The sequence below is a fragment of the Lutra lutra genome, chromosome 7, assembly GCF_902655055.1.
Source record: "Lutra lutra chromosome 7, mLutLut1.2, whole genome shotgun sequence".
Lineage (NCBI taxonomy): Eukaryota > Metazoa > Chordata > Mammalia > Carnivora > Mustelidae > Lutra > Lutra lutra.
In genome coordinates, this window is record NC_062284.1 from 145046408 (window position 1) to 145176026 (window position 129619).

Genomic DNA, 129619 nt, shown 5'->3' on the forward strand with positions numbered 1-129619 from the left:
GCTCAATGGGTTCAGTGTCTGACTCTTGATTTTGGCTCAGGTCATGATCTCAGGGTTGTGGGACTGAGCCCTGCACTGGGCTCTGCGCTGACCTAGGAGTCTGCTGGGGATTCCCTTTCCCTCTGCCCCTCCCCTGGCTTGCGCGCTCTCGCTTTCAAAAATAAATAAATAAATCTTTAAAAAATAATAAGGGAAGGGACCCCTCAGGTAAGGAGCTGCCTGCTGTCTCCTGGACAGCCCTGGACTCCACCGCCCTGCATCTGCGCCGAGCTCTGCCCACCCAGGGGCCCTCCTTTGCTGTAACCAACTGCCCATGTTGGTAGCCGAGCAACTTCCTAGTCTTTCCATCATTCAGGGCCCAATCAAGAGGGGGGACGCCCCAGAAATTGGAACAGAGGACTTCTAAAGAAGCCTGTAGCAGGGGCTTGGGGTCACAAGGGGTCAGCTAGCGAGAGGATGAAAACCCTAAAAATACAGGCAGAGCAGGTATGTGGGACCACTGAGGCAGAGCGCCAAGGAAGGGGTAAATCCAGAAGGGTCTCCTCACCCCCAGCCCCCGCACTGGGCCTCAGTCGGGCCTCCCTGGAGAGGATGCAGCCTTGGTGCTGTTCGCAGAGATGCTCTGCCAGCAGAACCTGCTGGAAGGTTGCGCCCCGGGGTTGCAGGTCGGAGGCGCACCGGCACGGAGGGCGGAGGGCGCGGTGCTCAAACCTGCCGCAAGCGGCCGGGGTGACGGTGCAGGAAGCGTCCTGGGGAGACCGCCCGGTGCACGGCACAACCCGTCCTCCTGGGCTGTCTCTCCAGCGCCCTCTACTGACGGAGAAAGTTCCAGAATGCCACAGAGGCCGATGAAAGATGAGTTTGGGGCCGGTTGGCAGGAGAGCGACGAGAAGCACTCCGCTGCCGCGCAGGCTCTTCTGCATGCACCGAGCCGTCATGAAAGCCGCCCCGGGCTCGGCCCACCTGTCCCTCCCCACGGAAGACGCTTGTCGGCGGTGCGGAGACGCGCAGAGCAGCTGTATCCACCCCTGGGGGTCCTAATAACACTAACAACTCCAAGGGCAACCCTGCGACACAGAGCCCGTCGCTGCCGGTGCCGTCTCCCCACTGGCCCATAACTGACCCTTTGGGGGGCCGCGCGGCCTTTGGCTCCGGCGGCCACTTCCGGGTGAGGGGGGCCGTGGGGACTCCAGCGAAGTCCACGGCCACGAGCCCACAGTGCAGCCCACCCTGCCACACCGTCCGCGGCGGAGACCTGACCCCTTGGCCAGAAGCAGGGCTGTGCGACCCGTGACGGCGGCGGAGGCCCCCTGCGAGCCCGGGAAGCGTGGGGCTAACGGGGCATGAGGAGGGCGAGGAAGCCAAGGCCATTCCAGAACGCGTCCCTTCCAGAGGGTGACCCAGTGCCCCTCCCAGACAGAAGCGGTCCGGGCGGGTGGCTGCGTGCTCCAGGGACCGGGCGCCCAGGGCTAAGCGAGGGTCTGCGCGCTTGTCGGGTGAGGCACTCGGCAGGGGCCAGGGCGCCTGGTAAGAGGAAGCCCGTGTCGCTGAGCCCACAAACAGCCTCCATCCCTGTCACCTTAGCTACTTTGTTCGTGGGTCTGTTGAGAAAGCAGCGGAGTGGCCTGGGAAAGAGGCCGCTTGGGGCTGAATTGTGCCCCCCCCCCCCCCCAGCTCATACCGAAGTCCCAGTGCCCAGTACCTGAGCCGACGACCTGAGCTGGAGATCGGATCCTCGCAGAGAACGAAGGACAACGAAGTCTTTGGGGTTGAGCTCACCCGGTATGACTGCGCCTTTAGAGAGGGGGGACTGTGGAGGCGGCCGCGCGGGGAGAGCTCCGTGTGGAGAGAAGGCGGAGACGGGGGTCATGTCTCTCCCAGCCGGGGAGCGTCAGCCCTCCAGAGAGCCACCGGCACGGAAGGGACGCTTCTCCCAGCCTCGGAAGGAAGCCGCCTGCCACCAGCTTGTCTTCTTCAGCTTCCAGAGCTGTGAGACATCCGTCTCTGTTGCTTGAATGCCCCAGGCTGTGGTGCTCGTTCGTGGCGCCCCAGCAAGCAAAGACCGAGGCTGACAGACATCTCTGCAGAGCTTCATTCTCTCGCCTGATGAGGAAGGGTCTCTTCTGGGGAGGGTGCCCTTGGGTGGGCGCTCGTAAAGTGTGCACATGTCTTCCTGATCTTGGCCCACTTGGAGATGTCCGTCTACACACCTCTTACCCGGTTTTTCTTGTCACCAAACTCCCAGTTCTGTTTTGTTTGTTTGTTTGTTTGTTTTTCCCTGAGTCCTTCCCCGTCCAGCCAAACTGTGAGCAACTGTCCAGGTTAGCGTGGATCTGCACCTCTGGCCATCTCTCGGTCGAGATCTAGCGGACAAGCGAATGTGCTGCTCCGAGTTCCGCACCCTAGAGGGACGTTCCTTCCGCACGTCCTCCAGGGCACCCACGGATTGCGGCTGCGGCTACAGCTGTCCACGTTCTCATGGAACTAGCACATCGCGCAGACCCATCGGTCAAGTAGGCTTGAGTTTTCAACTCAACATCCCAGGAAGTTGTTCACCATCGCAGGAGGCCACAGGCACAGACGGGGGGAGGGGAAGCCATGCAGCGGGAGCCGCTGTTGAAGACATCTTAGCCACCTTCCGTGCCCATGACTTGTGCCTCGTGGACGTGCCTGAGCTCAGACTCTCACATGCTACTTTCATATGATGATGAAATGTGGTCACCCCCACCAAACCTTATGGCGAGGTGGGTCCAACAACAACTTTTAGCTCATGATGGGAAACTCAGGCAAAATGGTCGCCAGTGTCCCATGCTTGGGCATTCAGTCTCCATCGGATCGCATATAAGGTCAGAAGCAGTTTCTCAGAAGGAAAACAGTCATCTCCAGAAGAAAACATAGACTTGGTCCTCAGTTCTAGAGATCTGGCTCTGATTCTCCCATTGACACCAGTTAGGGAAATTTTGAGTCCTGGTGGACCTGCCGGATCCCAGAGCCTGGGGGGTAGATTCACTGGTGTGTGTAGAGCAGCCTGGATCTGCAGAGCCTTCCCTTCTGGTCTCCTCTTGAAACTGGCCAGATGGACAACAGCACAGCGCACTGAAATGTGTTGCTTCCAAAATCTAAAAAGACCTACCAAGCATTTGCCTCTTTTTTTTTCATGGTAGATGTCAACAGGCCCAACAAATTGTCTTTGAACTTAGAGAGGATATTAAAAAATCCACCAGACCAAATAACTCCCAGAAACTTAGAAATCACAGGCTCCTGGGCTTTTGGAGGGGAGGGATGTCTCCCACTCTCAGGTTCACGCATGTCTTCTTAAGACATCTCACGTACTTCTTGCTATTTCTTATCAGATCCAATCAGTATAATGTCATCAATGTGGTGGCCAATGTGATATAATGTGGAATGTTAGGATCAAAAAAAAAAAAAGATCAATTCACAGAGATGGAAAGTAGAATGACGGTTGCATCACAGTCCTAATCCAGGATCCAACCAATATCCGGGCGAGGTAGACCTGTGGGAATGTGACAGGTGTTCCCAGTTCCACTTCTTTCAAGTCTTCAGTGGTGGTATTAATCCCTGTAATGACCCAGGGACACACTCAGGGCCAGGCCTTGGATGAAGTGAGGCACGAGGACACAAAATTTAAGGAGGTTCTCACTCCCAGGATTGTGCAAATTCTGAGCCTGAACTCAAATGTCATTCCCTAGGTGCCCTGCTCTGGAGGAAACACTCACGCCCAGGGCTGTGTGAGTGGAGTGTGGAAAGTTAATACAGGCACCTGCCATTGAGGGGACTGTAGCTTGGCACAAAATTCCTGGAGGGCATTTGAATATTTATTTAATGAAATGTGATTTCAAGATTCCAAACTTGTCATAACTTCTCACAAATGCGCTCTGTTTTGCGAATTTTTACGTTTTCAATTTAAATTTTTACCAGACTACCCTGTAAACATAGTTTAAAAAGTCAAATAACAGTTTTAGGTTTATCATGAAGGAGTCCGTGCTCTGCACACCCCCACCCCCACCCCCAACACACCAGGCAGCCCCTTTCACTTCAACCTGTGACTTCTGGTCCTCCTTCCTGATTTTTTGGTTTTGGCTGTTCTCCGTGAAACTGTTATCATATAGGTGTTTAACAGTTCTTTTCATAGTTTTAGCCAATACTGTGAAGCGGACCATTTCCCGTAAAACTTATCTTACTAGGTCCTGGGCATAAGGTGTTAGTCCAGTGAGTTTTGCTCCTTCATCTTGCAATCTGTGACCTTATCAGATTGTATTATTTGTTCTAAGAGGCTTTTAGTTTAGTCTCTTCTATTTTCTGGATGAACAATCCTATCATTTGGGGAGATTATGCATCCATGTATGCATTGTGTAATGTCTCTATAAAATATACATGTCCTAGAGAAGATCCTGGGAAGAGAGCTGAGTAGGAAGCATTGGGAATCTGCCTCCCCAACGTAGATAACAAATGGGCCAGCAAAATCTGTCTGATATGACAATTCTGGAGCTCTGGGGTTTGTTGCAGGCTTGCAACTTCTAGGACAAGACCCGGACAATAAAGTGAAGTTAGTTGGTCAATCTCAGCTCTTAGCACAATAGCAACCCCCATACCCCACCCCCATACCTGCCGCAAGGCAGGCAGCTGTGCACCTGTTCCTGGAGCAGCCTCCACACAGCTGTGGGAGTCAGGGTGGGCAAAAAGACCACGTCCTCCAAATACTGGACCTGTGCTGCATCACTGATGGCTGCGTCTGGTCACAGGGTGCAGACAAGAAGTGAGGGGCTCTGTTGTCTCACCTCCTTTGCATTGTAGCCAGACCCTTCCCCTCTGGCTGAGGTGACTTCCAGGGAATTTAAGGGACGAGTGCCCTTTTGCCCCCTTCATTTCTTACTTTCTCTCCCTCTGGAAACCAGACAGTAGAGAGTGGGGCATAAAGAAAAGGAAACTGCCCTGGAAAAAGACCAGATGACAGATCTACTAGAGAAAGACTTTAAAACAACCATCTTAAAGATGTCCAACACACTTTAAGTAAGATGAACTCAGAGAGATCAACACTTCGACAACATTATCATCAAACTTTCAAAGGAAAAAGAGAATTGTGAAAGCAGCAAGAGAAGCAAATCATCACATCGGAGTTAGTCCCACTGAGATAATGAGCAGCTTTCACATCAGAAACTTTGGAAGCCAGGGGCGATGGGTGGCTCAGTTGGTTATATGTGTGACTCTTGACTTCAGCTCAGGCCTTGATCTCGGGGTCGTGAGATGGAGCCCCGTACTGGGCTCTGTGCTCAGTGGGGAGCCTGCTTGATATTCTCTCTCTCCTGCCCCTCCCCCCTGCTTATGCATGTACTCTCTCTCAAAATAAATAAATAAATAATTTTTAAAAGAAACTCTGGCAGACAGAAGGCAGTGGGTTGATATGGGCAAAGGGCTAAAAGAAGAAAACATCAATCAAGAATCCCGTAACTGGGGCGCCTGGGTGGCTCAGTGGGTTAAGCCGCTGCCTTCAGCTCGGGTCATGATCTCAGGGTCCTGGGATCGAGCCCCACATCGGGCTCTCTGCTCGGTGGGGAGCCTGCTTCCTCCTCTCTCTCTGCCTGCCTCTCTGCCTACTTGTGATTTCTCTCTGTCAGATAAATAAATAAAATCTTTAAAAAAAAAAAAAAAAAAAAAAAAAAAAAGAATCCCGTAACTGACAAAAGTGAGAAAGAACATATTCCCAGATTAACAAAAATCAAGAGACTTCACAACCACTAGTGCTACTGTGCAATAAATGCTCAGGGGGTCCTACGAGATGAAATGAAAAGACCTCAGACAGCAACTTGAAGATGTATGGGGAAGTAAAGATCTCCATAAAGACAAATACATAGGCAATTAGAAAAGCTAGTATTGCAACAATGGTTTAGAACTGTACATTTATTGATTTCTACATGATTAGGAGTCTAATAACTTTTTAAAAAAATTTTATTCATTTATTTGACAGACAGAGATCACAAGCAGGCAGAGAGGTAGGAAGCAGGCTCTCCGAGGAGCAGAGAGCCCGACGTGGGGCTCGATCCCAGGACCCCAAGATCATGACCTGAGCCGAAGGCAGAGGCTTTAACCCACTGAGCCACCCAGGCGCCCCTAAGAGTCTAATAACTTTTTAAAAAAACAATTACTAGTGTAAAAGCTAGCACTACTCTAACTTGGTTTGCAACTCCAAATCTTGTTTTCTACATAATCTAGAAGACTGATACCTTTCAAAGAATAATTGGTTTGTATTTTCAAGACCACAGGTGGGAGTGCCTAACATTAAGCTTTTAGTCACTGAAGCATTCATTCCAAAAGACACCCATTTTGAATAAACAGATTGCCAGCTGCAAGACACAGCAAAACCACCAGATGAGGAATGAGGCCAACCACACCCAGGAAATTCCCCTTGCAGACAACTGGGGGCAACCTAGATAACTGACCACTTGACTGATCTCCACCCTCCCACACCCTGATTCCCATTGGTAAATGCTTCAAATTAGGCAATAATGAGAGACACCACAAAACCCCAGAAACCCCACCTTTGGACCCTAATAGAGGGAGAGCCCAGATCCACATTCCTCGTCCCTCTCCCTGTCTTACTCTCCCCTCCCTGACCTCACCTTGTGGCCTCAGGTATGCCGTGTACCCTCCAAAACCTGTGAGAAATAAAGCTTTTTCCTCAAAGTTCCTTGATTTTTTTTCTGGAGTACATCCTCTCATAACAATAAGAAATCAAGGGCTGGCCCAGTTATAATTGGCCCCATTGAGGGAGATGGCTATGGAGCTCTCTGTGAGCAATGCTGGGCTGGGCCAGCGCCTCAGACATTCCTAGCTGAGGGCATTACCACCAATAGACTGGGACTGACACCACGACACTGTGTAAGGATGTAATTTTGTGCTATCAGTAACCAAAAAGCTGTAAAGGAGCAGAGTTTTTGTATGTTATTGAGGTTAAACTGGTATAAATTCAAATAAGGGTGTTATAACCTTAGGATGTTAAATGTTATCTGTACAAGGAAAATAGTTATACAATATGCACAAAAGAAACTTAAACATTTCACTACAAAAAAATTAACTAATCACAAAAGAAGATAGTAATGCCAAAAATGAAGGACAAGAAAGCTACATGGCATAGAGAAAAAAAAAAAAACAGCACATTATCAGTAATTACCTTAAATGTAAATGGTTAAACTGTTCAATCAACACACATAGGCTGGCAGAGTGGATAAAAACATATGACCCAATAACATACTTCCTACAAGAAAGAGGCTCTGCTAAGATCCAAAGACACAGACAGGTTGAAAGTGAAAGGATAAAAAAAGATAGGTCATGCAAATAGCCCCCCAAACAGAACAGCTGACTATATCAACAATAGACAAAATAGACTATATATCAATAAGGTTTACAAGAGACGAAGACTAATTTATCTGTTAATATGAGGTTCATGTATAAAATTGTCAAATCACCAAGTTGTACATCTGAAACTAACGTAACATTGCATGTCAATTATACTCAAATTTAAAAAGGAGATAAAAATAAAATTGCAAGTAATAAATAAAAGATTCAAAGCAAATAGAAGATATAACAATTACAATATCTACACACTTAATGACAGACCATCAAAATATATGAAGGAAAAATTGCCAGAACTGAAGAACAGACAGTTCTACAATAATAGTCAGATGCTTCAATCTCCCACTCCCAACAGACAGAACAACCAGACAGAAGATAAGGCAGGAAACAGGACTTGAACACACAATAAACTGACCATATCACACACATGCATGTGCACACACACACACACACACACATCATCCCATCCAACAATACACATCTTCTTCTCATGTGCACAAGGGGAATTATTTAGAATGGAAATAAGTTAGGCCACAAATTAAGTCCCAATATATTTAAGAAGACAAATATCACACAAAGTATCTTCTGTAACCACAGTGGGATGAAGTTAGAAATCATTGGCAAGAGGAAAACTAGAAAATCCACAAAATTGTGGAAATTAAACAACATACTTTTAAACAACCAAGAGATCAAAGAAGAAATCTTAAGGGAAATTAGAAAACACTTAGAGATTAATGAAATTGAAAGCACAACATACCAAAATTTATGAGACACAGTAAAAGTTGTGCAGAGGGGAAATTGTACAACTATACATGCTTGCATTAAAAAATAAGAAAGGTCTCAAATCAACAAGCTAACTTTACAACTAAAGGAACTAGAAAAAGAACAACAAAATGAGACCACAGCTGCCAGAAGGAAGGAAACAATAGAGACTGGAGCAGAGAGAAATGAGAGAGGAAACAGGAAGTCAACAGAAAAAAAATCAATGAAGCTAAAAGTTGATTCTTTTAAAAAAAAAATCACAAAATTGACAAACTGTTAGCTGGATGGAGTAAGAAAAAGAAAAGATTCAAACTACTAAAATCAGAAATGAAAGTGAGGACATTACCACTGATTCCTACAGAAATAAAAAGGATTATAAGAGAATAGTATGAACAATTGTACTGGAAAAAATTGGATAGCCTAGATGAAATGGACAAATTTCAAGAAAAAGGAAACCTACCAAGACCAAGTCATGAAGAAATAGAAGATCTGAATAGACATATAACTAGTAAGGAGATTGTATCAGTCATCAAAAATCTCCCAACATAGGGGTGCCTGGGTGGCTCAGTCAGTTAAGCATCTGACTCTTGATCTTAGTTCAGATCTTGATCTCAGGGTAGTGAGTTCAAACCCCTATCGGGCTCCACAGTGGTGTGGAGACTGCTTAAATTAAAACAAAGCAAAACAAAACAAAACAACTCCCAACATAGAGAAGTCTTGGATCTGATAACTTCACTGGCAAATTCTTCCAAACACTTAAAGAAGAACTAATACTATTCTTCTCAAACATTTCCAAAAAATTGAAGAGGGAACACTTTCTAACTCTTTCAGTGAGGCTAGCATAACTCTGATGCCAAAGCCAGACAGACACCACAAGAAAAGAAATTACAGATCCGTATTCCTTATGAGCATAGATGTAAAAATCCTCAACAAAATATTCCAAACCAAATTCAGTGGCACATTAGAAGGGTCATGAACCATGACCAAACAGGATATATTCCTGGAATGCAAAGATGGTTTGACATATGAGACTCAATCAGTGGTGTACACCACAACAACAAAATGGAGGTAAGAAACCACCTGATCATCTCAACTGATGTAGAGAAAGCACTGGGCAAAATTCATCACCCTTTCATAATCAAACACTCAACAAAACTGGAATAGAATGAAAATACCTCAACATAATAAAAGCCACACATAAAAAAAGAAAACCCACGGCAAACATCATTCTCATTGCTGAAAGATTGAAAGCTTTTCCTTCAAGATCAGGAATAAGGTAAAGATGACCATGTTCACTACCTTCCTTCAACATAGTATTGGAAGTTCTAGCCAGAGCAATTAGGCAAGAAAAAGAAATAAAAGGCATCCTCTTTGGAAAAGAAGTAAATTATCTGTTTGCAGATGACATGATCTTATATGTAGAAAACCCTAAAGACTCCATAAAAAGCCATCAGAACTAATAAATAAATTCAGCAAGTAGGACACAAAGGCAAAACACAAAAAAATCAGTTGCATTTCTATTTACAGTGAACAATCTGAAAAGGAAAATACAAAACCAAAACAATTTACAATAGCATCAAAAAGAATAAAATACTTAAGAATTAACTGGGTGTGGGGGTGGTGAAAGACTTGCACAAGGCAAACTACAAGACACTGCTCAAATAAAATAAAGAGATAAATAAATGGAAACACATTGAAGTTCATGGATTGGAAGACTTGGTATTTTTTTTAAAGATTTTATTTATTTATTTATTTGACAGACAGAGATCACAAGTAGGCAGAGAATCAGGCAGAGAGAGAGGAGGAAGAAGGCTCCATGCTGAGCAGAGAGCCCAGGACCCTGGGATCATGACCTGAGCCAAAGGCAGAGGCTTTAACCCACTGAGCCACCCAGGCGCCCTGGAAGACGTAATATTATCAAAGTGTCAATACCACCCAAAGTAATCTTCAGATTTGATGCAATTCCTATCAAAACCCTAATGACATTATTTTCAGAAATAGAAAATTGAAAATTTTGAATTTGATGGGGAAGCTGGATATCTCCATGGAAAAGACAGAATTTGTACTTTTACCTCACACCATGTACAAAAATTAACTTGACATGGATCAAGGACCTAAATGATAGACCTATAACTATCAGACTCTTTGAAGAAAACATAGGTCAAAAGCTATACAACATTGGAATTGGCAGTGAGTTCTTGGATGTGACACTGAAGGCACAGGTAACAAAATAAAAAACTGACAAATTAAACTTCATGAAAACTTTAAAAATATGTCCATCAAAAGACACGAACCCCAGAGTAAAAATGCAGCCCACAGAAGGAGAGAAAATGAAAAAAATATTTGCAGACCATAGATCTGATAATGGATTAATAATATCCAGACTATGTGGAGAACTCCTAAAACTCAATAATATTAGTAATAATAACAAAACACAGCTACCTGCTTCAAAAATGGGCAAAAGACTTGACTAGACCCAGAGAAGATACATGAATGGCCAATAAGAACATGAAAAGACATTCAAAGAAACGCAAGCCACAACTCCAAGGAGATACCAACTCATATCCAGTGGGATGGCCGCCATCAAAGGAAAGAAAAAATAGAAAACGAGGGTTGGCAGGGATGTAGGGAAACCGGATCCCTCGTGCGCTGTCAGTGGGAATGGAAAGCGATGCAGCCGCTGTGGACAACAGAACGGTGGTTCCTTGAAAACTTAAATGAGGAACTACATGTGATCCAGCAGCCCCACTTCCAGGTATGTGCCCTAAAGGAGGGCAAGGAAGGTCTCAAGGAGACGTCTGCACACTCACGTTCAGAGCCGCACTGCAGGCAATAGCGAAACCACGGAAGCAGCCCAAGCGTCCGTGGTCGGACGAATGGATAAGCAAAGCATGGCATACACATACAACGGGATTACAGTGGAATTAATTATTCAGATGTGAAAAAGTCTAAAAACAGAATCATTCCATCTTAATTATTCTGCAATAGGGCTACCACATGGGTGACGCTGGAGGACATTATGCTGAGTGAAATAAGCCAGTCACAGCAAGAGAAAGACGGTGTGATTCCACTTAGACAAAGTACTTCGAGCAACCAAAACCACGAAGACAGAGAGGGTCATAGTTATTGAGCGCCTCCTCCTTCTCTGAAGGTGAGGGGTAGGGGAGAATAAAAGAGGCAAGGTCAGGGTCATGGCGCTCATGGTTGCCTCCCAGATTGGAAAGAGGGATGCATACCGCCCACTTCTGCACACCCACTTCCCCTTTACCTCCTATCTTGGAGGTATTTCTGCGTCAGGACAAAGAGAACGTCCTCCTCCTTTTTACAGCTGTATAGTATCCCACTGTTCGGGCTTGGCAATTATTTCCCTGGGTTTTACTGATGGGCATTTAGGGAGTTTCCAGTACTGTGCTACTGCAGTCAAAGGAACTGACCTGGTGCCCGCCTCGCTGTGCATGGATGTTAGAGGATCAGTAAGATAAATCCGTGGAAGGGGGATGGCTGGTTCACAGGAGGCTTTGTCAGTGGAACTGATATTACTAAGGGGTCTTCCACAGGGACATGCAAAATTACACTCCCAGAGCAGTGAGTGAACGTTCTGGGGGCTGGCCACCTCGCTATTAGAAGATGTTAAGTGATCTGGCTAAGCAAGTAGCTGGCCCCGTGCCTGTGCCTGGGGAGGCCTGGGGGCATGATTACAAAGGGCCCAGGAAAACTTCCAGTGATGATGGACGTGTTAATCCTCCTTATCGCTGTGATGGTCTCATGAGTATATGCTTACAACTTACTTTAAATATGTGCAGTTTATTGCACACCCATTATATCTCGGTAAAGCTGTTTCTTAAAAAAACATGGACACGTGGTAATTTTTTGGATTTACTAGATGATCAAAAAATAAACAAGATAATTGCTTCCAGGTGTGGCAAAACTGTGAGGAAACTGGCTACGTTACCCCTGGAAGAATGCATTGACGTGATTCTTTCTGGAATTCATTTTTGCAGCATCCATTGAAAAACGTTTCTGTTCTTTGGGCAAGAAAAAAATATCATAAGCTGTTATTAAGATCCTTTTCATTTACTTCTTTTTTTGTCTCAGTAAAATTAAGATCCTCAGCTTCTGTGGCCAAGTAATGAATTTCCACAGCCTGCCTTTCAAAATGAAAGTCTAGGGGCGCAGTCGGTGAAGCGTCTGCCTTCAGCTCAGATCATGATCCCGGGGTCCTGGGATGGAGGCCCGCATGGGGCTCTCTGCCCAGTGGGGAGCCTGTTTCTGCCCCTCCTCCCCACTCCTGCTCTCACTCCCTCAAATAAATAAATAAATAATCCTTAAAAATAAAAGTATATGTAACAAAAGGAACCTAAGAAAGAGTTAAAGATGTGTCTTTTCCCCTGAAATCATGGAGGGAAAGATATCATTCTGAATTATGAAACTCAAAGAATTTGACTTGGTAAGTTGTTGACTCAGATCATTTACAAGTGTGTAAATTTTGCAAATCTATGCAAAACTGGGACTTGTCTGCACATTCGTAACTGTTACCACCTCGCTCATTTCTGGGTTTCAGTGAATCTGGTATTTAAAGTGAAGGGTCTTACAATATTTCTAAGAAGATCACTTCAGATAGAAAGCTGGAACTCTGTCGTACTTGGCAAGCGCTGCCGGGGGGCGGAGTGTGCAATCATGTTTCTGGATTCCTGCACGGAACAAGAACCTGGCAGATTCCTCAAACACAAGACAGTGTCCGTCTCTGCTGGATTCCGTATCGCAAGGAAGACATTGAGTCTTGACTCGCCTTAAATAAGATCTTTGAGGTATGAATCCTACTTCCAGGGAATATATGTTTCAGAATAATAGGACAATCGCACACACACACACACACACACACACACACACACACAAGACTTTCATTGTAGGGAACACTGGAAAATCCCCAAATATCCAGCAAGAAGGAAAGAAGGAAACAGTTCCACTACCAAGGACAGTGTGACCATTCAGACGACTCGCTGACTCCATCCTCAGGGGTGGGGAAAGTGTCCTTGGCACGGCATTAAGGAACACGCAGATTTGCAGAGCGATGTCTGCAGCACAATCGCTGCATAAATATACACGCGCTTGTACCAGATCGCTGGCATGGCGTATGCCTGGGGCAGGCACGTGAGAGCATCGCTGGGCTGAGGGGAGGGTGACGTCCCATCTCTACTCCACGTAATTCCTTAGAATCTATTCTTTCTGAGCCCTGCGTTCCCCACGAGCGGGAACTGTTACCTTGAAGATCTTGTTCAAGGTGAACCAAGACTTTCAGCCCATGAGATTCTTCCTTGTTCAGATTTTTGAGAACAGTGCTTTTGTGCGGGGGGAGGGGGAGGGCATTAAAGACCTATGTCTGGGGGCGCCTGGGTGGCCCAGACGGCGAAGCATCAGACTCTTCATTTTGGCTCAGGTCATGGCGTCGGGCGGTGGGGTCCAGCCCCCAGTGGGTGCCACACTCAGTGCGGGGTCTGCTTCAGATTCTCTCCCTCCCTCCCCCTTTGCTCTTCCCCCCTTCTCTCTCTCAAAATAAATGGATCTTAAAAAAAAAAAAAAAGACCTTAGTCTAGCGCTTGAGTCTATTAGGATTTGTGTGTGATTTTCAGTTCGTTCTTTCTTTCTTTCTTTCTTTTTTTGACACAGAGAGAGATCACAAGTAGGCAGAGAGGCAGGCAGAGAGGGATGGGGAAGCAGGATCCCCGATGAGCAGAGAGCCCGATACAGGGCTTGGTCCCAAGACCTGGGATCATGACTTGAGCTGAAGGCAGAGGCTTTAACCCACTGAGCCACCCAGGCGCCCCACAATTCTTTATTTCAATATTTTATTTAGTTTGGATACTTTCTCCAATAAAGCATTTTTGAAGCTAGAAAAAAATTTTTTAAGAAAAAATGTTTTAATAAAAGTCTGTATAATAGAGGAAAGGACGCCTAAGATTTTACATCAAATGGGGACCAGGTCACCTGGAGATGGGAGAGCGGACCTGCCTCCAGGGGCAGGACGGGGACTTCTCCCACCTGATGGGTCAATCCTTCGGCCAGTTCTTTGGTGAGGGGCCCCATCCAGGTCTGGACGGAGGCTGGAGGCTGAGGCAGGTTGGGGGCCGGCGGGAGGGAGGGACAGACGGGGGGCCTGCAGCTGGCAGAGCGCAGCCAGGAGGGCGGGGCAGGGGCCAGCTGTGGACCCCCACACTTGTGTGGGTTTGGGCAGAGCCACGGGAAGGTGGAGCCCACACAGGGCCAAGTGGGGTGGGGGTGTGGTTCTTGTCACCGGGCACCCGAGCGAAAGGGGTCACGTGCGGTCAGCAATGGGCTCCTGGGCCAGGAGCGCGCCTGTTTCTCAGGGATGGGCGAGGTCTGGAACTTGCGGGGCCACAGCCGCCGGCCGGGACCAGCCCCATCAACCTGGCCACGCCCTCCCATTTGTCCTGTTCCCGAGAAGAGGCCCAGCCACACAGGAACCGTGGGGTCCATCCCCAGTGTGACCAGGGGTGCAAGAGTCCCCTTTTAGCCGGGAGGGCTCCTGCCTCGGGCCCCCAGACCCATACGGAGGAGGGGGCTGCTCTGTCGGTGTCCGAGTGCCCCGAGCAGAGAACCCTGGTGGGACCTGGAAGAACAGAACGGGGGTTCATTTTCCCCAAGTATGCACAGGTTGTTCCAGAACTCTTTAGCAGGCGGGAGCACCTTGTGAGCTTCTAGACCGACTGAAAGGAGCAGCAGTGTTGGCACTCCCCGGGAAACAGGGTACCATGGCTGGATGGAGCAAAACTGGCGGGGCTGGGGCCACAGGAACCCCAGAGAGAGAAGGTGACCCGAGCCAAGCGCCAGCCCCTCCCCCCTTGCACTGGTGGGGAGGGGTCCTTGGGCCCAGGGACAGGGAAAAGGCTGGGTCACCCCTGGGGGTGCCCATGGATAGTGGACACTGGGCTGGTTGTTTGCTCACGGGTAAGATGCAAATATGTACGACCCCCTTCTCAAGAGGCACTGGGGCAGATGGGACGGCCCACCATCCTCCCTGCTGCCGGAGCTGGCCGTACTCTAGGTTCCCCTTCTGGATGTCCCGAGCTCATAGGTTCTACACCCACCCTGTCCCGTCTATCCGAGGCCCTGGAGAGCAAGGCACAGGCCCCACACAGCCCACCTGTGGGCCCAGGTGCTGCAGGCGGCGGATGGCAGCCCAGATTCCAGCTCCTGGGAAGGGTGCGGCCACCAGGAGGGATCAGACAGGCCGTGGCCCCTGGGACTGTCCGGGACTGTGGGACCCCCAGCTTCAGAGAACAAGTGCCTCTGGACACGGAGGATCCCATAGCTGCAGAAAGAGCTGGGGGTGGGCGGTGAGGGGCTTTCCAGGAGCCCGTCCCCCCAGCGGAGCCTCGGAGAGCAGGGTCCCCTGGGGCAAGAGAAGACCTGCCCACTAGGCTTCCCTGGAAGCTGTCTGGGGATCGCAGGCCCTGGCCCGACACCCTGATCTGGAAGCCAGGGGCGGCGGGCCTCTCTTCCGCCGTGCTGGTTCTGCCCCCTAGTGGTGGCAGCGGGGGATGTGCCCAGGGGAGGCGCCGCTTGGTTGCTCCCCTTGAGCTAAGGGTGTACGACCCAGCTCTCGCTACGAGGTCAAGGCAGCTCATCAGCAACCCATGGCACAGACAAGCAGTCCAAGGAAAAGCACGGAGCAGACCATGACACCTGTTGCTGACGTACTCGCTGAAACAAGTTTGAAATCTGTTGAAATGTCCCACGCTTTTTCATGGGAACTTACAACCTTTTCTCTTTCTTTCTTCCTTTCTTCCTTCCTTCCTTCCTTCCTTCCTTCCTTTCTTTCTTTCTTTCTTTCTTTCTTTCTTTCTTTCTTTCTTTCTTTCTTTCTTTCTTTCTTTCTTTCTTTTAACAAAAGTTTAAACTGTTTCCAGGGATGTAATTTCTGGGATACTGCCAACATTGACACTGAAAAATAAAACGGTCACATCACTCTCTGGACTGTATCTAACTTAATCTGAATGTCGTGTGATTTATGGGGCTCTAACTTATGCTCAGTGACGCGCGCAAACCTCAAGCATCGTTTTTACATCTGCAAACTGGTAGCACTGGGTCAGGACGTGCACAGTATTCCTTTGTGTCCCCCACCCGGGCAATATGCCCTCCAGAAGGACACTCCTCCTAACCTGTTACCATAGATTAGCTTTGCCTGGTTTTGATCATATGAACGGACGCATACGTGGCATTCTCTCCCATGCCCGACTTCTCTCACTGAGTGCCGTATCTGGGAGATTCACCCCTTGTGCTGCAAGTGTCTGCAGAGTGTACTTTCCCTTCCTGGCGGGTTATTCCGTTGCATGACTATCCCACAGTTTATCTGCTCATTCTACCACCGATGGGCATTTGCTTCCAGTTTTATTCCAGCAGGAATAAAGCTGCTATGAACATTTTCACACATGCCTTGTGGGACAGAAGCCCTACTTTGTTACACACACACACACACACACACACACACACACCCCGGGGAGTGAAACTGCTGGCCTGGGAGCCCGCAGACTTGGCTCTAGGGGTGCTGCCTGATGCTTCTGGAGGGCACTCTAGTGTTCTCCCCTCCTCACGCCACCCCCCCAACCGTCTAGTTATATCTAATTTTTTTTTTCTATGTCTTCTTTTGTCTCCTGGACTTTGGGCCAATCGAAGTTAAACTGACAGAAATAATAAGTCAGACATTCAACAGAACCAAGAAGGCACATCATATAAATGTAAACTGTGCCGTCAAGTAAGGAAAATACATATATTTTTTAAAGATTTTATTTATTTATTTGACAGACAGAGATCACAAGTAGACAGGCAGGCAGCGAGAGAGGAGGAAGCAGGCTCCCCGCCGAGCAGAAAGCCCGATGCAGGCCTCGATCCCAGGACCCTGAGACCATGACCTGAGCCGAAGGCAGAGGCTTAACCCACTGAGCCACCCAGGTGCCCCCAAATGAGACAAATTTATGTATGAAATGAGTATGGGTTTGAAATCAGACCCGATTTAAATTCTGGTCCTTCCTTTAGCTAACTATGGTGGTATGTTACTTACCCCTTCTGAACCTCAATTTTCTCATTGATGAAAAGGTAGTTGTGAGGAATAAAAGTGAAAATATGAGTGAATGTGAGAACCTAGCATATCATAAGTGGTAATTCCTCTCCCTCTTTCCTTCCTGAGTGATTTCCTAAAAGGAAAACATGCCTTGTTAGCAAGGTGCATGACAGGCTCTCTTGGGAGTATGGCTTGGCCCTGAGAGCTGTCCTGCAAGGAAACTGTAGAAGCAGCATATATTGGATGATAAAGAAACTATTTGTAATAAAGAGTAAAATTATTTTTAAAGATTTTAAAAAATGTATTTATTTGACAGATCACAAGCTGGCAGAGAGGCAGGCAGAGAGAGGGATGCACACTGAGCAGAGAACCCGATGTGGGGCTCAATCCCAGAACCCTGAGATCATGACCTGAGCCGAAGGCAGAGGCTTTAACCCACTGAGCCACCCAGGCGCCCCAGAAAATACATATTTTTAGTGTATGTTGAACACTCATGACAAAGCATCCGTCATACTTTGGATGACCAGGTCACCAAGAAAGTCCCAAGAAGATCCATAAGGTAGAAATAATACAAACAAACCTCATCCCAGTAAAATAAAACCAGAAGTTAATTTTTAAAAAAGTCTTTCCATCTTGAAAGGAAAAAAATTACCTCTCCGTTAAACAATTAAGGAGGATATAACTGAAATTGAAGACATTCTAAAAACGAATGATCATGGAAATGCTCTGGGAAACAATTACAGAGAAAAAAGAGCACAACTTTAATGACTTCATCCAATAAAAACTTCAAAACAAAAATAAGTAAATGAGGTATGGCTTGGTCTGGGTTTCCCAGAAAACAACCGAGGCAGAGACAAATATACTCACGCTTTTCAGGGGAGGTACCCACCCAGGCAGCAAGGGGAGGGAGACAAAGAAAGGCAAGGGACGACAGGACCCAGGGTGAAACGGTTCGCTGCCATGCTGGCTGCCATGTCACCCTGAGCCCCAAGGGAACGAGCAGACTGCTTAGTGCATGGGTTTGCTTGGTTCGTGGGGCTTCTTTGGAAAAACTGGAAGGAGTTTTCCTCAGCACTTCAGAGAGAGGAGGGAAAGGGCATTAGATCCTTCCCATCTTTGGTTTTCCGTTGGCCGAAGTTTGCCCTACGAGGAGTTCACTTCCTCGTGCTTCTGAGCTGCTTGCTGGGTCATTCGGGGGCCAGACTGCAGGTCCCACAGCCTGGGGCACAGCGCTTCATCCAGGAGCGGCAGGAGGCCAGCACCCCACAGACGTGTTGGGTCTGTTTGACTACAAAGTGGTGGCAAAGGAGGAGAGTCCATTATACCCAGGGTGCGTGCCCACCTGTCCCAGGGGCCGGGACAGCCTGGGCCCTGGCTGAGTCATCTGGGAGTGGAGGCAGCCGGAAGGAGCAAGCAGCGGAGGGCTGGGGGGGGGGGGTGGCACGTGGGGAGGTACGTGTCTCGCGTGTCCATTACAGCCCTTCTCCCCTTGCTTCCCTAGATCGTCTCCTCTGTCTGTACAGCCCTTCTCCCCTTGCTTCCCTAGATCGTCTCCTCTGTCTGTATCTAGCTTCCATGCTACACTGTGGGGTCTCCTTTTTTTTTCTTAATAAGAACAGGATGATATCATTCCAAGTAATCAAAGACCCCCTTTGGCCAGTCTCTTGGAAGTCTTAAGGGTAGATGTCCCAGTGAATCCCCAGGTTCTGGATGATCTCTCCCTGCCTCCATCATAGGGGAACAACCACAGCATCTCATGGTCACTAGAATCAAGCACCTTCCTATCTGTTGGTTCACTGGCACCCGAAGCTGCACGATATTTAGAGGAAAGCTTACCAGTGACAACCAGTAGCCAAGTGACAACTGGCAAAACCAACAGTGACCTCAGGTTAAGTTTCTTCCCTGGGAGGGACCCCCTGCACCTGCAACTTGGCAGAATTTTAGGGACAAGAACCAGAAGTTTCACAAGTGGGTCACCGGCCCAAGTGCATCTTTTTCTGTCGAGTGCTCATTGGGAACTCCTCACGAGGCCATAGGTGTGAACAGACGGACACGGGGTGCATCTATGACAGAATTTATTCATGTCTTTTGGACCATCTTGAGCCTGGTTTTGAAAGAGTCACTTCCCTTATGTGATGGGTTGCTCCTGCGTGTGCCTGTCCCAGGACTCTGTTATGACTCAGTGGGTCAAATAACGGCTTGTGCTGGGGAACCCTTGTTGCATGGGCACGTGTGTCCCGTGGTCCTCTGCTGTGTGTCTACGAGGGCCTGACAGCTTGCGAGGAGCTGTTCCTCAGGTGCAGACAAGGGCGCGGGTCTGCTCCATATGCTGGATGACTTTGCAGCAAATCTCCTATCGGGGATCGCCAGACAAGCCAAATAGTACTCTAACCCCATCCAGATACTTTCATTTCCATCACATCTGTTGGATCTGTGGCTCAAGAGGCGTCCTGGACCTTCTGTGAAGTGCTCGGTCCCTTGGGCTGGGCGCTATTCAAAACTGGAAGTCTTTGGATCACTATATAAATGGATTCAGTATTGTTACCTCGTACATGCAAAGGGCCCCCTTAAGTAGCTGGGCCTCTCACACAGACACCCAGACACCCAGCTGTACCTCTGCTCAGCACTCACAGATGCAAGAAGTAGCAACTTGAACTTTAACTTAGGGAACATGTTTCAGAAGGTCCAGGCCATCGAACCTCTAAAAACCTCACTGACATGGCAGTCTGCTGATTATTCTTTAGGGTTAACTTTCCCGCTATCTGTCCACCTGAGGCTTACTGGTGTATCCAGGCAGTTGCCGTTTCCTGCGTAACAGGTCCAACTAACACGACACCGTCAGCATGGGGGACCGCCATGATGTCGCACAAGCCATCAGGACGATCGAATCCCTACAGATTGTGTCGGAACAGAGAGCGGTTACTAACAAAGCACTGAGGCAAGACACACAGGTACGTTAATATCCTTATCGCCAAGAGTTGAACTGCATTTTCCTCTTCTGTCTTCATAGGTATCGAGATGAATCCGCTCACCACACCAATAACCACGTATCCTGTTCCAGAGGCTTCGCTGGAAAATGACACACCCAGAAGAGCAGCTGCAGTTGGAACTGTCACCTGTTTAAGCGAACATTTGTCCATCGCCATCTCCTATAACCCCTCTAGGTCATGTGGATGGCAGACAGGTAAGTAGAATTAATATTTTGGAAGGGCCACCATCCTTGTAGGTTTTAACCCACCGAGCCACCCAGGTGCCCCCATCCTTGTAGGTTTTAAATCTTTGATGGTGGTGCTTTTACTTGACTCTCTCTACCATATCGGCCTATGCCATAGATCAGGTAACAACTGGAAAGGCAGGTCTCAGTGAGCAAGTACTTTTCAAGCCTCTGTTGGTGGTGTTTGCTAATGTCACCTTGACCAAAGCAATTCGCACATCCAAGCCTGAATTCAAGCGTCGGAGAGATAGACAAGGCCTCTTGATGGGATGGACATCAAAGAATTTGCAGTCATTTTCAAAAACTGAACCAAAGGGACACCTGGGTGGCTCAGTGGGTTAAGCCTCTGCCTTCGGCTCAGGTCATGATCCCAGGTCCTGGGATCAAGCCCCAGGTCCTGCTCTCTGCTCAGCAGGAAGCCTGCTTCCCTCTCTCTCTCTGCCTGCCTCTCTGCCTACTTGTGATCTCTGTCTGTCAAATAAATAAATTAAAAAAAAAAAAACCCTGACCAAAGCCCTGCTGTAGAGAGTAGGAAGATCACACAGTACCCTCTTGATTTAGGACGCTGCCAGACTGGGGTGAGTCAGCTCGTACCTGTGGCTGATGGTATGTGACATGGGGCACGGGAGGGGTCAGCTACAGAAGCCTCTCGCGTCACTCAGGTCCTTTCATGTCACACTGTAAGTCCAATTCCTCAGGTTCTTTCAGTTCCTCTAAAGGCTTAGTGCACAAAACCAGGGGAATAAGCTAAAGTCAGTGATGCGACTGGACCCAAGGTGGCAAATGAGATTTTCCTCCTTCTCCACCGCTCATTCTAGATTTTCCTGTCCTTCAACAAGAATTTTAAACGCCCTAGGTTGCTTGCTTGCTAGAGTGACTAAGTCTTTCAGACTTGAGGAGTCTGAGACTTCAGCTGCCTTACTTTTGTCCAGATGTGGTTGTACCCACTGCCCTGTCATCATTTAGTTTATAAGCACCAAGAGATGCCCCGGAAGACCCTGAGCTCCAGATGGACTCCTCTCTGCATCACTGCGAGGCACGACAGAGCTCCTCCTGGTAATTAGGGTCAATTACCCCACCAGCAAAGTCACTCCTTTTTCGCCTGCTGGTCCATCAGGATAGTGTTCAAAGGGGACCAGAGGGTAGTCATAGCTTTGAGCTCTTATAGTTTCTGGAGGAAGAATTCACTCACCCCCCGAGACAGGAATGTAGTAGAGCATAAATTTTCAGCTACTGAAAGCACAGATTCTTCACGTAGGTCCTGGGAGTGATGCTGAGAGTGGCCATTCCTATTTCCATCCAGTGTCTCCTAGCAATTTAGACAGACCACGATGTATGGGCCGTTGGTCCAATGCTTACTCCACATCCTCATGGATAGAACCCCAGCCCTGCAGGGTGATGGTCCCATTCTAGCATTCTAGTGCCTTAGCTGAAAATTCCAGTCTTGTATCCGGCCAGCTGCTTCAGGGTGATATGATCTGTACCAGGTATAGAGGGTCACAGCCATAAGCCACTGTCACACCACTTTTGCTGTGACGTGCAAGCCTCATGCTGAGGGGATGGTGTGTAAGATCTAGCAGGCATCGGTAAACCTTTGCAAAGCAGAGCTGGCAGGGGAACCTTAGGCACAGGACAGAAATCTATATCTGGAGTAGGTGTTGATCCTACTTCCTCCTGTCTTGGTTGAAAGAGGTCTGATACAAGATGCCGGCCAGGTGAGTGGTTGGTCTTGTTAAGGGGACAATAGAGGTATTGTCACTGAGGGCTACTGATGAAGGTGCCATCTCTTCTGCTGACCGGTCAGCATGTGACAGCTTCCCTGGTGACATAAGTCTCAGCAAGAGGGAGTCCCCTCCAAGCCTGCATCTCTGCCAACATGACTATTTTGGCCACGGTCCCACGGTGCAAGTGTTAGGGTTGGGGAGGACGGAGGCTGACTGACACCTATGGGAAAAGTCATCTGGTCTACCAGGTTGTCTACACTTCTTAAGGGAGGGGGCTCTTGGGTCAGCTCCTGTGAGACACGAAGATCTGCTTACTTTTGGCCCAGCTCCCTCATGTTCACACACCTGTCCCCCGAACTCCTTGTCTCCAGTCCTCCCACCTTACTCTTCTCTTGCCCCTAACTAAACAGCCAACCGCTCACCGCTGCCCAGGAATATCCTTACCTCAGGTCTCTCCCATCCCTTAACTCAGGTGAGCGCATGTGGTTCTCATAGCGCCATCTACTGGGGGGGGGTCACTTCACCACTACCCCCAGGGACAACCCCCAGGGTAGAAGCGATCTATTTTTAGCTTATACCAAAACATCAAGTGGTTCTCTCGCACATTGGTCCAAGTTTTGTATCAGCCAGTCTTAGGAACCCTCTCATGAAGGCAGAGCTGTGTGTTGAAGGAGAGGTGTTAGTGCCGCAGAAGACTGGAGGCACTAGTAAGCTGTGGGTCTGGGCCACCAGCTCGGGTGACTTATCTGTCCTCTTGGATATGAACTCACACTTACATCGTCTGCCGTCTGATGAACCGCTGCTGGGTCCACCCGACTCAGACGTGGAGAGCTTATAACGTCCCCTCCCTAACAGGCAGTTATGGCCACACAGTCACATAATGTCCTATGGTCAGGTGTCAGGACCTGGGTCCTAGGGCCCGGTGGCATGCCAGAAGCTCTTCCTCAAACTGCGAGTGGCTATCTGCTCTGTGTCATGACTTCACCCCAGAACCTGTAACTCCCCCACTGGGTTTGTCAGAGATTTCCCACACCATCTTTATCTAGTACAGATATCTTGAGTACCTCTGGATCCACTAGGAGAGGGCAGTTCTGGGCCCTACTCATGGAGAAGCGACAATGTACAATAACTTGTCTTTTATCTCAGAGGGGATGTCGTGACATACTGTGGACCATTGGACCCTTAAAAACTTCATCAATGTGCAGGACCCAGAATTATTTAGGGTCTCTGCCCTCTGGCACACAGGTGACAGAACAGCACACCCAGACTTCTTGCTACTTCCTGCTCAACGCAGGAGCGTAACTTACGAAACCAGTGGACTTGCCTACGCTCCCGCTCACTGCAAAGCTTTTGTGGCGAATGTTGTCCGAGAGGAGATGAAGGGTCCTAGCTCCAGTAAATGTGCTCTGCTCTCTTTTCCATGTCGGTGCAAATTATCTGATCCTCTTTACTGATGGGGAGTGAAGAGAATGTATTTGCTAAATCGATCAGTGTCACACAGTGCCAGAGGCCAGGCTGATCTGTTTGGGTAAAGATGATAATTCTGGCACAGGTGCAGAGTCTGGGCTATCACTTGGATTAAGGTGACAATAGATGGCCATCATCACTGTGGATCATCTGGGTATTTCCAGGACTGTACATTAAACAAGGAGACACCTCACAGTGCTACAAAAACAAAAGTGCCCAGTGCTTAAGGGGGAGGATTATGCCAGAAGGACAGGTAGTCTAACTGGTTAAGGCTCTTACTAGTAAACTCTAGGGTTATGTTAGCTTCAAAAGGAATCATAACTGTAATTAATTGTAAACCATTCAATAAATCAAACCCATGACTTGATAGTTATGCCAGAAAAGTAAAAAGGAACATAAAGAATGTTCATCCTTTTAGAAGAATGCCTGCCGGAATGCTCAGACCTCACACAAGGATTAGAAAACTGCACTTTCTGCAGCCTCCCCTGAAACACTTCACTCGGTAAGGACCCTGCACAGATCAGTTTCCCAAACAATAGGGCCGCAGAGCAAATAATCCCGCCCCCAGACAAGAAGCATTTGTTTCTCATTCACAGCTTTGTGATTTGCATGAATTCTTGTTTGTTGGGTTCATCCCAGCCCATGGGCTAGATCGGTTTTGTCCTCCGTGGACCAGGCTCCACGGGGGACATGTCCGTGTCGTGACACATTGCAGCAGGACAAGAGCCCAACCCAAGTTCAGAAGCATATTTAACACCCTTCCCTGTGTCATGTCTGCTAACATTGCATTAGCTAAAGTAAGTCACATGGCCAAGCCCAGGGTCAGTGGGGAGGGAAATGGATTTCCTGTACTTCAGTGGGAGATACTGAGAAGTCATGTGGCAAAGCAGGTGTAACTCTACACCTGGGAAGGAGTAAAGAATTGAGTACAATGATCTACCAAAGATCTGACAGAAGCTAAAACCAGCTGGTGAAGCTGTGGAGAAACAGCATATTTGCAAGATGCACAAAGTGTCAACCCACTAGATACTAGCTAATTTCAAAAAGAAAAAAATGTGATAGAGATACACAATGGAATATTACTCAGTCATAAAAAGAACAAAACCTTGCTATTTGTGACAATGAGGATCGATCCGGAGGGTATTATGCTGGATAAAATAAGTCAGAGGAGGACAAATACCATACGACCTCTTTTATATGTTGAATCTAAAAAACAAAGCAAATGAACAAATAAAACAACACAGAAACAGACTCACAAATACAGAGAACACACTTGTGATTGCCAGAGGTGGGTGGGCAGGAGGATGGTTGAAATAGGGGAAGGACATGAAGGGGTTCAAACTTCCAGTTACAAAATAACTAAGGCGCCAGGATGAAAAGTACAGCATAGGGAAGACAGTCAGTCATATCATAACAACTCTGTGTGGCGGCAGATGGGAACTAGACTTCTTGTGGTGAACATTTAGTAATGTATATAAATGTTGAATCACTATGTGATACACCCAAAACTAACATGGTATTGTATGTCAACTCTACTTTGATTTTTAAAAATAATTAATTAAAGAAAAATAAAATACTTTTACGTTTCCACTTAGATCTTTCTTTGACCCGTGGGTTACTTAGAAGTGTGTTTTCCATTTCTAAATATTTGAGGATTTTTTCCCAGAAATCTTTCTGTCATTGTTGGCTAATTTAATTCTATTGTGGTTAGAAAACATACTTTGTATGACTTGGATCCTTGTCCAACTTCTAAATCCGCTGAGACTTGCCTTATGGCCCAGAGCGTGGTTCGCCTTGGCAAACGTTTGGTGTACCCTTGCGAATACTTGTATTCTGGGTTGTTGTGGGGCAGAATATTCAATAAACGTCAGTCAAGCTTGTTGGCGGCATTCTGAGCTTCGACCCCACTTACCCCGAGACGGGCGTAGAGCTCTCCAGCTAACCTGATCTGTCGATGTGTCTGGGTCTCCTGGCAGTCTGATCAGGTTTTGTTTGGTTTCTTTCAAAGCTCTCTTACTAGGTGCATAAACATTTACATGTGTTACGTTCTCTTGATCAACTGACGCCTTTGCCTTGTTCGTGGCCCCCATTCTTGCTTCTGAAATCTATCTTGTCTGATGTCATCAGAGATAATCCAGCTTTCTTTGACTTAATAAGGTAGCTTTCCCCGTCCTTTTGCTTTTAAGCTACTGGCTTTATATTTGAAGTGGTTTCTTGTAGGCAGCATACAGTTGTGTCTCGCCCCTATAGCACACATTTTTTTAATAAAGATTTTATTTATTTATTTGACACACAGAGAGAGAGAGATCATAAGTAGGCAGAGAGGCAGGCAGAGAGAGAAGGAAAAGCAGGCTCCCCGCGGAGCAGAAAGCCCGATGTGGGTCTCAATCCCAGGATCCTGAGATCATGACCTGAGCCGAAGGCAGCGGCTTAACCCACTGAGCCACCCAGGCGCCCCTCCTTTTTCTTTTTTTTTTAAGATTTTTAAAAAATTTTATTTGAGAGAGAGAGTGTGTGAGAGAGCATGAGAGGAGAAGGTCAGAGGGAGAAGCAGACTCTCCACAGAGCAGGGAGCCCAATGCAGGACTCGATCCCGGAGTCCTGGGATCATGACCCAAGCCGAAGGCAGTCGCCCAACCAACTGAGCCACCCAGGTGCCCCTACAGCATACATTTTTAATTGAACCACGGTCTGCCTTCCAGTGATATTATGCCCCTGCACGTACAGTAGGAAACTCACAACAGTTTGCTTGCCTTCTGCCACTTCTGCCACTGCTATCCTCTGTGTCACTTGGCACGGGTCACAGCCCCAACTCACCATTATTTTTACCTGTTCCTCTGCGTGGACCCGGGTTCTCTCGGGCATTTTGTGCGTTGAGATGCAGGACTTCCCCAAACACGTCTTGCAGTAGGAGCCTGCTGGCGATTTGTCTTTCCAGCTTTTTGTACGTCTTGTGCCTTAGTTTCTGAAGGATATTTCTGCAGAGTGATAAATTTTATGCCAACTGTGGTTTTTTTCTTTGCTTCCATTCTGCAAAATGCTGCTCCACCATCTCCCGATTACATTAGTTCTGACACTGGTTTGATCTTTCTTCTGCCTCCTTAAATACAGAGACCACAGTTTCCCGGTGTCCGAGCTCCTGTTCCACCTGTGTCCCGTATGGCTCCATTCCAATGGACGGAGTTCTCTCCTTGTTAAGCGTTCTACCTTCCTTTCTCCCGCACACCTGCTACTTCTACTGGGAAATCAGATGATGTGAAGATTATCTTCTTGGTCTGGATATTTTTGTGTTCTGTAAATATCCCCCATCTTTGTTGCGGGATGCAGTGCAACTACTTGGTAGGGCCAAGCAGCATTTAGTCTGGGGTTAATTTTCCTTCCTCCTGCACTGCGACCTGGTTGGTACCCTCACCAGTATCACATCCCAGTCTTGCTGATGGGAAGAGACAACTGTTCCTTGCTGTGGGGGAGCACCGGGCACAGCTTCCACTCCTTTTGGGTAGTCCCTCCCACCCCCCAGCACGTGCCAATGGCTTCTCAGCTGGACACTGCAGGGAGACCTTCTGCAAGGCTCTAGAACACTCTCTGTGTGCCCTCCTCTTCAGGACTCTGTCCTGTGGCCTCTAGACCATGCGGCCTCCCTGGACTGCACTCCGGAGATCCTGGATCTCACCCCTGCATCGGGTAGGCGCTCCAGATGGGAGCACGGGACTCGCCTCACTTGTTCCCACGGCCCTGCATCACCTCACGCTGGGGGCGGGGCTGGGGGTGGTCTTGACCGCTGTCCTCTCGTGTATTTTTGTCTAGTTTTCTCTTGTTTAGGTTAAAGAGTAAACCTGGTTTGTGCTGTTGCATTTGACCAGAACTGGGGTCCTTCTGCATGTTTTTACTTTTTTAAATTTTTTAAAAAGATGTATTTATTTTGAGAGAGAGGTGAGAGCGAGCAGGGGAGTGGCAGCAGGAGAGAGGGAGAGACTCTCAGGGAGATTCCCCACTGAGCGCAGAGCAGGACACAAGGCTCGATCCCAGGATCTGAGATCATGACCTAAGTGGAAACCAAGAATCGGACACTTAACCGACTTCGCCACCCAGGCGCCCCCTTTTGCATGTTTTTAAAGAGAGTCTGGGAGCCTGATTTTAAAATCTGAACCGACTCTGCCCCACTCTGAATCGGCACAAATCACCGGTGCCTCTCGCAGCAGCAGTGAGGAGCTGACCTGGCCCATTTCCTCAGGTGTGACGGCTCTGAGTGGAGTCCCACGGGCTGACGCTGCCTCGGGTCGTGGCTAGCTGGACTCCCACACCCGTCGCGTGGCAAGAGGTTTGCACGGTCCCAGGGAGGTTTGCAAAGCCAAGCTCTACCCAAAGTCAACACCTCCTCCTTCCCTGGAAGCCAGGAGTTTGGGAGACCTGAAATGACCAGTTAGCGCAGAAGCCCGTCCCCTCTTGCTCCCCTCCTAGACTCCTGGCCCCTGAAGTCGCCAGCAGCCGCCAACCGACGGAAGCGACCCCATTTGAGCTGTGCTCCAGGAACCCCCAGAGGCTCCTCTAGAGCCCAGCGCCTGGGTCCAGCCCAGCCCACCAAATCAGAACAGCCCTGCTAGGAGCACAGGACCTTATTCTCACACCCGGACCCTGCCCAGGGTGATTCTATGATCCAACAGGGAGGAAGGCAAGAGAACTAGAAGGGTAAGTCAGTGACCCTGGACCACAACAGAAGTCCTCTCACATCTGTGCCTTTCTCACCTGCCTGTCTGCACTCCAGCTGTAGCCTCCACGAAAGACTTCTCAGACCAGTTGCTCACAAGGACTACACTTGGGGCCTCAGCAGTTGGGGAACCCACGGGGGAGGTCACAGGGTTACATCCCTAAACTTTATTTCTTAGAGCTTTCTGAGCAAAAGGTGCAGAGATTTCCTGTACGCCCCCTCCCGCACCGTAATACACGAACGGTCACTGCCCTCAAACTCCCCTACTCGGCCTCTTCGTGCCTCCCCCTCCCTCCCTGCTGGCAACCGCTGGTGTTTTCCTGCCTCTAGCATTGCCTTTTCCAGGATGTCACAGAGCCAGAATCATCTAGTATGCAGCCTTCCCAGACTGGCCTCTTTGACTCGGTAATAGTACACGTTTCAGGATCCTCCGTGGTTTTTCAGTGCTGCTGGGGTCATTTCTCTGTAGGGCTGTCTGGGTGGACTACAGTGTCTTTATCCATTCGCTTACTGAAGGACCTCTTGGTGACTCTCGGGTTTTGGCAGTTATGAGTAAAACTGCTATAAACATCCACGTGCAGGTTTTTGTGTGGATGTGAGTTCTCCTTTCACTTGAGTCAATGCCAAGGAGCATGGTTTCTGGGTCGCAAGGTGGGAGTGTTTAGTTTTGTAGGAAGCCGTCCGAGTGCCTTCCCCAGTGGCTGCATCCTTTCCCACTCCCCCCAGGGACGAGCGAGTCTCTTTTGCTGCACCATCATCACCAGCATCTGGTGTTGCCTGTTTTGGATTTTGACCATTTTAATAGGTGCAGAGTGGTATCTCATTGTGGTTTTAATTTGTATTTCTCTAATGACAGATGATGTGGAGCATCTTTTCATGGGCTCACTTGCCATCTTTGGCAAGGAGACGCACTTGCGTCTCCTCTGGTGAGCGGTCCGTGAAGGTCTTTTACCCATTTTTAAGTAAAGTTGTTTATTTTCCTACCGTTGACTTTTAAGAGTCCTCGGTACATTTTGGATACTGGTCCTCGATCAGATATACCTTTTGCAAATATTCTGAGTCTGTGGCTGGACTTCTCATCCTCTGGGCCCTGTAGTTCAGAGAACAAAAGCTCCTGCCTATCTTTAAGGAATTCCAGCCCTCAGTTCTTCCATCCCTTGATCTTGATCTTGGAGTTTTATCCAAAAAGTTGTCACCACACCCAAGGTCATCCAGGTTTTCTTCCATTGTCTTCTGGGAGTTTTACAGTTTTGTATTTTACATTTAGATCGATGATCCCCTTTGAGCAATATTTCCTGAAGAGCAGCTCTGCTCCTTGGCCCCCATCCTCTGCCAGAGATCAGTGGGCTTGTCTGTGGGGTCCACTTCTGGGCTCTCTATTTGGTTCCACTGATCTATTTGTCTGCTCCTTCATGAACACCGCACTGTGTTGATGAGTGTAACTTTATGGTAAGTACTTAAAAAAAAACATTTTTTCTTTGGTAAATTAAAAATAGAAGAGATTGCACGAGCAGTCACATCTTAATGTGTTTCTGTAATGACAGACGATGACTTAGGGAAGTCATTATGACTTAGGGAAGCCTTTTAAAAGAGGGGTTATATCTCAGGTACCTAATCTTGTACAGAATCAGCCCAGCTCTGCTTCTCAGTTTTGTAATTAACAGCTAGATGAAAACCGAGTGCAAACAAAGGGTTTTTAACACTTGCAGGGGCGTCTTACTGGCTTCCCTCCTTGGGCAGGTCCCGGCTGTCAGTTCCTGTCCCTAACAGGCCAAGCGTCTGGAGCAGAAGCTCCAGCTCTACAGGGTTGGGCAGCAGCGCCGGGAAGAAAGCTGCCAGGTAGAGGGACCGACATATCCCAGTCGGCCTCCGACTTCCCCAGACTGAAAACCAGAAGTCCTGGGTTCGGAGAACGCCCTGCACTCTGGGCCAGCCACCACAGCGGATCACCCCCCAGGCTGCCCTCCTGCAGGTCCTGTTGTAGAAAAGGTTCCCCAACGTGCACAGACTCACCTCTGGGGATGCCCTCAGCCAAGGCCATGCGAGGCCCCCTGTCCTTGAACAAGTGGGGCTTAGGATGCAGGGACGGAGGGGACAGAGTGATAGCAGGAAAAGTAGGTGTGTGCCCTGACGTGGGCTTGGCGGGGGTCTGGGGTGCTGTCTAAGGAAGCAGGGGTTGGTTCTGGAGTGGATGCTGTCAGAAGGCGTCTCCACAGCCCTGCTCTGCCGACCGCAAGGAGAGGGGTCCCCGCAGTGACGCAGCAGCTATTGCACCCTCAAGGCCAGAGGGGGTTACTTCCTAGGCTGTGGGGGGCACAGTGAGCTTGACGTCATCTGCACTTAGACAGAGTGGTAAGGTGGCCTTGCTTTGTCTCATTCCATCATTGTCTCCGAAGGGCCTTGACTGATCACGGCGCCCATGAGAGGATTTATGTCCTCCCGGGGAGTGACACAGCCAGAGGGGCACGGGGCTGGCTCCTGTGAGCAGGCAGGAGGGGGGCCGGAGGAGTGCCTATATTTTTGTTCTGTGGAGGCTAGATGGTAAGTAGGACGAGCATAAATTAAAAACTTCCTTTCCTCAGAAGGCACTATTAGGAGAGTAGAAGCCAAGCCACCCCACTTCAGAAGATACGTTACTCTGTGTATCTAAAAAAGATGAATATCCAGAACACACAAACGCTCAAATCAATGAGGAAAAGAAAGAAAACTCATTGGAAAAAAATTCGTGTTTTCAAGACGTAGATGCAAACGTGAAAAAGTAGATGTGTAAATGGCCGTCAGCCTATGAAAATCACTCGTCTTCACAGCCATCGAGGAAATGGCAGTTAAAATCACAGTCGGACGTGATCACGCATCCACCAAAGGGTAAAATGAAGACTGAGTGTTGCCACGAAGCCCAGAAGCAAGTCACAGGCCACACGGGAAGCCACATGTAGGAAGCCACTTTGGAAACAACGTTGACGGGTGGTGTCTACCTGAGCTGCACCAACCCAAACCAAAGGACCCGGCGTCCACTCCTAGGACAGGACACAGAAGGCAGCGTGCGTCCACCAAGCCATGGCCAAGAACGCTCAGCGGCGCTCACGCCGGACAACCTAACAGCCAGCCCCAGCGCGGTGGACAGAAGTCGGCCACTCTCGCACACGGGAACATGATCCGGCAAACAGAAGGAAGGAGCCACACCCGCTCCGCAGCACATTCTGGGACAACCCAGCACGGAGGGTCATGCTGTAGGCGTCCCTGTGGACGACGGCCAGCGACAGGTGACAGTCTGCTGTGAAGAAACCGAGCTGCTTCCCTGTGGGGACGACAGGGGAGGGGAGACGACGGGGGCTTCTGGGGTAGCGACTCGGGGAGGCTCACGCCGTGCACATGTTCGCGGCTGCCCACCCACGATCTGGGTCTAGTTCTACAAGTACGATACACTTCAGAATTTCACTCACACGTGCTCGCAGACAGGTCCGTGTAGAAAGAGCCCATCCCGGATGCCGTCAGGGGCAAGGGTCTGACCCTGATCTGGCTTGGACATCTGCTTTGACCCTGGTCGCCTGTGGCACCGCCGAGGGGCAGCGACCCCCTGACAGCGAGATCTGCTGAGTGCGCGCTGCTGGCAACAGGGAAGTGACGGCAAAGACACAGCAGCGCCTGGGCTTCTCGGGCTGAAAATGCCCACCAGCCCTGCCTTCCCTCCCTGGGCTCAGCTGCCCCCTCACACCCAACAATCCACCCGGCTCTGCTTCCGGAGCCAACGGCTGGCAAACAAGCCCTCCTCATCCCCAGCCTCCGCGCCCCCACCCAGTCCTCACTTAGCCATCGTCCTGCCAGGCACAGGACACTGACGTGTCCTTCCTGCGCTCTGCCCACGAGGAAGAGAAGAGCGCAGAGAGACGTGCCCTCGATCTCCGCCAAGAGGAGACAAAGGTCAAGGACGGTCTGGCACATTCAGGGCATCGGCAGCCCCAAAGGAGTCAGCGGAGTCCCCTGTCTGGGGCCTGGGTGGCTCCAATCAGGGATTTGGCCAAGGCAGCCATTCCTAACAGGAAGCGGTTCTTCTCAGCTGCGGCCACAGCAAAACGTTCCTTGGAAACCACTAGATGCAGAATCCGTCAAATGACGTCAGAGGACTCACACCATCAAGGACAGTGAACTCAGTTCTGCAAGTACACTGTAGATGACCCCCGCCGACTTGGGGCGCGTCCACAGACCCCAAAACCACAGGGGGAGGGGGCCGAGTCTCATTTCCAGGCTTTCCAGGCAAATCCAATGCACCAAAGCTCCAGATCGCCCCCAGCCGGGAGCGGCTTCTGAGGGGAAACCATCTGTCCCAAGTGAAACACAGGGTCCCTTACCAAGGTCATTTCCGACACATACCTGGACGCAGACCAGAGGAGCAAGGGAGCCTTTGGTTAGGATCTGTTGTCCCGGAAGGAGGGAGGGATTCTGGTGTCTCCCGGCGCCCTTTGGTTCGGCGGAGACGTCTGCTCTCTCCCACCATCAGGACAAGGTTTGCCAGGACAGAGCCAGGGTCCCCAGCCTGCGGGGGACCAGAGCCCCCACACTGAGTGCGCCGGGAAGCGGGGCACCTGCATCTGTGGGAGCCGATCCCGAGGCAGCACCGGGCCGCCTCGGGCCTCGGGGAGAGCACGGAGCCCTCTCAGGGGAGGAGCGAGCCCTCCCTGGCAGCCCGCCCTTGCTGTGGGGGCTGGGAGCCCGATGAGCTTTAACTGGAACCTCCTGGGCCTTTCCTCCACCTGGAACCTGCCGAGCAGGTGAGCTGACCTGACTTTCCAGCGCCCGTCATTCCCCTCATCGTGAAAGTGTCCTCGCCGAGGTGACCTACCGGCCGGGCTGTGGGGAGACCCCAGCCCACTGCTTGCCCTCCATGCTGTTGGGACCCCAGTGGACCTCCATTCTGGCCACACGTGAGAGTCCCCCGGGCGGGTCTGGAACCAGTGGCTTCTGTCCACTTGGGCCTGAGCCGATTCCCCGGGGATTTCTGTGGCTGAGGATGCATGAGCCTCCTGGAGGATGGTCACGCGGGGTGAGAACGAGCCGCCCTGCTCCACTCTGGTGGGCTACGGGGTGGGGGAGGCACTGGGGGCTCTCCCTGGGGGGCTGCTGCTCTGGGCTTCCCCTCCCTCCGGGTCCGAGGAGCCAGCAGTCCCTGTCCCATCACACCCCAGCAGCAGGGCTCTCTCTGTGGACACGTGACTTTCTAACTGGGCTGTTTCCTGCGGTGTGACCCCAGTATTTCGGGGTTCAGCTACAGTGTCTGGGACAGTGTGATCCTGCACATGGGTGGTGTTCTTTCCCTGGGGGTTCGGCCCTGCAGGGGCCCACGCCTGGAAATGGGGGCCAGCCTGGTCCCTGGAGGGGCTGGAGGGAGACCCTGCCCATGATGGGGGGTTCCTCTTGCCCCTCCTTCTCTGGCATTTTGGCAGGGATGCCCCCTGGTCTCAGGGGCTCTCTCTGGAGCCTCTGGTCGCTGGCAGACCTGCCTTTGAATGCTGTCCCCACTTGTCCCTACCCTCCTCCTGCCTGCTCCCTGCCCCTCTGGGTTGGGGTCACAAAAGGGGAGGGGCCCTGGCCCCAGAAAAGCCTTCCCTCAGGTCCCGCTGAGAAGACTTTATCAAGGGACAAAGCCAGTGACAGATCATGATCCACATTTGAGAGGCTCCCACGAGGAGAGGGGGCCCGGGGTGGGGGTTCAGATGGAGGCAGGGACCAGGTGTCCCAGGGGAGGGGACTCCAGAGACTAGAGCCTCAGTGTGAAGCTCCCTGGCAGGCCCCCTTCTTCTGCCCTTGGGTTTGGGGTCCTTCCTGCAGGGATGGGGGTGGACAGGCTTCAAGTGCCCTGCCCAGACAAGCCTGACCTTGAGCAAGGTCAGCCTGGTTCTAGCCTCACAAATGGATCCGGAATGGCCAACCAATCCCTCCACTTCCTGGGAGCTTTCTTGCAGGGACCTGATCAGCTTCTGGGCCTCTCCTTGTTAGGGGGGAAAGCCAGGGACCGACTGAGGGACCCTGGGTGGGTGGGGTTTGGGCAGAGGCCAGGCAGTGAGGCTCAGAGCAGCACCAGCCGGCTCTCCCCGGCCTGCGGTAGGATGGGAGAAAGAGCTGCATCGGAGGGGACTTCCCCGAAGATCGCCAGGCTCGGGGGAGAAAAGGTAGACACAGTGTCAGCCCAGCAGACCAGACCCAGAGACTGTCCTGTCTCAGGGCCCCAGCCCCCCTGCTGCAGAGATGGGCAGCGGACCCTGCAGGGCGTGGGCCCTTAGAGCCTGAGGCCTTCTGGGCTGGGACCTGCTTGTCAAGGCCTGGAGGGGGTGACTGGGCAGGGACTCTTTCTGATGGCAGCCTGGGCCTGCAGACTCCCCAGGACCCCTGCTCTGGCCCCACATCCTGCAGGTAGGGAGGGACCCATGTTCTTATCTGCGCAAGGCCACACTGGGACATGGGGTCCATGGGGTCGGAGTGCTGCCTGAGGCCCCCCCTGCAGCCCGAGTCCTGTCTGTCCTTGACACAGGCCCTGGCATGAATGGTGCCAGGAATGCTGTGTTCTGGGCCCAGTGGGCTAGCCCTGTTGCCTGCCCACTCCAGAGACAGGCACAGTTCTGCCGCCAGAGCAGGCACAGGCTTCCAGAAGGTTATTCCCCACGGAGGCCCTACTGCCCCCGCCCAGGAGACCTATGGTGAGCTCCGTCTGTGTGCTGACAGGTGATTTGGTTGTCTCTGCTGATAGCCGGGAAGGGGGTGCTCTGCCTCGGAGTGGGGGTGTCCTTGCTGAGGGAGGTCCCTGTGGAGGAAAGGCCCAGGGCTAGTCCAGGGCTGGGTGGGAAGAGGCTCTTGCTTCAGGCTTTGAAGTCAATCCCCCATCGCTGGGGGAAAGAGGAACAGTTGAAGGCCTGGGTCGGCCCCTGCCTGTTGTGGGTACTGAGGTCTTGCCCGTGTCAGGAGCAAAGTCTGGGACATTTACCTGTGGGGACCGATGTTGTTCCTGCTGGAGGGCAGAGCCGTCACCGTGCACAGAACCTGCCCGGCTTTGCTAACCTTCCCAGCATTTCGTCCCAACGAACTTATTTAGCTATGGGCGTTAAAGTACACCTTTTTTAGTTGTTTCAGTTATATATTTAGAAGCATTTCTGGATGACTGACCTCGAGCTGCAGACGTTCAAACCCTTGGTAATGAGTAACCGGCAGTTAACGACTTTTCCACAGAGAAAAGAGGCACATTGAAACCCGAAGGGACGCCGGCAAGACATTCCATGTTGTAGAAGAAGTTCTCTCAAATTCCCTCATGTCGCCAAACGGTAGGTCGACCTGTTTGTACGGCTTCCTTTTGTTTCCACACCTGGGCACCAGGACAGGCATGAAGGGTTTTCCTAGGGAAAAATGCTCCCCTGGAGGGAACTGAGGCGACACTTGGAGATCCGTCTGAGCGCGTCTACTGGCGGAAAGCGCTTCCTGGGGAAGAACAGAGAGCTGAGGGGGACTTTACGAGGAAACATACGGGAGAGAGTTGTGGCAGAATAATTTCACAAAGGGAAATGTTAGGAATAGAAAATGAAAACCGGCTTATGGGCACCCTGTTCTCCTTTACAGGAAAGGCAGAGCAGCCTGTCTCCCAGGCCAGACTAAGGTCCTGTCCGGTAAACACGCAGAGGGAGAGGATCTGGGCTAGAAATCTTGCTCTGAAGGAGACGAAGCTTGCGGCCCGACTCTAGGGCCCAACAGCTCAGCTGCTCAGCCAAAGGCTCTGCGATCTGGCTTCCCAAAGCAGCAGCGTCACAAATCACGACCCCCTCTCCCCACCTTGCACTTGAGCCAGCAGTGACACCCCCCCTTCTAGGGGACTGTGGGAAATGTGACCTTGGCCTTGGTCCTTGAGCACCGGCCCTGCAGAAGCAGCTTTGGAATGTTGGGCCCCGTGGACCACCAGAGGATTCCCACATACTCTCTTTTCCTCTCCCCATGTGTTCTGCCTTCAGTCTCTTCCTGAAGGCACTTGAGATGCAGGCAACGCTGCATGAGTGTTGGACAGAGGCGAGCTCAGAAACCGGTAAGAAAACCAGGTGTAGGGGCGCCTGGGTGGCTCAGTGGGTTGAAGCCTCTGCCTTCCGCTCAGGTCATGATCCCAGGACCCTGGGATTGAGTCCCGCATCGCATGGGGCTCTCTGCTCAGCAGGGAGTCCGCTTCCTCTTCTCTCTCTCTGCCTGCCTCTCTGCCTACTTATGATCTCTCTCTGTCAAATAAATTAATAAAATCTTTAAAAAAATTCTAAAAAGAAAATCAGGTGTAGAAATTGTCTCCCACGGAGCATTGCCGGGAGCTTGGGCCGGTGCGAAAGCGCAGACTGAGAACCCGCGGAACCCGGGACCAGGCTGGCAGCGCTCCGCCCCGAGGCCCTGGAGGCCGGTCCCAGGGCGCTCCAGAGGGGACACGGGGACACGGCCCCGACGCAGCCTGCCCTCCTCCCACCAGCGGCGCGCCCCCTGTCCCTCCCCCCGCCACCCCCACTGAGGGTCTGGACGCGACCTCCAGGCCCAGCTCTGGAGCCCGGGAGGGACGCGCGTGTCCGGGCAGAGGGCACCTGGGGCGGCGGGGGTCAGGGACGCGCGCAGCGCCCGGTCTCCCGCGCCATCTCAGGCCGCTGCGCTGGGAGCAGGCGGGACACTCGGGGGACGTGGCGGTTCCTGCCTTCCGGAGAGCGGGCGGGGACACGAGCCACCCGGCCAGGGACTGCTGCGCAGAGGGGAAGACCCGGGGCCGCCTTCGCTCTCGGCTGTGCCTCCGCCCGGGCGCCCAGGACCCCCCCATCCCCAACCTAGCCCAGCTCGGGGGCGCAGGAAGCTTGGTGGCACAAGGGCAGCCTCTGGGCTGCTGCAGCGGAGTGGGGTACGGGGGTGGGGGGTGCGGGGAGGGCGGGGTCCCTGGGGGTGTCCCCGCCCCACTCCAGCCTCGACATCCCGAGCGCGTCCTCTGTGCTGAGCGCAGCGCAGGGTAAAGGAAGGAGCGCTGGGGACTCCGGGCATCCCCTGATGTCCACGGCCAGGTACTGGTCGGCCTGCCCTCTCCCCACTGCCAGTGCTCAGTCCCCACCCCCCCCATGCTCCCCTGCAGTGCTCAGTCCGAGGCCACCAGAACTGCCGGAGGGCTGGCAGGTGCCTAAGGCTCTAGGAACTCCATTTTCGCGTGTGACCCCGCGGAGACTCTTTCCTGAAGCCTGGCTCCCCACAAAGGGCCCTGGGGTCGCAGGGGCCTGCAGGATCTCCTGCCCTCTCACAGGCAGGTTCTCCTCCTGTCTGAGCAGGGCCCACCCAGCTCCCTGACACAGGCTGCCTCTCAGGGAGCAGGTGCTGGGGAGTACCTCCAGGGCCACAGACAAGACATTTCCCTCAGTGGTTTAGCAATGAAGTGTCCTGAAGCGGTCACTGCAGACCCCAGGAGCACTTGGCGTCTTTCCTCTCCCGCTGAGTCCCTACACTGCACACTCAGGGGGAAACTGGGTGTTTTCACCCTGGTTGAGCGGTTCTGAATACATGAGGGTTTGGGGTGGCAGCGCTGACAGCTTTTCCCCCTGACCTTGTCCAGAAATGCCCCCCTCGAAGGTGGTGACCCATCAGGAAGTCATGTTGCAGGAAACACTCCTTCCCGCCAGGGTCCTTGGAGGAAAGCAGCAGCTCCCTCCGTGTCTTATCTCAGAGGCCGAAGTCGAGGGAGATGGCCAAGTGGGGACACGTGTGGGGAGGGTCCAGGTCTGCTGCTGGAGCTACTGTCCATGGGGCGGCTTGTCTGGAGGGGGGGCATGGTGAGCAGCCTCACCCCACAGCAGCCAGCAGCGGCCACCCCAAGGAGACAGTCATGGTTGTCTGAGCTTGGCCGGGCGGGGGGGGCCCTCCACGCATACGCACTCCTGCCCCGGGTGTTAGAGAAGCTGGGGAGGATCTAGGGACGCTTGAGCAGGGCGGACCCAGCAACAGCCCGTCTTCAGTGGGCGAGTCATCCCGTCTGTCGTTGCCTGTGCTGTGAGCTATGTCTCTCGCTGTGCTCTAGTGGACTTTGTCCAGCCTGGATGTGAGGGCATCGAGCTTCCAGAACCTATTCCTATTGCATGTAAATTACCACTGTTTGCCTCAATTCGTATGATCATTACATTTTTTTAGAGGGAGAAGAGAGAGTGGGAGAGCGAGGGGAGAGAGGGTCTGAGGCAGGCTCCACACCAGGTGGGATTTGATCCCTGGCCCTGAGATCAAGGCCAAAGCTGAAACCAAGAGTCTCTGTTTAACCCACTGAGTCACCAGGCGCTCCTCTGAATCTTGATCTCAGCTCAGGTCTTGAGCTTAGGGTTGTGAGTTCAAGTTTTCCTGTGTTGGGCTCCACACCCATGTGGATGGATGAATGAATGAATGAAAACTATTTACCAGATCACACTACTTACCCTGAGTGTTTGAATATTTTATTTTTTTAAAGATTTTTTTTAAGATTTTATTTATTTTTTGACAGAGATCACAAGTAGGCAGAGAGGCAGGCAGAGAGAGGAGGAAACAGGCTCCCCGCTGAGCAGAGAGTCCGATGTGGGGCTGGATCCCAGGACCCTGGAACCATGACCTGAGCCGAAGGCAGAGGCTTTAACCCACTGAGCCACCCAGGTGCCTCGTGTTTGAATATTTTAAAAGTAGCATCAGCATTGGAGAAGAAAAGATACCCTATAAAAACATTAAGAACTTTCTCATATTTTGTTTTTTGATAGTAGCATATGGAACCCTTTCCTGAAAGCTTTTACTTTTTGTAACTTAAGGACAGATTTTATTGAGCTCGTTTTACAAAGTTTCAGTTTGTGCCGATGTGCACTTCCTCCCCTACACCAGCTGTAGGAGCTTCTTGCTTCCAAATAAAACAAATCCCAGCGGAACCCACACCCAGATTTCTGTCTATAACAACAAACAAGTTTGTCAAGGAAAGGTCTGTTAATATTTTATATCCCATTTAAGTAAGGTGATGGCTTATACCTTCCTGCTCTAACACAGAAAAGCAAACCCAAAGGTCTCCATGCCCAGCTCCAGGCTGAGGCTTCCCTCACTGTCCCCTCCCTCCCAGGGGTTAGACTAATTTTTGAAGCCTTGGAAACCAAAAGACTTGCTTTCCTCCTCCCACGCTGGGTGGGCCCTGGACAGTTCCCACAGAGGCATCCTCTCCCCCGCTGGTGTCACCTTACACTCTGAGCAGGGACCTCCTTCTGTGTCAGAGGGGGAATGGAGAGATACCCCTCCCTCCAAGTCACCCTAGAGGCCCCCCAAATCCACCACCATTAAGGGAGCTGGTGGAGACTCCCTCCCTGCCTCTGGTGGGTTTGTCCCAAAGTTGTCAGAGCACAAGCACCACGAGGGGACCAGTGTCCTGGGCTTCTCCTGACTGCGGCCCTGCCCCCCCGCCGCTGTGACCTGCCCACAGCTGCCCTGTGTTCCCCGATCCAGGCCTCTCTAAATAGCAGCCTGAGATCCAGGAAAATGCTCGCTGTTTCCAAATAAGTCCTTTCTCCTGGCCAGGGCTACAGGATACACCTTTCCAGCAGCACAAGGTCCTCTCTGGAATGGGGCTGGGCCTCACCCGAGGCCAAGAGGGACTTTACGAGAGGCCAGTATGACAGGTGTTTGGGAGGCCAGGCTCAGTGGTCTCCTTCCAGAAGCCCTTGACCTCCTGAGCTGAGGTTCTAGGAAGGCACCCCAGGCTGGTCGTGGAGGCCCAGTTCAGGGGCCACAGGGTTCACTCCCTACAGGACGGCTCTCCGAAGGGAATACTCGACTCCTTCTCTCCTTCAGATGCCCTCAGACAGCTCAGGGACCTCTGTTCTTTGTGGACTGAATATCTCCCCTCGTTTCACCTACAACCCCCTCGTGGCCCCCACACCACTCACCTCGGGCCCCACTCCCCCACGGGTTTGTCCTCTCCAGCGGACCACAAGAGCCAATTTCTGTCACAGCTGATGACGGGACTGGTGCCTGAGGTTCCGAACTTGGCCCCAGGGGAGCTTGTGGAGGAGGAGACAGGACGGACTCGTTCAGGGGGCTCCCCCCACCTCCTGCGGACTCCTGAGAGCCCCGTACCCTGCCAGACTCATGTCAGGGCAGCCCGTCCTGGTGCACCCTGGCTGGGGATGCCCTGGGGGTGGGGGGCTGGAAAAAGTCCGAAAGAGGGAACCACAGGGAAAGGAAGCAGCCAAGGGTTCGCCCCTCCCCCAGCCAAGGGTTTGCCCCTCCCCCAGCCAAGGGTTTGCCCCTCCCCCAGCCAAGGGAAGGAGCGAGCTGAACTAGCAAGGGTCACATGGCTGCCAGTCAGAAGTTGACCCCAGTAGGATTAAATTTAAATATTTGTTTCATTTTTAAAAAAGGAAAAAGGAGGAACGAAAACATTCTGGAAGGGCGTAGACAGCTGCTCAGGGCCACCTTTGGGGTTGCTAACAGCGCCCTATTCCCTGCATCTCGGGTCCAGATGGGAGTGTGGTTCTGCCAACTGTGCGCCCTCCCCGCAGAGCTGGGGGTGGGAACGGGGTGGGGCTGAACCCCTGGCCCCTGCTCTTTGCGGCAGACGGGTAAGGTCATGGGGGGGGCGCTTTCTGAGCAGGTTTCAGTGCCTCCTCCCAGCTGCCTAGATGGGGGCGGCTGGGACAGCGGGGACCGGCGGGAACTGGCGGGGACTGGCGGGGACGTTAGCAGCAGAAGTGGCTCTGTGTGTGGCCCGGAGCCTGGGATGGCCACTCTGGTGGTTCCATCAGCTCCTGACTCCAGGGTCAGGTGCACGGGCCGACCCTTCCCTACCCCCAAGACACCAAGAGCCTCCTCCTCTAACTCTTGCAGAAGTTTGATAAGCACCTGATTGTCTATGAAGTCAAGCCCTGCGAGATCACCCACAGCGGCTCTGTCGCCTGCTCCCTGCCCGCCACGCGATTTGCTATCGGAAGTGGTGTGGCCTTCCACAGACGAGCCGTGGGCAGCACCAGTGTCCTCCAGCTAAAGCCCACAGGAACAGCTGTTGTTGAGCCGGTGAGGGAGCTCACACCCTGGGGGCCCTGGCGTGTCTCAGCGAGAAGGAACTAGAAAGCACTTGGATTCAGGCTCGTAGGAGGTGACTTTAGTGCCGGTTCAAGAAAGTAGGGTTTTGCTCTGGAATGGATGCTGTCGGGAAGTGGGGGGCATTTCAGGACAGACTATGGTCGTAGTACGTCTTATCTAGAAGGAGGGGAGGCTGCACGGTTGACCCTTGAACAACATGGGTTTGGACTGTGTAGGACCGCTTGGACATGGATAGTTTCGATAGATACAGTCCAGTGCTGTGAACTGTATTTTCTCTCCTTTACGATTTTCTTACTAACATCCTCTTTTCTCTGGCTTATTTCATGGTGAGAATACAGCTTACACTACATGCAGGACAGCAGCTGAGCATTGTTTCTGTCCTCGGTGAGCCTTCCCGGCAACTGGAGGCTATCAGCACTGGGGGAGTCGTAAGTCCTACGTGGATTTCCAACTGCACGGCTGGGTGTCTGCACCCCCAAACCTCACGATGTACAAGGGTCAGCTGTAACTGGTGAAAAGCAGTGGTCACTAATAGAAACCATGAGAGGGGGCGTGTTCGGTCAGATCTGTGGTTTTGGAATTATTCCTATTTCTGTCCATATTCAGACATGATTCCCAAGGGCTCCGTGTGTCTTGTTTTTTTTTTTTTTAAGATCTTATTTATTTACTTGACAGAGATCACAAGTAGGCAGAGAGGCAGGCAGAGAGAGAGGAGGAAGCAGGCTCCCTGCTGAGCAGAGAGCCCGATGCGGGGCTCGATCCCAGGACCCTGAGACCATGACCTGAGCGGAAGGCAAAGGCTTAACCCACTGAGCCGCCAGGCACCCTCCATGTGTCTTGACCCATCCCGGTCACAGAGCGGCCTTGTCTCGCTGACGTTGGGATCCTCTGAGATTGTTTCTGTGCAGCAGGAGAATGCCACGATCTCGCTGTGAGGCCCGGCTCCAGCTCCCCCATGGCCGTGACAGCGAGTAGGCATATACGCAGACTGGGAGGCTGGGGGGCCCTGAGCGACCACGGTGAGATCTTTGGTGCCGGGTATCTACAGAGTCTGTCCATATGGTGCTGAGGGGCTGGTCTCTCACCTTCTCCAGCTGCATTTTGTCCTCGCCCACAATCCAAGCCTATGACCTCACAGTGAGGTCTTTATGACCAGCTGTTTGAGAAGGAAAAACCTTGATCCTGGTGTACAGATGGTCCAGAACTGGATGGCTCAAGCATTCATGTGGTGGCCTGAAAGGACAGAGACGAAGGAAAATCCTCTCAGTGGTCATGACTTCAAGCACCGCGTTTGGCCGTTGTCCACCTTGCCTGGCCTGAAAGATGTCCAGAAGTATGACTCTGTGTTGATTCATGGGTGGTTGCTAATGGCTTGGCTGGATCACCAGAGCCTTAGGAAAAAACCACATTGCAAGGTTGGTAACAATATGATCTGGGAGGGCACATGAGGAGGGACCTCTCTGGGCAGACATGGACTGGGAAGACCCTCTGTCATGTGCGAATGCTTGTCCAAAGGCATCTGTTGCCAAGCAGGCTCTCAGGAACCAGCTGGATGGGACAGTCCATTCTGGGACAGCAGCCAGCCATCCAGATGCTTGTGCAATGGCTCATGTACAGAGCGGCCAAGGGGGCAGGGCTGGAGGCTATGTGTGGGCTCAGTGTCCTGGACTTGGCCTTACCAGGTCTGACCTGGACATCATCACCATTGGGAATCTAACCTACCAAGAGCAGAAACGAATGTGGAGCCCCTGACACGGTGCCATTTCCTGGGGGAACAGCTTGGTGGAAGACAGATTACGTTCGATCTCTTCCATCGTGGAAGGAACAGCCATCGGTTCTCACTGGCACAGACATTCAGTCTGGACACGAACTCGCTTTCCCTGCTTGTAACGCTTCTGTCCACTCTACCGCCCGCAGATTTACAGTATGCCTTGTGGACCTTTCTGGTATCCCACAGAACATTTATCAGATAAAGAGATTAATTTTATAGCAAAAGAAGCAAAGCAATGAGTGACACACATGGACTCCTTCAGAACACGCGACCGAGAAAAGGCCTGATGGTCTGGTGAGGACTCAGGTGAGCGCCAGGTGGGAGACGACACTCTGAGAGGAAGGCCCTGCTTCTCACAGGTTGTGACATTATCTAAATGACAGTCATAACACAGTCACTTGTTTATTTGGTGCTGTTTTTCCCAAAGCCCAAATACAGGAATCGGGGAGTCAAGGGGTGGGAGAGGGACCAGCTCCTCTCACTATTATTCCCGGGAACGAAGTGGGATCTTGGTGGCACCTCTTGGTACTTCCATTCCTCTCTCCCTCTGTGTGTCTTTCTCTGTCAAATAAATAAATAAAATCCATTTTAAAAAAAGAAATCCGGGCGCCTGGGTGGCTCAGTGGGTTAAGCCGCTGCCTTCGGCTCAGGTCATGATCTCAGGGTCCTGGGATCGAGTCCCGCGTCGGGCTCTCTGCTCAGCAAGAAGCCTGCTTCCCTCTCTCTCTCTCTCTGCCTGCCTCTCTGTCTACTTGTGATCTCTCTCTGTCAAATAAATAAATAAAATCTTTAAAAAAAAAAAAGAAATCCATTGATGTAACACAGCACACTGACACGATGAAGGGGGAAAACCTGCATGACCACCTCACTTGACCCAAAAATAGTTACTGGACAAATTTCAATATCCTTCCATGATAAAAACACTCCACGAACTACGAATAGAAGGAAACTAAACATAACAGAAGGGATATAGGAGGAGTCCGCAGTGAACATCATACGCGATGATGAGACGAAGCTTTTCCTCTAAGATCTGGAGGAAGGTAAGGAAACAAGCTTTCACCACTTCTGTTCATGATAGTAAAGGAGGTCCTAGCCAGAGCAATTAGGCAAGCAAAAAATAATAATAATTATTATGACCTTCTTCTTTTTTTTTTTTTTAAGATTTCATTTATTTGTCAGAAAGAGAGAGAGAGAGAAAGCGCACAAGCAGGCAGAGAGGCAGGCAGAGGCAGAGAGAGAGGCAGGCTCCCCGCCGAGCGAGAAGCCCGATGTGGGACTCGATCCCAGGGCTCTGGGATCACGACCCGAGCCAAAGGCAGCAGCTTAACCCACTGAGCCACCCAGGCGTCCCTTATTATGACCTTCTAATTGAAAAAGAAGAAATAAAACTATCTTTGTTCTCAGATGACATGATCTTAAATGCAGAAAACCGTAAATATTTCATGTTTTTAAAGATTTCATTTATTTATTTGATAGGGAGAGAGGGAACACAAGAAGGGGGAGTGGGAGAGGGAGAAACAGGCTTCCCACTGAGCAGAGAGCCAGATGCGGGGCTGGATCCCAGGACCCTGAGATCATGACCTGAGCTGAAGTCACAGATGTTTGATGAGTGAGCCATTCAGGCGCCCCTTAAATATTTTATTTAAAAAACCTGTTAGGGGGCACCTGGGTGGCTCAGTGGGTTAAAGCCACTGCCTTCGGCTCAAGTCATGATCTCAGGGTCCTGGGATCGAGCCCCACATCGAGCTCTCTGCTCAGCAGGGAGCCTGCTTCCTCCTCTCTCTCTGCCTGCCTCTCTGCCTACTTGTGTTCTCTGTCAAATAAATAAAATCTTTAAAAAAAAATTAAAAAATTAAAAAAATAAAAAACCTGTTAGTAGTAATAAATTCATAATGTTGCAAGATACAAAATCAGTGCAAAAAAAAAAAATCAATTGCATTTCTATACACTAACAATGAACAATCCAAAAAGGAAATTAGGAAAACAATCCCATTTACAATAGCATCAAAAAGAAGAATATACTGGGATTAAGCCTAACCAAGGAGGTGGAAGACCGTGCGGTGAGGAGAACCAAGCACTGCTGAAGGGAAGAAGATGTCAGTGGAAGTACATTCCACATCCGTGGATGGGCAGGTTAGAGATCGTAAAGATGTCAGAACTACCCGGAGCTTTCTATAAATTCAGAACAATTCCTACCAAAATCTCTATGTCATTTTTTTTTGCCGAAATAGAAAAACTGATCCTAAAATATGTATGGGATCTCAAGGGATCCTGAATAGCGAAAAGCAATCTTAAAAAAAAGAACCACCAAAGCTGGAAGACACACTTCCTGGTTTCAAAACTATTACAAATAGTGTGGGAGTGGCCTAAAGACAGACACAGTCCATGGGATAGAATAGACCCAACCTACGTTTTCGTCAAAACATTTACAACTTCAGATTTGGCAATAACTTAGATATGATGCCAAAGGCACAGGCAACAGAAGAAAAACTGGATAACTGGACTTCATGAAAGTGTTAAGATTTTGTGTGCGTGTCCAAGCACGTGATCAAAAAAAATGTTTTGTATATCATTGTGTATCAAATGTGTATCTAGCAAAGGGCAGACTACAGAATGGGAAACAATATTTGCAAATCATAGATCTGCTAAGAGGTTAATATCCAGAATATACAGAGGACGTCTAATACTTAACAACAAAAAAGCCCACCTGGTTTTAAAATGGACAACGAGTTCGGAGAGGCATTTCTCCAGAGAAGGGATACCAACAGCCAATGAGCATGTGAGAAGAGGCTCAACGTCATTCATCATTACGGAAACAAACAGCACAATGGGACGTCCTCTCACCTACTGGAATGGCTATTATGAAAACACAGACAGACAGAGAGACGGTTACAGCGGTGGTGGGGATGTGGAAAAATCAGAGTGCTTGTGCTCGGCCGGTGTTGGTGGAAATGTGCTACTGCAGAAAACTGTAGGGTGGTTCTTAAAAAGTTAAAAATAGAATTAGCATATGGTCCAGGAGCTCCAGTTCTGGTGTCTATCCAAAGTAGGGTGTTGCAGAGACAGCCGCATACCCATGTCCGAGCACCATTACTCACCGTAGCCAGAAAATGGAAGGAAGCCAGTTCCCATTGAGAGGCCAATGGAGGAGCCTAACATGGTGTATCCATACAGCGGAACGTAGTCATCCTTAAAAAGAAGGGAAATTTGGTCACGTGCTCCAACATGGGTGGAACTTGAGGACGGTCACAGAAAGACAAACGCTGTATGAGTCCACTTGGCGTGAGGTTCCTAGAGTAGTCGGGTTCAGAGAGACAGGGAAATGGTGGGTGCCAGGGCTGGGGTATTGTTTAATGCATATGGAGTTTCAGTTTTGCAAATGAAAAAGTTCAGGGTGGGGGGCACTGTGTGGCTAAGTCAGTTAAGAGTCTGCCTTCAGCTTCAGAGTCCTGGGATCGAGTCCCACACTGGGCTCCCTGGGAGCCTGCTTCTCTCTCTCCCTCTGCTACTGTTTCTCAAATAAATAAAAATTCTAAAAAAGAAAAAAAAAAGACAAGAAAAAGTTCTGGGGCGGGTGATACAATAATGTAAGTACATAAACACCGCTGAACGGTACCCTGAAAAAGAGTTAGGATGGTAAACTTTGTGTTATGTGTATTTTATCACAATTTAAAAATCAACAATGGCCTCATGACCAGTGACAGACAGTGACTGTCACAGCCGTGGATACTTTCCTGCTTGCCTGTTATGGGGCAGGAGTTAGCTAGACGGCAACATGACGGAGGGAGACGGAGCTGGGACTCACTCACTCCCCCACCGCCATGACGGGCTGTGGATATACATACAAAATGGGGGAATGTAGTCTCCCTTGTCTCATCATCTCAAAGTTCACCATTTCGTCATCCTCGTCCAGACGAAGATCAGGGTCCTCAAATACAGTTTCTCTGGGTCTGCAGATCCAGTTAGCTCCCTCCCCACTGCCATGTGCCCCACTATGTCCAGTGGTGGGACTGACACAGGATAACATGTCTAGACACTCCTGGTCAGAAAGGGGGGCAGTGGGAGACACAAAGGAGTCACTGGTCCATAGCAATTCTGAAACCCGGCCAAGAAATCCTTTGGTTAGGTCTTAAGTCCTGGAAATAATCCTCCATTGCTTTGGGCTCTGTCGTCTGACCTCTTTATTTTGCCCTCTGAGCCATCCACCCCCTCCTTTTTAAGATTTATTTATTTTAGCGAGAACGAGCGGGAGGGGCAGAGGAGAGCAGGAGAGAATCTCAGGCAGACTTTGTGCTGAGCACAGAGCCCAGTGCTGGGCTTGTTCCCAGGCCCCTGAGATCATGACCTGAGCTGAAACCAAGAGTCGGTTGCTTAACTGACTGCATCACTCAGGCAACCCCCGACCCCATTTTTTTAAATGAAAGCACATGTTCGCAGCAAAGCAGTCTTCTCAGCCTGCTTCCTTCCAGTAGAATTGTTCAGGGTGGGAGGTTGGGGAAACCAGCATCTCTTTTCCCTTTGAAAGCCTCTGTCCTTTTCTTAGTCCAAGTGAGTGCTGTTTTTGTTGAAAACATTTTTTCCCCAAACCTTGGTGGATCTGTGATTTGGGGTTAACTCCATAAGAGAAAAGATACACCCACAAATCTGTTTGAGAATTGGGTTCACTCCATTGGTGAAAGCCCTGCCCACGAAGGTCTTTGAGATGAGCCCTGCTCTAGCCTGGGCTCCTGGGACGGCTGAGGGGTGCTGTGGGGATTTCCAAGAGGCCCTGTCTCTGGGTCAGAGAATCTGGGACAGAGGATGACTCTGTGTCACGGGCCCATCACATGACTGAATGGCCCTCTGAGCGATCACCTTTGCTCTTTCTGAGGCCTCGACGGTCATACTTGGCTTCACTTGCCAACTTCTCCCAGATCTGACATTCCCCAGGAAGTCATTTCTTAGTTTCAGCGTCTTCTGCCATTTGGAGAAACTGTGAATTCTCAAAACGACCAAGTACTGATTCCTTCTAGTTTCCCAGATCTCTCAATTGGCCTCTCTTTTCCCGCTGTGCTCCAGGCTCAGGAAGAGGCCAGCAGCAGCCTGCAAACCACCTGACAGTCTCGTGGGTGTCAGTGGGCGCACCATTTGCTCTCCACGCTGCTGCAGGCGACACGCTGCTGTTCTCCCTCCCTGGGCAACCTCCCTGGGGGGTCCTGCGAGCCCTGCCGCCCACCAATGGTCTGTCCAGGGTGCGTTCGTGCTCCGCTGACACTCCCCCGAATGCCCCTTGGCTCTGCCCGCCATCTGGTCCCAAGCCGCCCTGGCCTGTGTGGGTATTTGCTCGCCAGGCCCCTGCTCCGCGTACCTGGAGCTGTTAGTAGTGTCTGTTGCTGCAGAACAACTCGCCTTGAAGCTTACCGGGGTAAAACAATAAATGTCTGCAGGCCCGTCAGGCAACTCGAGGCGGCTCAGCCGGGGCCTCTGCTCAGGGGCCCTCACGGGCTGCAGAGAGGGGTGGGCTGTGGGCTGCCTTCATCCCAAGGCTCAGCTGGGAAAGGAGTCTCCTCCCGAGCTCCAGCAGGAGCTGTTGGCCAGTCTTGGACCCCCACTAGGTGCTGGCTGGGACCTCCGTTCCTTGCCACACGGCCGTCTCCACCAGGCCGGTCCCTGCGTGGCACCAGCCTGCCACAGAACGCGGGCTCTGAGAAAGGCTGATCAAGACCGGGGCAGGGAGGGGGCAGTGGTTCGTGATTTAATCTCAGAAGTGACAGCCCACTGCTATGGTCCTGTTATATTCCCGAGAAGACAGCCCCTGGGTCCTGCCCAACCTCTGGAGGAGGGAGCCCGGCAGGGCAGGAGGACCAGAAGGGGGGTTCCCGGGACCCGTCGCAGAGGCTGTCCAACACGGCGACGGAACGAAACCTCGGAGAACTGGGAAGCAAAGGACAGATCCCACAATTTTAAAAGCTGGCAAAAAAGAGCAGGCATCACACTGAAGAGGGAATCCCATGTCATAAAAGCCCCAACAGAGCTCGCAGTGTCACCAGCACTCTGAGTGCCACGCGTGGAAACCGCAACACAGGGAAGACAGGCATCTGCACAGACTTGGCCGCAGACCATTTGGAGCATCCAGAGTGTGTGCGTATGAGACTGTTACAACCATTTGGGAACCGGTTTACCCTTCCCTGGGATGCTGAGCAAGCACAGGGCCCAGGCCCCGGGGCCCAACTGTGAATGGCTTGCAGTAAGACCATCTGCGAGCTCGCACACCGGCTTCCCAGGGCCGGGGCCTTACTCCCCGGGAACATTTGCTCCTTGTCAAGCCATTTGCGTTATCTGGGCCGCTCTTCACTCCAGAGGGACCACAGGCAGCGAGCGCGCCGCAGACTTAGGTTAGAAGTAAGAAAGGTAGGAGGAGAATGAAAATCTAGTGTGTAGGTCTTAAATTTTACCTGTGTGTGCGCACACGTGCGCATACACACCCAGAAACTACTTCAGACCTATTCCTCAGGTCACAGGAGCTGATCACGTGGGCCTGATCATTTGTCATGCCGAACACCCTGGGCCCTGAGCCGAAACGTGGGTCTGACTGGAAGATCTGAGGTGGCCCTAGGAATCTAAAAGAAGAAATGTCTGCTTGTACATTTTTTCCTGGATTGAACCTATTATCCAGAGGCACAGGAATCCAGGGACTCAAGACCTCCCAGGAGGCCTCAGAGCAGGCAGGTGGTGTCAGAAACACAGGCCGGGCAGGCTGGGGGGTCACTCAGCTGGCTGTCCTTGGGGCCCAGCTTCATGCCTGAAAACAGGACGCCATTTGCTCCCTGTGTGCTTTCTCTCTGCACGGCTCAACGCCCAGTCCAGGAGGAGTGTTGGGTTTTTTGCCTCTGTTCCAGCAGAGGAAGGGGCAGCTTTGGACAAAGATAGCTGAGGCCAACAGGGTCTTTTCCCCCAACGCACACACACCTCCACAGGCCCCCTCCCCACCTCCCTGTGTTTGAAATGTCCCCTTAGAGATGGTTCTGGAAAGGGGTGTGAGGAAACACTGCCAGGAGGAGTGACCCCAGAACACAGAGGGTCAGAAGAGGGAGTGGGTCAGCTGTACTTCAAGGGCTCAAACATAAGTGCCCAACACCCCCCGCCCCGAAGTCCCAGGGAGAGAGGAAGAGAGAAAAGACAGGGGACACCCAGGCTGACCCTCTCCCCTGGTGAACTGGCTGTCAGGCACTGTCAGGTTCTAAAATACAAATACTTTTTAGGTTGCAAAAAATCCACACTTCTGTTCACACATCATATGTGATGTCAATAGAATTCCCAGAGCCATGCATAACCATCACTTTATACTTAACGTTCCTGTAATAAAACGAACTTTTTCAGGTCACTGGCACAGTTTTGAGCGTTGTTTCTTTGATTTGTTTTTCTTGCTATTTCTTTTAGAAGATGTTTAAGTGGTAAGGCTAGATTCCTAAATGTGAAAGATTTGTTGTAGCGAGTGAGGCAGAATCGTTAATTTGTGGAAATAGGCACACAAGACTCCTATCAAAGACAGATTCTTAAAGTTATAAAACAACGGCACTTTTAAACTAGTGCATGAAAAGTTTCTTGTCTCGTTTATGGGAAAACTCTATAAAAAGATCCTTACATGGTCTGCTCCTCCATCAGTCCCTGGGTCACTGTGAACTATGCAGGTATCAGACGAGACAGCCTACCTTCTGGAAACTAGAAATACGTGCCAGATGCGGCCATTTTCCCTCTGGTTACCAGCGTGCGAGGCGGATCGTAACCGGGGAGCAGAAACCCTGCATGCAAACCGTAGCTCTGTAGGAACTGTAGCTCTCAGTACTAGAAAGACCGATATTGAAAACGAGCACCTTTTCCGATCCCTTTATTTTCACTCAATTGACAGATGCAACATCGCTGGGATGTCAGTTACGGAAGGGAAGGCCTGGGCGAGCGGCTCCCTCTCCCCTCCCCGGTGCGCACCACCCTTCAAGCCCGCCGCGTGTCATCCCTATATTTAGAAACACGCAGAGGGGAAACAGGACCTCTGCGTTCGAGGCTGCAGGGCCGAGGTAAACACACGAAAACCTCACGGAAGGGGCCGCACCGAGTCTTGGGTTCGCGGCCCTCGTTGTCCAAAAAGGCGGGGCGGGGGCGGGGGGCTCCCGTAACAAACCCCACTTGAGGGAAAGGGCGGCTCTCCACACAGGAAGAAGATCTGGATCTGGGGCTTCCTCCAAGAGGTCAGCAAAGCAGCAAAGCTTCCCCAGCCCCTCGGAGCTCGCAGACGGCGGAGGCGCAGTGGGGGTTGCGAGGGGTAACCCCGGGTCCTCGCCGTAACTTTCTTTCCAAAGCGGGGGAGGCGGCTGAGCTTCGGGAATCAGAAAAGCGCTGGGCGTCCTCGAAGGCAACCGTGGGTCTCAGCCGATGAATCTCTCCGACGACCACGTATCCTGGGCATTGCTGGGGGGCGCCGGGGCCGCCGCCTCGGGCGGGGCCAGGGCCTCCATCTCGCGAACCACCTGCGTGAACACCTGGTCCACCATGAGTTTGCTCTTGGCCGTGACCTCCAGGAACGGGCAGCGCCACTCGCGGGCCAGCGCGCGGCCCCGCGCCGTCAGCACCTGGCGCTCGGCGTCCAGGTCGGCCTTGGTGCCCACGAGCACGAGCGGCACGGCCTTGGGCCCCCGCAGCCGGCCCATGCGCTCCCGCAGCGGCCGCACCGCCTCGAACGAGGCCTCGCTGCACACGCTGTAGAGCACCACGAAGCCGTCGCTGTTCTTGATGTACAGGTCCTTGAGGGTGACCAGGTGCTCGGCGCCCACGGTGTCCACGATCTCCAGCAGCGCGGGCGCCGCGTTCACCTCGATCACCTTGCTGAAGAGCTCCTCCACCGACGGCTCGCACTGCTCCGGGAAGCGGCCGCAGGCGAACTGCGTGGCCAGCGCCGTCTTGCCCACCGCCACGCTCCCCAGCAGCACCACCCGGTAGCCCTTGGCGGGGCGCGGCCCCGGGCCCGCCATGGCCGAGACGCGGCTGGCGGGACGCGGCTGGCGGGACGCTGGGCTGGAGGACCGCGAGGAATGGCGCGCGCGGGCGGGGGCCGCGGGGAGGGGCGGGAGGAGGGGGAGGGGCGGGAGGGGCCGGCGCGGGGGGACAGGGGAGGGCGGCGACGCGGCGACGCGGAGGGGGCCGGAGGGCGGGCGCCCGCTCCCCGGCGCCGGGCAGGGGTGGGCGACCGGGCTGGGGCGGAGCCCCGCCGCCGCCGGGTCAGGGGAGAGCGGCCCGCAGCCAGGACGCGGGTCCCGGGAGTGTGGGCGCCGCGGGCCTCTCCGCCGGGCTCTGAACCCCGGGGTCCGCCCCGCCTCCGGCCCGGAGAGCTGGCGCCGCCCTCCCCACCAGCTCCACGTCCGAGGCCTCCCCTTCCTTTCCCCCGACCTCGCTCCCGGCGGGTCCCCCGGCAGCCCGGCCCTGCTCGGCCTCTCTCCCCTACCCCACTGCACCACCGCCGGGGCCCTCCGACCGTCCCTGCCCCTCTGCGCCCCCTTTCCCCGAATGGCTCCTTCTGTCCGCGAGACTAGAAGGTAACCTGATCCCTTCCATGTCTACCGGGGAAATGCAGGGATTTCTCCAACATTCCGGAGCCAGCCTCGTGGCCGGAAGCCAGACTGGCTTCGTTTTAGGTCCGGCCCGGCGGGTCTGCGCAGCTGGGGCCCCTCTCCGCACTCGGCGGACCCGAAAGAAGGGGTGACTTGCCAGGGAGCTTCGGACGGAGGGCCCCAAGTGACTCCTTGACCCCTCCCTGTGCCTGGAGTTCCTCGAGCCCCTGCCTTTGCTCTGGCCCCTCTGGACCCCTTTGTCGTGGAGCAGCGCCCCAATGAACTTTGTAAAACGTCAGTCACATTGTACTCCACGACTCCAACCTTCCCTGGCTTCGCATCCTGCCCTGCTGACCAGAGAGTAGAGCGACCACATAAGGCATCGCCCGAAACTGGTCACTTCTGAAAATGAAAGTGTGCACCCTCCACCCAACAGCAAGCGAAAACCCACGAAGCCCCTGGCCACAGGGCTTTGGGGACACCCTGGTCACAGAGGCCCCCCAGGTGGGACCCCACCTGCTGCCACTCCCTCTCAGGCTTCTACTCTACACAAGCTTCTCGCTCTTTCTTGATTTCAGAGGAGCAAGGCTGGGTGTGGGACAGTGGGGCCTAGGTAGAAAGTCTTGGGATCTCTCCCCACCTTAAGCCTCATGCCCAAGCTGATGCCTTAGGACTTCAGGGGGACCCGCAGGCCTGGTCTGAACCTGGCGGTCTCTATACTTGCCCTTCCCCCGTGTCAGGGTGCCAGTGAGCTGTCATTCTGGTGCAGCCCTGGAGGGAGACAAGGCCCCAATGCTGGCTAAGCTTGAAGTTTAAACACCAACAGGATATGTTCTCCACACTGGTGTCTGTGATCGCAGAACACGCCTTTCTCTAAACAGGGAAGAGAACATCCTTAACCTATAATATGAATCATACATGCGACACAACAGACAACCTGATATCTAGAGACGTCTCATGAGACATTCTCCGACTGCAAAGTAACAAGAGTAAAAACGTCTTTTTAAAAAGGGTAACTGTGAGTATTCACGGAAGGGATGAAAGTTCCAGCCAGGTTTCAACAACGTCCCCCAGATAGCTTTTGAGGGAAAAGAGGCAACTCACTGCTGAAAAGTTGCAAAACACAACAGGGAAAAACCCACTCTGAGAGCTGTTGGAAGCACAGACATAAAACCATGTCCAGAAAACTGCAGACTCTGGCATTCTCAGACACATAATGAGATAATTATGTTTCACGTGTTTAAGGAAATGAAAAGGAAGCTTAAAATTTGGAGCAAGGAACAAGAGACTGTAAAGTATGGGCAAGTAATTTGAAAGAGCTTCTCCAAAAGAAAAAAAAAAAAAAAACTTCTAGAAATAGAAAATATGATCATTAACTGTTTTAATTAACACAAAACACTGATAGGCTAAACAGTTGATTAAACGTGACTGAAGAGAGAAGTATCGACAACATTATGAGTTGTGGGAAATCTGGCCTGGTTTTCATCATCAGTGCCCTGTGCCTTGTGCCTGCAGGAGACGGGGGGCTCCAGTGTCCCCTGGAAGTGTCAGACTGCCATAGAGTATCTTAAATTGAGAGTTGGCTAATTTGAGCCCATCATTAGTATTTCCGGGGTCTTTTAAAGCCATTAACAAAAGTCAGCTCCCCCACACCCACCACGGGAACAAATGCTCCCCCTTCCACCCATGCCGTATCCTAACCGGCCAGGCTCTCCTGCGTAGCCATGATGACAGCAAGCAGATAGACCCAGAACATGCGAGAAGAAGGAGTAAATGATGGCTGACTCCCGTCTCGTAGTTTGAAAATGCCTTCTTTGGAAGGGAGTGACCTTGGAGCACATTATCTGCAAACAATGATGAGCACACTGCTTGTTTCCTTTTCTTAGCGCTTCAGCTAGACTCCGGAAACATCCATGTCGACCTTGGCGGGGCACTGCTATAGCAGTGACAGCTGCTATTCCCCTGCATTTCTGCTTAATGGAAATGCCTTTACCACACGCCACTCATATGATGTGTATCCTTCACCGTAAGATGAAATTTTTGTCTATTTATACCTTAGGATTTGTATTGGAGATGACTGCTGGGATTTTTTTTTTTTTTTTTTTTTGGTCTCCATTGAATTTATCAATTTTCCCCCTTTTATTCGGTTAATTTTATGGCTCGTAGTTGATGGATTTCCTGTTGATGAGTCATTCTGTTTCTCACTTCATCTCTCAACCCTCTTCTCCCTGATGCCTCTGGACACAGTGATCCTGCCTCTTCCTTCAGCGTGCTAGTCCGCATCTCATCACACAACCTTCACGTTTGCTGTTCCCTCCTCTTGGAATACTGTTCCCTCCGATGTCTGCGCGGCTCGCTCCCTCATTTTATCAAGGGGTTTTGCTCAAATGTCACTTGCTTAAAGGTGTCTTTCCTTATCAGCTGTGAAAGGTGGAACTGCATTCATTTGTTGAAGTTCTAGCCCTCTGTACCTCAGAATGTGACCTTATCTGGAAATAAGGTTATTGCAGATGTAATCGGTTAGGATGGGGTTCCACTGGTGGAGGGTAGCCCCTAATTCAATATATCTACTGTCCTCATAAAAGGGGTAATTTGGGGGGTCATAATCTCAGGGTCATGGGATGGAGCCCTGCGGGGAGTCTGCTGAAGATTCTCCCTCTTCCTCTGCCCCTCCCCCATTCAGGCTCTCCAAATAAATAAATAAATAAAATCTTTTTTCTTTTTGAAGGGGGTAGTTTGGACACAGATACACGGGGAGAATGCCACGTGAAGAGGAACTGGTGTTTCTACAAGTCAGAGAATGCCGAAGATGTTGGCAACCCACTGAAGCCAAGGGCGAGGGGCCTGGAACAGGTTCTCCATCACAGCCCAGGAAGGACCCACCCCTGCTGACACCTTGATCTAGGACTTCTGGCCTCCAGAACTGGGACACAGCCGATTCCTGATTAACACCCCCCAGCCCCCTGGGACTCTGTTAAATCAGCTCTAGGAAGTGACCCCAGTACCACCCACTGCAAATCCGTCCCTACTGTCCTGCTGCCCTGCTTGGTCCCCTTAAGTCCCCTTGGGGGCTTAAACGAAACACGTTTCTCTCTGTTCTGGAGGCTGTGAAGTCCAAGGTCGAGGCGCTGGCAGATTCAGTGTTTGGTGAGGACCTGCTTCCTGGTTCACAGACAACTGTCCTCATCAGACAAAAGGGGCGCAGGAGCCCTCTAGAGTCTGTTTTATTCGGGTGCTGTTCACCTGATCACTCCAAAGTCCCCACCTGATACCATCCTCTGGGGTTCGCTTGCGACAGGTGAGTGGAGGGGCTCCTAGCGTGCTGTGTGCAATTGTTGGCTTCTCGTTTCCCTCCTTACAGCGTCACTCCCATGAGGGCGGAGACAGGCTATGGCTTGCTGCTGACCCGAGACTACCACTCTGCTGCGACGCTCTGTTCGGAAATGTGAATTTTTTCCAACGCGACTGAAGAATAACGGGACGATTTGAACAGAGTGTACATGTTGCATTTTGTGTGATTTTATTGGCAAGGTAAACAGAAAAGTGCCCCAGCGGGACTGAGGTGTGTAGGGTACACGATCCCCACACACACGTCCCCGCGCCCGGAGACCCCGCGCACCATGCCGTGTGGGTCGGGCACTCCCTGCCCCCCACCGCGCAGCACCCCACAGGCCGCGCCCCTCCCCGTGTTTCCTTGCGCAAGCAAGCTTCAGGCTTTTAGACAAATGGCCATATTTATTATGGCTTGAATGGGTTTTTCAAAACAATTTCAGGTACATAAGTGTGCCACCCTTTTCCCTTAGGTTCCTGTCTGTGTTTAGCGTGTCACTGATGAACTATTTTGAGGGCCATGTCGCAGCTCTACTTTCCCCCACGAGAGCCATGGTTTTTACTGTGTAAGTTTGCGTGGCACTCTGAATTTTGTGAAGCAGGAGGATGCCATCCTAGCCAAACTGACCATATTTGTTGACTGGTTAAATGCTTGCGTTTCTGAATGAGACCCTCATGTGGCCTGGTATGTTACTTCCTCGGTGTACTAATGGACTAGGTTTGCGAACTGGTTGTTGAGGCTGGCTGTCTGCGAAAGGCTGTACAGCATAGTGCAGAAAAATCCCCTGCTTACGGTAGGGTGTGAGGGAGCCCAGTCGACGACACCTCCAGTGGTCCTGTCCAAGACCCCAACAAGGGAGGAATCTGGCACAGGGACTCACGAACATGTAAATACAATGATTACCTTCCACAGCTGATGTCTGGGTCAGAGCAGGCGGCTTCAGAGGGCTGCGCTCCAGGCTTTCCTTCTCCTCGATCCCCGCTTCGGACTCACCTGCCCAGTGGTAGGCAAACCAGTATATTCGTGTCCATCTCCAGTGGGAGCCGCGGCCCCGGAGATTTCTGGCAGGGAACTGCAGGAGCAAACCTCACACCATATTCCCGGTGCCCCCCTGCCCCCAGTCTCTTGGCCTGCCTCATTCTTACAGCCTGTAGTGCTGGGGAGCTTTTGACCCTCCAAGACTTACACCCCAAACCAAAGAGAATCTCTGACCTCCGGGGGAGGAACCAGGATCCCAGTACCTCTGAGCACAGAGGAGGAACAGCATTCCTGGGGAAGCAGCACCTGCTGTTGGCGTCTGCAGACAACAACTGTGCAAACCTCCCGGGGTAGGGGGAGTGGAGGTGGGGGGCGAGTGACGGTCCTCTGAGAACTGCTGGAAATAGTGCAAACACGTGGGTGGTCTCTGCCGGGGAGGGTGTGCGTGTGGACAAATGCGGATGCGGTCATCGCAAAGCCCAGCGATCCCTCCCTTTCTGTCCTTCAAGTTGGTCAGATGACTGGCAAGAATTTTCAAGACTAGAAATTCTGGATGAACTGTCACCAAACACTTTCTTGCATATCTGCAACGTTGAAAAAAGGAAAAGCCCAGAACAGAAAAGCTGCTGGAAACCAAAGTCCAAGCCGACGCTCAGGCAGAGAGCCACAGCGGCGATTCACGGTCTTGGTCATCAAGGCCTTGGGGTGTCATGGAGATGGGAGGTAAGACTTTGAACCTGTATAAAGTTCCCAGTTAGTCCTAGGACCCCCACATGAACTGTACATCCCAGAGGGGCATATCCTCCGTGAATGAATGATTTTGAGAGTTTTCCAACCATCAACAAAAGGAGAGGAGAAAAAAAATTGTCCTACCCAGTACTCTTGCTAGGACAAAAAGAAAGGGTCTTCCCTAACTTTGTTACAAGGGTCTGTCCTCCGGAAGGTTTGGGTTTAAAGTGAACATCCCTTTAGGTCCTGGAAACAGCAAGCTGAAAAATTAGTATTAAATGGGCCCAGATGGGTAGTTGTGTAAGGACGCCACCCAAAGAAATGCCAGCTTCTCTGGAGGGGTGCACCTCGAGCTGGGGCTTCCTGTTATCCTCTCAGATCAAGTTCACGGTCAAAAGATACTGAACAGATGAGGAATAAGCCACCACAAGGGGAGACCACAAAAACTCTAATTTTCAGGCAGTGGGATTAATAGAGAAAAGATGTAAAATAATACTAATAAAATAATAAATTAATACATAAAATAATAAATAATAAAAATATAATAATAATATAATGTATAAAATAAAAATACTAAAAAAAATGGATGACTGAGGTGAGAACAAAATATGATACTAAATAAAAATACTGCGTTTTTCAAAATCCTGAAGATGCCAGAGTCCCGGTACTGCTGTGGATTTCAGTGTGTCTGCTGCTTGCCACGGCCTCGCTCTGGACAAACCGCCCCATGGACAGTAGCTCCAGCAGCAGACCTGGACCCACCCCACACGTGTCCCCACTTGGCCATCTCCCTTGACCGTGGCCTCTAAGATAAGACATGGAGGGAGCTGCTGCTTTCCTCCAGGGAGCCTGGCGGGAAAGAGGAGTGTTTCCTGATGGGTCACCCTCAGCGAGGGGTGCATTTCTGGACAAGGTCAGGAGCCACTCCCAGCGCTCCTTCCTTTACACCGCACTCAGCACAGAGGACGTGCCCCACTTGGGACAGACGCAGCGCAGCATGGAAGGCAGATGCCACCAGACTGCCCACGTTGGCTTTGGGGCTCCAATCACTCCCAGACGTCAAAGCTGGAGTGGGGAGGGGACGCTCCCCACCTGCCCCGGGACCCCGCCCTCCCTGCCCCATCCTCTGCCGCCGCCGCTGCTGCCCAGGGGCTGTCCTTGTGCCGCCAAGCTTCCTGTGCCCCTGAGCCGGGTGAGGTGTGGGGGACCCCTGGGGACTGATGGGGGGGACCTGGGCTCCGGGGATGAGGTGCAGCCAGCCCCGCAGCAGCCCCGGGTCTGGGCCTCCCCGCTTGGTGCCTCTCTCCCTGGCCCAGTGGCTCGTATTCCCGCCAGCTCTCGGAAGGGGATGCACCGCCATGTCCCCTGAGCGTCCATCCGGGTCCCGGCACAGCCAGCAGGTCAATTTCCAGGTCCCCGCACCTCACAGCACCTTGTGCCCTGTGCCTGGAAACAGGCGTCCCTCTGGGCTGTAGGTGGGGCCTCAGGCAGCACTCCGACCCCATGGACCCCATGTCCCAGTGTGGCCTTGCGCAGATAAGAACATGGGTCCCTCCCTACCTGCAGGATGTGGGGCCAGAGCAGGGGTCCTGGGGAGTCTGCAGGCCCAGGCTGCCATCAGAAAGAGTCCCTGCCCAGTCACCCCCTCCAGGCCTTGACAAGCAGGTCCCAGCCCAGAAGGCCTCAGGCTCTAAGGGCCCACGCCCTGCAGGGTCCGCTGCCCATCTCTGCAGCAGGGGGGCTGGGGCCCTGAGACAGGACAGTCTCTGGGTCTGGTCTGCTGGGCTGACACTGTGTCTACCTTTTCTCCCCCGAGCCTGGCGATCTTCGGGGAAGTCCCCTCCGATGCAGCTCTTTCTCCCATCCTACCGCAGGCCGGGGAGAGCCGGCTGGTGCTGCTCTGAGCCTCACTGCCTGGCCTCTGCCCAAACCCCACCCACCCAGGGTCCCTCAGTCGGTCCCTGGCTTTCCCCCCTAACAAGGAGAGGCCCAGAAGCTGATCGGGTCCCTGCAAGAAAGCTCCCAGGAAGTGGAGGGATTGGTTGGCCATTCCGGATCCATTTGTGAGGCTAGAACCAGGCTGACCTTGCTCAAGGTCAGGCTTGTCTGGGCAGGGCACTTGAAGCCTGTCCACCCCCATCCCTGCAGGAAGGACCCCAAACCCAAGGGCAGAAGAAGGGGGCCTGCCAGGGAGCTTCACACTGAGGCTCTAGTCTCTGGAGTCCCCTCCCCTGGGACACCTGGTCCCTGCCTCCATCTGAACCCCCACCCCGGGCCCCCTCTCCTCGTGGGAGCCTCTCAAATGTGGATCATGATCTGTCACTGGCTTTGTCCCTTGATAAAGTCTTCTCAGCGGGACCTGAGGGAAGGCTTTTCTGGGGCCAGGGCCCCTCCCCTTTTGTGACCCCAACCCAGAGGGGCAGGGAGCAGGCAGGAGGAGGGTAGGGACAAGTGGGGACAGCATTCAAAGGCAGGTCTGCCAGCGACCAGAGGCTCCAGAGAGAGCCCCTGAGACCAGGGGGCATCCCTGCCAAAATGCCAGAGAAGGAGGGGCAAGAGGAACCCCCCATCATGGGCAGGGTCTCCCTCCAGCCCCTCCAGGGACCAGGCTGGCCCCCATTTCCAGGCGTGGGCCCCTGCAGGGCCGAACCCCCAGGGAAAGAACACCACCCATGTGCAGGATCACACTGTCCCAGACACTGTAGCTGAACCCCGAAATACTGGGGTCACACCGCAGGAAACAGCCCAGTTAGAAAGTCACGTGTCCACAGAGAGAGCCCTGCTGCTGGGGTGTGATGGGACAGGGACTGCTGGCTCCTCGGACCCGGAGGGAGGGGAAGCCCAGAGCAGCAGCCCCCCAGGGAGAGCCCCCAGTGCCTCCCCCACCCCGTAGCCCACCAGAGTGGAGCAGGGCGGCTCGTTCTCACCCCGCGTGACCATCCTCCAGGAGGCTCATGCATCCTCAGCCACAGAAATCCCCGGGGAATCGGCTCAGGCCCAAGTGGACAGAAGCCACTGGTTCCAGACCCGCCCGGGGGACTCTCACGTGTGGCCAGAATGGAGGTCCACTGGGGTCCCAACAGCATGGAGGGCAAGCAGTGGGCTGGGGTCTCCCCACAGCCCGGCCGGTAGGTCACCTCGGCGAGGACACTTTCACGATGAGGGGAATGACGGGCGCTGGAAAGTCAGGTCAGCTCACCTGCTCGGCAGGTTCCAGGTGGAGGAAAGGCCCAGGAGGTTCCAGTTAAAGCTCATCGGGCTCCCAGCCCCCACAGCAAGGGCGGGCTGCCAGGGAGGGCTCGCTCCTCCCCTGAGAGGGCTCCGTGCTCTCCCCGAGGCCCGAGGCGGCCCGGTGCTGCCTCGGGATCGGCTCCCACAGATGCAGGTGCCCCGCTTCCCGGCGCACTCAGTGTGGGGGCTCTGGTCCCCCGCAGGCTGGGGACCCTGGCTCTGTCCTGGCAAACCTTGTCCTGATGGTGGGAGAGAGCAGACGTCTCCGCCGAACCAAAGGGCGCCGGGAGACACCAGAATCCCTCCCTCCTTCCGGGACAACAGATCCTAACCAAAGGCTCCCTTGCTCCTCTGGTCTGCGTCCAGGTATGTGTCGGAAATGACCTTGGTAAGGGACCCTGTGTTTCACTTGGGACAGATGGTTTCCCCTCAGAAGCCGCTCCCGGCTGGGGGCGATCTGGAGCTTTGGTGCATTGGATTTGCCTGGAAAGCCTGGAAATGAGACTCGGCCCCCTCCCCCTGTGGTTTTGGGGTCTGTGGACGCGCCCCAAGTCGGCGGGGGTCATCTACAGTGTACTTGCAGAACTGAGTTCACTGTCCTTGATGGTGTGAGTCCTCTGACGTCATTTGACGGATTCTGCATCTAGTGGTTTCCAAGGAACGTTTTGCTGTGGCCGCAGCTGAGAAGAACCGCTTCCTGTTAGGAATGGCTGCCTTGGCCAAATCCCTGATTGGAGCCACCCAGGCCCCAGACAGGGGACTCCGCTGACTCCTTTGGGGCTGCCGATGCCCTGAATGTGCCAGACCGTCCTTGACCTTTGTCTCCTCTTGGCGGAGATCGAGGGCACGTCTCTCTGCGCTCTTCTCTTCCTCGTGGGCAGAGCGCAGGAAGGACACGTCAGTGTCCTGTGCCTGGCAGGACGATGGCTAAGTGAGGACTGGGTGGGGGCGCGGAGGCTGGGGATGAGGAGGGCTTGTTTGCCAGCCGTTGGCTCCGGAAGCAGAGCCGGGTGGATTGTTGGGTGTGAGGGGGCAGCTGAGCCCAGGGAGGGAAGGCAGGGCTGGTGGGCATTTTCAGCCCGAGAAGCCCAGGCGCTGCTGTGTCTTTGCCGTCACTTCCCTGTTGCCAGCAGCGCGCACTCAGCAGATCTCGCTGTCAGGGGGTCGCTGCCCCTCGGCGGTGCCACAGGCGACCAGGGTCAAAGCAGATGTCCAAGCCAGATCAGGGTCAGACCCTTGCCCCTGACGGCATCCGGGATGGGCTCTTTCTACACGGACCTGTCTGCGAGCACGTGTGAGTGAAATTCTGAAGTGTATCGTACTTGTAGAACTAGACCCAGATCGTGGGTGGGCAGCCGCGAACATGTGCACGGCGTGAGCCTCCCCGAGTCGCTACCCCAGAAGCCCCCGTCGTCTCCCCTCCCCTGTCGTCCCCACAGGGAAGCAGCTCGGTTTCTTCACAGCAGACTGTCACCTGTCGCTGGCCGTCGTCCACAGGGACGCCTACAGCATGACCCTCCGTGCTGGGTTGTCCCAGAATGTGCTGCGGAGCGGGTGTGGCTCCTTCCTTCTGTTTGCCGGATCATGTTCCCGTGTGCGAGAGTGGCCGACTTCTGTCCACCGCGCTGGGGCTGGCTGTTAGGTTGTCCGGCGTGAGCGCCGCTGAGCGTTCTTGGCCATGGCTTGGTGGACGCACGCTGCCTTCTGTGTCCTGTCCTAGGAGTAGGTGCACAGGGAAAACTAACCGTAAGACCTAATGCTGTTGGACCCCACCAAGTAACTTAACTGCATCTCAGAGCAAAGATCAAGAATATTTACAGAATATAAAAATACCTAGGAATGGGATGCCTGGGTGGCTCAGTTGGTTAAGCCTCAGTTTCAGCTCAGGTCATGATCCCGGGGTCCTGGGATCAAGTCCCGCATCGGGCTCCTTGCTTGGTGGGGAGCCTGCTTCTCTCTTTCCCTCTGCCTGCTTCTGCCCTCTGTCTCTGACAAATAAATAAATAAAATCTTTAAAAAATATATCCATGGCCAAAAAATGTAAATTTCATATCATCTGATTTCCCAGTATCTAGCAATCAACAAATAAGAAAATGGAACCCATTAGGATAAGAACAGACAACCTGTTAAAACAGAACAATGAATGACGCGGATGGAAGAGGAGAAAAGGACATACTCACATAAGGGGAAATGGTCTAAACTCCCCCATGAAATAGCAGAAGTTGTTAGATTTAGTAAAAATTAAAAAAAAATTTTTTTTAAAGATCCAGCTGTACGCTCCCTGTAAGAAACCCGCTTTAATTATGAAGACAAAATAGCTTAACAGTAACCTCTTCGATATCAGCCACAGCAACTTCTTTCAAGATATGTCTCCAAAGGCAAAGGAAACAAAAGCGAAGATGAACTTTTGGGACTTCATTAAGATCAAAAGCTTCTGCACAGCAAAGGAAACAGTCAACAAAACAAAGAGGGAACCCACGGAATGGGAGAAGATAATTGCAAATGACAGTACAGACACAAGGTTGATATCCAGGATCTATAAAGAACTCCTCAAACTCAACACACACAAAACAGACAATCATATAAAAAAATGGGCAGAAGATATGAACAGACACTTCTCCAATGAAGACATACAAATGGCTATCAGACACATGAAAAAATGTTCATCATCACTAGCCATCAGGGAGATTCAAATTAAAACCACATTGAGATACCACCTTACACCAGTTAGAATGGCCAAAATTAGCAAGACAGGAAACAACGTGTGTTGGAGGGGATGTGGAGAAAGGGGAACCCTCTTACACTGTTGGTGGGAATGCACGTTGGTACAGCCACTTTGGAGAACAGTGTGGAGATTCCTCAAGAAATTAAAAATAGAGCTTCCCTAGGACCCTGCCATTGCACTACCAGGTATTTACCCCAAAGATACAGATGTAGTGAAAAGAAGGGCCATCTGTACCCCAATATTTATAGCAGCAATGGCCACGGTCGCCAAACTGGAAAGAACCAAGATGCCCTTCAACGGACGAATGGATAAGGAAGATGTGGTCCATATACACTATGGAGTATTATGCCTCCATCAGAAAGGATGAATACCCAAATTTTGTAGCAACATGGACGGGACTGGAAGAGATTATGCTGAGTGAAATGAGTCAAGCAGAGAGAGTCAATTATCATATGGTTTCACTAATTTGTGGAGCATAACAAATAGCATGGAGGACATGGGGAGATGGAGAGGAGAAGGGAGTTGAGGGAAATTGGAAGGGGAGGTGAACCATGAGAGACTATGGACTCTGAAAAACAATCTGAGGGTTTTGAAGGGGCGGGGTGTGGGAGGTTGGGGGAACCAGGTGGTGGGTATTGCACGGATTGCAGGAGCACTGGGTGCGGTGCAAAAACGATGAATACTGTTACGCTGAAAATAAATTTAAAATTTTTAAAAAATATATACTGTAAGGAAAAGGGGTCATAGCAGTCATCTATCACCATCAACCTTTTTTTCTTTAAATCAGTTTATTGATGTGTTGACATACAATAGATTCCATATATTTAGAGTGTACTATTTAGTAAGTGTTAATAACTGTATACAACCATAAAACCATCACCAAAATAAAAATAATAAACATTTCCATTACCTTCAAAAAAAAAAAAAAAGGAAAAAAGAAAATGATTGAGGGATTCATATATTTCTGTTTAATTGCTTTTGGCAATGTAAGCCCCTATCTTTTGTGTTCTTCAAAATGTGATCCTTTTTAAAATACCCATTTCCTTATACTTTTATATTTGCATGTTTAATGGCCTTATATGGTATGTGTAAGCTGATCTAAAAGAATCAGTTATAAAGCTTGATAATCATATACAACTGTATATGATTGAAGCCTGATTCTGGTTGTTGGCAAATAGTTTTGTTTGTGGCTGATTTCGCCTAAAGCTTTACACCAGAAAAAAAGGTAACAGAAGAAATTCATGGAAGAGAGAATAAAATTTGAGTCGATCCTTTTGTGCCATTAAAAAAAAAGGGGGGGGGCACCTGGGTGGCTCAGTGGGTTAAGCCTCTGCCTTTGGCTCAGGTCATGATCCCAGGGTCCTGGGATCGAACCCCACATCGAGCTCTCTGCTCAGCGGGGAGCCTGCTTCCCCCTCTCTCTGCCTGCCTCTCTGCCTACTTGTGATCTCTCTCTCTCTCTCTCTCTCTCTGTCAAATAAATAAATAAATAAAATCTTAAAAAAAAGAAAAAAAAAGTAAGAGGATGGAGGGCACCTGGGTGGCTCAGTTGGTTAAGCAACTGCGTTCGGCTCAGGTCATGATCATGGAGTCCTGGGTTCGAGTCCCACATCAGGCTCCCTACTCAGCAGGGAGCTGCTTCTCCTGCTGACCTCTCTCCTCTCATGCTCTCTCTCTCTCTCTCAAATAAATAAATAAGATCTTTAAAAAAAAAAAAAGCAAGAGGATGGAAAAAATGTCATGTCCAATCAAAGAAAAATTATGTGGCTCTAATAACATCAGATAAAATAGATTTCAGAGAAAGGATTATTATTTTTAAGATTTTCTTCATTTCAGAGAGAGAGCTCAAGGGTGGTGGGGAGGGGCAGAGGGAAAAGAATTCCTCAGTCTCCCGACTGAGCATGGAGCCCCACACCACACAGGCCGGATCTAAGACCATGAACTGAGCTGAAATCGAGAGTCAGACACTTAACCCATAGCACCACCCAGGCACCCCCAGAGGAAGGATTATTATCAGAGATAAAAAAGAGCAAAGAGGTCCATTCATCAAGAGACCATAACAAACATAAATGTTGATGCATCTGTAAGAGCTTCAGGAAACATGACACCAAATGGAGCGCCAGACAGAACTAGACCAACGCCCACTCGCTCACGTCTACCCTTCTTATCCCCATCCCCTCCATCCGCTCCCCTGCAAGTTTCCAGCAGCAATCGCTTGCCCCTTCTCAGCCCTACAGCAGATCTCAGCCAGGTGCCCTTTGGTGAAGAACCAAGCCCCAGCCACCCTCACCCCCCAGACAGAGACTGTATTCCCCTGCTCCTCTGTCTTCAGTGTTTATCAGCTGGGACCCCCTGAGGCCTGGCAAGGACAGAGCTGGAGAGAGACGGGTGACATCTCGCAAGACACCTGCCTCGGGGGAAGGCTCTGCAGACTCTCAGGGGAAGGGGGAGCCTTGCTCCTGCTGGCTCAGAGGGCTCGCAGGAATGTGGTCTCGAAGATTGAAGATTCTCAGTCTCGTCCCTCCCAACATCGCCATCCGTGTCTGAAAGCCGCTCTGCTCCTGTCAGAGCCCCGTCTTGGCTAGAGGAAGCCTGTCACATTTTCAGCTCTGCCACCCATGAGATCAGATCGTAGCCTGACATCCAGCACCCATTCAAAGTACTGCTGAGCGCTGAGTGGGTGCTGAGTGGGTGCCCCCATCGGCAGCCAGGGTCATCCCGTCAGAGCCCTTGCATTTGAATGTGGAACGTTCCAGGGAAACCAGGCTGCTCACCAGCAGACTCTCCTTGACATTTTGTTGAGGGCAGCCTTGGGAGTGGGAGAAGCCTCCCCCCACCTGGGGGATCTGCCCCCACCCCACCTCACCAGCCCTCATGCCTTCAGACCAACAACCTGGGCCAGAACCAGGCACACCCAAGTGGGGACACACAGTCTCTGCTCCCAGGGGACTAGGTTATATGGGGAAGGAGCTGCCATGTCTGGGAAGTATTGCCCACCCCCAGGGACTAGGGGGAGCCAGCTTGGAAGGGACCCTGGGGCAGAGTGTCCAGAGGGTAAGAGGCATTCATTGACATGGGAGCACATTCTCGTGATGCCATGGGACCAGTGTCCTGGTGAGGGCGCCCAGGATTGGTCCTAAAGCATTTCTGGAAGCTTGGCCACCCCAGTGGGCTGCTGTGAACGAGACAGAGAGCCAGGAACGCAGTTGGCATCACACAGGAGGCTCAGGGAAGGGAAACTGTTAGAACGGGGTTTTTTCGTGATGCTGAGGAACCCATCGTCTGGTGACTCTGTTCCCCAAGAGGCCCCAAAGGCCCCTCGCCAGTCCCGGTGCTAGAAGTCAGCCTTGGCCCCCCCATTTTCAAGCTTGTGTCTTACTTCTCGGGCACCATTGGTAATGCTCAGCCGTCCATGTCGGGGACACAGTGTGACTGGGAGCTGGGCTTCGCGGGCTGTCTGCCGTCTGCCGGCCCTGCTGGGTCTCGCTCGTGGCCACTCTGTCCTTGCACGCTTGCTCATTTTTGCATGGAGCTCAGTGTCCTTTGGAAACTATCTGTAGGAGTAATTTGACATCCAGAATGAAGGCACTTCCCTTAGGAGAGGATCAGTGTTTGCAACTGCCCAGCCTCCATCCGGGATGGCTTTAAATGAAATGTATGGCTCGAGTTTTTTCTTTTGTTTTGTTTTTAGATTGCTTCCTTATACAATGTGATTGGGATGGAGAATCCACATCTGGGGACCCTCCCCACCCAGCCTCATGCCCAGAGCTCTCTCCCTGTGGTCCAGCCCTGGGGTGGAAGATGGGGCTGGTCCCTGGGCTGTCCCTGGGGCTCTGCAGCCCACAGGCGTCGGCTCTGATCCCTGTCAGCCATGGTCCTCCCTCCTGGGTCAGAAACCACCCCAGGGACACAGTCAGAACAAACGGTGCTTGTGGGGTGTCAGAGAGGAAGAGAAGGGGCTGAGACCCACCGGGATAGAAGCTCAGGAAGGAGATGGCCTGGCCATTCTCTCCAGCAGGTGCGGCACACGGAGGGAAGGCCAGAGGACAGAGAGAAGGAGGGAACAGACGAACAAGCCACTTCTTTCTACAAATATGAGGCATGTGAGGCCCTCCCTTTGGACTCCAGGCCAGAAAGTGTGTCAGCCCTAAGGAAGGACCAGGCTGTGGACGAGGTGTGTGGGGCCCAAGCTGGGGGGCGATCAGGGCCACAGGCTGAACCACTCCCAAGAAACAGAGACCACACGGGCAGCACTGTTTGATTCCCTGTAATAAAACTGGGTCTTAAAAACAAAATCTGAACACAAAAAGACTCTTACACCTGGAAATTTAGATTTGAAAACTCTTCAGCATCTCCAGGGACAAAGGAAATACAGACACAAACTGGCCATCTACTACACCATACAGCGGAGTTCCGGGCCCAGGCCTCGGGGAGAGGCTACTGGGCACGGGAACCCTTCCACAAGGTCCGGGCCACAGCCCGTCTTAAACACAGACGTACAGGAGCTATTCTTTTATTCCCCAGAAAGGAGAATGATGTCCAGGAGGACAAAAGGAAGGAAAAGGACAAACGACTTGACCATTTCGGACAGCTGTGAAATGGAGGCCTGTTCTCTGCGGCCAGTTCCTGCAGCCCGGAAGCAGTAGCAAGTGTCCGTCCCCCCAGGGCGGCGTGGGCGACCAAGGTGACTCCGGGAAGACTGTCCCTCTGTTCTTGGCTCTTCTGACACCAACCAAGAGGGCTTCCCCACCCAGTAAGTCTCCAGCGGTATAGACAGCCACAGGATGTGTTGGCCTTTAATTCCAACGCTACATCTGACGGTAGCTGGGCTGCAGGAATCCTGGGGCTCAGGGCTGGGTCCTCCGGGGGGCTGCTGGCTGGAACAGCGGCACAGGGCCTCCCACAGGGCTGGACCTGCCTTATTTCTTGGTGGCTGGGTTTCTGGGATAAATGCCCCAGGGACTCCTCCTGATAGAAGAGTCCAGACTTGACAGTATTGGCTTCCTCCTGGAAATCAGGCCGTCATGTGTGAAGTAGGCACCCAGAACCTTCACCCTGGGTGGATATCACAGCCACCCAATTCCACAGCCCAAGGCTCCCTCCCTGAAGCTAGAGCTCGCCTCCACCTCTGTCCAGGGTGGTCAGGGCACTGCCAGACCCCGTGGGGACAAAGACAAACATGGGTGGTCTTCTGCCATCAGGACACTTGCCAATGAGCAGACGAGACAGATCTTGGCTGAAGGGAGACTGTGATGTGCACTTCAGGGGAGAAAGTGAGCATCAGACTTGGGAGTCTAGGAGCCACATCTTGAAAGAGGAGAATTTCTACAGATGGGAAGGGACCCCAGGGACGTGGAACAGGACGTGCAAAGATGTGGAAATAATCTATTTGAACTGTATGAATTTGTCATTTTTACTGGGGGGAAACATGCTCAAACTTCAATAATTTCAGATGAGCCAACCTCCAGCAGGCATGTGGGCAGAGGAAGAGCCCAGTGCAGCCAGACCAGTGGTTCTCAAAATATGTTCCATGGAACCCTAGGGTCCTGAGATCCTTCAGGGGACCTGTGAGGTCAAAACTCTTTCCATTATACTAAAGCATTGTTTACCCTTCTCACGGCACAGACATTTGTACCCATGGCCCAAAAGTCACAGTGGATAAAGCTGCTGGAACCTTGGCCCGTGCCAAGGCAGGGACAGCAAATTCTAGTACCCCTCACCATCATGTACTCACAGGGAAAAAAATCCAGTTTCACTTTAAAAGGTGCTGATAGGGGCACCCGGGTGCCTCAGTAGTTAGGCGTCTGCCTTCGGCTTGGGTCGTGATCCCAGGGTCCTGGGATCAAGTCCCACATCAGGCTCCCTACTCAGCGGGAAGCCTGATTCTCCCTTTCCCACTCCCCCTGCTTGTGTTTCCTCTCTTCTTGTCTCTTTCTATCAAATAAATAAAATCTTAAAAAAAAAAAAAACAAAAATAAAATTTGTCTTATTTTTTAAAATAATAAAATGTGTTGATAAAAGGATTAAAAGAGTTACTTTTATTAAATCTCAACCCTGAGTACACAAATGTTTAATACTCAACCCTGAGTACACAAATGTTTAATAATCTCCATGAAGAAATGCACAGTTCACCACTAGCCCTTCTACTGCCCTGAGCCTTCTACTGAAAGGCAGTGGCTGCCCTGAGCAAAAGTACACGTGCAACCCACTGTTTGAGTTACAAGCTGAACTAGCCACTTAGTTGACACAACACCGTTTGGGTTTTTTGTTGTTTTCTTTGTTTTTTTTTTAAGATTTTATTTATTTATTTGACAGAGATCACAAGTAGGCAGAGAGGCAGGCAGAGAGAGAAAGGGAAACAGGCTCCCTGCTGAGCAGGGAGCCTGATGTGGGGCTCAATCCCAGGACCCTGAGACCATGACCTGAGCTGAAGGCAGAAGTTGAACCCACTGAGCCACCCAGGTGCCCCTGGGTTGGGTTTTTTTTTTTTAAGATTTTATTTATTTGAGAGAGAGAGAGAGAGCATGAGCAGGGGCAGGTGTAGAGAGAGAATCAGACTCCCCACTGAGCAGGTAGCTGGACACGGGGCTCAATCCCAGGGCCCCAGGATCATGACCTGAGCCAAAGGCAGATGCTTCACCCACTGAGCCACCCCAGGTGCCCTTGGAAAACCACTTTTACTTGAAAGAATGACCAATGGACAAACTATTCAGTTGTTGACGGCATTTTCTTGAGAATGGAGGATGTGGGCTGGCTGCTTCAGAGTAAACAACAGACAGTATTTGTTGCCAATGATAAAAATTTGAGACCTCAAAGCAAAAATCAAGATTCTGGAAAACTTGTGTCTTCCACTGTGAGCCTGGGATTCCCAACCACTCCAAACTGTTCTGATGAAACTGATGGCAGCATCCACAATGGTGCTTTTTGGATAAGGTATGATAAAACATGCCAACACCTGGATCCGTGTTACTCTGTAGACTGGTGTTTGCCAGGTGAAAAACACTTGATGTCACGAATTCACATACAAGTAGAAGAGCCATTCAAAGTGCAACACGGGCCACAACGGATTTTACTACAACAGAGAATGCAAAGTTCATAAAACTCATCCAGCTGCTTTCAGAATCCATGTCCTAATCTTTAATCAACTACCACCTGTCCAGTTTGGGTCTGGTATCAAAGAAGAATAACAAATATCTAAAAGAGGCATGACAGTACCCTCCCCTTCCCCAACAGGAACTAGTTTATGAATGGCTGGACCTTCCCCACAGGCTTCAGCCAGAGTCTGTCACAACAGATTGAACGCAGCAGTAGACACGAGGATCTACCTGTCTCCTACCAAGCCAGACAAAGCCATTTGCAAACGTATGAAACAATGACACCCATATTAAGTTCGTTATTATTTCAGCAAATAGTTAAATTTTTTCTCTTAAAAATCATTATTTGTCATGTTAACATGTTATGGGTTTATTATTATTTTAAAATTAATTAATATTTCTAAATTAGTGTTTTTTAAAGTTTTTTTCAAGATTTTATTTATTTATTTGACAGACAGAGATCACAAGTAGGCAGAGAGGCAGGCAGAGAGAGGAGGAAGCAGGCTCCCTGACGAGCAGAGAGCCCAATGTGGGGCTCGATCCCAGGACCCTGGGATCATGACCTGAGGTGAAGGCAGATTCTTAACCCACTGAGCCACCCAGGCACCCATCTCGGTTTTAATTTCTAATGTGATACATATAATCACATAACCCACGGTTCTTTAGTTTAGTAATTGTTCAGAGTAAAGGGGTCCTGAGACGAAAATATCTGAGAACTGCTGGCCTAGGCCACAAGGTGAGGCTGTGTCTACTGAAAACAAGTAGATTGTGCTCTGGCTGCCCCTTGACCCGGCTCCCCACCCTGCCCGGGGCTGGACCCTCTCCTGCCACCTCCCCTGGAGCCTTGCAGCCTGGGTCACCTTGTCTGAGCTGGGGATAGCAGCAGCAGCAGGACCTTCTCTTGACCTTGATCTCCTCCTCCAAGTCCATAGAGCTGTGTGGCTGGTCCTGTGTGCTGTGAGTGGGGAGACAGCCTCTGTGCACCTGTGAGCTCCTGGTCTGTGCACCCGTGAGTGTGCACAAATGAAGTCTGGAGCACTGTCTTCCAGGACAACTGGGACACTAGCAGATTCTCCAAGACCCCACCCACCCTTCCTTCTGGGGGCCCCTAGGCAGCCTAGCATGGAGCCCTGGGAATTCTGAGAACAAGACAGGACAGAAACACTCTGAGGGTCCTGCCCAGTGAAGCCTGGGAGTGGGGGGCAGCAGGGAGACCAACCTCCCTAAGACCCCCAGGTGGGTGACAGTCATGCCCTGCCTGCAGCGTTTTGTTGGGAACTCTGGGCAAGTCCTTGCCCAGACCCTTGCCCTCTGGCCTCAGTTTCCCTATCTGGGAATGAGGGGTCACTGAGCTGTGAGACTCCAGTCTAAGGTTTGCAGTGCCTGGCAGAGACTGACCCTCCGTACCTAGGGACTTGTGCCTTTGGCGTGGCCTTGCCCCGCCTGGGCCCCGGCAGTACCCCACCTTCGCAGGCTTCCCCTCCCCCTCTCTACCCACCCCCGCCCCTTATTCTCCCTCATACCTCACATAACCTGGGAATCTGTCCCGGAAGGAGGCCAGCCAGTCATCCACGGTCTCCCTGCTCTTGTTCTCAGTGGACTGGAAGATCTCCATGATGGGCTCCTGTGGGTTGGCCAAGCTGAGGTCCTGCAGGGAGCAGAGCTGGGTGAGCCCAGGCCCTGTGTTCCCAGCCTCCTCTCTTAGGAGGACCCACCCCCCTCATCCCTGTGCAGGCCCACACCCTGGGTCTACCCCCTCAGGCCCAGGGCCAGCACGGCTGGTCAGGGTTCTCTGGTCCCGCTGACGTTACCTCCTGAGCTCCCCAGAGGCTTTCTTGGGCCGGGGGACGGGGGGGGGGGGCTGCCTTCCCCTAGCTTGCCACCTCCCTGCCCCCCATCTCTCAGCCTTTGCAGTGAAAGCAGGCGGCCCCAGCCTCAAGTGTGGGATTCAAGGCCCAGTGCTGGTGGGCCTGAGCGTGGTTTGGGTGAGGAGAGCACACCCAGCCCAGGCAGGGGGCCAGGAGAGACAAGATCTGGAGAGGGAGAGCAAAGCCCCACAGCCCCTGGCCCACCTGAGGGGCCCGCGGCTCACCCGGTGCTTCGTGAAGATGTTGTGCAGAGCCCTGGTGTCTGTCTGCACCTGATCCTGCAGGCCCTCCCACTTCCTGGGCTCCAGTGTCCTGAGGTAGGTGGCCAGGGCGCAGACATACTCCCCAAAGACCACCATGTGCAAACGTCGCATGGTTCTCTGCTCCCCCAAAAGAACAAAGAGATGGAGAGGCCTGAGGGAAAGCTGTCCCAGGACCTGGTCTGGCTGGTGCTCGTGGATGCGGCTGGCGGGCTGCCAAACAAATGCCTCTCGCCCGGGCCCAGCAGGGGCCTGTCCCCACCACCATTCGGATGGAAACCCTAACTGGTTTCTTGGCAAGTCAGTGCCCCCTGCCCCACAAGTTGGCCTCCTACCTCGTACGTGGCAGTGGAGTGCACGGTGGGGCAGCCCTCCAGGCCACAGGAACTGCAGAGCTCCAACCAGACCCTTCTTCTTCTGCCCGAAGTGGCCCCTCAGCAGACTCTGAGGACAGGAGGGTCTGACGTCACGGAGGCCCGAGGCGCCCGGCTGGCTCCGCTCTCTCACACCCTTGCCTAGTCTCTCCAGCCTTACGGGCCCTGCCTCTCCTCACTGGGCGCACAGTCCCGGACCAGAAGGGCCCACACGGAGGGAGCCAGTGGCTCATCCACTGTCCCAAAACTCCGTCCACCCTCCCCCCGCCAACTCCCGGGAGCGGCCCAGATTCCAAGTGCAGCTCTTGACTTGAGCTCCTCCTTGGTGCCCTCCCAAGTCCTCCCAGGTCTCTCCCCTTGGTCCCCACAGGACCAAGGCCTCACACGGGACCTCAATGATACTTCTGCCTCCAGATTAGCCTTCTGAGACATGGGACAAGGACCTGCTTGGTTCTCAGTGGACACCAGAGGGGATGGGCAGAGGGGGCAATGCCAACCCACTCGGTGTTTAACCAGGGGACCCTAGAAGTCCCCTGGCATCCCTGCCCACCAGTACCCTTCCACAGCCTCGTCCACCTCATCTACAAAACAGGGTACCAAGGCCAATCCATGAGCTGTGGCTGCCTGGAGCTCTGTGTAGAGAAGGACCCCGTGGCTCCAAATGGACCAGAGCAGAACAGAATGCTGGGATTGATTAGTAAGGTCTGCCATGGCCCAGGGTGAGGCAAGGCAGCATGTCAGCATTCCTGGGAGGGCATGACCTCTCTGGGTCCTCCCAGGCACTCAAATCTCTGTGAAAAATCCAATGGCAGATGTCTCAGGAGCTGGTGGCACAGTGGAAAATGGATCACTGCACAGAGCTGCAGGAATGGAGACCTGCCCGCTACCACCTCCTATTTTCCACCCAGGAAGCCCCATGAGGACAGGGCCCTGAACCTCCAGTTTGAATGAGAAATGCCCTCCCGTGATTTCCACATCCTAGGAGACCACCTTGCCCTCTCAAGATGTCATCTCTGGGGCCAGCCCCTGGGTATCCTCGGGGACTGCATTCTCTGGGGTATGTGGCAGCCACAGCTCAGGGGAGACAAAGATGGGCAGGCAGAGGCTCTGGGACATAGTGAAGGGACTCCACCTGCCCTGGGTGCAGAACCAGATCAGGAGAGAGGGAGAAGGTGTTAGGCCTCAGCTGACCTGGCAGGAGAGCGGTTTCACAGGTGGAGAAAAGAAGAGGGGACAAAGGAAGTTGCCCTCAGGGAGGAGGGAACCAGGCCTCAGAAGGGGCAGAGAGCCCAAGCCCTGGGTGTCCCAGCCCTCCCTCAGGCCACTCAGGAAGCTGGCCCTGACCTTCTGCTCCAATGGCATGGGGAAGGCAAGAGGCCTGACCAGCACCTTGCCCTGTCACCCCAGCAAAGGCTCTGCTGGGCTGGGCGCAAGTCCAGGGAGACACAGGCAGGAGCCTCCTGCCTAGGTTCTCTGGGAGCAGCAAAGATCCCTCAGGGGAGCAGGGGACAGAGGGTGGCATCACCTGGCACAAGGCTCTGACTCTAGGCAGGAGGTGATCCCGGCTGTGGTCCTCAATGTCATGGATGGTCCCTTGCACATAGGGGCCCAGGTCCACCAGCGGATCGCGTTTCTGGGTCAGCTCCTGCCACGTTTCCCTGGTGGGGCAACCAGTGGGGTCCATGGGGCCTGGCTCAGAGCCTGCCACAGCCCCAGGCTGCACATCACCCACACCGGTGCCCCTCTCCGCACTCGTGGACGCCCCCTCATTTCTGCTGCTGTTGCTGTCTGCCCCATCCACTGTTTTCTCTGACCATATTGACAGACTGTTGTATCTACGTGGCTTAAATGTGGGAGACTCCTTTGCCAGAGGCAACCAGGGCCACTGACAGCTGGCGTTCCCACCCACACGGGTGTGTAAGCCCGCTTCTCACAGGTGGTCCACGCAGACCCGCCGCCTGGCCGGCCTGCTCCCACTGGCGCCGCCCACGCCCAGCCACACCCGGCCACGCCCACCAGCCCCGCCCACACCCGCTCTCCGCCCTCCAACACACCCACTGACGACGCCCACACCGGCCACACCCCGACACGCCCACTAGCCCCGCCCACACGCGGGCCGCACCCGCACGCACCGGAGGATGCCGCAGTTTGCCAGCACGTGCACCTCTGGGAAGGCCCCAGCGACCGCGTTCTGCTGGATGAAGCCGACAGCCTTCTTCTGGTAGCTGCAGTGGCGAATGGAGAGGAGTCCCTGCCCCCAGCCCGGCCCCAAGGACTTGCTCCCTCCCCATTTCACTGCTGCCTCCCTAGCAGAATCACACATGTGGGTGACCACACCCCAGCTGTCAGACCCTGCAGCCAGATGCTTCCTAAGGACCTTTTCATTTAGTGCTCTCGGTGACCGTTAGTGGTAGATGCTTCCAGAACAAGACGGGAGTGGTTCTTCCCTGTGGATGTGGGAACTGCCACGAATGCTGTATTTGAGAGCTGCACCCGCCCCCACCCCCGCAGTAAAGGAAGGGGAAGGAGGGGAGGCAGTGCTCCTGGAGCCAGGCTGGCCCCTCCACCCAGAGAGTCGGAGTGAGGCCTGGGGGTGCTGAGCTCTCAGGAAGGGGAGGCTGGCACCCCCAGGCCTGGGCTGGGCCACTGAAGCTCCCTTACAACAGAGAACAGGGAGAGGATCAGGGACCGCACACTCCTCCCCAAAGACAGGAAAGAAAGGGCACCCTCACTTGTCTGAGTCCCAAGAACACAGATCAACCTGGCCACCTGGCCACATTTTCTTAAACATTTAAAACCTGGCTGGATTTACTGAAAAATCCAGGTTTGGTCTCTCTTAAGTAACCTGCTTCATGTCTGCCTGTAAAGGAGCCCATCGTAGGTGAACACAGCTTCTCTGAAGGCCCCAGAGAGAGGCGCCTCGAGATGTGGTCTACACAGTGCTCCGTCTGAGACGGGGAGCCCACAGCCCCAGCCCGGCAGGAAAGAGGCATGGTTCCCACCCAAACCCTGAGGCCAGGGCAGAGCCGGGTGTGTGGTGCAGGGGTCTGATGGTGAAAAGCAGAGGAAACAGGGAGGCTGGTCATCTACTGGGTCCCTGGCCAGGATCCGTAACCGAGATAATATTTGAATGAAATATTTTTTAAAAATCAAAATCAGTCCAAAGCATCCATCATGAGCAAACCACCAAATTTTAAATAAGGTCAGAATTCAACCCTGTACATTCATGACTCCCCTCCTGGGCTTCCCCCTAATCCTAGTCCTGCTGCCCAATATGGGAGCCACAACCCAGTGTGGTGTTTAAAGGTCAACTAATGGGCGCCTGGGTGGCTCAGTGGGTTAAGCCTCTGCCTTCGGCTCGGGTCATGATCTCAGGGTCCTGGGATCGAGGCCCGCATCGGGCTCTCTGCTCAGCGGGGAGCCTGCTTTCTCCTCTCTCTCTCTATGCCTGCCTCTCTGCATACTTGTGATCTCTCTCTCTGTTTCAAATAGATAAATAAAATCTTTAAAAAAAAATAATAAAGGTCAACTAATTAAAATTAAATAAAATTTAACCGTGGTGTCTCCATGGAACTAGCTCGACGGCCACACGAGGCCAGAGCCCCTGTGTCAGACAATGCCGCCATGGGACATTTCTAGAGCCACGGCGGGAAGTGAAGCCAGCCAGACTGGGAGCACCCAAAGCTGATGCTTGAACGTTCCCCTGCTTTGGGAACTGGCCAAGCACCTGGCATTCAGTGGTCGGAGGCTGGGGCAGCACTCGAACTGGGGTTCTGTGGACCCAGCCTCCCATGCCTTCTTCTCTGAGCAAAGACCACCTTTTCACTTACCTTTTCAGAAAGTCTGAAAAATTTTCCAGAACCATCCCTTGCACCTGGCTACTGATAGGTAGTCCCATGGGGTGTACTGCATTCATGCTTTCTTCCAGCAGCTGTCAGTCAAAGCAAGTGGGTTCTCAGGGGGACCCAGGAACCTGTCACACAGCCAGTGGACCCCAGGAGACTGTGTCCCCCCTCAACGTGACTGACACTGTTCTTGCAGGAAGGGCTGGCATGCACAGGCCGCCCCAACACCTGTGCCACTCTGCAGGTGGCACAGCAGACTCCTCCCACTGGGCCCTCACTACCACTTCCACCCCCCATCTTGCCAGGCCTCTCTTCCTTGAACCCTCCACCATGTCCCTCCCTTCACCACCACCACACACGCTGGTGGCCTCTCCTGCTCCTGGGCCGAACATCCTTTACCCCAGTAGGGCTCTACCCTCTCCCTAAGGCGTCCCCAGATAGCGATCCCAGTGCAGGTCCTACCTGAGGCCCAAGCAAGACCGTGAGTTGAGACATTCCGGGAAGGGATGTCCTCCCCAGAAGATATGCCCTGCAGCCCTGCCCTGGGGCCCCTCAGACTCTGATGCTTCAATGCCCGGAGCCCGCCCTCCACCGTGCCGCCCATCCTTGCTGCACAAGTGCCCCACCACCTGTCAGTCATCCCCCTCACCAGGCCAGGTGCTCAGGAAGGGGCCAACGACCCCGTGTGGCAGGCTGGGAGGGTGCAGACAGGTGCGTACCTGGAAAATGTCGAGAAACGTTGGGTGGGAACACTGGACCCACTTTTTCAGATCATAGAACAGGACTCTGTCTAGATGCTTTCTCAACTCTTCCTGCCCAGAAAACAGTAAAAGCAACTTCTGTCCCCACCCCTGTTCCTCTCTGGGGCACACCAGATCCAGTCCCCAGCTGAGGACGGGGGAGAGGGTGAGAACTGGAGCCAGCCCAGGGACCGTCGGCCAGCGGCCTGAAATCCACCCAACCCCGAGGGACCCAGTTCCGAGTAAACCTCCGCTTTCACAGCCTCCAGCCCTCCAACACACAGCACATCCCTTGACAGATGGGGTGTGGGAGAACAGGGAATGCTAAGACCTGTCTTCCTTCATTCAGCCCAGACTGCAACTCCACAGTTTTGGGGGGAACCACAAAGGACAGGGGGCCTCAAAACCCAGGGGGTTCAAGGAGACAGAGCCCTGAGTTCGCAGCCAAGGAAAAGGCCAGACACATATACCAGTTACTGAAAAGTTCCAGCTAAATCGATACCGATTCTTTATGGCACCATCGTAAAGCTTTGTCTCTCAGTCCATGAGCTAAGAAAGGCAAAGGGTTTCCCTGTATCCTGAACATCTCTTCCACCGGTCCCCAGGACTCATGACACGTCTGTGCCAAGACCAGGAACACTGGTATAGGAGATCACGTTGGTTAAAAGCGATCACAGCTGGAGAGTGCGCTGTCCCCTCCAGTCCTCCTTGCACCTGCCATGGATTCACCACATGCACCCACCTTGGGGCGGCCGGCTTTCCACCCGGGGCTCACCAGCCCTGCTCTGGAGCTGCTGGTATGGAAGAAGCCAGACAGTCCTCACTGGTCAAGGCAGAGACCTCCAGTCAGGCGCTCTCCCTAGGGGCCCGCTAGACGATGCTCCCCCCACCTCGGAGCCACAGCCACTGTTACTTCCCACGTGACGGTGCTCAACCGACACTCCCGCAGCCCCCAACCCAGGGCTACCCTGGCCCAGACTCTGCCTGCTGGGCCCCAGATGCGGGACGAGGAGGCCTCTGGGTGACAGATGCTGCTGGACTCATTTACCTGGATCAGCCCTACCAGCATCTGCTGCATTTGGGACATCCAAGTAACAAACATCAGGGGGTCCAGGAGATGCCCAGCCACGGGCTCCCAGGAGGTCCGGCGCCCTTTTGCAAGTGTCTCCCTGCTGGGTTAGAAGGAGCCATGAGGGACCAAGAGCTGAGCCAGGTTGGCGGAGGGGCGGCGGCGTGGAGAACAGCTCCGTGCTAAGGGCAGGGCACCCCAGGCCGGGCCTCGCCCCCTCCCCGGCCTGTGCTTCCCGCCCCCCAGCCCTGCACAAGCCCCGTGACTGGAGAGGGCAGCCGGGGTTGAGAAGTGGGAGGGAGAGGCTCTGTTGCTGTCGACAAGTCGGTGGTCTCACACACACACACACATGCAAACACACCCCACCAACGTGCTAAACACCCATACGTACACCACGCAACAGACACACACACATGCACGAACACAGGCCTGTGCACGCTGTCCCCAAGGCCAGCTGTGTCCGCCCTTCTCCGACCACCTTCTCCGAGCCCATCCCCGAGGCTCCTCTGAAGGCTCTCCGTGGACCACAGCTCTGGCCCGAGGGCCTCCCCCAGAGCAGTGGCCTCTCTAGCACCCCAAGATCCCCCAAGAGGACTCACCCAGGCTGCTCGAACAAGTTGGTCTTGCCCCAGGTGTACAGGACCAGACAGCTTTTCAAGTCTGCGCCGCAGGACTGAGTGAGCTCGGAGAGGCGGCCGAGGAGAACCTCGTGGAAGTATGTCCTGTAGACCTCCCAGAGGCAGGTCCCCAACCGGCTCGCCTGCGGGGACCCCAGGCCCTGTCTCACTGCCTTGTCTAGCTTCTCCAGGTACAGGTCCAGCTGGTCCTTGGGGCCCAGGGTGGGCACTCGGATCTCAGCATCATTTCTCAGTAACTTATTCAGCTGACCGGCCCAGGTGGCCACTCCGCCGTCCTGGGGGGCACTGGCCTTCCGCCTTTCATGCTGGTCCTGTGTCCACTTCACAGTGGCCAGCACCGCCTGGAGCTTCTGCTCCAGCCCCTGGCTGGGCCCAGTGCCGTCCAGAGCCTACTGGACAACCTGCCACATGCTCCGGGCCACAGCCTCATACTGGGGGCTGCAGTCCTGCCCTTCCTCCTCCAACGTGGAGATGGTCTGGCAGGCCTCCCGGAACTGCCCATCCTGGACCAACTCCAGGAAGCCTGGAAGAAAGAGAGCAAAAGAACGGCTCAGCAGGGTGCCTGGAAGACCTGTGGATCCGGGAGGGGAGGGGTGCCCTGGAGTCGGGTGGGGGTGGGCTGAGCTGTATGGAACCCACCCATCCAGGAACCAGCAAGAAGACCTGGAGGAGGTTTCGAGAGCCTTTGGGAAAGAAGCGCCTCGTGGCCAGTCAGGGTCAGAAGGCCACAGGCTTATTACAATGATTGCAGAAGACCTGTGGGCTTCCAGTATCGCCTCTGGAGCAGAAAAACCTAACACCCGCAGTTTCTTCCCGAGAGCCTGTAAGCTCCCAAGGCCCTGCGTGGTCCATGCCTTCCTCAGCTGTGGGCCTGCTAACCCAGCACGGGGACAGCAAAAGCACTTTCCCCACCAGAGGCCAGAGAGGGGGGTCCAGCTGACTTAGTGGAAAATGTTCTAGCAAGGGGTTCTCAGAAGGAATGCACATCAGGACCACAACCCAGACTGGAATGTGCATTTCTTTCTTTCTTTTTTCTTTTTTTTTGAGATTTTATTTATTCATTTGAGAAAGATATAGAGACAGAGAGGGAGAGAGAGTGAGTACAAGCAGGGGGAGAGGCAGAGGGAAAGGGAGAAGCAGACTCCCTGCTGAGCCCCCACAAGGGGCTCCATCCCAGGACCTGGAGATCATGACCTGAGCCAGAGGCAGACACTTAAACCCTCTGAGCCACCCAGGTGCCCTGGAATGTGCATTTCTGACAGGTGCCCAGGAGGTGTTAATGGTGCTGGTCCTGGGCCTCCTGCTGTGCCCAGAGGGAGAGACAGGAAGGGAAGGATTCTGCTTTGGATCCCAGAGGAACTCCACCACGACTCTCCAGCCTGTAGCTGCAGGAGGCTGGTCCAGTGAGACGCAACACCAAAGGAGGAATTGGTGGGCAGGGTTGACCAAAGCATTTGAACACTTAGACACCAATTCTTCTGGACTTTAACTTGAAAGGGCATTTTTGAGCTTTAACTTCTCCTGGAAATTTCAAAGTGAGAGGGCAGTTATATTCCAAGTTGCGGCTCAGAGTGCCTTTCTGTTGTCAAGGGCAAGATGTTCTCCCCTTTCCTATTTCTCCTTTCTGACAGCTGGTATGTACATGTGAGGCCAGGACTGGGGCAGCCATTCTGGGCCATGAGACAGGAACCCCATGTGGAGGATAATGAAGGAATACAATGGAGAGGTCTGGGTCTCTGAGCCCTGAGAAGCACCGAACCACCCACTCAAATCTTCCATGAGAGAAGCAAATTTTATCTTGCTTTATCTCAAGTCCCTTGTTCATTGGGTCTCTCAGTGAAAACATCTGAACTTATAATAATACAAAGACTTGAGGAGGAGTGGAGTATGGGATGGAAATTTTTTTTTTAAGATTTTATTTATTTGACAGAAAGAGAGAGATCACAAGTAGGTGGAGAGGCAGACAGAGAGAGAGAGAGAGAGAGGAGGAAGCAGGCTCCCCACTGAGCAGAAAACCCGATACGGGGCTCGATCCTAGGACCCCGGGGATCATGACCTGAGCCGAAGGCAGAGGCTTTAACCCACTGAGCCACCCAGGTGCCCCTGGAAATTATTTTGAATCAAAACAGGACAGCCTTCCACGCATGTAATTATTTTGAGTCCCTATCCCATCTCATAGACAGCTCCTTGCTGCTAGTAATTAATTAGCTTGACTCAACACTAGGAACTGTAAGTGCGGCAACCTCTGTGGTTTCATCTAGAGGGCTGCTCGGACATCCTTCCCTTTCCTTCCAGAGCCGCACCGTCCAACACGGCAGCCCCAAGCCCCACGTGGTTACTGAGCCCTTGAAATGTGCAAACTTAGCTGTTGTCAGTGTAGACCACACAGCAGAATTCAAAGACTTAGTGGGGGCAGGGCAGGGGAGAGAACAATGTTAAATATCTTGATTCTAATACTGATGGAAAGTTGAAACATGCTGAAATACTATGTTAGCTATATTGGGCTAAATAAAGTATATTACTGAAATTAATTTCACCTGTCTCTTATATTTTTAGTGTGACTCCTGAAAACTGCTCCTGCGCGATTTCCCCAGGACAGCACTCACTCCTCTAGAACCTGCTTGCTCCCTCCCTCCAACATGGGGCCCCTGTTTATCCTGCACCAACCTGGCTGTTTTCTGGGTGGGAGGCCGTCATCCCCCTACCCAAAAACAGAAGAGCTGATCTTACAAAGCCCTGAGACCTCCCAGGCTTTGTGCAAACGTGGCTGCATTGGTACCGTTTCATTAGCAAGGATACTGGGGGGCATGGTCAGGCAGGCAAAGGCAGACGTGGGGGTGGGGGCCGCTGTTGTGTCCACCCGTGTCCCAGGCAGGCCCGTTGAGCCGAGCACAGCTTGGCTGCTCCCGGCCACCAGCCCATCTCCTGGCATCACAGGCTAGCAACACAAGGGGCCGGCAACAGCTGGCCAGAGAACGAAAGTGAAATGCCCCTGAACAGTGACCATCCTGGTAAGGTTGCCCCGATGTCACCAGGCACAGGGCAAGCGAGGATGGGGGGGACCCTCAAAGATGCCATCGCCTGTGAACCAACTGGTAAACACTTGTCCCCTCTTGAATGACGATGCCTGGTGCCAGAGACGGAAAGGAGCTGGTGACATCTTACAGCCCCATGACCCCACGCTCCCAGGGCCATTCTGCAACTTCCCCCCGGCCTCAGGGAAAAGCTGAAACGTTTGCCCCTCAGAAAAATATTCCCCAGATTGTCAAGGTCCCAGCTCCTCCCACAAACCCACAGCGGACCAGAGCTTTCATAAGCAGCCCAGCCCCAGCCCTGCCGTTGCACTCAGGGTCATTCAGCGAGCTTCTCTGGGCACAGACCCACACTGGGTCACGGGGACACAAACACGGCTCAGATACAGACGCCCCGCACACAGCTCCAACCCCACCCCGGACCCCTCTTCACTCACTCCTGTAGCCCTAGCCTGGGGTTCAAGCCGGAGCCCGCTCTGCCAGCCCGCATCGGAACCGTGACCTTCTCAGTGGCTGCGGGTCCCCAGGCAAAGAGCCCCACCACCCTCAACCTTGGTTTCGTCAGCTTTGCCACCGGGAGGTGCTTCTCACAGGTGTGGTGACTACGGGCCTCTTCACTGGGCTTCAGTCCTTCTCCTGCTCCCCGCACACCGAGTCAGAGCTCCCTGGGCTCAGCCACCCGCACCCACGGCCCGCTGCATGGTGAGTGGAGGGGCCAGCGAGCAGCCCCGCTCACCATGGGGGTCCAGGCGTACTTCTTGCTGTGCCTGGTCCCCTCCAGGCGCCCAGAGTGACATCTGCAAGGCTGGCACGTACAGTAAATACTGCACGAAACGAAAAACACGTGAGCAAAAACATGAAGGAACAGGACAAAGGCTCCAGATATAAAGGTGAGACCCAGGGACACCTGGGAGGCCCAGTCGCTCGAACGTCTGCCTTCGGCTCTTATCGGGATCCTAGGGTCCTGGGGTCAGCGGGAAGCCTGCTTCTCCCTCTGCCTGCCCTCCCCCCGCCCCGCTGTACTCTCTCTCTTGCTCACTCTATCTCTCAAATAAATAATCTTTAAAAGAAATACATAAGGCAAGACGCCTACCTTTGGAAGTTTCTGTCAGATGAAAAACATTTTGGGGTCCTTTATTAATGAGCAATCGTCCCGAAAACCCTGTGATCCACTGCGCCAGCTTTGAAGGACGGCCCTTGCGCTGTTGCCTCCGGTTCCCCCGGGCATCACTGGGCAGGATTTGTTGGAGCTCGCTGTCTGCTTTTTCTTCTTCCAGCCTGGGTTTCTTCTTGCCCCAGAGGCCCTTTCTTTTCAGCCAGTCCATCTCTCTGCCTTTGTGCCCGACTGCAGCCAGCCTGAGAGACGCCCTCCCACCCGCCTGCAACCGAACAAAAGAAATAAATAGGAGGAAGCTGGAAACTGCCAGAGAAACTTCCTCTGCATCTACAAAAACAGGTGTTGGGCGCCTGGGTGGTTCAGTGGGTTAAGCCTCTGCCTTCAGCTCAGGTCATGGTCCCAGGGTCCTGGGATCGAGCCCCACATCAGGTTCTCTGCTCAGTGAGGAGCCTGCTTCTCCCTCTCCCTCTGTCTGCTCCTCCCCCTGCTCGTGTGCTTTCCCCCAAATAAGTAAATAAATCTTTTTTTTTTTTTTAATGTTGAATGATTCACGAATTTGTGTGTCGTGGTCATGCAGGGGCCATGCCCATCTTCTCTGTATCCTTCCACTTTTGGTGTATGTGCTGCTGAAATGAGAACGCTCTTTTTACTTACGGTAAAACACACCCGCTCCCCAGCCGCAGTGACCTAACGGTGCCCACTCTGGGCTCTGAACTGACAGGCCAGCCCTGCCTTCCACATCCAACATGGAAACTCGGCTCTACCTCCCCCAGATGACAGTTGTCAGCCGCTAGCCAGGGAGCCCCTAGGACACACTGGGGGTCTCCTACCTGGACCCCACACAGCCCATAGGAGTGTCCTGCTGCTTCTGTAACAAATTACTGTACGCAGAGAGGCCCAACCGCACAAGCTTCCTGTGCTTCCGCTATGGAGTCAGAGTTCTGGCCGGGGTCTCTCTGGGCTGTGTCCCCCCTCCGTTTCCTGTGTTCCCCCCTTCCAGATGCTGCCTGCCCTCGTGGCTCACGGAGCCTTTCCTCCAGGCTGCAGACCCAGCAACTCCCGGCTCACATCTGCTCTCGGCTCTGCCTCAGTCTCCCCCTGCGAAGGACCCCGTGATGGCCGCACGCCCCCCGGCCTCCCAGGCTGGGTCCCTCTGTGAGGTGCTCCACCAGCAGCCTCGTTTCCGTCGGCATCCGTCGCTCCCCTTTGTGGTGGAACCAGGCGTGTGCGCGGGCGTCTTGGGGTTGCTGTTCTGTCTGCCACACACCCCCTTAGCGGCAACCTCCCCCCTCTCCCAGCTTCACTGCATGACTTCCGGCAGCGCTGGACGTCTCCACGCTCCAGCGGCCGAGGGTGGGCCACCAAAATGGCCTGTGGATTATTTTAAATGAAAGCTATTTGGGAAGGTCCCTCAGACCCTCCTCTGTGCCCCGAAAGCAGAAAGTAAGTCCTCCCCATGAAAGGCGCCCTGTCAGTAAAGAAAAAGACAGTCTCATCACCAGAGATAGGAAAGTCAGAGCCAACGAGGCCATATAAACAGCTGTTGACTTTTCACTAATCTCCTACTTGGGTCCAAAACCCTTTGTTTTTTTCCTCCTGTGGATCTGTCTCCGGTCACTTTAATTCTCCTTCCGGCTGGGTGGAGAGGAGTGTGTGCTCCCCTACAGCACTGGTCCCTCCAAATCCCCACCCCACCAAGGCAGCGGGATCCGGTCTTTCCTCGAAGGGATCACACAGCACAGGCCCGTGGGCCTTGTCATGAGGGCCCATTCGGCGCGCGAGAACAGTCCTCTGTTTCTGGAACAGCAGCCTAAGGACTGCCCTGGCTTATCCGCCTTTCCCTGTGGTCAGTACTTCCTGCTCACAGAGACAGAAACACGCATGTACCCACACTGCACGACGGGACACGGTGACAGAACACACGGAGTTCTCAGGGGTCTGGACACCGCCATACACGCATACCACAATATCCCCCCGTGTGTGCAAAATAGGGCTTCTGTCCCGAGGGGGGCGCTTGTCCTGGACAACCTCCTTCACTCCCTGACAGCGACACAGGGCAGGCCCTAACTGACAGGTGCCGCGGGACAAGGCGATGCCTGGGACTCTGGAGCTAGAAGGTGCTGGAACCCGGGTTTAGCCTGTGGAGCAGCTACTCCTAGAAACGCTGGGGGCGAGGGATGCTCCCAGAGGATCCTTTTTTCCTGATCCAAAGACCTTTGGGCTGTGAATGTATCCAGAATCCAGAACCAGAAAGATGCTCCCACAGCCTAAAGGGAAGTCCGTACACATGTGCTTGCCCAGGCCACACCCCCGGGTGTGGGCGGTCACATGCATTCAGATGAAAGGGGTCAACCTTCGGGGGCCTTGGCGAGGCTGTGGGGACAAAGGGGTGACCGGCATGGACAGGAGGGGGAACCAAGAACAAAACCACCCCCTCAGCTGGGCTTGGGACCAGCAGAGGAGCCACCACCCCCATCACTAGATGCCTCGCTCCTGTAAACTGATAAACTCCAGACTTGGGAAACTCTTGGGGCCAGAAGGTGGGTCTGCCAGGCCGGAGTGAAACTGTCTCCGGGAATCCCCGAAGGTCCCATTCTGTTCAGGAAGGAAAGAGTTTTACTTTCAGTTTTGCTTACCATTTTTCTGTTGTTTCTCGGAAACCACTGAGAAGTTCTCATTTATTTTGTTCAGAACAATCTTAGTGGATGAGCTCATGTGAGACACAAACACCTGCTCCCTGTGGGTTCTCCAGGCCCTTACAGGACACCCCAGGGCCTGCACAGCCCACAGCCACCGCCTGCAAGGACGTCCTGCCCTCCCTCCCCTCTGGTTCCAGGGGCTGCCTGGCTGGCTCCTCATGCCCTGACGGCACTGGAGGGACCCCCAGGCTCCCCTCAATGCCCCCTCCCCTCCACGCTGCTGGGCACACCCCTGGAGGGGTCCCAGGAAAGCCCCACCTGAGCCAGCTGCTTACACGTTCCCACAGAACAAGTGAGCTCAAGACGGAGACTCTCCCCATGACTCTGAGGGTCCCCCCCAAACCCTCCAGGCCAGTTCTCTCCCTTGGCACCTAAACCCCAAAGCTTTCCTACTAGGTTCACCAGACAGATTGGATCAAAGCACCGTCACCCCCTTTTTCTCGCTTCGGATGGGTGGGACTGGGAACCCTGCCGTGCATCCCCATGGTTCCTGTGTGCCAGAAAGTGGTCCCCTCGGCACTGGGGGAGGGGGGCATGTGCCAGGTCCATCAAGGTTTTAAACGTGCCCTCAGACCACAATCCTACCATGAAAACTTCTGACGTCCCGGCAGAAAGATGCAGATTCGCTGCACTAAGAAGACCTTAGTGTCTTCATGGAAAGCTGAAGCCACCTATAGGCTGACGAGACTCCTCGCTGAGAGGGGACAGAGCCAAGGGCAGCGCTCACGGCTTCTAGAGAGCACCCCTGCTCTCTGCTCAGGGCCCACCTTCCTTGCTGTGGAAGCTGGCAAGACCACATCCCTGGCTGGGCATCCCCTCTCTTCTTCTGACCACACCTGGGAAAGCTGCCCACCCTTAAGGACTCGCGTGATGCCTCTGGGACACTTGCGGTCACATCTGCACAGTCCCTTTCTCCACATCCCATAGTCGCATGTCCCAGGGGGTTGGGGCGGGAACATCTTTACACCCTTCCTGTGACTCTGCCAACCATGACAGTATGCCCTGCAGACTGCTCATGGCCACCCCTCTTGTCCTCCTCACTCCCTCCTCTGGCGGCATCCTTGATCCCTCCGGAGGATGGACCGTGGGCTACTCAGCCACTCCTCCTGTTGGAAAATAAATGGAATTTTCTCTTGGGTCCACTTAAAGATAAGCCTAGTGAAATCCCAAACACGTCTTTCAGTACTCATCAGTGACTGATCATAAAGCCGAGACAAAGATTTTTAGTAAGCAGCAAATTCTACATTGGCCCCCCAGACCCACAGAATCAAGGTTTTCAAGATAGAAAAAGCAGAGGCCAATAGAAAATAAAACAAGTGCTCAGGGGGATCCTAGAGATGGGGCCGCCATCAAAGACAGACACACACTCCCACCTAACTCCAGAGGGAGATAACCCTGCCGTCCAGCTCCGCGTCCCGCCAGTCCGACCCCCTCATACAAAATCCTCCCTCCCAAAATGTATGAAATCCAGTAGCTTGTCTCTGTTCCCACCAGGGTCCCATCCAAGCACTCTCGGCACAGACCAGCAACTGCAAGGTTGTCCTCCTAAAGGATCACTCCAGGGCCCCTTCCAGGGCTGGTCTTGGGCTCACATGCAGATCTGGTCAACTCACCCCTACCCAGCCGCACTCCTGTACCCCAAGGTCTCAGTCACAGTTATGAGGGGACCTTGAAGTCCTAAATACCTTTTGGCCCATCCCACCTCCCCTCCTCCCCAATCCTTCAGTGCTCCTGCCCACCCCTTCCCTCCCTCTCCTGCTCCTCCTCCAGGAGGCAGGCCAGGCCCCAAGACAAGAACAAAACAGCCCACGTGTACCCCATGACCCTGACCTTCTCTACGTCTTCACTGTTCAGTGTCCCTCTTCCCGAAGGCTGGTCAGCTGCATGAGCTTGGGCCTGGGATTGCCACAGAGTCCCGGCGCCTCTCACAGTCTCAAGCAGCCACAGATCAGTCAGGAATTGCTGAACGAATGAATGAATGAGTGAGTGAGTGAGCAGGTGGATGAAAGCCTCTCTGAGGCCCCCCGATCCCCTCCTGCGGCATGGGGGCTGGGCCAGGGCCCTTCAAGGCCCACTGACTCTGAGGCTGGGTGACTCCCCAGGCTTTGCTCCCCTCTCAGGAGCAGTGGGCCTGCTGGCAGTGGCCCCCACAGCCCCCATGAGCGATCATATTTCCATGAGTGGAATGTGGAAACTTCGCAGCGGGCTGTTCCCATGATGTTGCCTAAGTGGGGCTGGGGCCTGGAGAGAAGGGACTTTCCCCGCTCAGGTGCCCCTCAGAACCCCAGTCTCTGTAAAACTGTGCAATTCTCCTTATTCATGGTGTGCCCAACTTTCCCTTTCAGAATCTGCACCCGTGTCTGTCTCCCCCACTCCTGGCGGCTGCTGGCTGAGGGGGGTGCAGGCCCAGTGGAGGCAGGCCAGGGGTGAGCAGCTGGCCCTGGGAGGGGAGGAGGGCATGTGTGTGGGGAAACGCCCTGGAGGTGACCCCAGACCACAGAGTCCAGGGTCAGTCTGTCCCACCAGGGACGAGAAAGCTTGCCTTCATTTATTAGTTCGGAGTCCCAGGGGTCCGCTGGGACTGTAGCCAGAGTCTAGCAAAACGCCTCTTCTCTCTCCTAGAATCCTAAAGAAACCTGGCCAGGGACCCACGGATAGGGACAGATGTTCCAGTCCTCACTCACCTTCATGCTCCCTGACAGCAGAGCCCCAGAGAGCGCCAGTATGGACACGGGCCATGCCCTCCCCACACCCGGAGGTGGCAGTGAGTGGCCAGGGACTGCAGTGTCCACTCCCAGCCTCCACAGACCCAACCACTGAACCCCACCGCCTCTTCTCTTCCTCCACCGGCGGATGCCATCAGCCTGGACGCGGTCACCAGGGCAGGAGACGAGCAAGGGGGAGGAGGGGCGTATGGAGGCTGGGACCCCAAATTCAGGATATGAAGAAATAGCTCAATAAGGACCCGCTTGCAGTTGCCTGAGGGATTGGGGGATACTAATCATTTTGAGAGCTTAAATAAATATGCAGGGTCAAGGGAAAGGCCGGTGGGTGGGGAAGAACCAGCGTGCTGCGGGGCGCTAGGCGGGGAGGCAGGCTCAGAACGCGGGGCACAGAGCGCGCAGCTGGGGGCCGCCCGCCGAGCCCCCGAGCCCCCGGGGCCTGGGCACCCGAGGGAACTGGGGATCACGGTCCGCAGTCCCTGGGCTCCTCTCTCCTCGCGGGGAGACGGTGCTCCCGCGCCGCACCTGCGGGCCGGGAGTCCCCCCACACCCGCGCTCGCCGGCCCCGCCTCCCCCGCCGGGGTCGGGGCATGTCGGGGCGGCTGGGGGCCCGGCTGCAGGATCGGGCGAGGGGAGGACCCGGCTCTGGCTGCGGCAAGGCGTGCAGGGGACGGGGGAGGGCAGCTCGGTCCCCAGGCCCCTGGTCTGCGCCAACAGCCTCGCTCTCACAAACCGCGGCCGCGCGTCGCCACGTGGCGGCCAGAGGCGGAAGCGTCCGCGGGCGTTGGGGGCTTTACCCACCTGGTGTCGCCGCCGCCCAGGTGAGGCCCAGGCAGCGGGACTGACGTCTTCGGCTCAGAACAAGGCGAGAGCCTCCTCGACGGGCGAAAGTTTCTGAGTAAGGTTTTAATGAACGTCCGGAGCTGCGAGTTCTTTCAAGGAAAAGCCTCCCCCCCCCCCCCCCCCCCCCCCCCGCCCACAAAGGAGGCAGAGACTGAGGACGAAGACCATCGCAGCAGCCCAGGTGCCCCACACTGTGCACCAGTCCCCAGGAAACACGCCCAGGTGCTGGGCTGGGCTCTCCCACCGCAGGCTCCGGCCCACAGCAAGAGACACATCCCGGGTGCCGAGGACTTGCCTATGTGTGTGCCTGACCCCTTTTGCTATTTTCTGTTCTGTGCTACTTAGGGTGGCCGGATTTGGTAAAAAAATACAGAACTCGGGGTTGTTCTTCGAATTTCAGATAAATAACAATGACTTTTCTTTTCTCTCTCTCTCTCTCTCTCTCTTTTTTTTTTTTTTTTTTTTTAAAGATTTTATTTATTTGTCAGAGAGAGAGAGGAGAGCGAGCGAGCAAGCGAGCACAGGCAGACAGAATGGCAGGCAGAGGCAGAGGGAGAAGCAGGCTCCTCGCCAAGCAAGGAGCCCGATGTGGGACTCGATCCCAGGACGCTGGGATCATGACCTGAGCCGAAGGCAGCTGCTTAACCAACTGAGCCACTCAGGCGTCCCTCTCTCTCTCTTTTTTTAGTTGTGTACCTCCCACACAATATCTGGGGTATATTCATAGGGAAAGAAATTATTGTGTAACTGAAATTCAAATGTAACTGGTTGTCCTGTATTTCACTTAGAAACCTTAATTCTACCATTTTTTAAAATGCCGGTTGCAATATGCCAACCCAACATGACAGCCGCCAATAGGTCAGAGGCCCCGGTCTGAAGGCACTGCCTTAGGGGAGGCTGGGTGACTCAGCCGGCTCAGGTCATGATCCCAGGGTCCTGGGATGAGCCCCAGGTCAGGCTCCCTGCTCAACGGGGAGTCTGCTTCTCCTGCTCCCACTCCTCCTACTAGTATGCCCTCTCTCACTGTCTCTGTCAAATAAATGAAATCTTAAAAAAAAAAAAAAAAAAAAGACATTGCCTTAGGTGATGGGCCAGAAGGGTTCCCTTCCCCAGGGACACCAACCTCAGTGGAGGAATTTGATGCCAATTGGACAGTCGCCCACCACCCCCGCCCCCACCAAGACCCACCCTCCCTTTAGCTGCAGGTTGAGGAGTCTCAGGGGGTCTGCAGATGACCATATCCATGATCCATTTTCTCAAATTCGTATTTCTAAAGCCAAAGAGGAAACATATTCACAATCAGAGAAAGACTTCAGCCAATATTCTGTAATAAGAACTTGGACCACTGCATTTTCCTGAGGGACATAGGACAGTATTTTCATATTTTTTGACATTTATAAATAACATTTGATGCAGTTCACAGGTGGATAAGTGTTGAAGGCAAATGTAGATGCAAAGACGTTGGAAAGAAACAGATGATGCAGAATTTTAAAAATTAATCAAACTGATGATTCTAATGGGTATTTAATAAATCAAAAAATAAAAATGTTTTGCAATTATGGAGCAAAGAGAAGTGGTTATGTTGCCTTTGGGAAAAGTATGAGGATCAGAGACCTCAAGGGCTCCTTGCGAATGTTGTATCTCGACAATGCGGTGCCCGAGAAAGTCTATGTAACAAGAGGGTGGCATCGACTGAGGGGTATTTGAGACCCGATGGCGGCATTTCCAGGGCGGATTGTTCTAGATTCAGCGGTAACAGGTGACACGTAGCTGGCTGTAGACAAAGGAGGCTATCCCTTTATTCTTACAGAGTTCCAGATGTTATCTGTAAAGCGATGAAGCCTAAAGAAGGAAAGGGTCCCCTCAGCCCAGGAGGCCTCTGGCGATACCGAGGGGAGGAATTCAGAGTGTGGGGTACTGTCAGCACTGCGGGGACTTAGACGTCCTTCCTCGCTGGGATGCCTGGATTCCTGAACTGTCCGCAAGGAGATGCCTCGTGCCTGTGCTGTGAGCAAAAGTGTCCAGGAGCCTTGAAGGTGAAGTTCTGCCGGGTCCATCATTCAGCTACTTCCTCAGCGCCCCTCCCTCCCCAGGCAAACACCACAGAGAAGATCGTGCTGACCAAGTCTGGTGGGGAGCCAAGAGTCACTTAAGGCCATGGGAAGACCTGGGTGAGCTAGGAAAGCTGGCTCCAGGGGGCGGGGGGTCCCAGGCAAGGGTTGGTGACAGCACCTCACATCCAGAGTCCCAGACCCCAGCGGCCAGCCTCCATCTGCCCAGTTCCTGCCTGGGTGCCAGGGAGGCCAAGCGGCCACATTGAGACGAATGTTCTTCACAGTCTCCAGAATGTCTCCAAGATGCACAGCAGCTTTCCAAGCTGAAAGGTCTCTGCAGTATTGCCGGGGCCTTCAGGAAGGACAAACTCGGCTGGGTTTTAGCAACGGAAGCCCCGGGTCCCAGGCAAAGGGGGCAGGTGGTGACTGTGGGAACCCTACTCGCCTGCCTGAGTTTGGGCTACTGTGACAACCCCACAGCCAGGGGGGCTCATAGACGACGGTCCTGGAGGCTGCGAGTATGAGACAGACCCCAGCAGACACGGTGTCCGGTGAACCCCCGCGTCCCGGTTCAGTCAGCCGATTTGTTCGTGTCCTCACACAGCTGGAAGGGGCTGGGGGGCTCCCCGGGGCCTCCTTTGTAAGAGCAGTGATCCCACTCAGGAGGCTTCACCTGAACGACCTAATCACCTCCGAACGCCCCCTACCTCAGTCCCTCCCCTTGGGGGCTGAGCTTGCAGCACAGGAATTATAACCAAGGGACACAGAGCCCAAGTGCTTCCTCCAGCCTTTGCCTGATGATTCCTGGGGACGGCTGGGGAGGGGGGACCCATACCCACATGCCCCCCCAAGCACACACACTCGGTGTTGAGGCAGAGCCCCTCTGAGAGCTTCTCAGACCTTTTTTTTTAAAGATGGTATTTATTTGTTTGACACAGAGACAGACAGACAGAGAGAGGGAGAGAGAGAGAGAGCGAGCACAAGCAGGGTGAGCGGCAGAGGGAGAGGGAGAAGCAGGAACCCCACTGAGCAGGGAGCCTGATGGGGGGCTCGATCCCAAGACCCTGAGACCATGACATGAGCCAAAGGCAGACACTTCACAAATGAGCCACGCAGGCGCCCCTCTTCTCGGACTTATGACCGACCGTGACCCACTGTCATGGGTACGTTCCCCTCACTGCCCCGTGCACACGTGGTGTCAACACTGATTGCTGGTGTCAGCAACGCAGGGAGGGCTTCGAGCTCAGATAAGCAGACCCCCTCCCCAGGGCCAAGGACACCGGTCTGACAGCCCCCACCCTTGGCCTTCTGGTGGAAGGCGTGGGTGCAGCCTCCCCTCCCCTGAAGTCGGAGGGGAAATGGAGAAAGCAAGGATCCTGGTCCACCTCTTCTCCTCGCCCAGGAAGGGAGAAGCATCTGGAGAAGCTTCTGCCTGGGATGGGGGATCTCAGGACATAAGCTCCCCTGGGAATGTTGAGTCCAGCCCTGGGTGAGTGGATTCTCCCTGGGGCCACCCCTGCCTTCTCCAGAGTGACACCAGGATTCAGCAATTTTACTCAAGATCATGTCCGCCTTTATTTATTCCACAGATGGTCATTAGGTCACCCAAATACTGCCACCACCAAATCCCTTCCCCTTCCAGCCGCTCTAGTCCCCCAAGAAGTCACCCACCGTCCGGGCCGCCAGCTTCATGCAGCAAATAGGATTCATGCAAACAGCTGGTCCGGATTCTCAGCCTCAGTTAGGGCCCTCCCCACGCAGCCAAGGATACTCACGGGGTCTGCCAATGCTGCTTCAAAGTATGGAAACTTGCAAGCAAGCCCGGCCTGCTCCCTCCAGTGGGGGACCCTCACCCTAACCATAGCCCCGGGCTCGACCCCATCAGACCCGGTGTGCCCGTGCCTCTTGCCCCAGACACGATGCTGACTCATGGAAAAACTGCAGAAAGATCTCTGTTTTAAACTTTAAGTAACCTACATTCTTTCCTAGACCTCGTGACCTGATTTTCCATCTCCCTCTGCTGGGACCTACGCGGCAGCAAAAGAATCAGCTTCTCTTTTACCCCGACACCCGTCAGCTCAGGGCTTGGCCTCCAAAGAAAAGGATGCCAGCGGGGAAGCAGCCAGGAGCCTGGGACAAACACATGGGTCAGGGTCACTTGACCTCTGCGTCTCTAATCAGGGGGTGGGGGGAGGGGAAAGGACCAGGCTGGTCATGCCCAGAAGGATGTGGCGGCCATGAGGACACAGACCCCCAGCTCCAGGGAAGGTAACTGGCCCCCAGGCCCAGCTGCTGACCTCTGAGATCCAAGCTTCCCATGGCAGCTCCCAGCCATGACCTATGCAGCAAGGACATTCCTAGGAGACAGGGCCTCCTCTGATGGCTGTGCCCGACCTTGCTGGGGCAGCAGGCCCTCGAGAATGCTGCCAGCCTTCCCTCCTTGCCTCCTAGTCTGACGTGCATGGCTGTCCCTGGCTCTTCCTGCCTTCTGCACCTGCTTCCCATCTTCCCGTTTCCATCATGCAAACCTTTAGTCCCGCTGCTTCTTGGAGGACCCGGATTACCTCAGAGACCTGCTGCCCCATCCCTCCCCAGACAACTGCAAAGCCCTCCTGCCTGGCCTCCCCACCCCTCACAGGATCTAAATGGACCCCCTGCCCCAGGGCCTGGCCCTGCTCCCCACTGACCAGACATCCTCACAACCCCCCACTCTCCTTCCACTCCAACCATACTGGCACCCCCCACAAGCTCTTCCCAGACCTGCATGTGGCTGACCTGTCTCCTCTTTCAGGTCTTTACCTCCCTTCCTGGTGAGACAAGCCCTAACTCTCCCCCAACTCTCCATGCAGGCTCCCCTCCCCACTCCCCTTGTTCTGTGTTCTTCCACAGCAAAGATCACCTTGTAACAGAGGGAAAAACTTGCTGGTTTATTAGACTACGGCATTCACCCTGCCTCCCGACTAAGGAGGGATGTTTGCTGCTTTGGCTCCCTAGTGAAGCCCCAGGCACCAGGGAAGGTGCCTGTGCTTGACACGGGGACAAACAGGAAGGAAAAGCCGAGAGACACTCAGCCTTCACTACCAGGGATTTCAAAACAAGAAGAAAGAGGAGAAAGAAAGAAATAATGAAACTTTCCAGAATGGAAGAGAGACCTAAGTCCTCACATGAAAGAGTCTGCCAAGTCCCAAGAAGGACAAAACAGAAACAAAACAAATTTTATCCAGAAGATAAGGAACTCCTGAAACTCAGAAAACAAACACCACAATTTCAAAACAGTTCATGGATTTGAGCAGACACCTCATCAAAGGAAATATGCAAATGGCACAGAAGCACATGAAAAGATGTCATTAGTCATGAAGGAAATGCAAGTCTAAACCATGATGAGATGCGATCACACCCTCACCAGGAGGACGAAAAGGAAAAGGACAGACCACACCAAGTGTTGATGAGGACGTGGAGGAACTGGAACACTCAGACGTTGCTCATGAGAATGTTAAATGGTTCAGCCTCTTTGGAAAACAACTTGGGAGTTCCATTAAAGACCAAAGAGACACCTACCATATGACCCAGCCATCCCACTCGTGGGTAATTACCTGAGAGAAAAGGAAACATGTCTCCTCAGAGATTTGTACGCTGACATTCACAGCAGCTTTCTGTGTGATGGCCGGAAACTAGCAACAGCCCAAACGTCCATCAGCAGGTGCCCGGATAAAGCAACTGGGGTCGGTCTATGCAACAGGTACGACTCAGCCATCAGAGGAATGAACCAGGAATGCGCACAAACCACGAGACTGGATCTCAAGGTAATTAATCCCGCCAGACAAGAGCAGCCAGGAAAATACCCTGGAAACCTCGAACCAAGTTCTAGTGACGGAAGGCAGACCAGCGGTGGCTCGGGAAGGTGTGAGGTGGGGGGTAGGTGGGAGGGGTCCCGGGGGCACTGGAAGCTTTTGCAAGGATGAGCTTTGCACGGTGTTGAATGTGGTGATGGCTTCGCAGGCCCACGCAGACGCCAAAACTTAACAGAGTGTGAGCTTTAAATACGCGCATCTCATTGCTCGTCAGTCACAGCCCAATAGAGCTGCTTTTTAAAAAGTGCAAAGTCAGGGATGTGGAGGTGGCTCAGTTGGTGAAGCGTCTGTCTTTGGCTTAGGTCATGGTCCCAGGGATGGAGTCCCGCATCAGGTTCCCCTCTCAGTAGGCAGCCTGCTTCTCCCTCTGCCTGCCACTACCCCTGCTTGTGCTCTATCTCTGACAAATAAACGAATAAATAAATATCATTTTTTAAAAATGCAAAATCTGATTCAGCAGGTCCAAGCTGAGGCCTGAAATTCTACGATTATAAAAAACTTCCCAGGGAGGCCACTGCCGCTGGTCCAGACCACGCACAGAGCAGTGAGTGTCGGACAGTGTATCTGACCCAGAGGAAGAGAATCCGTGAAATGGTAGAGGGTCCTGGAAGCTCCTGACCACAGGGGTGGTGGGCTTAGACTCAGGCAGAAGGCGGTGGGACTGTGGGAGAAGGAAAGAGGAAAAGGATCTGGGGGTGCTGGTGGTTTGTGCCAGCTTCTCCTCACACAGCCTCGAGGCCCACAGGGCCTGGCTGGGTCACTCCTGTGCCTGCTCCCAGAGCCCCAGGAGTGAGACCAGGACCCACAGAAACCCTGAGCTTGAGAGGCCCCGAGAAGAACTGAGGAAGCAAAGAAGCCCCTAGCGGTCCCTTCTGCAGCCTCCCACCCCCCCCCCCAGACAAGCCGGGGGCCTGGGGGTTACAGTCTGCTATAGAGTGGTTCTGAGCTTGCTCGCACACGGGCCTCTCCACTCAGGGTTCATCCACCTACCCTCAGGCCTCCCCACTGAACGCAAGGCCTGACAGAGTAGCTGACACCCGCGGGGGTAACTGAGCACCAAGAACAAAACATCCAGACACCGGCAGAGGAGGCTCCTTAGGAAGGAAGGAAACCCACAGCCTGGGTTCCAGATCCTACCAGAAACAGGAGATCAAACAAGATGGACCAACGCTTTGAAATTAGTTACCGAACGCAGCAGACAAGATGAGAGGAGAGAGCAGCAACGCAAAATAACAGGAAAACATCTTCTAACTTTTTTATTTAAATTCAATTAGCCAACATATCATTCGTTTTGGATGTAGGGTTCAACGACTCATCTGTTTCGCACAACACCCAGTGCTCATCACATCACGTGCCCTCCTTCATGCCCATCACCCAGTCACCCCATTCCCCCACCCACCTCCCGAAAACACTGTATTAAAAGAGCCAAGCAGAAAAGCACACAGTAGGTGGAGCAAAGCCGCAGCCGGGAAGGTTGGGTGGAGGAGCGCCTAGAAGGGAAGGTCGGACCAGGGAGCAGGAGGAGGAAACAGGGAGCAGGCACAGCAGCACCAGCCCGGAGACTCGGAGATCCCAAGGGAGCCAGAGAGAGCTGAGTAATGGGATGGGGTAGACTTCCCGGATTCACACCCATCAAAGACCTGAGAAGGGAAGGCTCAGAGAGCAGCAGACCCACACCACAGACGGTCTAAGATGAAGAGAGCATCAAAAGAGCCAAGACTATTCAGAGAAAGGTGGAGAGAGAACCATCCGGAGCCCCGTGGAAGTACGCGGCAGGTGTTACGGATGTGAGAGGAGTCAAGGGGTCAGCGAGACCAAAGGATGTGAGCAGCTGCCCCGTCCTGCGTCCTGCGCTTGGAGGCACGTACACAGGCGCCAATGCAGAAGACCAGAGGGTTACAAAGAAATACAGGAAAAGGGGGAAAAGCTGACCTAACAAGTGAAAATGGTAGAAACGGGCCCAAATCAGTAGTTAAGATGGACTAAACCTGTCAGTCAGAGGGACAAAGGGACAGTTTGTTTTTTTTAACTGACACACTGTTTAAAAAAAAAAAAATCTGGATAAATGTCGTTTGCCAAAGACACGCATAAACCCAAGACCATGCAAAGCCAGGAAATGGCAGCGGACACACGGGGGAAGCACTACCCAGCAGGGACCGACCATGCAACCAAGTTCTCTTAAGGACAGAGATGGTCATAAAATAATGAGAAAAGGCTCAGCTCACCAGGACCTTGATGTCATCGCAAACACACCTGCTCCTGGCCACAGACCCCAGGATCATCGCAAGAAGGAGAAGCGTCTTAGAGGGAGACTCCGTGGACCTCTACTACTGGCTTCTCGGGCACAGACACCAAGCAGCCAGCTGTGGGGAGACCCAGGTCCCGGAGGACGATATGTGCAGAGGAAGCTCTGCAGGCCCGGGGTGGGGGGGCTATAAAACTCTTCCGCGCACCGCCGTGCAACACCCACCCCCGCCTGCCAGGTTCACGGTGCAGGGCAGCTCCTGGGCACGTCAGAGGCTCTGCTGGGTCCTGGTGGGCAGGGAAGGAAGCCAGGCAAGCTGAGGTCTCCCAGGGCCCGGCCCGAGCCCACACTTGGGGAATGGTCACTGGGAGAGCAAACGGGGCAGGGCTACTTCTGCTGCCCCCCCACCCCCCACCTGTGCCTTCTGTATGTCTCCCGCTCCGCTCCCGCACCACCACCCGGATGGGGGCCCATTCCCTCCTCCAATGCCCAGGTAGGGGGTTCCTCGCTGAGCCTGCTCCCCTGGGTCCACCACTCTGCTCAGAGCCTGGGGGAGCTCATTTCACACTGGGGTTCAGCCCCCCTCTTCACGCACCATCTCCCCTCCATGCGGCTTGTGGGCACACCCATGGCCCTGCATCAGGTGGGACACATCACTTCTTCCTCTCCCAGAAGCCTGCATCTCCTCTTCCTGATGCTGGGCCTTTACCTGTGTTCTTCCCTGCCTGGAGGGTCCCCCCACACGGCTTCTCTGGCCACTTCCTGCCCCAAGTTTAGGGAATTCGTGTGGCTGGGCACTTTCCTGCGCCCAAGCCAACACCCCGGGCTTACCTTTTCACTCACCCTTTCTGCTCACCCCAGCCTCTCGTTTCATCTATACGCACTGCTGAGCCGGCCACCCCACGAGGACCACATCTCTCCAGCTCATCCTTGTGCCCCAGGAGCCTTGCACAGGATTGCACACAGGAGGAGGCCAATAAATGTTGATTCGTCAATCAAAAACCATGCCTACCACCGAGCACTTCTCCCTGTACTCATGTGGTGTCCCACGAGTGCCCTCTCTGAGACCTGGGGGCCTGGGCCAGTGACGGTTTTCTAGAAGCAGTCTCTACCTCCTCACCTTCACTCCCAAAGCCTCTCCTCCTCCTCCTTCTCTCCCCTCCTCCTCCCTTTTCCTCCCTCCCTCCTCCCTTTAACCTCCTCCCTCCTCCCAAGAGCCTGACAAGGCCACTGTCCCACACACAGGAACTCCCTTTCTTGCCCACCGCAGCCCACAGTCCACATCATTTCTCTGAATGCAACGTCCCATCGGTGATTTCCCTCCCAGATGGTGGGTTTCCCTGGCAGCACAGGGGCTGACGCGGCAACGAATGGGGGAGGCACTCACCATGTGTTGCTGGATTAACGGAAATCCGGAGCCAACATAGCATATCCTTGTTGGTTAGTGACATCCTCCCTCAATCTCATGCTTCTCAGGCCCATGCTGCCCAAACCTCACTCCTCCTGGTGGGGACAAGCAGCTATGTGAGTAAGAAGTTTTACCACGGGGCCATTCCCTAATGCAGTGGGGACCCATCACTGACCCCAACACTCAGCGCTTAATAAAGAGCCAATGTGGGCAGGAAACAGCGCTGGATGCCCCAGCAGCCCCCGAACCAGCTGTGCACAGCACTTGCTCATGGACAACCCACAGTCTGGCCCGAGAGGAGAGGAGCCCGTGCGGATGCAAGAGGTCCTTCCTTCTCTTCGGTGCCCTGCTCACCTCTGGGAAGACAAAGCATGACACTGAGGATTTTTTGTTTCCAAGGTCAGGGTCTCTGAAAGCAGGAAACTCTATTGTTCAGGTTGGGAGGGTAATTGGCAATTGTGTTTCCCAAAGGAATGGCAGGAAGCTACCAGGCAGGTGTGGGACTCCAAAAAGACGGTCCATAAGCAGGTGCCAAGAATGAGGCTCATCGAGGGGGAGGCGCAAGGGTGCGGGCATTTTCCAGCCCCCCACCCCACCCAGAGCAGGGGGGACAGCAGGCCAGAGAGAAAGCAAGAACAGGAGACATCAGGGCCAGCCCAGGGGGCAGCTGGGATCCAAGTTCTCCCAGACAAAGTGATGTCATCCGGTCACTTTGTGTTCCAGGGGTTTAGGAGAGAAAGTGGCCAAGGGCAGAGCCAGACTCCTAGAGGTATCCTGACACCGTGCTGGGACCACCCGGGCAATTCCAGCTGGATGAGAAAAGCCAAGAGCTCCTTAGCAGGAGGCCCAGGGCCCAGCCTTCCGCCTTCCTGCCGGCATATTCCTGGCTCTCCCTTCAAATCTCCCCTGGATTTCCTCGCTGCCCCACAAAGCCTTTCAGCTTCCCTCCAACCCAAAGGGCCCCTGTCCCTTCAAGGACCAAGCAGAGTAAAATTTAAGGAAGTGCTCTCTGGCCAGTGTCTGCAAGGCAGACCACATGCCCTGGGGACTTGACCTCCATTGTCCTTTTGGCCCCCTTCTTCCCCATCCTGCTCTATATTGCACCAGGTCATTTAGGTAAAACGTGTGCCCCTCCCCAGGGTGACGAATTGTTCCAGTTTGCCTGGGACTGAGAGGTTTCCCAGGGGTAGGGATTTTTGTCGCTAAAACCATGGAGGTGCTAAGCAAACTGGGCTGAGGGGGTCCCCCAAGCTCCCCCCAGAGCCAGTGCTTGTTAGTAACATGGGTTCTGACCTCCTATGCACAAGAACTTCGCTCAGAACTTCCTGCCCAGCAGGTGCAGAATAAAAAGACTATGGTCTCCTCGTGCCGTCTGTTGATGGCCCTGCAGGGCTTGTGGGGATGGCTCTGCACACGCGTACTGGGCTGCGCTGGGCTGGAATGGTCATGAATTCCATTTCTATACACATGGTGTCTCCTTCGCCACTCCTTGGGACTCACCCCTTCCACCAGGGTAGTTAATCAGGTCTGTCCCCTGTTCAAGGGGACGAGTCTGCCAACCACACGAGTAGTTGTCCCCAGCAAGGTCAGTTGACATCTTTAAGTTGTGAACACATGTCCCGGAGAACATCCTTTTGAGAGCCTCACACTGTGATCTCCCTGGAGTGAGATGGGTCACAACCTCACATGCCTTCTGTGGCCAGGGAGGGGCTGCAGGGCTGTAAGTTCATGAAAGGGGAGATGTCATTAGGGGGGGAGCTGGGGAGTTTGCCGGACACCCCCGAGCACATGATGACCTAAAGCCATGTCACCCCCTCCTCCCCCAAAACATGATCACCAAAACATCTCCATGGGCCATACTCCTCCTAGGTCTGCCAGTTCATGGCCCTGGTTTAGAGGTCTCCTGAAAATAACCTCAGTTCTCACCTGAGAGCCATAGATAGAAAAATCTTTCTCAGGGTGCCTGGGTGGCTCAGTGGGTTAAAGCCTCTGCCTTCGGCTCGGGTCGTGATCCTAGGGTCCTGGGATCAAGCCCCGAGTCAGGCTCTCTGTTTGGTAGGGAGCCTGCTTCCTCCTCTCTCTGCCTGCCTCTCTGCCTACTTGTGATCTCTGTCTGTCAAATAAATTAATTAAAAAAATAAAATCTTTAAAAAAAAAATCCATCTTTCTCAAAACGTGCTATATATCTTAGAAGGCCAGCAGAATCCGAGATATGAAAATGTCCACCAATAAACTCCTTTGGCATTTTAATCCAAAGAACCAAATGCAAGTGATGGCAATTTTGGAAAGGCTGGCAGACACGTAGTATAGTGTGTGTATCAAAATTTGTTGGGGACCACTAAGTGTTAGATTTTTTTAGAACGTGGCAGCTATTACTAAAATAGAAAAATACTAGGCACTGACTTGATTTGTGCAGTAAGATGAAATTAAACAGATTTATCTATGTTTTTAAAAAGAGATTAAAATTCAAACTTGGAATGATACACTATCGGGGGGGGGTGGAACAAAACACATTTCCAGCCAGCAGGTAGGAAGAAAAGAGCCCTGAAATTACTGTGTAAGATCCAGATTCCAGACCCTTTCTTTCTGAAGCAGTCCATACCTGCATCTCAGATTTTTCTGAAAGGTAGAGGGGGGACCTCTCCCCTCCCAGACCCAAGAGGCTCTCACCCAAAAGCAGACACTGTAAACCAGTGGCCCACAGGCCAGGTACAACCCCATTGTGTCTTGTTGACTGCGTGGAGTTTTCGTTTTGTTCTGTTTGCTTCGCTGAATGTGGAAGCCTTCCTATCCTCGTGCCACAGTCCCCGCCATCCCTTCCTGCCCTGCGCCCACCTTCTCCACACTGTGTGATCTCCTGCCCTTAAAGGACTTAGGTTTATGTCTCTTGCTCTGGGGGCGGGGGGGCAAAGAAGTTTCCAGCACTGCTGTTGACTGTCACCACTTGAACCCCACTGCCCGGTGATCTCGACTGACTTTGGTTTCTACTTGTTCCACCTTTAAATCTCCCCACCTGGGGGCGCCTGGGTGGCTCAGTGGGTTAAAGCCTCTGCCTTCGGCTCAGGTCATGGTCTCAGGGTCCTGGAATAGAGCCCCGCATCCGGCTCTCTGCTCAGCAGGAAGCCTGCCTCCCCCCCTCTCTCTGCCTGCCTCTCTGCCTACTTGTGATCTCTCTCTGTCAAATAAATAAATAAAATATTTAAAAAAAAATCTCCCCACCTGGCTTATGGGGTAATAATAGCTCAAAATGCAAAAAAGGTGGCCAAGGTCACAGAGTTCGTTAGAGAGCTGACATTATATTTTTCCAAGGACCTTTTTCAACTGAAAAATATAGAAAATCATAAAACAAAATGAATTTCATATAGACACATGACTGTCTAATGGTCATCTGTGTGGGGCACATTGTATTTCATCGCAGGAGTGAAGCTTCTCTACATCGTCATCGCTTTATTTAGATACAGTTGTTTAGGTCATTGTAGGATTGTTTTTTTTTTGTCTGACTTTGGTGAAATAGATGTAACATAAAATTGACCCTTTCAACCATTTTGGTTCAGTGGCACCGAGAATATTCACATCATCATCCAACCATCCCCACCATCGATCTCCAGAATGTTTCCATCTTCCCCACCTGACACTCTGTCTCCATTAAACACCTACTCCCTATCCCACCCCCGCCCCTGCCCCAGCTCCTGGCAACCACCATGCAACTTCTGTCTCTGTGAACCCGCCTACCCTGGCGAACCTCCTATAAGTGGACTTACACAGTGCTTGTCCTCTTGTGACTGGCTTACTTCCCTTCGTGCAATGGATGAAATTTGAAGGTATTATGCAAAGTGAATAAGCCAGTCATGGCTTTAAATGCTGACTGTGGTTTTAAAGCAGCAAAGGTGTGTGTTAAAAATAGCCATGAACTTTGTGAATATCTAGCCAGGAGTGACTTAGCCCAAAAGACTTCTTTCTGCATGAAATATGCAAACATGCAAGCAGCCTTTATGAGCTAAACCAAAAACGGAGCTCTGAGCACAGACTCCTGGCACATAAAGGTCAGAATAGCTGGCCTTTACTTACCAAGTATAACAGTACAAAATGTCATGCTGGGAATACTGAATGTGGGAGTTGACTGCCCAAGGGAAAAAAAAAAATCACTCACTTAATGTAAGGAAACTCAAAATGAATCCATTCTTTCTTTCAGAACTCTAGATTGCAAAAAGTCCCATCTGGTGTGAACTATATTTACTCAGATCAGTACCACAATATAAAGGTTATTTAGAGCATATTGTTATGGTTTCTGGATGGTTCTACCATCTACTAGAGAATGCAAAAAGACACAGGAAACGGACCCTAAAAATGGACTAAATCTTGCTCAAATGGAAATTTAGAAACATCATCTTCAGGATTGAGAAAATAATCAGGCCAAGAGCCTCAGTAATCGCCCGGGGAAGAGACAGAGCAGTGCGGGGAGGGAATAAATGTGATGAGCACTGGGCTTTGGGATGGCAGCTGACATAAGGGCTCCCCTCGCCCCCCCCATATCACAGGGGCAGAGGGTCTGACCGATGTGGCACTCGCTGCTGTCCCCACACACTAGGTCTGCTCTGACTTTGACCAAGCTCTGTCAACCCTCTGACCTCAACCTCCCCACCGCAATGTGGGGCAATAAGACTGCCCCCCTCCAGGAGGGCTGCTTTAGAGATTCGGTGGGCTAATGCCCATGAAGCACTAAGGCCACAGGGCTGTCTCACTATGTGAGCTCCAGGAAGCTAGATGCCCCCTGCGGTGCTTGCTGACACTCGGGGAGCCCTGTCTCCCAACCACGAATGCTGAGCAAAGGCCAGGCACGTCAAGCCACCCCGGGAAACAGGGAGAGGGCCCCCGCCGCCATGGCAGCATCTTGACTTCAGACCTCTGAGCCCCAGAACCAGGAGAGAACACATCTCTGCTATTTCAAGCCAGGTGTGTGATACTTCGTTAGGGCAGCCCAAGACCATGAGTGTGATGTCTTACCTGCCCCAGTGCCCAGGCAGGCACGGGCGCAGATGCACACCTGCACAGACCGTGGCTCCGCTCTCTCCTGGGCACTCACGCCCCACCTTCAGCTCTGAAGGACAGAGCAGGAGTGTGTCCCAGCACTGCCCATTTCCTAAGGAATCAGATATCTGAAATAGCAGGTGAAATCTCCCAGGTTTTCAATGTTGGCTCACAAACAAGATAACTGTACCAGTGGTGACAGCACCTGCAGAGTCCCATCTGCGTCTCGAATGCCGGGCTCAGCCACAGCCGGGGTGCTCAGTGGCGGGGTGAGGAAGATCGGGGGCATGAGGAAAGCATGTCCTCCACCCTTGGATCCCAAGTCCTGTCTGATGCGTCTAAAAAAGGGCATTAGAGCCATTAAAATCCAGCCAAAGGAAGAGAAGCAAACTCTAGAACCGGGATAAGCCAAACAGGATAACGAGGTCCTACCCAGCGAGAAAGCCCTACAGCCAGAAGTCAGGCCCCCAGCCCCAACCTTGAGACAAGTCCTCTCTCTGAGACTTCGTCTCCCCAGCCACAAGAGGAGGGGATGGCAGGGCACTGGCGGCTCCCTGAGGCGCCAGCATGCGGGTAACAGGACACGGGGGTCGGGGGGCAGGCTGTGCCAGCAGCACTGTGTCCCTGGAACGACTTACTGTCGCAGTCCCACTGGGCATGGTGCACACAATACCGCCATCCAACAGCCGGCCCCACAACTTCTCTGTCGGGCCAGGGTGCCACAGCTGCAACCAGTCATTGGGACCTCGATTTTGTTCTTTTTGACTTAGTTTGATTCACAGACTATCTGAATGAGGGCTCATGGGAGATCTCCAAACCAAGCTGTGGAATCTATGGTGAGGGAAAAAGAGATACCTGGGCTCCAAAGTCGTGTGGCCCCCTGACCTTAAGGCACAGTAGTCTGTGACCACAGCACCGGCAGCGCCTGGGAATCTGTTAGAAAGTGAAGTTCTGGGCCCCACCTGGACCTCCTCAAACACACGCGGGAGCGCCCAGCAATCTGTGTTTCAATCAGCCCTCCAGAAGTTTTGTTTGTTTGTCCGTTTTGTTTTAAGATTTATTTATTTGAGAGAGAGCAGGGGGAGGGGCAGAGGGAGAGGGAGAGCAGCAAGCTCCCCACTGAGTGGGGAGCCTGATACAGGGCTCAATCTCACAACCTTGGGATCATGACCTGAGCCGAAATCAAGAGTCGAACACTTAACCAACTGAGCCACCCAGGTGACCCAAGCCCTCCAAAGAATCTGATGCTCACCCACATTTGAGAATTACTGGCTTTGGGAAACCAAGTCATGCACAGATAAGCCAGAGAGGCACCCTTTAAGAAATAGAATCGAGAATATAGCATAGATGATTTGTACTCAAAAATTAGGTCATGGGGCACCTGGGTGGCTCAGTCGGTTAAGCATCTGCCTTCCACTCAGGTCATGATCCCAGGGTCCTGGGACTGAGCCCCAGATCTAGTTCCCTGCTCAGCAGGGAGTCCACTTGTCCCTCTGTCCCCACCCCCAGCTCATGATTTCTTTCTCTCCCTCTCAGATAAATAAATCACCCCCCCAAAAAAATTAGGTCTAGATAACAACTTCACCCAAAGTAGCAGCTGACTCTGCTGAGCACATAACAGACTGTGCTTCTGGGTCGCGTCGGTCTACTGCTACCCTGCAAGGTCCTGACCCACAGCTCATCCGCAATCAGTGAGCTCACTGGCTGGTATGCAGCTGCTCCACCTGGGTGGATAGAATGTGCCAGATTCACAACTAAAGGCAGCGATGGGAACACACAAATATGCTGACAAAGGTCTGCAAATGGTTGTCAGGAATCTTCGGGAATCGCAGGCAAGAGAGCCAGCTGCGTGCCACACTGGGCCTCTTCCAGACCTTCCATTGCACACATGGTGCATCCCCAAAGCAGTGAGCTAAGTGTGAGCAAATGTATTCCCTACTACCACTAGTCTCAAGCAAGTGAGGGAGCTTGCTTACACCTTGCAAGCATACACCTTGCCTCCCAGAAGACAGGACCTGGGGCAAGCCCGGTCACCCACATTTCTCCATCATCGACTGAAATCAATACAATTTTGTACTTCCTTCTCTTTTTCCAGGAATGACATAATATGGAGCCTGACTGGACTCAAATGCTTGGGAGCAGGAAGACGCGCCGTCAGTCTCCAGCCACACCTCGCAGGGATGCTTCATCTCTTCCCCACTGCCATCTCTGCTTCCTGCTTCTGTCTCTTCTGGAGCAGACTCGTTTTTCTCCTCAAGGACAGGTTCCCTGCCCACAAGCTGTTTAGCCTAATGAGGAAGGCAGACGAGTAAACAAGCAAATACAATCATGTGCCACTGAATGCCAGAGGGGCACTAAATGCCAGAAGTATTGGGAGGGTGGGAGGGGCCTGTCACCGAGGCAGGGAGACATCCTGCCTGGAGGGTTGGAGATTTCAGGAAGGGGGCAAGCTTCCTGCGGTGTCCAGCGGAACAAAGCTGCTATTTGTTTACCTATGGGCCCTGAGCAAGGCTGGCAATGTGGGCAGGGCCTGTATCCCAGCAACTCAGAAATGTTCAATATGGGTGCATTAGAGTACCATGGCTTACGACACTGGCTTTTTTTTTTTTTTTTTTCAGATTTTTTAATTTATTTATTTGACAGAGAGAGAGAACAAGCAGGGGGAGCAGCAGAGGGAGCAGGCCCAATGCCGGGCTTGATCCCAGGACTCTGAGATCATGACCTGGGCTGAAGGCTGATGCTTAACCTACTGAGCCACCCAGGCGCCCCAGGACACTGGCTTTCAACGCAGCCAATGCCTTTGATTGCCTCCGTACTCATCAGATAACCTGCGGTTCCCTCCCAGCAGCTCGGAATGTCTACTCTACGCACAACCCCGGTGACAGGCTGGCGCTGGAAGAAAAACCACGCACATCCCTTATAACTCATTCCCAAGCTGGGGAGTCAGAAACTTTACCTAAGAGTGTGCAGCTTCGGCAGTGCGCTGGAGGTTGGAGGTAGCTAAGAGGGGGATGTCACAGAGGCCAGCTGTCCAACCAGACAGCCCACCACAGAGGGCAATGTGCTCGTCCCTCAGGGGCCCACAGCTCAGAAACACAAGGTTCTCTCAGTCCGGGCAGACTTGATCTTGCTTGAGGGGGCAAATTCATGCTAAACAGAACAGACACCCGTATCTAAATAACTGTAAGGCTGGTTTACTAACTCACCTTCTCAGCAGTTATCCCTGCCTGCCATCCAAGGAAGGCTGGCGCTGAAGTGTGTAATCCGGGCACTCATTGAAGACGATCCCAAAGGCACCAAGTGCCCAGTACTTAGCAAACTGTGAGCACCTGACTGGGGGAACTGCAGCCAAATGAGGCGGGGAGTCAGAAGTAGGAAGCAGAATTGTGCAATGAGCCTGGCGTCAAGCTAGAGTTCAAACACTGTCCACCATTTATTAGACGGGTGACTTTGAGAAAATTAACCTTCCTGACTCTTTCCTCATCTGTAAAATGGGACTAACAACACTCCCTCACATGGTTGTTAAAGGATTAAATGGGATTACACCTGAAAACTGCCTAGGTTTATGTATGTTTATATTTACTTGTGAATTCGGGGTCACGTAATGGTTAAGGGAACAGACTCTGGGGTCAGACAGAGCTCGGCTTAAATTCCAGCTCTGTCACTTACTAGCATGTGATCTTGGGCAAGTTGCTTGATTTTCTTCCACTAAGCTTCCGTTTGCTTATCTGTAAAATAGGAATAAAAATTCTCCATAGGATCTAGGAAGTAAATAAGAGAGTGTATTCAAAGCACTAAGCAAATTCCTATGCTATGAGGAGCATTCAATAAATGGTAGGGTTAACAATAATTTTTAAAAATTGTCCCTCATTAGAGACAAATGAGTGGTACACCTGCTAAAAATTAAATTTAAAATTAGTACAAACTTTTTGAATGAAATTAAATATGGGGCCATCAAACATACCTGGCCCCAAATAAGAACAACTCACCTGGTATTTAGCTTCACTAAAAACCAATTCTGGGGGTGCCTGGGTGGCTCCGTCATTAAGTGTCTACCTTCCGCTCAAGTCATGATCTCAGGGTCCTGGGATCAAGCCACACATCGGGCTCTCTTCTCAGTGGGGAGTCTGTTTCTCCCGCTCCCTCCTCCCCGACTTGTGTTTCCTCTCTGTCTCTCCATCAAATAAAGAAATAAAATCTTTTTTTTTAAGATTTTATTTTTTTATTTGACACAGAGAGAGATCACAAGTAGGCAGAGAGGCCGGGGGGGGGGGGGGCCTCCCCGCTGAGCAGAGAGCTCGTTTTGGGGCTCGATCCCAGGACCCTGAGATCATGACCTGAGCTGAAGGCAGCGGTTTAACCCACTGAGCCATCCAGGCGCCCAAATAAATAAATAAAATCTTTAAAAAAATTTTTTTCTGACAAGGCCAGCCCCTTACTTCAGACGTTTCATACCCATATTTTCCAACAGTTTCTAAAACAGTGTCACTTGTGTGCAAAAATGCCAATGTTTCCGAACGGCTGGGTCACGCTACATGCTGACCCAGGAGCAGCTTGTCCGATCTACCTTTCCCATTGACCTAGTGGGAATCCGGGTACTCATAAGGCATTACGCACGTGGTCCACCACTCACACGCCACTGTATACAGCGTGTGAGCATCGCATTAGCTCCTGCAGGAAAGACACAAGTTCCCTCGATTCCGGACCGCCCCTTTGATTTACTAACTTCCCCACCCACTTACAAAGCTTGTAAATCCTGGAAGAATATCCTCAACTTTGGTAAAAAACAACATTCCTTTCAGTTCCAACTTCCTTGCATACTGGATTAGGCGAACAACGGGCAGCCCCTAACCCACCTCATCCTGACCTCAGCAGCGTGCTTCCAGCCCGGGAAACCACCCTTCGCCTTATTTGGCTTTTGGTTTCACCGCAGCCAACATGTTTTCAAATGTCGCGATGGGCTCTGGATGCGCTTTTACAGTCGCAATTCACACGTTTAAACCAAATATACGTTTCTGCAATCGCCTCCGCAGGAGGACAGCAGAGGCTCTCCTGGTCACTTGTGAGGAACGCCTGCTTTGGGCTACGCTCTGCCCCGCAAGGAGATCACAATTTATTAACTGGGGTGGTGGGTCCCGGGAATGGTGACCCAATGAGATGTTTGCTTCGAGCAAAGTCACGGTGCACCGCGCTTCCAGGAGGGTCCTGGGGTCCCAAGCTAATCTGGGGCTTCCCTCCTCAGAAAGCGGAGGCTCGGGGTGCCAAGCCCCGCCAGGCCTGCAGGCCCGGTGCCGAGAAGAAGGCTGGGCGGGCGGCCGCACCACGACCCTGTCAAGGTGACACCGGACCCCGGCTTCGGAGAAAAGAACAGCACTTGGGGCGAAAGAGCCAGGCCCCGCAGTCACCACAGTGCACCCAGGCCTTAGGACGGGGGAGGAAGCACAACTTCCTCCTCGAAGCCCGACGACGGGCGTCCCCAGCGGCCGGAAGAGGAAGAGAGGACCTCCCCCGCCCCGCCCCGGGGCGAGGCTGAGCACCCGTCGCGAGGGGGAACTCGGCGGGAACGCGGCCAGGTCCAGGCGACGGGGGAGGGGAGCAGCCAACCGCCACCCCCCCCCCCCGCCGTCCCCCAGCGCTCAAACCGACGAAGTGCGGCCCCGCGGCCAACCCCCTGCCGCGGCCGAACGGCTCTCGCGAGACCGCGAAGGCCTCTGGGAAAAGCGGGGGAGGGGAGGGCGGGGGAACGAACCCGGGACCGGGGACTGGGGGCGGGCTGAGGCGGCGAGAGGAGCCTCAGGAAGCAGAAGGGGCGGAGAAAGACACGACTGACGTGGCAAGTGGCCAATCACGAGCGAGGTCGGGCACGCCTCGGGCCAATGAGCAGTGCGGCCTGCTGCGGGGGGCGGGCGCTGGGGCCGAGGGTAGCTTGAGCGCGGCGGCGGCGTTGTTCAGTCAGAGCGAGAACATTCCAGAGGTGAGTCCGGTGAAGGGGCAGCAGCCCCGCGCCCCCTCCCCAGTCCTCCCCGCCCCCTCGACCCCCGCGGGCCGCTGGCTGGCGGGGAAGGCGCCCCGACGCCCGCGGCTCACGGCGCCGTCTCTCCGCGCCAGGTCGCCAGGCCCCGGGCGCTGAAGGGTGTGGACCCCGGACGTCGCTGGGACAGCCCCTCCCCGCTGCTCGGCGGCGCCTGGCCCGGCCGCTGCTCGCTGCGCTGCTCCGCCGCCTCCGCCGCCCCTCCTCGGACTCGGGTTCACACGCGCCTCACTTCATCCCAGTCCCGGGCGAGCAGCGTTGGGTTTATGTCTTTATTTGACGAAAACGGTGAGTCCGCGGGCGGGCCGGCGGGGAGATGGCGGCCGCACAAGATGGCGGCGCGCCGCGTGACCCGCGCGCGCGTGTGGCGCAGTTCGGGCGGGCGGGCCCCGCGCCCCCGCCGCCCTGCCCTCCGCCCCGGGCCCCCGCCCCTCTCCGCCTCCCCTGTCCGCCCCCCCCTCCTCCGCCCCGGTCCCCTCCCCCGGCCGGGCCCCGGCCCCTCCCCCGCCCCGCGGGAGCGCGCCGCGCGGGCTGACTCAGGCCCTATTGCTGCATTCATGAGTCATCGCCCGCTCGGGGGCGGGGGCGGCCCAGGCCGGCGCCCCTCGGCCGCTTTCGTTTCCCCCGCCGCGCCGAGGCCGGGTGGAGCGCATGGCGGGGTCGCTGCCCCGGGCGGAGTGGCTGGTGGCCATGGGCACCGGAGCGAAGGTCGAGTGCGTGCGCGCGCGGACCAGGGACCGGAGGGGCGGGGGCGGCCGCGCTCGGTCGTTGCCCCCGCGGTCCGTGCACACTCCCGCGAGCCGCCGTGTTCTGGGCCGGGCCAGGGCCTCCCCGCGCGGCCCGGTGCTGGACACGGACTGAGCGGGGAGGCTGGGAAGTTTGTTCGTAGCCGAGGCCTGGTCTGCGGGGAATAGGTCGTGGCCCGTTTCGTCCGCGGTTGTGGAGATGTGGCCGCGCCCCCGAAGCGGACCTTTGCGGGGCGGAGGCAGCGCAGTTGGGAGTGTGGCGGCTCCCAGCTGGAGGCCCGTCCTGGTCCACGCGGAGCCCCTTTCTGTTGCGACAGGTGTTCCGTGTTCGAGGAGAGTGTTCACGGCGCCTCACGCGAACCGGGGTGCTTCGTGGGGTCACCGGGAGGCGAAGGGACGCTTCCTCCGCGGGGATCCCGCTAAGCGTCGGGGGTTGTGTGCTCTTCCTTCTCTTTCAGAGCTGTTGCGCAGCCATTGGTACCTGTATTGGGGACACATAGCATACAAGCAAGAAGCCTACAGCCTCAGTGGCGAAAATTTTTTCATGTCAGAGACCGAGAACTCTTGCAGTCGTTTATGTCATCCCTTCTTCTCCAGACAGAAGATACCAAAAAGTTGCAATCAAAGATCTCTTCATCTTATTGATAAAGTCACTAATAAGCCAAAATGTCTGTCAATGTCAACCGCAGTGTGTCAGACCAGTTCTATCGCTACAAGATGCCCCGTCTGATTGCCAAGGTAATACGCATCTTTGGTTTAGTTTTGAAGCCTAAGCTCTTTTGTTAGAATCTTAAAGATTGCACGTCTTGGGGTAGATAATGCAAAATTAAAGTTATTTTTTTCTTTAGGTTGAGGGCAAAGGAAATGGTATCAAGACAGTTATAGTCAACATGGTTGACGTTGCAAAGGCGCTTAATCGGCCTCCAACGTGTAAGTAACGCTTCTTAAGAGGAGTCTGACAAAGAATAGTGTCACTGTGGTCATGACAGACTTGGATCTGTGTGATTGGAGTGAGTTGTATGCTAGTGTGTTTCAGGGTTAAGTGGAATCTTGGGCTGGAAAACCAACTGGTTAGTTACTATTGGTAAACAAAGCTGCTCATCACATTTTAACCCAGTATAAAAGCATAAGAGAGTTATATTTGTGTAAGTGTGAATGAGTAGTAGAACATCTAGGTAATAAATCTTTTCTCCCCCCCCCCCCTCAGATCCCACCAAATATTTTGGTTGTGAGCTGGGAGCACAGACCCAGTTTGATGTTAAGAATGACCGTTACATTGTCAATGGATCTCATGAGGCGAATAAGCTGCAAGACATGTTGGATGGATTCATTAAAAAATTTGTTCTCTGTCCTGAGTGTGAGAATCCTGAAACAGAGCTGGTGAGTCTTTCTGAGGAAAAACTGTGTATCTGCTTTTGTGCTCAGTCTTTTGATATCACCAAATGTATGTTCCTGAGAAGGCAGAGCAAACTTAATTGCAAACAGGCTGTGTAAAGCAGCAAATTTTTTAAATAGATCGTTTAACATCTTGTTTTTTACAAAATTTGTTGTAGCGTATAGATGACTTACTTGTTTTTACTCTTTTTTTTTGGCAGCATGTCAATCCAAAGAAGCAAACAATAGGTAATTCTTGTAAAGCCTGTGGCTATCGAGGCATGCTTGACACACATCATAAACTCTGCACGTTCATTCTCAAAAACCCACCTGGTAAGTCTTTATGAAGAACCTGAAAGATTTTAATGTGAGGCAGCCAATCATTGGAAAAAATGGAAGCTTTTTTGCTGTTGTGAAACTAGACTATAAGGATTGTCTGATTTTTGTGCCTTGTTTTGTTGAGTCTATGACTTCGAAAAATGTACCATTCAGGGTTTGAAGGACAGGCTACAACTTAAACTGAGCTGTGTTGTCAATTTTTTTTCTTGAAATTTTATTTACTTGAGAGCTCGCATGAGAGGGAGAAGCAAACTCCCGCAGAGCTAGGAGCCTGATGCGGGATTCTGTCCCAGGACTCCGGGACTATGACCCAACCTGAAGGGTGCCCAGGTGCCCTGTGTTTTCAGTTTCTAAAACCTGCCCTTTTAGAATAGGTGAAATGGATATTGTAAAACAGGAGCGCCTGCGTGGCTCTGTCCATTGAGCATCTGCTTTTGGCTGGGGTCATGTTCGCAGGGTCCTGGGGTCAAGCCCTGCATCAGGCTCCCTGCTTAATGGGTGTATGCTGCTGCTGCTCCTTTTGTGTCCATACATGCAAGTGTGTTCTCTCTCTTAAACATTTTTTTAAAATAAATAAAATTAGGATCCCAGCAAACAATCCGCTTCTGGAACACAGTGTTTTATGAATCAGGGTCCTGGTTCATTAAGCCCAAGTGGCTTTAGAACATTGCAAGCAACACTCTGTGGCAGATGATGGAAGTTGTCTGACACAATTTAAGCTTGCTATAGCAATAAAGTCTAACCTATTCCAGTGTTCTCCTCCATGAGACCAACTGTTATATAGACTCTGACAGTGTTAACAGATCTGGACTAAAGTGGAGTTGAGAAGTGCTCGTGTTTAGGTTCATGCGGGACGAGAGGGTCAGGAGTGCCAGCCTTCACTAAGCTTCTCATTTTCTGAGATATCACCACTTTATGTTAATTTTACTGAACGGTTAATATTTCTACTGTTCTAGGACATGATGTCCTTACTCTGAGTTTTTTCACATAGGAAATGATAGTGGAAGAATTTGGTTTGTGTATCCTAGAATTATAAGTAGCATTGTTCTTGTGTATGGTTTTCTGAGGGAAGGTTCCAAAGCAAAAGGAAGCAAAGGGTTTAAAATGTCCATAAGAGACAGTAAGGTGTACTGTAAACTATAGTATTAAACTTTTACTTTTTTCTTTGTTCTGCTGTAGAGAATAGCGATAGTGGTACAGGGAAGAAAGAAAAGGAAAAGAAAAACCGGAAGGGCAAAGACAAGGAAAATGGTTCTGTGTCCAGCAGTGAGACGCCCCCACCCCCACCACCAAATGAGATCAGTCCTCCTCCACACGCTGCGGTGAGTGTAGTGGTGAATGTGTGGTGGGCAGTAAAGTTGGGTGAAATACAATATCTGGTAGGGGGGAGAAAAAAGGAAACTTGGGCACCTGGGTGACTTAATTGCTTAAGTGACTGCCTTTAGCTCAGGTCATGATCCTCGAGTCCCACATCAGCTTCCTGCCCAGCAGGGAGTCTGCTTCTCCCTTTGTCCCTCCCCACCTCATAAGCAGGTGCGTGCATGTGCGCACTTTCTCTCTCAAATAAAGAAAAATCCTTTAAAAAAAAAAAAGGAGGGTGCCTGGGTGGCTCAGTTGGTTAAAGCCTCTGCCTTCGGCTCGGGTTGTGATCCCAGGGTCCTGGGATCAAGCCCCGAATCCGGCTCTCTGCTCAGCGGGGAGCCTGCTTCCTCCTCTCTCTCTGCTTACTTGTGATCTCTGTCAAATAAATAAAACTTTAAAAAAAAAAAAAAGGAAACCTCTTCATTTTAACGTTGCAATGGTATCTTGGGTTTCTGGTTATGCGGGGTTGATTAAATCAATGTAGGTCCAATTTATATTTGTGGAAAATGAACCTAGTGCCATTAACATGACGAGAAATCAGAAGTATTTTTGTGTTTTTGTGGCATTTGACTACATATACTTGTTCTTGACAGGAAGAGGAGGAGGATGATGATTGGGGGGAGGATACAACTGAGGAAGCTCAAAGACGCAGAATGGATGAAATCAGTGATCATGCAAAAGTTCTGACACTCACTGATGATTTGGAAAGGACTGTTGAAGAGCGGGTCAATATTCTGTTTGATTTCGTTAAGGTAAAATAACTTGGGTCAGGAGCAGCTAAACATTTTCTTGATAATCAGTTTGAAGCCTTGGGTTTTTGTAAAGGTGTTTGTTACTTTATGCTTATTATCTGGCGTGTAACTTTTTTTCCTACAGTATCTTTTGAATACTCAAACTTTTTGTTCAAATACTTCCTGAGGTGGTTCCAGGTACTATCTTTGGCATGTGCATTTCATGAAAAATCCTGAAACCATAATAAATTTGGTAGGAAAAAAGTCCATGAAAGTGGGGACTAACTGGTATCTCTGGACTAAAATGTGTCTGTATTTCACTGAATTGCTTCCTTTTATTTGCAGAAAAAGAAAGAAGAAGGTATCATTGACTCATCAGACAAAGAAATTGTTGCTGAAGCAGAAAGATTGGATGTAAAAGCCATGGGCCCTCTTGTTTTGACTGAAGTTCTTTTTAATGAGAAGATTAGAGAACAAATTAAGAAATACAGGCGCCATTTCCTACGAGTAAGCAAATTATTTTAGGTTCATAAATGAGGTTAAGAGCTTTGTGACCCTGGGAACTTGTTCTCTGTTATCCTAAAACTGGAGATAATTGACCTATCTTAACAAGCATGGAAATATTTGGAAAATACTGTATATAGCATAGCTAAAGTAGTACCCAGATCTTTATGCATTGACTTTTTGAGCCACTGTTTAAGGCTTATAGCTTTAAGACACAATCTTGAAACAATGCGTATACTTAATTAAAACTTCTTTAAAAGCTTGTTAATGCCAATACATTTATTTCCAGTTTTGTCACAACAACAAAAAAGCTCAACGGTACCTTCTTCATGGTTTGGAGTGTGTGGTAGCAATGCATCAAGCTCAGCTCATTTCCAAGATTCCCCACATCTTGAAGGAGATGTATGATGCAGATCTGTTGGAGGAAGAAGTCATCATCAGCTGGTCAGAAAAGGTGGGGAATAGATAGATATATACAAACAGATTCTTGAAGATCAGAAGTATTACTGAGACATTGTTGGGGCAATTTAGGAAGAAGTAACTTCTGATACTTGAGTTTCTGCTACGTTGAAACGTAATCACTGGTATAACCTGTAGGTGATTCCCCCTGTGGCAGCTTCCTAATAATAAGGGAAGAAAGTATTTAAACTCCTCAGACTCATTATTACTTGTTGAATAAATGGATCTGTTGAGAAGTCAAGATTAAGATATGACCCAGTCACTTTAAAGAGCTGAGTGTAGGCAGTTAAATTAGATTTCTCCAACTAAGGAAATTGTATTGAACATTTTTTAGGCCTCTAAGAAATATGTCTCAAAAGATCTTGCCAAAGAGATTCGTGTCAAAGCAGAACCGTTTATAAAATGGTTGAAGGAAGCGGAGGAGGAATCTTCTGGTGGTGAAGAAGATGATGAAGATGAGAATATTGAGGTGAAACTGTGTTAGGGTTTGGGATTCGAAAATAATAATTGGGTAATTTGAAATTTCAAGATGCAGCAGAATGTGGTCTCAATAATTTGGGAAGTTAACATGTTAATATAAAGGGCTGGGGATATCTTTCCTACCCCTAGACATGATCGTAAGTAGACCTACGAATTTTCAAAGGAGTATTAGTGTAGGTTGAGTATACAGGTGCTAGTTGTCCATAAACATTAAGATGGTATCTGGCTGAGAGAGACCTTAAGAGAATTTAGTATTCAGAGAGAACTTAGTTTTCAAATAACAAAAACTTGTGCAAAGTGATGGCTGTGGGACACCTGAGTGGTTCGGTTGGTTAAGCATCCCACTCTTGATTTCCCCTCAGGACATGATCTCAGGGTTTTGAGATCAAGCCCTGTGAAATCTGTGACACTTCTTGGGATTTTCTGCCTCTGCTGCTACTTCGCTCCTCCTGCCCACATGCACAGACACTTTCTCCAAAAAGATGACTGTGTTTGGGTACTTTTTTCTCCCTTGTTGACCATTGATTTGTATTATTAATTTTATAAATAGGTTCATTGGGATAAAGATTTACAATAAATAAAACTGTTTTACCAGGTGGTGTATTCGAAGACTGCCAGTGTACCTAAAGTTGAAGCTGTGAAGTCTGACAACAAGGATGATGACATTGATATTGATGCCATTTAAAGGGGTGGGTGCAGCCCAGCTTAACAGTGTAATGCTGCGAATCTTTCTGCATCATCAGCCAGAAGTGCAACATGTATGTGCAAAAGCTAAAATGGCTTAACATCATGCTACACTTTCTACTAAAAATGTATTGCTGTGAGTGGTCTGTAATTAAGCCCAACAAGACATCTAGGGAGTCCATACACCTATCAGTGAGCAGATATAGTTTGCTTATTTATAGCATGTTTCTTTTTGAAAAATTAGTGGTGGACACATTTGGATCACATTTATACAGTTAAATAAAGATTTGATTTTTGGTCATTCTTCAGATTTTGGCTCTGAATGACTTAAGCTGAAATGGCTCCTTTTTAAAAATACTGCACCATCATTAACCTGATAAGATTTTTGGAGCCTGTTAGATTTTGTTAGATGCTGAAACTGTAAAGATGTCTTCAGCAGAATGTAAACATAAGCTTATGTATAATTACCTTAATCAGCCATTGAGAAATACAGTACTTTGAAGCGTTCAGTCCCTCAGATTGGCATCTGGTAATGTACACTCTCCCCATGCCGAGGTGGACTGATCATGAAATGGCAGTGCAACATCGTTATCTTACTGAGAAGTAAAAATGACCTGAGTGTCCTATAAATAATTTTAAGAGCAGGTTTTGAAACTTGAATTGTGTTTTTTCAGTTCGTGTATACTTGCCCCAAATTGCAGTCTTTGCAGTTATGTGCATTGCACGTTGGATGAGCCAGGGGAGTTACTACATTAACAAATAAGCATTTTATGTGTGTGTAGCTGTTGCTTTGTGCTGACTGGGAAAATTCTGAAACTAGGGTGTGATTATATAGTAAGCTATGATTTTATTTGGGGGAAGCAGGAAAAGGTGCACTTAATCTCTAGCAAAAATTGCGCATAACCTTTCAACTTTCGTTATGATTTAATTTCGAAATGTTAAGGGCATACTGTATCTTTTCATTGTGGATTTTCTTCTGATAATATGGTTTGTTCTTTAATGCCTTTTACACGGATACTTCGCTTATGCTTTTTAGTCTTTGGTTGCTATCTTGCCAAAATAAGTGTTACCGTGTCTCAGACTTGATTTCCCCCTTCCCCCAAAATGTCTTATTTAAAAGACGCTAAAAGCGTACTTCAAGTTAAAGCCTATATTTTGGTGTAAGACTAAAGGTGTTTTTTATTTCACATTGACTATAGCCAGACACCCAAGAAGTCTGATGGTGGCCACTGAATGCAGGTGATGAGGGCCTGAACCCAGCCCATCCTGAGAGTTAGATTTAGAAATAACTTACTGGTGAATTCGACTCAATTAGCTGATCCAAACTCAAGTGATATGGGTTATGGCTGTATCTGAGAAATCATCTTCAAAGGAAAAACTTCATTTATTCCTTCCACAAAGTACACTGGGAATTAATCCAGAGGGTTAATTTTATTGGAAGCACTGTCTTACATCATTCACCTTTCTTTTGTGATCCATTTTTACAGATTATGGTGAGACCTTAATAAATGTATGTAAGAATTTTTCACATTGGAAATTATACAAACATTTGATACAATAAAACCTTGTTAGCTTGATATTTCAAGGAGGTAAAATCAAGTAGTCTTACTGGAGACCTACATATCGGTCCCCGTCCTTTCCCTGCCCCCCACCTTTTGATCGATTTCGATGAGTGAAGCAGAAGCACCTACTTGGAGGGAATGTGCTTTGTCACACAAAAGAGATGAAATTTTTACAAATTACATCTCACTGAGGTTTCAGATTCTTTGCTGTAGGCCAGTGTGTTTTCATCATCTGAAGTCCTCTAGGAGATCTTGGTGACCTAAGCCAAGCTGCAGTCAACATACCCAATGTCAAGCTGATGGGGTTCTGGTAACAGTTGGGGTTGTTTTTGTTTTGTTTTTCCTTTCTTTAACCTGAAGGAAAACCTGTTTGGGCCTTCTAAACACTAAAGAAAAAATTTTGGCTTAGACTAGTATTCAGTCTGGTGCCAAACTTCAGTGGAATTCAAATCCACATCATAGGAGTTTTATCCGTAGAGGCTGTCCTAATAAATTAACCCTTCACTTTGATCTATTCAGTGGTCTTAAAATTTCCTGTTTCAAACAGCTACATTACTTGATTAAAATGATGTTAAAATTATATTTTGTCTCTGCTTTAATATTAAAATTAATCTAGATTCTTATTTTATAAGATTGAAGCATTGAACTCGCCGTATTTTGTGTAGCTGCTTTGGATTTGTGTTGGGGTGTTCCTTCTGTGGTTTCCAGTCTCGCTCAGAAAAATGAACGCCGTGCTCATTACTGTGGGTCAGTGACGTTCTGTAGGTCTCGTATCCTTGTTCTGTAGCTAACTGCAAACTGAAAAGGTCTGCCTTAATCTGACTTTTTGAAATCTTGATGGGTGTTTGCTTTAGGGAATAGAGATGTCAGGTATATAGTTGTGTAATAGATCTCTGATTAAGGGAAATGAAGGAGACTGCTTTCCAACAAGATCTTTCTGAAATTGACGGACCTATAGGTCTAAAGGCTGGAGCAGGGAAGGGAGTATAACGTGCTCAGGGCTTTTCTTGTCAGGCTGTGTTGCAGTTTCCCCCATTGTTTACTCCAATGTACTAATCACTGAATAAAGCCCTTTGGCTTGAAGATAACTTAGAAATGATAGCTGGTGTCTCTGAAAGAGTGGAAAATACAGAAGGGTATGGTGCACGCACAGCGAGCCACCTTTCTGCATTTTTCATTTGTTGCGTTGATCCTCATTGTGATCTGAGATGTATACTATTATCCCGAGGTCATCATCTAATCTGACTCCTGTACCCAGCCACTTTGTACTGCACTGCAGAGATACAGATATGTTTAAAATCAAAATGAAAGGATTCTGCTGGAATCTACTTAGAGCTTCAGCACAACAGCCCAGCCATAATTGAGATTAAAAGTTTTTTTAACAGTTCTGCAAACGATCCTTAGCAGACTCCGATAGCTACAGTTTATCTGTCCTCACTCTAGAGTAACCCAGAAATGCAGAGTTGGCCCACATCCCATTGTCCTGTGGATTGCTCTTCAGATGTGGCCGCCCATTGGACTACTACGTTTCCTTAAGGCACTCTCAGTACCAGGATGCGGTACCGGTACTCCATACAGTGCATTTATTTCTCTGACCTGTCCCTATGTAGACCTTGACTCTGTAGAATTGACAGGACATAAAGTGGAGTCATGTGGAGAAATGACTTGTCAGAGTTCTCAGATTGGGTTTATATCGTCTTCAGAGTCTGACCCTGTGAGCCTTTGCTCTTTAGAAGATTGGGGGCCTGGGTTTTGTGTCCACCTGCAGTAGAGTTCTATACTCCACAAACAACATCTGATTCTTCACAGCCAGAAAATGGAACCAGATTATAATTCTTGTGTGCTAGAATATGGGGATGATCGCTAGCTACATGAAGAGAATTTTTCCTCAGAACCTAGACCAGGAGAATACGGTGTTGGGCTCTTAGAGCTAACCAGTAGGGTCTGAGTTGCCCCAGTCCCTGCCTTTGGGATGTTACTCAGTGAGCCCTTTTTAAGGGGCATATTCACTTGGGCTTTGGAATCAGACCTGGATTCCAGCTAGGGCCTCCCTAGATTCCACATCTCCCTAATGGGATGGTAACCTCTCTGTACAACACTTGAAATTTTTTTTTTTTAAGATTTTATTTATTTATTTGAGAAAGAGACAATGAGAAAGAGCATGAGTGAGGAGAAGGTCAGAGGGAGAAGCAGACTCCCCATGGAGCTGGGAGCCCGATGAGGGACTCAATCTGGGAACTCCAGGATCATGACCTGAGCTAAAGGCAGCTGTCCAACCAACTGAGCCACCTAGGCGTCCCCAACACTTGAAATTCTAAGGGAAGCCCAATATTGCAGTTCATGGGGGTGTTACTGGGTCCTGGCAGTTACAGAAAATTGGTCTGTCTGGGATACGGCAAGATAGTGTGTGCTGGGACCTCCAGACATCTGTAGCAGGAATCCGAGTAGACTGAGGAGAGCATTGGGTAGCTAAGTTATTTTTGGCTCGGGAGCAGTTAGAAGGTAGTACAGTGTTTAGGAAGCCCTCAGTGTGCCATAGGTGGTTGTCAAGAGCGACACTTAAACCCAGTGGTTCTCAGACCAAGCCATGTCTGGCCGAGCATAGTCCGTGGTTTCTGCTGGGATCCCATAATAGCTGCAAACACCACCTAAACCAGTAGCCAGCTCAACCTGTCTCCTGTCCAACACATTGAGTTAGCTGACAAGCTCGCCAGAGGGGAGATGACTGTCCTGGGGTCCTTGGCACACCCACACAGGCTGGACCCCAACACTGCTGCCTTAAGCTAATGCTGTGCACCATCCAGCTTCCAGGTTTCTTGGCCCTGTGGGGGACTTAACACAGATAAGGAGGAACTTTCCTGATCGTTGGGCTGGTTTGTGCAGGAAAGACGGTGGCAGCTTGCAGGGTCTTCACCTTAGTGTGCAGTGACACTGCTGAGGGGGCTCGAGCCATCAGAAGCGGTCTGCTCCAGACTGGGAAGCAGGGTTTCCCAGGGACCTGGCGCCATCCCCTCCGGCATCCTGGCAGATCCCCTGAGCTCCTGACCTGCCTCAGACCTTGAGTAAGTTTGCAGTTGGTCCAGCTTTGTCCATGCTCTGTAGGAGTTCCTAGACCAACACACACAGGATGGGGATAGAAGTTGAGAGAGGAAATGACTGGGCATTTTGGGACTGCCTGAAATTAGAAGCATCTCTGAGGTTGAGTATGAGAAGAAATTTGGGTGGGAAGAGAAGGGGAGCACGTCTGGAGAGAGGGAACCGTTCCCTGGAGATGACCACAGCAGATGAGGCTGTAGGTAGTGAGGCCTTCTGCACGCCCCAGGCTTTGAATGGAACCTTGTGACACTGTAGGAACCAGTACGGGTGCATCGTGCTGCTTCGACCTCTGAGCCACCGGGAATCGCGGGTTGGAGAGCAGCCCTGTGGCTGACAGCCAGCAGCTGCTGTGAGGGGTGGGCTGGTAAGGACAGGGATGCATTTCTACCCTGAGAAAGTTGGAGGCCCCAAATGGCTTTGGCTGCTTTGAAGGCACAGTGTCCCAGATTGAAGAGCACAGACCCAAGTCCCCATCCCAAAGGCAAAATCTGAGAACCCGGCAGTGCTGGAACTTCACCCTTGAGGCCAGATCTCCCATTTCAGGTATAATCAAAAAGTTAGTGTTACTAGAATCTGTTTAAGTCCCAATTTTTATTTTCTTTTTTCCCCCAAAGATTTTGTCAGAGCACAAGCAGGGTGGGCAACAGGCAGAGAGGGAGAAGCAGGCTCCCCATTGAGCAAAGATCCCGACATGGGACTTTAGGTCAGCACGCTGCAGGGTCTCTGGAGGTTCAGGGCCTGAGTGGGCACAGGGTTTTCCTGTTCTGGACTGTAGGTCGGGGACCTCAAACTTAGAAGAAAAATCTTCAGATGTAACTACAAGTCGTAAATGTAAAGTTCCTGATAAAGAACTTTCTCCACATGTAAAGAAGAGGATGGTTTTCCTTGCACAAGTCCAGCCTTGTGGAGACATTGTAGCAACCGAGGCATTGCCCACCTGTCTGCTCTCTGGGTTTGTTTCTTTTTCGAGTACCCATAAACTTTGGGTCCTCTAGAACTGCCCTCCATCTCCCTGTGACCTCACTTTCACGGGTTGTCCTGTGGCCAGGAAGCTTGTTTCTGCCCATTCCTTCAAGTTTCATAATTGAAATTCCTGTCAGGGTGTATGTGATACACTTCACAGACCTCGACATGTCTATCAGGTTGATCGTTTACTGCCAGCTGTTGTAAGCGCTCTTGGCATAGGCAGCTGTGACTAAGGCGGGGGCAGGGTTGTCTCGGGGTTTAAAACGTGGCTGCCTTCTCATAAGCAGTATACCGAACAGCTCTCTACCACCATGCAGCCTGCGGACAGGACACAGGCCGTGCCGTGCAGATCTTAACATCTGATGGAGGGGGGCCTTAAAGCCCTTGGAGGTTACCTTACAAAGAGCTGGCCTTGCTCAGTTGTGACTTGAGTCTCTGTCAGAGAGGGTTTTGTTGGGGGTGGGGGGGTCACAGAGTGGAGGAATCCTAGCTGAGCCACAGGGAACCCCAAGCAGTAGAGCCCCAAGGAAACTCAAGAGGAGCACTTTATGTGAGGGGAAAAGGCTGTGATGACCAGACTAGATAGAACACGGGCCATGGGCAGGAGGGCAAGCTGTATGAAGGGAAGACAGTTCAGCTCGGGATGTGACCGTTTGCGGCAGCTTTGGCGCATCTCGGTGGAAGAACCCAGGAGGCGGCTCGATGGGACTCTGCACCTGAGGTCCGGATCTGGGAGACACCTGTGCTCCCACAGTCTGTGCTCATAGAGTTCTCCATTTTTCTCTCCCCCCTAGATATCGGCAAGGTTAGGAACCAGTCTGATTTACTTGTACAAATCAGTAGATCTGATTTACTTGTGCAAATCCAGAACCGGACTTGTACATAGCAGGTACCCGGGGGCTTACCCAAGTGCCTGGATTCCACAGGTGGATGGAAGACGTAGTCACGGGCGGGTCGGCAGGTGGACGGGTGCTGTCTGGGTGAAGGAACAGATGGGTGGATAGGAAAAACGAAGGATAGTTTAGTGAGTAGATGGGTCATTGGAAAGTGAATGGCTTGAGAGCATGCTTTCTTCTCCTAACCAGTTCATACCATATAATTTTATATAAAAATAGGCTCTGTTCTTTTTTACCTTCCCCTGTTCCTTTTCATGAAGTCCAGAATGCCAAAGTACATGTAAGAGAACTAAATGCAACTTGAAGGGGCTGGCTCAGTCCATGGAGCATGTGATTTGATCTTGCAGTCTTGAGTCCAAGCTCTATGTTGGGTGTAAAAATTACTTAAATAATATGTATATGATAAGTAGGCTCTGTGCCCAGCATGGAACCCAACATGGGACCTGAATTTACAACCCTGAGATCAAGAGCCAGACACTTAACCCACTGAGCCACCCAGGTACCTCTCAAGAGTATTATTTAGGGGCGCCTGGGTGGCTCAGTGGGTTAAGCCTCTGCCTTCGGCTCAGATCATGATCCCAGGGTCCTGGGATTGAGCCCCGAGTCGGGGGCTCTGCTCAACAGGGAGCCTGCTTCCCTTCCTCCCTCTCTACCTGCCTTTCTGCCTACTTGTGATCTCTGTCAAATAAATGAATAAAATCTTTTTTCTAAAAATTTAAAAAATGAAAGTATTATTTAAACATGGGACCTGAAAATAGCTGTGGCTTATTGCTAAGATTTTGTGGATTGAATCCAAACTGACCCCATCCCCAACCAAGACTGCATGAAAACATCAGTAAAGGGATAAAACTTGAATTGAGGATTCTAGGAAGAGGGCAGAGAGTAGGAAGCACCAGGAATCTGTCCCCACCTTGACATCAGCTGCACTGAGAGTCTGAGGGAACTCTGGAGTATGTTGAAGGCTTAACTTCCAGGAGACCTGGACAGTAAAGTGCAGCTAATTTTAGTCAATTTCCGATCCTAGCACAGTGGTGGCTACCCATCCTCCACCCCCATATGTAGGGCAGGCAGCTGTGCACACGTTCCTGGAACAGCCTGCACACCTTGTCAGGCCAGGGTAGACCGAAAGGACGCTGTCCTCTAGATTCAGGGATCTGTTCTCTGCTGCTTCTGATCAGAGTGCACACAAAGAAGGAAGCCATTGTTGCATGTCCCCCCATGATTGCAAGCCACGCTTCAGGCTGAAGTGACTTCCAGTGGGTGTAAAGAGATGGTACCCCTGCCACCTTCATTTTTCTCACCTTTGCCTTGGGGGCTAGATACTATTAAAAGCTAGAATGCTTGAAAGCAACTGCACTTAAGGGGAAATTAGAAGGTGACCATGCATGCTCAGGGAAAGGCTTGGACTCAAAAGATTTGAAAAGACCATAATACCTCAGGGTGATCCTCGGCACAGAGAAAGCCTATAACTAAGTAAAACCTGTAGGGACGTCTGGGTGGCTCCAGTCCATTAAGTGTCTGCCTTCGGCTCAGGTCATGATTCCAGGGTCCTGAGATCAAGTACCCCATCAGGCTCCCTGCTCAGTGGGAAGCCTGCTTCTCTCTCCCTGCTCGTGCACGCACCCTCTCTCTGACAAGTAAATGGATAGAATCTTTTAAAAAAAACTTTATAACTGTAATTTATTTTTTAAGATTTTCTTTGAGACACAACAAGCGGGGTGGAGGATCAGAGGGAGAGGGGGAAGCAGACTCTGCTGAGCAGCCCCCCCCCACGCAACTTGATCCCAGGACCCTGAGGTCATGACCTGAGCCAAAGGCAGATGCTTAATCCACTGAGCCACCCAGGTACTCCTGTAACCTGTAACTTAAAATAATAAAATGCAGCAAGTCCTGGAGATGGGAGAGAATCCAGTTTACACAGTTAACACTTCATTAGATATGAATGTCCACTGTGCAATAACAAAAGAATCACAAGGCATACTAGGAAGTAGGAAAGTATGAGCCATTCAAAAGAAAAAGGGAAAAGGCTTGATTGCAGATCTGAACAGAGCTTAACTATCTTAAAGACAGTCAAAAGAACCAAAGGAAGATGTGGAGAAATTTCTGAACAAAATAGAAATATCAATAGAAATAGGGAAACTTAAAAAAATCCAAAAGATTCTGGAGCAAAAAAGTATAAGTGAAATGAAAAGTTCACAAGAGGGATTCAAAGGTAGATTTGGGCATGCTGGAGAAAAAATTAAATACTGGAAGTTACCGAGTCTGAAAAAAAAAAAAAAAAAAAAGGAAGAAAGCTGAACAGAGCCTTAGTGACCTGTAGAACACCATTAAGAGAACCAACATCTACATTGAGGGAGTCTCAGAAAGAAAACAAAGGGGCAGAGAGAATATTTGAAGAAATATGGTTGAAATGTTCCCAAGGCAAATGAAATGAAGCTCAGCAAACATCCAAGAGGCTCAGTAAACTCCCAAGTAAGATAAACTCAGATCCATGCTGAGACACACTGTAATTTTCAAAAGACAATAGGATCTTGAAAACCCAGAGGAGCAAATCATACATACAGGATTGTATATACGCATCACCCCCATAAGACAATCAGATGTATCATCAGAAACTTGGCCAGAAGGCTGGTATATTCAAAGTACTAAATGAAAAAGTAAACTGCTATTAGGTGAAGGAGGAAATACAACATTCCCAGGTAACCAGCAGCCAAGGTTTGTCAGCTCCAGACTTGACCTGCAAGAGTTCTTGAGGGATGCCTGCAGTGTGAGATGAATACTAAACAGTAACTCAAAGCCATAAGAAAAAAATACACAGGGAGTTATAAAAGCTAGTATTGTGACAATGGTTTGTAACTCCAGAGAATACATTTTTTTAAAGTATTAATCTAAAAGCTAGTATTACTGGTGTGTTTTTCAAGTCCCAATTTTTATTTTTTTTCCCCAAAGATTTTGTCAGAGCACAAGCAGGGTGAGCAACATGCAGAGAGGGAGAAGCAGGCTCCCTGTTGAGCAAAGATCCCGACGCAAGACTCGATCCCGCGATCCTGGAACCATGACCTGAGCTGAAGGCAGACAACTGACTGAGCCACCCAGATATCCCAATTTTTTTTTCTACATAATTGAAGAGACTAATGAATTTTAAAGAATTACTTGTTTTTGGACACCACTCTGCATAAAGATGCAGTTTTGTGACATCAGTAATTGATGGGGTAGGGACAGAGCTGTAAAGAAGCTGAGTTTTTGTATGTTAATGAGGTTAAGCTGGTATTCAAATTAGAGTGTTAAAACTTTAAGATGTTAAGTATAATCCCTATGGTAAGCACAAAGAAGATAGCTATAGAATATATACAACAGAAAATGAGAAACATTTAAATACAAATATCAAACAGAAGATGACAGTAATTCAGGAAATGGACCAAAAAAGCTGTAAGGTATACAGAAAACTGCACAATGACAAAATTAAGTCCCTACTGGGAGGCCTGGGTGGCTCATTCGGTCAAGCAGCTGCCTTCAGCTTGGGTCATGATCCCAGCCAGGGTCCTGGGATCGAGTCCCACATAGTGCTCCTTGCTCAGCGGGGAGCCTGCTTCTCTCTCTGCTTCTGCCTACTGCTCTGCCTACTTGTGCTCTTATCTCTCTGTCAAATAAAATCTTAAAAAAAAATTAAGTCCCTACTTCTGGTATTAATTTAAATGTTAATGGTGGGGTACCTGAGGGGCTCAGTCTTAAGTGTCCAACTCTTGATCTCAGCTCAGGTGCTCAGATCTCAGGCCATGAGTTCAAGTCCCACGTTGGGCTCCATGTTGGGCATGGAGCTTACATTACGTACGTACATACGTACGTACATACATACATAAACGTAAATGGATTAAACTCCGATCAAAATGTAGGGATTGGCAAAAGAAGTAATACATGATGGCAACTACATGCTACCAAAAAGACTCATTTTACATTCCAAGCACAAACAAAGTGAAAGGGTGGCAAAAAAAATATTCCATGCAAATAGTAACCAGTAGAGATCAGAGGTGACTAATATGAAACAAAATAAACTTTAAATCAATGAAGGTATATAAGAAAAAAGACATTAATAGAAGTTTCAATACAGTAAAAAAAAATTAGAATTATGAACATAGACACAACTAATACACCAGGAAAATGAAGGAAAAACTGACGGAATTGAAAGCAGAAATAGTTCTACAGTAGTGGTTGGAGACTTTAATTCCCCACTCAATAATAGAATAACCGGCAGAAGTAATGAAATAGAAGACTTGAATAACCAACTAGACCTAAGGACGTTTACAGACCATTTCACCCAACAACTCACATTCTTTTCATGTGCACATGGGACATTTTCTAGGATAGGCTTCTATGTTAGGGTAAAAAATAAGCCTCAATATATTTAAAAAGATACTATGCAAAGCATCTTCTCTGACCACAATGGGATGAAGTTAGAAATCAAAAGAAGTAAAACTAGGGGAGAGAAAAGTGGAAATGCTCTTAAACAATCAATAGATCAAAGAAAAAATCACAAGGGAAATTAGAAAATATTTAGAGGGGCGCCTGGGTGTCTCAACAGGTTAAGCCTCTGCCTTCAGCTCGGGTCATGGTCTCAGGGTCCTGGGTCGAGCCCTGCATCAGGTTCTCTGCTCAACAGGGATCCTGCTCCCCCCGCCCTTTCTGCCTGCCTCTCTGGCTACTTGTGATCTCTCTCTGTCAAATAAATAAAATCTTTAAAAAAAAGAAAATATTTAGAGATGAGTGAAAATAAAAACAAAACTTACGGGGCACAGCAAAAGCTATGCTAAGCTAAACCTGGCTTACATTGCAAAACAAAAATCTCAACACCCTCACTTTACAACTTAAGGAACTAGAAAAAAGAACAAACTAAACCCAAAGCCAGCAGAAGGAAGGAAAAACGAAATAGAGAATAGAAAAATAATGGAGAAGAGTCAATGAAAACAAAAAAGATATCCCATACAAATGGAAACCAGGAGAAAGCTGGAGTAGCTAAAGAGCTTAAAACAAAGACTAAACAAAGAAGAGTGCTACATAATGATAAAGGGATCAATTAAACAAGAGGATATAACATTTGAAAATATTTATGCACCCAAAGAGGAACACCAAAATAATATAAAATGAATATTAAAAGAGCTAAAGGAAGAAATAGCAATACAATAGTAGAGGACTTTATTGCCCCACTTTTATCAATGGATAGATCATCGAGGCAGAAAATCAATATGAGCCATAAATGACATGTTAAGAAATATGGACTTAGATATTTACGGAGTATTCCATCTAAAAGCAACAGAGTATACATCCTTCACAAGTGCACATGGAACATTATATGGTATAGATTGTATGTTAGGCTACAAAAGAAGTCAATAAATTTAAAACTCTTAAAATGTCAAGCACTTTTTCCAAACAAAATGGTATGAAACTAGAAATTATTTGAAGAAAACTGGAAAGTTCACAAATATGTGGAGACTAAAGAACAGCTACTGAACAACCAATAGGTCAATGAGGAAATCCAAAGGAACCAAAAAATACCTTGAGACAAACAAAAACGGAAATATAACATACCAGAATTTATGGGATGCAGCAAAAGCAATTGTAGGACAGAAGTCTACTCTGCTTAAATACCTACCTCAGGAAACAAGAAATGTATCAAACAACCTAAGTCTCCACCTCAAGAAACTAGAAGAAGAAATGAAGCCCAAAGTTTAATAGAAGGAAGGATATAACAGAGTAGAAATAAA

At 51.7% G+C, this 129619-nt stretch overlaps 3 protein-coding genes, 2 long non-coding RNA genes and 2 other non-coding genes across 9 annotated transcripts; 3 read left to right on the forward strand and 4 right to left on the reverse strand.

Moving 5' to 3' along the window:
• The first annotated feature begins 34297 nt into the window (after positions 1 to 34297).
• LOC125105507 (uncharacterized) lies at positions 34298 to 36423 on the forward strand. The gene is made up of 4 exons (XR_007128920.1): positions 34298 to 34733; positions 34852 to 35017; positions 35448 to 35635; positions 35928 to 36423. It is a non-coding gene; the product is annotated as an uncharacterized LOC125105507 (long non-coding RNA).
• Positions 36424 to 51017: 14594 nt separating this feature from the next.
• On the reverse strand, positions 51018 to 52275 carry LOC125103665 (ras-related protein Rap-2c-like). The gene has a single exon (XM_047735360.1). The coding sequence runs from the start codon at positions 52170 to 52172 to the stop codon at positions 51570 to 51572; it is 603 nt and encodes a 200-aa protein (XP_047591316.1). The 5' UTR covers positions 52173 to 52275; the 3' UTR covers positions 51018 to 51569.
• Positions 52276 to 71402: 19127 nt separating this feature from the next.
• On the reverse strand, positions 71403 to 85022 carry LOC125103666 (uncharacterized). Its single transcript, XM_047735361.1, is given in 14 exon segments — positions 71403 to 71791; positions 72360 to 72484; positions 72929 to 73129; positions 73300 to 73342; positions 73344 to 73408; positions 74864 to 74996; positions 75471 to 75563; positions 77169 to 77269; positions 77903 to 77995; positions 78972 to 79095; positions 79592 to 80153; positions 83756 to 83818; positions 83821 to 84041; positions 84332 to 85022. Coding segments are annotated over 13 exon segments (1950 nt in total). The 5' UTR covers positions 83891 to 84041; positions 84332 to 85022; the 3' UTR covers positions 71403 to 71514.
• Positions 84312 to 84418, reverse strand: LOC125105792 (U6 spliceosomal RNA). The gene has a single exon (XR_007129054.1). It is a non-coding gene; the product is annotated as a U6 spliceosomal RNA (small nuclear RNA).
• Positions 85023 to 97366: 12344 nt separating the features above from the next.
• On the reverse strand, positions 97367 to 105734 carry LOC125103667 (uncharacterized). The gene is made up of 5 exons (XR_007128468.1): positions 102822 to 105734; positions 102438 to 102615; positions 101103 to 101320; positions 99582 to 99697; positions 97367 to 99139 (listed from the first exon to the last, which is right to left on the reverse strand). It is a non-coding gene; the product is annotated as an uncharacterized LOC125103667 (long non-coding RNA).
• A 4697-nt stretch (positions 105735 to 110431) lies between these two features.
• On the forward strand, positions 110432 to 119482 carry EIF5 (eukaryotic translation initiation factor 5). 3 transcript variants are annotated; one of them, XM_047735357.1, is made up of 12 exons: positions 110432 to 110604; positions 110739 to 110949; positions 111866 to 112145; positions 112256 to 112337; positions 112615 to 112787; positions 113003 to 113114; positions 114300 to 114442; positions 115076 to 115234; positions 115559 to 115720; positions 116007 to 116171; positions 116511 to 116645; positions 117252 to 119482. In XM_047735357.1, exons 3-12 carry the CDS (start codon positions 112074 to 112076, stop codon positions 117339 to 117341), a joined length of 1293 nt encoding a protein of 430 aa, XP_047591313.1. In that variant the 5' UTR covers positions 110432 to 110604; positions 110739 to 110949; positions 111866 to 112073; the 3' UTR covers positions 117342 to 119482. The 3 variants fall into 3 exon arrangements, with proteins under 3 accessions (XP_047591313.1, XP_047591315.1, XP_047591314.1); XM_047735359.1 differs by lacking the exon at positions 110739 to 110949; XM_047735358.1 differs by lacking the exons at positions 110432 to 110604; positions 110739 to 110949 and adding an exon at positions 111236 to 111369.
• Positions 113792 to 113915, forward strand: LOC125105910 (small nucleolar RNA SNORA28). The gene has a single exon (XR_007129149.1). It is a non-coding gene; the product is annotated as a small nucleolar RNA SNORA28 (small nucleolar RNA).
• Positions 119483 to 129619: the final 10137 nt, after the last annotated feature.

Bases quoted from the DNA above. Each gene is read 5' to 3' on its own strand.
- LOC125103665 (XM_047735360.1), bottom strand. From the start codon at position 52,172: ATGGCGGGCCCGGGGCCGCGCCCCGCCAAGGGCTACCGGGTGGTGCTG.
- EIF5 (XM_047735357.1), top strand. From the start codon at position 112,074: ATGTCTGTCAATGTCAACCGCAGTGTGTCAGACCAGTTCTATCGCTAC. The intron at 112,146-112,255 runs GTAATACGCATC...TTTTTTCTTTAG, and splicing joins TGCCCCGTCTGATTGCCAAG to GTTGAGGGCAAAGGAAATGG. The intron at 115,235-115,558 runs GTAAAATAACTT...TTTTATTTGCAG, and splicing joins TTCTGTTTGATTTCGTTAAG to AAAAAGAAAGAAGAAGGTAT.